Source organism: Martes martes (assembly GCF_963455335.1).
Source record: "Martes martes genome assembly, chromosome: 4".
In the NCBI taxonomy this organism is placed as follows: domain Eukaryota; kingdom Metazoa; phylum Chordata; class Mammalia; order Carnivora; family Mustelidae; genus Martes; species Martes martes.
In genome coordinates, this window is record NC_137891.1 from 9,132,689 (window position 1) to 9,235,230 (window position 102,542).

The following is a 102,542-nucleotide window of genomic DNA, read 5'->3' on the forward strand; positions in this document are numbered from 1 at the left end:
GTGAAATCTCCCTTCACCTCTCTCCCAAAGGACACATGTATTCGTCTATAATTATGATTTATCCCGGAACACCAAAGACTGTGTGTAGAGTAGGGCAGACAGGAAGAGTAGGGAGGACTGAAGGGTCAACTACCCTTATCACCAGAAATGACTGGAGGATTACGAGAGGGTTAATTAATATTCTGGGAAAAGCGCATCAGAGTATCCCAGAGGAATTTGTGGCAATGGCCAAGAGATACAAAGCAAATAAAATGAAAAAAAAAGAAAAAAGAAAAAAATTAGAGAAAACCCGAGAAATCGTATCATTAATGTCTACATTAAAAAGTGATAATGGAGGGCGCCTGGGTGGCTCAGTGGGTTAAAGCCTCTGCCTTCAGCTCACGTCATGATCCCGGGGTCCTGGGATTGAGCCCCATATCGGGCTCTCTGCTCAGCAGGGAGCCTGCTTCCTCCTCTATCTCTCTGCCTGCCTCTCTGCCTGCTTGTGATCTGTCAAATAAATAAATAAAATATTTTTTTTAAAAAGTGATAACAGGTTAATTATAGGAAATTTCAAGATTTTTTGAGAGATACATTATTTAGGATACATGGAAGTATTGGAAACATGCTGGAAAGATGAAGAGACTTGATTGATTCTTAAAATAATAGTGATCAAAAATGTACAATTCAATACTTTATGCTTTCTTTAATAAAAGTCAAAAGTATTTTAAAAAATAAAGAACACGGGTATTTACATTTAAGTTCCACTCTAATCATCCAGGGCAATCTTCCCATCCCCAAAGCCTTAACATAATCCTGGCTGCAAATCCCTCTTGCTCTAGAAGGTAATATTCACATATTCCAGTGATTAGAACCTAGATGTCTTCAGGGACCATTAGTTAGCCTGCCATCATCTTCAGCTTGGAATAGATTTGCACAATGATTTAGTAGATCTGGGAGGTGTCCTATACATTTGTCTTTTTAACAAGTAAGCAAACTTATCAGAAGGTGGTCTCAAACCACGTTCATGGCACGCTTTGAAGAGGGATTTAATTGGAAGCTAATTGCATAGAGAGCCTTTCATTTTGATGTTCTATCAGGAGAGCACGCCTTGAGAACTGCTTATGTTTCCTATGACCCTGTGTTGTGCACACGTTTATACAGGGTCACTGAATTTTCATGATTTCCAAGTCAGATTCAGACGTAAAAATAATTAGGGTGCCTGGGTGGCTCAGTCAGTTAAGTGTTTGCCTTTGGCTCAGGTCATGATCTTGGGAACCTGGGAGCCGGGCTGTGTCTGGCTCTCTGCTTAGCAGGGAATCTGCTTGTCCTCCTTTTGACCCTCCCCAACCCCCATCCGGCTTATGTTCTTTTTCTCACTCTCTCTTTCTCAAATAGATAGTAAAAAAAGAAAATCTTTTCTTAAAAAAGAAATTTAAAAAATAGTTTATAATTATGTTATATTTTATTGTGCCCAAGACCTTTCCTTTCCAATCATATAAGCTTTTTATCACTGCTGTAACAAATTGTCACAGACTTGACGATTTAAAATGAAATAAATTTATTATCTTATAGTTCTGAAGGTCCAATGCCCCAAAATGAGTTGCAGGAGTCTACAATCAAGATGTCAGCTGGCCGTGTTCCTTCTGGAGGTTCCAGAGAAATCCCATTTCCTTGCTCTCCCAAATTCTGGGGGTTGCCTTCCTTTCTTGGCCCTCAGGCCCTTGCTCCTCCTTCAAAGCACATCCTTCCGCTTCTGCTGTCAATGACTTTGGGCTTCCCTGCCTCTTTTTTAGGAGGATTTTTGTGATCATATTAAGCCCACCCAGGTAATCCAGGATAATCTCTCCATTTTAAGATCCTTAATTTAGTCACATCTGTAAAGTCCCTCCGCCATGAAGGTAACATTAACAGGTTTAAAGTACAGTTGCTACTGAATGCATATCACGTCTGCATTACAAAGTCAAAAAATCCTAAGACAAACCATTGTAAGTCAGGGCCCGTCTGTATATATATCAATAGATATCTCGATCTACATCTAGATCCTTCTAAATCTACATCTCTCTCCCTCTTTCTATCAATCATACCTCCTTGGTTCTATCTATGTATCTATCTATCTGTCATATGTCCTATGGTTTAATAACAGGAATTAAAACCACCATTTTATAGCTAAGCTTAGAGAGGTTTGATAACTTTCCCAAGCACAAAGAGGGCGAAGTAAGAGGTGTAGGTATTACACCCAAGTCTGTGTGACCCCTCAGTCCTTGCTTTTCCCACTATTGATTACTCCTGGAAAGATGACAAGGAAGGACATGGGACCTTGAAGATCAAATATTGCCCCAGGCGCTCTCTCCAGAAATACTAACTCCAGGGAATCTTTCCATGAGGCAAGAGGTTAAATGAAAAGAGCCAAACTGTGACCTTTACCTTCTTTCTTGTACCTCAAGATTCTCAAACCTAGTTTGTCCAAGATTTCACATGAACGCTATGCCACGAGAGAGAAATTGCCCAGCACCATCTGGTCTACTTGAAGACCTCTGCTTGTAAAAGCTTCTACAGCTCTACCCAGCTCAGGGAAAGACCTGCTCTTCTAATGGAGCATCTACTGTGTTCTAGATGTTGTATCTGCCTTATCTGTAATTCCCCACACGGTCCTGCCAAGGATTACTTCATATTATAGTTGCTGTAGCAGGCAAACCCATGTAGTGCCTGATGTGGACCAGGCAGGTCTCCATTATCTTTTTACTATGCCCTTGGCCTCGAAGCTTGCCCATTTAAGTGCCTTGGGCTGTGGGGTGACGTGTCCCTTCCCTTACATGCCACAAGTAAGTGTTAAAGTTGCACAACTATGGGGGAAAGGCCAGGAAATGGAGAGGAGCATGTGGATGTTTGGTGGGCTCTAGCCAACTCTGACACACATGTTAAAGATGAGGAATGGTGGATCTCAGAATGCATGCTTCATCCTGTTGCACAACTCATAACTGGCGAAGCCCAGATTCTACTCAGGTCATTAAAACTCCAGTGCCATTTCCCCTCAGTGCTTCCCCAAGTAAAACCTACTGTAGTCACTTGAAAATAACTCAGATGCAAAATGATCTGCCTGTGCCGCAGGGGATGCCAACCAACCCCCCATCCTCCCCAAAAGGAATCCCACTATTGCTCATGCAACACAGCAGAGCAGACACCTGCTAACTTGGCATACTTTGCATCAATGCCACATTTCCCTACCAGGCCCTGATGAAGGTCTGGTCGTGTATTTTTAAAAAAATCTATCCCGCTGTGATGGCTGTATCCCCTCCATCTGTCCCATGCTGGGTGAAATGGGCTACAGCTGCAAGCTACACCTGCCACGGAGCCAGACAGGGCACCTAGGGGGTGGGCAGCAATTTAGCAGGTGGATACTAAAAGCTGGCAACCACTTTGCAAAAATTTCCTTATCCTTTTGTAGCCTTAAAAGAAAGAAAAACAAAGAAAATGAAATGCAGGAGTGGGGGTGGGGGCAGAGGGGACAAAGGCTGGTGCCTTGGGACTTTTATTTTCAATGCAAAATGTCCTTTTGCGATTGCATTGCGGGGAGAGAAGGTGACACATCCTCCACCCCAACCCAAACTGAGATGGCATACTTTTGTGTGGGTGAAACTCAAGTTGATTCTGCACGGGAGCTGCTGTGGGCAAGGGGAGCAGCTGCACTGCTTCTTCTCCCCTTTCTCCTTCTCCTTTTCAGTGGAAGGACAAATCAAGTACCATATCCTAGAGCCTTCTGCTTTCCCATCTCCCTGGTTTCTTTGTCCACAGAATCACATCCCTTGAATGCTAAGTAGCACTAGTACAACGTGATACTTGGGCTGGAGGCTGACCAGGGCTGGGGCTGGGCTCCGTTGTGTCACTTTGGACAAGGTATTTCATCTTTCTAAGCCTTAATTTTCCCACCCATAAAATGGGATAACATTATTACCGATTCACAGTATTTTTATGAGTATTTTGAGTCCACATGCAGACAAAGTACGTAAGCTTAACGCAGTGCTAGACATATAGGAAGTTCTTCCCAAGTGGAGCTACCAATATTACTATTACTAGTAATAACAGTAGTAGTGGTGAAAGTCATTTTTCTGATTTCGGGGACCGCATGAATTTTTCAGCGACGAGGTGAGGCAGTAGAATGAAGAAACAAGCCCTGGTCTGAGGCTGGGCCAAGGCTGAGCCAGTCTAGCTGAATAAATACTCCTTCCAATGTTTAACGCCAGGCAGAGTAGTGGAAAGACAACATGAGTTTTGGAGTCAGACAGAGAGTGACTTGGCTGCCTGCCAGTTATAGCCTTGTGATACTGGGCCTGTCCCTCAGCCTCTCCGAAGCTCATCTGTACAACAGACCTGAGTCTATGTCTTGTGGTTCTCTCTGAAGTGGAGGGGACCATCACTTTAGGGTCATGGAGAAGACCAAGGAAGAGAAAGTGAGCTTCAATACTGGCATGAGAAAGGCGTCACTGTCATGAAATGACTAGTTTGATTTTTCTTTATTTCGAAAGTGACTCACCGTCATTTTGTTTAAACAAAAAGGACAACATTCAAATAAACAAGAGAGAAAGTTACCCATAATCCCTGAACTCAGAGATAGCCACTGCCAACATCTTGGTGTTTATCCAAGAAAACTGTCTTGGTTGCAAGGTTGATGAGATATGAAAACAAGCCACCCAGTGAGAAGGACTTTGGGCATGGAAACAGCCACCATCTGGGGTCAAACACGCAGCCATTGTCCTGTTGGAAGCAGAGGGCTCTGGCAGATGACAGGCCTAGCCCCCTGCTATGATTTAGTGAAAGGGCAGCCATCAGCTGTCACCCTGTAGGGAAGTCACCTCACTCCATATCCCCCAGTGTGGAGTTCAAGACGGCCATTCAAAAGTTAGTTTTAAAGACGCTTTATCAAAAAGGAAGCAGGACATAAACTAAAATCTAGTACATCTACTATATCCTCCTTTTCCCCTCCGCTCACTCTCTCTCTCCCTCCCTTCTCCCCTCCCTTTTTTTCCTCCCTTTCTTTCTTTCTCTCTCTCTCCTTCCCCTCCTTCCTTCCTTCCTTCCTTCCTTCCCTCCTTTTTTTTCCCCCTAACTTTCAGCCTCTGTGCTAGTTCTGAGCTCTGTGCAGCTCAGGGCTTATGGTCTAATGAGTGATGTAGGCAAAGAGGCGGTGATACCAGTGTGATGAGCAGTAAGACAGAGGTGACTCCATGTAGCCACAGAGACCTAAGGAGGACGTTGCGTTCCCACCTCTGCCTGGATTACAGAGAGACAGACAGAAAACCTTCCCTGGTGTCCTCTGTACTGCATTACACAGCATTCTGCCCACTGGCAGAGGGCTGGTGAGCATCTTTCCTCAGGACTACAGCTCCAGGAGTGCAGAGACCACTTCCATCCCCAGTGTCTAGGTGGTGCCAGCTGGGAGATGCTCCCCAAACATTGACCAGACAGATGCTTTTGAAAGAATGTATAAGTTTGAAAGAATGTAGCAGGTGTTTGTGGTGACATCTATTGTCTTATTCTGCCTTGTATTGCTTCTTCCCCTCTTTCAATGACTCCCTCCCTCAATCTGTGGGTTTGGGGAGGGCTATGACCTCAAACCCAGACCACACACCCTGGGGAGCATGGAGGTGTGGGGCACAGCTCGCTCAATCAGATTCTCTTTCTCCCAGGGATGGGGGTGATTGGAGGAGGGGCAGGAGCTAGCCGGGGCCAGGGCTATGCTCCTCCTGCCACCAGCTCCCCCCACAGCCCAGTTGCCCAGCTCTTTCTGGAAGTCTCTGAGGAATCAGTGTCTTTCCAATAGATCCTTCCTTCTAACTGAAGTTAGTCTGAATACATTTATCCTGTCTGCTAGAAAAAAAAAATCTAATAAATGTTTTTTTCCTTTAAAATGTTTAATTGAGATGAAAGTCACATAGCATAAAATTAAAGTATACAGTTCAGTGGCATTTAGTATAGACGCAATGTTGTTCAGCTACCATCTCTATCAAGCTCCAAATGTTTTCACTACCCCAAAGGGACATCCTGTGTCTATTAAGTGGTCAGTCCCAGTGCCCCCTCCCCCAGCCCCTGGCAACCACTGGTCTGCTTTCTGTCTATGGATTTACCTCTTCTGGACATTTTGTATAAGTTGAATCATACAGGATATGACATTTTGTGTCTCGTTTCTTTCACTTAGCAAGATGTTTTTAAGGTTTACTGCATTCATTCCTTTTATGACTGAGTAATATTCCATTGTATGGATGTACCACTTCTGTTCCTCCATTCATTCACTTACTGATGGACATTAACCTTGTTTCCACATTTTGGCTATTGTGCATCCTTCTGAAATACTCTTGAAGAAGGGGCATGAACTTGGAAGGTGAAGAAAATGGGAAGGGACATTTGAAGACTGGGGAGCAACTTATTTCAAGGCAGAAAGTTTCCTACCTGGCATGTTCCTTTCCTAATGTTCCAGGCTATAGCCCAGTCTCCACAAAACAGCTTCAGTGATCTTTCTAAAAGGTACATCAGATCATTTCACTTTCCTGTTGAAGAGACCTGCCCCACATTACATTTCCTCTGCTCAGTATGTCATGGTCACAGCACTGCTGTCCTTTCTGTTCCTATAATATATTAAGCTCATCTCCACCTCAGGGCCTTTGCACCTGCCACGCTCTGGCAAGAACACTCTTCTCTCTGAACTTCTCAAAGCCAGCTTCCTCTCATCAGGCAAATACCACCTCTGCAGAGAAGCCTTCTCAACCACTCTAGGAATGTTCTCCCTATCCACTCCCACTACCCCCAGAAACTGAACTGTCTCCTTTAATGAAATGATATTTCTTGTTCATATGTAGTTTATTATCTGGTTGGTTTGGTTTTGGTCTTTGGCTTCCCCTGTCTCTGGCCTCTTTTTTTCCCCTAGAGCAGAACCTCCAGGATGGTCAGGAATTCTTTGATTCCTCAGGGCACAGAAGGGTGCTTGGAATTTAGAAAGTAATCAATAAGTAATTGTTGAAAGAGCAGATGGCTGGACAGGATCCAACACAGAACTGGCAAGGACTATGGTGTGGCTGGTGCAGAGAAAGAGAGCAGGAGGGCCATGAGTTGTGGTGGAAACAATGACTGTATCTAAATTTTCCAAGATGCTTCTTTATACAAGGCTTATCCTAACTTAGCTTTAGAAATTCTCTGATTTGATTATTTCTTGGCACTGAAAAAATTGAATGTTTACTTATTATTTCTGTCTCAGAGTCAGCACAGAAACCCTAGAGGGGTGTTATTGCTGACAGGAGGCTTTGCAAAGGGGAGGTAGCATAAAAGACGGAAGGAGTCTGGACCCTTGTCTTTGCTCTTTAAGTGCTGTATGGCTTTGGACAAAACACCTAACCTCTCTGAAGTTCAGGTTTCTCAACAGCAGAAATGGAGAGTATTTGAGAATAATAGCTCTTACTATGAAACATGAGATGGGCTTGTAAATACTTACTCTTGTTTCTCTCTCAGAACAACCCTGTGAGACTGACAATGATTTTTATTCTCATTTCATTGTCAAGGGTCCAAGAGGGTAAGTTGAGGTCAACTGTTAACCACTGGAGGAGCTGAGACTAGTGCCCTATGTCTGGCCCCATGTCATATTTCCCTGCAGACTTCACCAGGTTACTGTAGTAATTAATTATAAATTTGGTTTTCTCTCCCAGAGTCCTTGTATCACTGAACCTGGAAGTAGGGTGGGGGTCCTCCTTGCTTCTCATGGCCACCTCTGGATTTTGTCTGTCCTTCCTCCCTTAAAATCTCTAGTTTTGGAGTTCATTTCATCAAACTACACCATATGCTGCCTCTTTATGATGCAGCCAACTACTGACCTCTCTTTGCTTGAAGATGTTAGCACCTCCCTAGTTGTCACTCACTCCAGAATGATTCCTGTCATTCTTCCTGGTGATTTCAATATACATATACATCCCCCTCAAATGCTTCGGCCACCCAGTTTTCTGCATTCTTTTATTTTTCTTTTTTATTAAAAAAATTAGCTTTATTGAGTTACAATAAACATCCTATAAAATTCACTTGTTTGAGTGTATGCAATTCAATGATTTTTGTGAAGCCATCACTACAGTCCAATTTTAAGACATTTTTGTCACCCCCAGAATATCTCCCTGTCCATTTGCAGTCACTTCTCATTCCCACCGCTCAGCTCCAGCCAACCTCTAATTTACTTCCCTTATCCATAGATTTGCCTTTGATAGACATTTCATATAAATAGAATCCTATAATGTGTGGTCTTCTGGGTCTGGATTCTTTCACTTAGCATAATGTTTTCAAGGTTTACCCATGTTGTAGCATGAATCATTACTTCATTTTTTTAAATGGTAGAGTAATATTCCATTATATGGGTATAGTACATTTTGTTGGCTGATTCACTACTTAATGGCCATTTGGGTTGTTTCTGCTCATTGGCTATTATGAGTAAGGTTGCTATGAAACTCACATATCAGTCTTTGTGGGAACATATGTCTTAATGTCTCCTTGGTAGATACCTAGGAATGGAATGGCTAGGTCATCTGGTAAATTTATATTTAACATTTCAAGAAAGTACCAAATTATTTTCCAAAGTAATTTCACCATTTTGTATCCCCACCAGCTGTGTGTGAGGGTTCCAGTTCTCCACATCCTCATCCAACCCTTGGTAATGTCTGTCTTTCCAATTGTAGTCACGCCCTAGAGGAGTGCAGTGGTCCCCATCCTCGGAGAGGTTTGCATTTCCTTATGGAAGATGATGTTGATCTAATCTTGTCTTCCACCTTGAAACAGTCACACACTGTCACCGTCAAACCTTGGACCCTGTCATTACTTCCTTCATAATCTCAAATTTGGACTTTCAACTTTCAACCATCACTGTTTTTCTGGCTTACCACCTCTTCCCTTCCAACAATTTTTCAGAGCTATCAGGATCAAATTCTTTTAGATCTCATGAGCTATCATAAAGTTCCTTGTACCTGCCTCCATTCATTGTACTTTCCTGGTAAACCCACAACTCTGGTTGCGTCTGAAGCTCCATCTGTTATGCAGTTTTCCACACTCTGAATATGGCTTGAGGGAAAGTGTACAGGAGACCTTTCTTATTCGTAACCATAACTCTCAAGGTGTGATGATGATGCCTGGCAGTCACCTTACCCCGTTCTATGTTTTCACTCTTCCATGACCAGGTGACCCTTTGCTGCCTTATCCTTTCTCCTCAAACCTTCAAGACATCCTTTCCAAGCCTCATTCTTAGCTGATGTCCTTGCTTCCTATTTCACTGAGAAAATAGAAGCAGTTAAGACACAACCAGCCATTGGCACCACATTTATCCACCTACAAGCATCTGTTCCTACTCTCCTTCCTTCCTGTTCTGTGGATGGAAAGTCCTTGCTGCTATCTAAGGCCGACTCACTACTCATGATTGCAGCCCACCCCCTCTTATCTATTTATGGAGATTCCTCCAGGAATTGCCCTCTCTTCTATAGTGGTAGGATGCCAATGCGCTATAATAACACCTGCCTTAATTAAGCCCTCTTTGGATTCCATATCCTTTATAACTGCTCTCTTTCTCCATTGCTCTGCTCCCAGTAGCAGCGAAATTCCTTGGTAGATTTTTCTTCTATCATTTTATAGAATTGGAAGAAAAGAATCGGGGGCAAAAAATTATAGAAGAATCTTCCATTCCAAGTCTTTCTCAAACCTACTCCCATCAGGATTAGAACCCCACCATCTACCATACTAGCCCTTGGCAATGCTGCAACAACCTTCAATGATGCTTAGCCCAATGAATAATTCTTAGGTCTCATTGTACTTGACCTATAGCAACATTTGACAAGGGTTCATCAGTCCTTCCTTCTTGGAAGCAATTCTCTTACTTGGCTTTTCCTCCTACTTCACTGGTTTTATGTCTCTCTTGCTCATTTCCCATATTTTGCCAACTTTAAATTTTGTAGTATGCTCAGGCTTAGCCCTGGTATATCTTTTTCAACTACACTCACTTCTAGAGTATTTTCATCTATGTACATGAGTGTCAATACCTCTACTAAAAAGCAAACAAACAAAAACCCAACATTCCAACTAAATCCCCAGCCTGGACCTCCACTCCACATTTATACACCCAAACTGCCTTCTCAAAATTTTCACTGAATGTCTAAAACATATCTGAAAATTAGTATGTCCAAATGGACCTCCTAATTTCTACCTTCTCCAAATCTGCCCCCTCTACCATCTTCACCATCTTAGTTCATGGAAAGGCCATTCTTCTAGTTTTCCAAATAAAAATTTCAGTATTCATTTTCAAATCCTATTATTAGTTTTCTAGGGCTGCTGTAACTAAGTGCCACATACCGGGTAGCTTAAGTGACAGAAATTTGTTTTCTCATAGTTCTGAAGGTGAGATGCCTGAGATCAGGTGTTGGTGGATCTGTTTCCTTCCAAGGGTTATGAGGGAAGGGAGTCTTCTGGGCTCTTTTACCTCTGTTTCTCTTCCCTCACGGTCTTCTCTCTGTTCATGCCTGTGTCCATCATGTTTGGAATAACAACATGTCACCTTACAAGGTTCTACCTAGTTATTTTCCTCTCTCCCACCCCCTTAACATTTCTCTGTGCTTCTGCCCCAACGTACTAACTGCCTTTTTCTGTCCTGCAGCAGGCCAGCCTCTCCCTAGTCTGAGAGCTTTTGCTTTTCTCTATCCCTAGGAACGATCTTTCCTTAGCTCTTCACATAACTGGCTCCTTCTCATGCTCAGGACTCATTCCATATGTGACCTACTCTGATTATCCAAACTAGCCATCCTCCAGACTAAATATACCACCGCTTCTTTCTTTCAAAACACTCATCACATGCAATGATCTTATGTAGTATTTATTTGTTTACTTGTTTACTGTCTATTTCCATTGATGAATATACACATTCTGGCATGGTCAAGACCTTGTCAGCCTTGGTCACCACTCTACCCCAGCCCTAAGGGCTTGATAGCTCATATCAGTTCCAGGGAACTTTTCTCCCCAAGAGCTGATTGGTCACTTTCTTCTTGAAGAGCTGAGCTCGCAGGCGGTACGACTTGTATTCCAGTCTCCTCTTCTCCTCATCTTTCTTTCTCTGAACTTCTGGAAGCTGCTCATAAATCCGTTTAGACCTCTGAATCATTTCCTTCTTCCCAATAGGCCTGTTCTTTTGGGTATCCAGGAAGCCTCTTTTCAGAAGTGGGCTCACAGGGTCCTGGCCCTGCCGTTCTCTCACAATGTTGAACAGGGCTTTCCGCTTGCTCTGCAACCTGTTCTACAGCTTCCTCTCCTGAACCCTCAGCTTCAGACTCTTTATCCGCTCCCCAGAGCGGGAGATGAAGTCAGGTCTGTGAAACTGAAGGGATTCCTGTAGCGTGGCTCTTACAAACAGCCTCGGTGGCTCTCTGCCTGGGCTTGCTAGTGCCCCGTGCTGTCCCTGCCGGTTCTGTTCCCACAGTGGTTCCCTCCATGGTTTGGTGTTGGGTTTTGGTGCAAACTAGCAGATACCAGGGCCATGATGCTTGGGCAGATTTTCCTTAGGACCGGACTTCACATTTTCCACGGGAACAAACCATGAAACTTCTTCACAAAAGCTGTGCTTGTTCTTCCTTAACTTTTTGTCCCCAAGATAGTTGGCAAGAAGTCTTTTCTCTGCTATTTTTTCTTCTGATCAAGAAGTCACACCACTGAAAGAGGAAAAAAAAATGAGTAAATGGGTTAATGGGACCCTGTAATGCCCACCCAGATTAGAAATCTTTACACCAACTACATTACATTCTTAAAACAATTATTCGGATATGCATGCACATGTACACACACACACACACACACACACACACACACACACACACACATTCAGATAGATAGAGCAGACAGAACAGATAGAAGATCAGATTAAAAACAGAATTTGGAATAAACAGTGTCAGTCCTCTTTGTTCATATAACCAAGTCTTAGAAATACTACTTTCCTCTAGCTGAAATGGGAAACTATGAATTCTAGAGGATTTAGTAGGGAGGCTTCTCTCTGCCTTTGGACAAATGGTGCCCAGCCAAGCTATGTGACAAGAAAGGTGAGATCATTTCAGCAGCTGCCACCAAACTTGAAAAGGGTTGATTGATATGACAAAATCTTTTCACAAAGAACATAAATCAAAGAAGATGACTGACGGTGAAGTAAACATTTTAGATCTAGAGTAATTAGGAATATATTAGCAATTAAAATAAACTTATTATCATTAGCAAAATTGGCAGTTACTTGCAATTTCCCCAGGGGCCTCATTTCAAGTTTATCCTTGTCGATTTTATTATGGCAGGATTAATGTTTTTGGAGATGCAGTTCTAACTTTTGTGGATTTCATTTTCTCACATCTTTGCCCATAGTTAGTAGAGCTCAGTGGTTTTCAAACAATAATGTGGTTTTCTATGAGCTGGACTCAGGTGTTCTAACACTAAAACTGAACAAAGCTGTTGTTTACCTAGTTCTCAGAGAAAATTAAGTTAGTGGATACAGTTTTTTTTTTGTTTGTTTTGTTTTTAGTTTTTGCTTCTATAATTTTTTTAGGCCTCAGCACCTGCTACCACTTGTCTTCTAGGAAGTGCTAAAAAAAAAAATGACAAAATGCCTGAGCTTGAAACAAATAAATAAACCAATCAAGGGAAGACTTGGTCAGCAGCCTTCTGAGATCAGTAACATATTCCTCCAGTGGAAATGTGTGCTGACGGATCTGGCACTTTGGGTGGTAACAGAGGCAGGGTTGACCCCTGTTATTCTAACCACTGGCTGTACCCAGTAGGCTTCTTTGAGACAACCTCATTGCCCTCCATCTTTCCTCACACATAATAATAAAAATGGAGATATATCAAGCACTTATTGTAGGCAAATGCTTTACACATTCTCTCCTACAAACCTCAATGAAACCCAATCAAGTAGGCACTTTACTTTTCCCATTTTATAGATGAGGAAACAATGAGGTCAAGTAAAATGAGGTCAAGGCCCAGTACTTGAACCCTTACTGGGGGAGTAGGATATCCTGGTAACTCTCCTCTGAGTATATTCAAATTAGTAAAAGTCTTTCCTAAAATGTCAACTTTTAATTTTTTTTTTAAAGTAGTAGGTTTTACACCCAGCGTGGAGCTCAGTGTGGAGCTCGAACTCATAACACGGTGACCAAGACGTGAGCCGAGATCGAGAGCCAGGTACTTAACTGACTGAGCAACCCAGATGCCCCTCAACTCTTACTTTTATTAAGCTCATGGTCATGGGCAGAAGTCTGGAGGTGTTCAAGTACATAAATGAGGAGGCCAGGAGACTGAGGTGGGTCTAGTGTGTCGACAGCCTATATAAGTAAACCAAAACCGAAGCCAGAGTTTATTCCTATAAATGCCTCGAGATGAAGAAGTCAAAACCTAAGGACAACCACCCACAGCCGGTTAGGCTTTCCCAAATAAGGCAGCTGTTTAAGCTATAGCCAACCACACGACTTCCTTGCTTTGTGTCCTGTCTTTTCTATAAAAACTTTTCCACTCGCTTCTATGAACAAGGAACACTTGAGCACTCAGTTTGGCACTGCCTGACTCAAATCCGTGTTTGTTCAAATAAACTCTTGAAAGTTTTTTTTTTTTTTTTTTTTTTTTGCTTGAAATTGATTTGAGTCTTTATTTTTTTTTTTCAGAATCAGAAATGATTTTATTTTCAGATAAATAATTTTAAATTTTTAATTAAAAAAGTTTTAATTTTTTAAACTTTAAACTTTTTAAAAGTTTTAATTTTTTTTTTAAATTTTTTATTTATTTTCAGCGTAACAGTATTCATTGTTTTTTCACCACACCCAGTGCTCCATGCAATCTGTGCCCTCCCTAATACCCACCACCTGGTTCCCCCACCCTCCCACCCCGCCCCTTCAAAACCCTCAGGTTGTTTTTCAGAGTCCATAGTCTCTCATGGTTCACCTCCCCTTCCAATTTCCCTCAACTCCCTTCTCCTCTCCATCTACCCTTGTCCTCTATATTATTTGTTATGCTCCACCAATAAGTGAAACCATATGATACTTGACTTTCTCTGCTTGACTTATTTCACTCAACATAATCTCTTCCAGTCCTGTCCATGTTGCTACAAAAGTTGGGTATTCGTCCTTTCTGATGGAGGCATAATACTCCATAGTGTATATGGACCACATCTTCCTTATCCATTCATCCGTTGAAGGGCATCTTGGTTCTTTCCACAGTTTGGCGACCGTGGCCATTGCTGCTATAAACATTGGGGTACAGATGGCCCTTCTTTTCACTACATCTGTATCTTTGGGGTAAATACCCAGCAGTGCAATTGCAGGGCCATAGGGAAGATCTATTTTTAATTTCCTGAGGAATCTCCACACTGTTCTCCAAGGTGGCTGCACCAGTTTGCATTCCCACCAACAGTGTAAGAGGGTTCCCCTTTCTCCACATCCTCTCCAACACACGTTGTTTCCTGTCTTGCTAATTTTGGCCATTCACAAAGATAAACTCGAAATGGATAAAAGACCTCAACGTGAGACAGGAATCCATCAGAATCCTCGAGGAGAACATAGGGAGTAATCTCTTTGATATCAGCCATAGCAACTTCTTTCAAGATATGTCTCCAAAGGCGAAGGAAATAAAGGCAAAGATGAACTTCTGGGACTTCATCAAGATAAAAAGCTTCTGCACAGCAAAAGAAACAGTCATCAAAACAAAGAGGCAACCCACGGAATGGGAGAAGATATTTGCAAATGACAGTACAGATAAAAGGTTGATATCCAGGATCTATAAAGAACTCCTCAAACTCAACACACACAAAACAGATAATCATATCAAAAAATGGGCAGAAGATATGAACAGACACTTCTCCAATGAAGACATACAAATGGCTACCAGACACATGAAAAAATGTTCATCATCACTAGCCATCAGGGAGATTCAAATCAAAACCACATTGAGAAACTCTTGAAAGTTTTAATGTACCTCCGTTTATCTTTTAACAGATGGGATAAATGAAGAAAACAAAAACATTTACACTTGATTTTGAGATGTGGTTTCGTACTTTCATTTGATTGTGGGAGTGTCTCATGTTTGAGGAACTCACATCAAATAACACAAATTCATATCCATAGATTTGGATCAAGGAAGCACTAGAACATTATCTACTAGTCCTATCCCACCTCTTTTCTCATTTCCTGTCTTTAGCCTGACAGCTGGGAGATGTCATCCCTTAAATGGATATAACAGACCAATTTAAATAATGCTGTCCATCTCCAATCTCCCCTGAGACAAGCAACACTGTTAAGTCTGATTTTCTTAGATCTTTCCATTACATTGATCCAGAATAGGCAGAGTTTCCTTATCTGTAAAATGGGGGTAATAATAGTACCTACTTTAGGATTACCATCTATGGAGGAAATTATTTTGTTTTCAAAATATGAATAGTGAACCCTTACTGAATGCTTCCTACACAGCAAGAACTCTTCTAAGAGTTTTGCATATATTGTCTCAGTCACTCCTCATACTGTCTGGTATACGGAAGGCACTTGATAAATATTTGCTGATGGATGGAAGGAGGGAAAGAAGCAAGCAACTGATATTGTAGAGGTGCTGGTAACTTGGCAGGCTTCTTTACTTGTCCTAAAGATGCAGTGGGAAGCTCTTCTGAAGGAAAATTAACACAAAGCACAACTGAATCGTAACCACAGTATTAATTACACATAAAAATACTAAATCATATGTAATAGTAAAAATAAGAAGAAACAAATAGCTTTATAGGTCAATGTGTCTTGAATTTATCCAGCACAAAAGAAGCAGGAGGATTTTTTTTGCTGTTATTAGAAATTAAAAAAAAAAAAAAAACTTCTTGAGATTTACCTCTCCTACTTAGAGACACACAAAAATAGTGTAGTTGTATCCCCAGGAAGCCCCACTCATCTGGTTATACTTCCAGGAGCCACAGGAACAAGTCTGTTTTGAATAATGATTTGCATAAGTAGACGCACACCATGACTCTAAGCAGTCTCGTTCAGTTGGAGTAAAATGAACTTCGCTTTTCTTGGAGCTGTCACATTATGATTTATTTCCCCACTTCCCTCCTGTCAGTGGACTGTAACAATCACAGCACATTGTGTACCTGTCCTTTGTGCTCCATGGGTCTTTTTTTTTTTAAATATTTTATTTATTTATTTGACAGACAGAGATCACAAGTAGGCACAGAGGCAGGCGGAGAGAGAGGAAGGGAAGCAGGCTCCCTGCTGAGCAGAGTACCAATGCGGGGCTCAATTCCAGGACCCTGAGATCATGACCTGAGCTGAAGACAGAGGCTTTAACCCACTGAGCCACCCAGGTGCCCCGGGTCTTTTGTTTCTAAGAAACACAGTGATTGTGATGTTGGGTTGAGGAAAAACACAGCATAATCAGCCCAGGCTGGACCATGACAAATTATGAAGTAGCTACTCCTGGTTTCTCTGTTTTATCATCTGAGGCTCTTCTCTGTTACACCAGAGTGGTAAATTGGTCAAGACCTTGTTTCCCAAAGGAGCTCTTATCCTAGATTTTGGTGAAAGGTCCTGAGACAAATAAATGTCCAATGACCAAAAGGATGGGACACTCTTCCTGAGTAGCCTGATAGGTCCCCTTAAAATATGGACACGTCCATGGTGATCCTACTTAAGTCATGAGATGTATCGATCCAGGATGTCAAGCTCTTGGAGAGATTGACTCACTGACTTATTCAATCACTCAACAAGTATTTATTAAGCAACTAGTGAATATCAGGAATTGTGCTCAGAGGTAGGATTCAGAGATGAAAAATAAACTCCCTCCCTGCCTTCAGGTAGCTCTGTCTCAAAACAAACTGAGGGTTGCCGGGGGGAGGAGGATAGGGAGAGGGTGGTTGGGTTATGGACATTGGGGAGGGTATGTGCTATGGTGACTGCTGTGAAGTGTGTCAACCTGGTGATTCACAGACCTGTTCCCCTGGGGCTAATAATACATTATATGTTAATTTAAAAAAAGTGATGCAGTATGGGGGGCAGTTTGGGGCATAAAATTCTGGTAATATAATCTCACTGGGCCTCAGTTTCCTTATTGACAATATGCAGATGATAACGTTGTCTATCTCCAAGAGTTAATGGGAGAATTAGTTTAGACTTACAAAGCACTGGGCCATATTGAGTACATGGTGCTTAAAAATATCCCAGAGACTTTTATGCTGTAGAATGACAGCATTGTTTGTTCACTTGTGTATAAATGGATAGAATACCCTAGGTTCACAGATATTAAGTTTCATGGGAAACAGATATTAAGTTTCATAGGAAAAACTCAAGGCCCTTAAGATCCCTAGACAGCTTAACAAGTGAGGTTGAGAGTTTAAGAGTGAATCTTTCTGAAGGTAAGGATGAAAGTTTAGAGCCAAATTACCAGATACCTGGGTTGCAATTGGTCTTGAGAAATTTCTAGAGTTCCAGACTATCTCCCTTTTTTCTCCTCTGACCCAGAACCCAAGGTCCTTTCTACTGGTCCTGACTTCATGTCTGTTAGCTCAGAAACTACCCTTCCACTTGGATTATCCCCCAGTAGCAGCTTCCTGTCAGAAATAGGTCTTTTTTAGTCTTGATGAACCTCTCACTGTCAAATGTACAAGTTCAAGTATAGGCATATTTGGTAAACTAGCTTGTTGCTGAGGGCATGTCATCTCCTACGTGAGCAATCAGACATCAGCCACAGATTTCTCCGTGGCATAGCCATAGATTGGCTGCACTGTCAGTTCCATGTAGAAACGGGGAAGTCTTAGCTCTGGAAGGTGGAGTCATCTGTCTGATGCCACATAGTAACATGTCTGTGGATTTTAACCAGGTCTCCAATGCCAGAATTCACTTTCTTCACCCCACATTGTGTGGCTTCCAAAAAAAATAGTGAAATGATGAGAACAAGGGTTTTGGGCAGGAGCAGAGGATGTCACCTAAACTTAGGGTTTGAGTGCCTTTGGCAGTCTCCTTGGAACTCCAAATATTTCTCTCCAGGTGGGGATATGGCACCTGAAATCCCACCTTTCTAATTCAGTTTCTTTGGCCTGACATTTATGGTCTCCATTATCCCTGATCTAAGCATATCCATGCAGTTGTTTCCATTGCCACACTGACTGGCTTCCCAGCCCCTCCTTCACTCCACCCTGTTCAGCTTTTCTGCCTCTCTGCCACAGTTCATGCCCTGGTATCCATCTGACAAACACTAATAACCAGCAATGGTAAATGCTTAACAGGTGTCTGCCGAAAAAATACATTTCTTTACACTCAACATTACGTTATGGATCTTCTTTTATTTTTTAAAGTTTTATTTATTTATTTTAGAGAGAGCGAAAGAGTGCACGAGCAGGAGGAGGGGCAGAGGGAGAGGGGAAGCAGACTCCATGCTGAGCAGGAGCTGGAAGCAGGCTAGATCTCATGACTCTGAGATCATGACCCAAGTCAAAACCAAGAGTCAGGTACTTAACCAACTGAGCCAGCCAGGCCCCCCCTGAATCCTCTTTTATAATGTAAACATAACAGACATATCAAGATAAGAACATGGACTTTGTACTATCTACTATGATTGGGATGGGAGAAGTTTTTTAAAAAAATATTTTACACATAGCACTGTCTCTCTCTCTCTCTCTTTTGCAAACGGATAGAGGCCGATAATTACTTTTGTAATAATAATACATTAAAAACAAAACCAAGAAACTCCTAGAAGAAAATATCAGGAGTGAGGGCCTTGACACTGGTCTTGGTAATGATTTTTGTTGGTGGGGTGGGGGAGTTTGACACCAAAAGCAAAAGCAATAAAGCAAAAATAAACATCAAACAAAATGAAAAGGAAACATACAGAATGGGAGAAAATATTTGCAAATTATATATCTGATAAAAGGTTAATTTGCAAAATACATAAAGAATTCATGCAACTTAATACAAATATTTTGTGATTTAAAAATGGACAGAAAATCCTCATAGATATTTTTCCAAAGAAGGCATGTAGATGGCCAACAGATATATGAAAAGGTGCTCAATGTAACTAATCACAAGAAATAACAAGGGTTGGTGAGGATGTGGAGAAAGGAACTCTCTTGGCTGTTGGTGGGAATGTAAATTGGTGCAGCCACTGTGAAAAACAGCATGGAGATCCTCAAAAACTTAAAAAATAGCATTTATCATATGATCCAAAAATTCCACTCCTGGGTACTTACCCGAAGAAAATGAAAACACTAATTCAAAAAGAATATCTCTACCCGCTTGTGCTTGCAGCATTATTCACAATACGCAAGACATGGACGCAACCTAAGTGTCCACCCAAAAAATGAAAGGATAAAGAAAATGTGACCATACATATATGTAATGAAATACTATTCAGTCATTTGAAACATTTTATAAATATATATACTGAAATACTATTCAGTCATAAAAAAGACGAAATCTTGCCGTTTGTTACAATGTGTATGGACCTTGAGGGTCTTATAGTAAGTGAAATAAGTCAGGCAGAGAAAGACAAATACCGTAGGACCTCGCTTATAGGCAGAATCTAAAACAAAACAAAATAAAAACGAAAACAAGGAAAGGAACTTGTAGATACAGAGAACAAATTAAAATTAATTCTGGCTGCCAGAGGCAGGTGAGTGTGGGAAAAATCGGTGAAGGATGGGGTGCCTGGTCGCTCAGTGGGTTAAAGCCTCTGCCTTCCGCTCAGGTCATGATCCCAGGGTCCTGCGATGGAGCCTGGCATCGGGCTCTCTGCTCAGCAGGAAGCCTGTTTTCTCCCCTCTCTCTGCCTGCCTCTCTGCCTACTTGTGATCTCTGTCTGTCAAATAAATAAGTAAAATCTTTAAAAAAAAAATCGGTGAAGGTGGCTATAAACAAACAAACAAAACAACTTTTGGAAGGGGTCATCCACTAAAGCCCTCCCATATGAACATTTGAGGATGAATGAGGATGAATTAGTGATGTTCTTCCCAGTCCAGAATTAGTCAAAACCTATTAGGCACTTTTGGGGAGAGGTCTGGGGAAATGAGGGCGGAGTCGTGGGAATTACTGCAGATGCACTTTCTACTCTTTACAGCTAAGAAAGTGGTGGGTGGGGAAAGCGGATGGAGGGTCGTGTTTTTGGAAAACTTGTTAGCAGGAAATCCTTGTTGGGCCGTGACTTTAAGGACATGAAATCCAACAATGCAACCACCCTGTGTCTGGAGGCTGTTGTTCAAAAAGTGTCTTTCGTTCACTCACATCATCTCTTTGAAAATCGTCACAAAGATCCTTAGAAGTTATTATTATTCGTCTTGCAGATGGGGAAACTGGCTAAGGAAGTTTAAGGCCACCCCGCTAGCGGCTAGCGGGGCGAGTGGGGGTCGCACCGTGACCCCGCGGCTCCGGAGGGCGTTAACCACACAGACTAGGGAAGGCTGAGAGGCACGCCCGGGGGGCAGATGCACCGGGAAGAGAGAGAGCCCTGTGATGTTGAATTGGCGGAAAGGGAAGCAGCCTGTGGAAGGTGGAGAGGGGACGGGGAAGAGAACTAGGCGTCCGGGGACAGCCTGCGTCTACGCGATGAGCCCTCTCTCTCGGAGTCTCTCTTTCCGGCTCCTTCGAGGCGCGCGAAACGCGGCTGAGCCTGGCCCCGCGCGGCCGCCGTAGAGTCCCCGTTGCCATGGCTGCCAAGGCTCGGTGCGGACGCGCAGAGGCGTGACTGGGCGTGCGAAGAAGTCCTCGGGGTCCGGATCTAACTTCCCGGGCCCGCGAACCGAAGAGGTGCCATGGGCCGGAGTAAGCGTCCCTTCCCACGAGCCGCCCTCATTGTCCCCTTTCCCGGCGTCGTCCCGGGTCCCGGGGGACACGCACCACCGCCGCCCCTTCCCGGCCCGCGCACCCGGGTCCCCCCGGGCCCTCTGCCTCTCCGCCCACCAACCGGCCGGGCGGCTTAGCTTCTGCGAAACTCAGGTTCCCCATCTATAAAATGGGGCGGGCGAGAAAGGCACGGGGCTTCATGCTAGGGGGGTGGTGGAAGGTGCAGGGTTTGGCGTCGGAAGTGCCAGGTCGGGCCCGCGCCTCTCCCTGCTCACCGGGTTGCCCCGGGCGGGTCCCTGCCTCCCCCGGCTGCAGCCTTCGCACTTCACTTCGGGAAGGCCGGCTGAGCGGTGGTGGAGGGAGCCCGCCCCAGAGCCAGCCTCTGCAGCCCACTGGCCTGGACACTTAGAGCCCGAGACTTCTCCGCCCTTTGGGGCCTAAACCTCATCTCTAAAACGGAAGCAGTAACAGTATTGTTTTGCTGACCTGGTTAAGTGTCGTAAAAATGTTTGCAAATACACCAACACTGGGCAGAGCGATGGGATTAACGGTGACTTCTGTTAGATTGAACTATTTGCCTACCAACACCGTTTCCGATCTTCATCTCATTTTTGACAATTTTGTACAGTTCAGCCTAATTGCTCACTTACTGTGAAAGTGTCATAATTAATATTTTTAAAGCAAGAGACTGTCCTGGATGATGGGGTTTCTGCCCTGGAAGAGGTGACAGTCTGGTGAAGGGGCAGATGATTTGGAAATAGTAAAAGCCCCATTCCCAAGTGGGTGTACTTACTAGTATGCCCTCTTCTCTAAAGCAAGAGACAAAAAAGTTGGACCAACAGCAGTAAAAATTAAAGGAAAACTTTGTTTCCCACCTTAGATATTACATGTAATATCTATGTAATCCTTAGATATTACAAAGGAAAAATGAAAACCTTTGTCCACATAGACTTTGTGTATGAACATTTATAGCACCTGCTTTCACAGTAGCTAAAAAATGGAAACAATCCACATATTTGTCAACATCTGTTAATGGATTAACGAATTGTGAGCTGGGCATTGGCGGGATTCCATTTATTATCCGGCCCCAGCATGTCCTCACTCTGATAAGAATACTTGGCAATGCTTTGTGTTTCCAGATGTTAATGACAGCTCAAACCCAGTGTCCAGCCAGTGTCAACCTGATTTGGTATTCCCCCTTCCAGAGTGCACTGTTACTCAAGTAAAGGGCGGACGGTCCTTTTGGAAAGGACTGGATGAATCATTGCCCTGTAGTCTTGGGAACCCAGCCTCTCTTTTGGTTGGTGGGTTATCAGATAAAAATACAGGACATCCAGTATTTTATTTGCTAAATCTGGCAATCCTAGTTTCAGGTCCAAAAACTGAGGTCTGGAAACTAGGCAAGAAATTGTGATTTTAAAAAAAACAAAACATTTTATTTATTTATTTGAGAGAGAGACAGTGAGAGAGAGCATGAGCAAGGAGAAGGTCAGAGGGAGAAGCAGACTCCCCGCAGAGCCGGGAGCCCGATGCGGTACTCGATTCCGGGACTCCAGGATCATGACCTGAGCTGAAGGCAGCCGCCTAACCAACAGAGCCACCCAGGCACCCCAAGAAATTGTGAATTTTTATTGAGGCAATTGTCCTTAGCCTTCCAGTCATCAGTCCTGGTACAGATTGCATAGTGCCTTTGTTGGCCGCCGGTCTGTATTGTCCTCAGGAATGTCATGTTCCGTTCTCCATCTCCAAAGCCTCCATGGATGTGGACCACCGGCCACAACTCCAACTTCGTCTCATTATAACATCTGTCCACCTGACTTCTAAAGTTAAATGCTACCTTGCCTTCCTTGTTTCAAGAGTCTGACACCCCAGTTTCTAACAGTTAGCCCAGGTCTAGAACAGCATCTCCCATGGTCAGCCTTGGCCTTATATTTGTCTAGTTTAGAACTCAGGGTGATGCTGGCCTTGTAGAATTATCTCAGGAAGTATTCTTAAATTTTCTTAAATTGTCTTAAGTTTTATAGAAGCATTTGGGTATACTGGGTATTATTTTTCCTTAAATGCTTAGTAGAATTTATCAGTGAAGACATCTGTGCCATAGGTTTCTTTGTGGGAAGGTTTGAGCTACATATTCAATTACTGTAGTAGATACAGGGCTGTTTGGTTTATCTGTGTCTTCCCATATGACCTCTGGTAGTGTGTGACTTTTAAGGAATTTTCCCATTTAATCTAAGTTCCTGAATTTATTAGCATAAATTTATTTATATTACTCTCTTACTAGCCTTTTAATACTATACAATCTATATGATGTGTTTTCATTCCTAATAGTGGCAGTCTATGTCTTGTCTTTTTTTACTGATTCAGTCTGGCTAGAAGTTTACGATTTTATTTTTTAAGGTATTTTTATTCACTTTTTGCAATTGTTTCTGTTTCCATTTCATTGAGTTTTGATATAATCTTTGTTATACGTTCTTCTGCTTACTTTGGGTTTAATTTATTTGTTTTTAGTTTCTTAAGGAAGAAGCTAATGTTTGAGACCGTTTTTCTTTCTTTAAGCATTTAGTGCTGTAAGTTTTCCTCCAACTTGTGTTTTAGCCATATCCCACACATTTCGATATGGCTTTTCATTTTTTGTTCTGTTCAAAATACTTTCTTATTTCCCTTTGGATTTCCTAATGTCCAGGTTTTTTCCTTTTTTTTTTTTTTTTTTTAAGATTTTAATTATTTTAGGCTGGAGGTTCAGTCTTGTTCCTGTGACTCCATCAATGTCTGGAACCTGAAGTCCATGTTCCTCTTATGATTAAGTCCTGGTCCTTGTTCTCTGCCCTACTTTTTGGTTTCAGGAAGCAAACCTTTTTATATGCTGCCAGTATGGTACCCTGGCTTTTTTTTAATGACCAATTAATCACACCCAGCCTTTCCTTATCACTTGTGTCAGCAGCAGACACCCAATACAACTGTCCTTTGAGTTGTTGTTTTTTTTTTTTAAGATCTTATTTATTTGAGAAAGAGAGAGAGAGTGCACGCGTGCACAAGCAGGGGGAGTGGCAGAGGGAAAGGGAGAAGCAGACTCCCCACAGAGCAGACAGCCCAATGCGGGACTCCGATCCCAGAACCCCAGGATCCTGACCTGAGCAGAAGGCAGACGCCTAACAACTGAGCCACCCAGGCACCCTGTCCTTTGAGTTTTTAAGTTATGATTATCCCCATAGTTCTCTACTGCCTGATGTGTCACACCATACAGGGGGATTCTCTTTTGTTAGTATCCTATTTGCTCTAAGTTGAATGTTTGTGTCCCCCAATATTCATATGCCAAAATCTCTCTCCTTTTTTCCTTCTCTTCTCTTCTCATCCCTTCCCTTCCCTTCTTTCCCTTCCCTTCTTTTTCTCTCCTTCCCGCTGTCTTTCTTCCTCCCTCCCTCCCTCCCTCTGTTTGTGTGTTTGTTTGTTTCTTTCCTAGAGAGGGTGGGGAGGAGGAGCAGAGAGAGAGAGAGAAAATCTTAAGCAGGCACCACACCCAGCGCAGAGCCCAACCTGGGGCTCCATCTCACAACCCTGAGATCATGACCTGAGCTGAAATGAAGAGTAAGATGCTTAACCGACTGGGCCACCCAGGCACCCCTCATATGTTGAAATCTTAACCCTCAAAGTGATGGTATTAGGAGGTGGGCCTGTGGGAGGTGATTAGGTCATGAAGGGGTAACCCTCATGTTTGGGATTATTGCCCTTCTGAAAGAGGCCCCGGACACCTAGCTTGCTCCTTCCACCATGAGAGCTTCCCATCAGTGGGGAAGCAGGCACCCCAGACGCCAAATCTGCCCATGCCACGATCTTGGACTTTTAGCCTCCAGAACTGTGAGAAATAAATATTTCTTATCTGTAAGCCACCTAATTGATGGTATTTGTGTTATGGTATTCCAGACGGATTGGCATAGTTCTCTTTGCAACCCAAGTGCAAGTGTTAAACATCCCACAGCTACCTTGTGCCAGACACTATCTGTGCTCCACTTCCCACCGGTAGTGGTGTCCCCATCGCCCCTCAGGCAGCAGACTCTGACTGCATAAGCCCATCTTGGTTAGTATCTGCATTCGCTTTCCACTTCCAGTGTCTTCCCTTCCAGGTTGGGTTCCCAGGGAGCAGACTTTTCGATGGAGATTAGTGTGCAGGAGGTTCGTTAGAGAGTGTTAGTGGGGTGGATAGGGAAGGCAGCAACAAGACTGGGTAGGGAAGGATGCTGGGCTGTGATGCATTTTAACAAAGGCCATAGCTAACCAACCTGGAAACTTGGAAGGACCTCTAAACTGGGAATGGACCTTTCGATTTTCCCAAGGTAGGGTGAGAGGGCTGGGCTCTTAGAGCCCACATCAACTGTCATTGGATATAGGCTTTCCTGGGAAGGACCACAATGTTGATTGAGGTGTCTTTTCAGCCGAGTGACTTATGAAGATGCTGGGCAGCTGAGGATAGTCTGCCGGCACAACTCCTAGCAGTGAGAAGAACTAGTCCTTCCGTTTTAAAGGGGGGAACTGGGCAACATAGCATCCGCCATAGCTCCATAGCCTGGAGCACCCCTTCCTCATCCATTTATCTGACAAATACCTACTCACATTTCAAAACTCAGCTCCGGCTTCTTCTCCACGGTGCCTCTTGTGACCTTCCTCCTGCCACTCAGTAACACTGACCACGCCCCTCTTTATACTCCTTGTTCTCTCTGTGTTCTTCTCTCACAGCCCCATAGCCCTGCACCCACGTTCTTTCATGGCGCTCTACGTGAATCACTGGGTTGGGTCTAGTATGGCCAGCGGTGCTTTGTTATGATGACCTGAGTCCGTCACAAAAGGCAGGGCGAATGAGTAATTCTATTTTTAAAAGTGGCCATTGAAAACAATAAAAAAAAAAAAAAAGTAAATGCTGCAAGAGGTGACCTTCTCCTATTTGTCACCCCTTTATCTCTGTTACATTTCTGTTTCACAGATATATTTCAGGATGTTTACAAATTCTGTGAAATCTGCCCTCAATATACACTACCTGTTTTATTCGAACCCAGTGAGAAATAGAGGGCTATTTACAAAACATAGTAGTATAAAGCTTGAATGAATGAACACTTCATTATTGGCTCTGGAAGTTTCTAGAACTTTGCTCAATACACTAAAAAGCTTCATAGAAACAAACATGGCCTGACAAGCGCCAGTACTCCAGAAACCTTCTCCTTCTGCCCTTCTCCTCACCCTACCCCGAAGAGTCATTTTATTGCCATTCCCTAAAGTTACTGAAAACCCAGTCATCCCACGGCATTGAAAAGATGCGTAGGCTGGCTGGTGAGTTTTGGTTAAAACTTTGGTTGGATTCCTCGGCACCATTCCAATTAGTGAGATAAATATGAATCTGTGTTTAAAGTGTCAGTGTTCTTCTCAGCCTCTGTCCACTCCTGCAGGTCTTGGCTAGCGCCCTCTGTGGGTGAGACACTTCTCAGAGCCAGATCGGGTCAGGATTTTGCTATTGGATTTTATCCAAAATAAGGAAGTGAAAGCGCTGTGTTTCATAGAGTACTTGGGCATGTTCTTCTACCACTGGGGTCGGTGTGGCAATACCGTCTCTCTTGAAACGGGGTTAGGGTGACATCCTAACGCTTCCAAAGCAGCTTTAAATCCCTGGAATGATTTCTTATCAATGCAGTGATGTATTATGTGGAGTAGGACTTTCTGAAGGTGAACAGTGCTCCTGGGAGTAAAAGAGAGTTTGGTCTAGATGACGTGGTGTGTGGAACTGCAAAATGCTTTCCTGTTGACAAGCATTGGAACACTGTTATTCCCATCCACCATGTAGAGAGTCGTTCACATTTCTTTCTTGGGACTCTTGTTTCTTCACTGATGTTTGCCATTGCAGGTGGGGCAGCATTGTAGAACAGCAGTTTCCCGAGTGCTATAAATGGGGGCCACACAGTGGTTTCTGTAGAAGAGCTCAGGAAAGTGGTTTCTATCGAAGAGCTCAGGAAAGGGAGCTCCAGACTTTTGCAGTACTGCCTTCCACTGTGATTCTCCATTATTTCATCTGTCCTAATTGCATAGAACGTTGCTATTGGACAAGCTTCCCTTTGGTGTCAAATCACCTGTTGACCCTCTCCGTGTGTGTGTGTGTGTGTGTGTGTGTGTGTGCATGCAAATTAGTTATTCATGCAAAGGTTCCTCTACTCCCATCCCTTTTAACTGATAGTGATTTTTATCATCTTAATTATAGATCAATGTAATTCCTTCCTAATATCTACATGCCCCTGAAAGGGAGGAGTTGACAATTGCATGAAAGTGATCAAATTACACAGAAAGTAGCATAGTGGGAAAGGTTTCTTAATTTTAAGAAAGGTGTAGCAAGAGAACACAGGAAGGATATTTGGTGTCTGTAGAGGAACATGCTGGTATTTAGGGTTGGACAAATTAGAAAAGCCTCTAAGAATGTAGAGCTGGAGTGGCCTGTGATCCCTTTAGTGTTTGAGACCCAGCCGCTCCCAGTGGGTTGCACAGATGCTGACGTAGCCATCCCAGCTGGACACTATGATGCTTTAAAAAGATGCTTTCAGAATTCGCCTGAACACATCGGACTGAACCATACTTACAGATGACAGCTGCTGTGGGATTCAACTTGGGTTTATATCTGCAATATGAATGTTCCACTAGACCTTCCAGGGCGACCGGTGACCCAGAGAAAGAATAAAATGGATGCTCATGTGTCAAGTTATAATCAAACTGCCAGATAAAATGCATTTTCCTCCCTCGACAAGAGTATCTTTATAACAACTCAAAAGGCTACGTTTACTCCTTGGGTTCCATGCCAGAGCTTGAGGGGTGGGCAGGGCATCTGGGGAGAGCTGACTCCTGGCCCACCCCTCCCTTTTCTTCCCATTCCTGGCTCTGTCCTGTCCCTCAAGCCCCTGTATGAAGGTGGATATTCCTGCCTACATACCTATCCACATTTCCAGAAAAGAGCTACTCCTTGGACGTTCCAGGGTGTAGGGATATCTTCAGGAATGAACCTGGAGAAACGGCCAGTGTTGGGTGTGGAGGTAGGCTTGGGGCCTGTTGGGCAGAGAATTCTCTTGTTCTTCTACCTGGGACATGTTCTAGAAGGAAAGGCATGGGCTCTGGATGGACACATCCTTCTGGTCCCTTTGACTCTAGGTCTGATGACATCAAGGCCCCCCAAAGCCCAACCCCCTACTCCATGGATTAGTATAGTTCAAGTTACATATACCCCACTGGTCACTGAGAGTCTTATTTGTAGTAGTGAATAATTCCTGCATTTCCTTAGGGTAGCTTAAATAATACTGGTTGTGCCATCCCAACCCCCCAGTCCTTGCCACATCCTTACTAAGAGAACTCTTGTAGATGATTACAGAGACAGCTAATACATGTGACTTTACACAGCAGCTTCGCCGTGCCTTCAACTTGGCTGTACCTATAGATTCATGATCAATTGATTTAAGCTGTTAGAACCAACTTTGGTAGTGAGATGTGTGGAGAGTAGTTTTAATGCCCTTCTCTTACAGGTTTGGTTTTCGGAAAGTTGTTTTCTGCTGAAGCTGGCTTGCCTGCTAGCCATGGCCTCCAGAGGCAGCAGAGAACAGTAGGCAGTAGGGCCCCCAGCGAGCTGGGGCTGGCAGGGCTGCCCTACTAGCCTCCTTCCCCACCTCTTTGGCCTGCCCCTCCCTGGGTCCTGGCGTGCAGCCAGCTCTGCCAGCTAGTTGAGCCAAGGCTCAGAACAGCAGGGACATTCCCCGTGTACTGTATTTGAGTCTCTGGACCTTTACATTTCCCCTGTCTTTCTTCCAAAGAGCTGTCATGCAACCCTATCTCCTACCACCAGAAATAGCAGGGGTTCAGCTAGCTGCACACAAATGATCGAGTTCGTACCTGTTTTCACTTTTTTTTTTAAAAGGCAAACTCCCCCTTTCAGGATGGGGCATGGAAGTGGGGCAGGTGAGGGGCTGTAAAGAACCCTGTCTTAGCTAGAGGAGCCTGTACCATTGAGGAAGCCTGAGACGTCCTGAGACGTTCTTCCTTGCTCCTGTTTGGGGTGGTGTAGCATAGTGGCTGACAGCTCGTGGTCGACACCAGACTCCTATGCTCACAACCCGGCTCTGGCACTTACCATCAAGACCTTGGGCGAGTTATTGAAACTCTCCGTTCCTCAGTTCCTTATCTGCTGAGTGTAAATACTCATGTGTGAACACACGCAAAGCATTTCGGACAGTGCCTGGCACCTTATAAGCGGCAATAAATGAATCTTTATTGTCTCTCTGGCCGGACATGCAATGTTCCACTGTCCACCTAACATGTGGGCATTACAATGAATTAATTATGGTTTTAGTAGCACCAGAAAACACAGGGTTTGTCCACTGTCATCACGTCTTTGAGTGTGCCTTAGGAAGGGGATTCCTGTCTTGCTCTTGGCTCCAACCTTGGACCAGGGCATTGTCTTCAGCCCCTTGGTGCCCCCCAAACAGGACAGCCCCCGCACTGCAGGGCACTCCTGCCAGAGGGCCAGAGACTCTCCGCACCCTCCTTCTGAGGATGGCTCCTTTTCTTCCTCCCGGAGACAGACCGCAGGGTAGCTGCTGTATAAGATCACAATGCAATATCTAGGGTGCTTCTCTCTTTTCTCTTCAACTTTAGTGAGATTAATAAATGTCAGCTGAATGAATGGACCTTTCCTTACTGAATGGAGGGCAATGCCTTCATCGTTTTGCCCTCTGGCAGCCAGACCCTGCCACTCTGTCCAAGTCGTCCTGTCTTGGTCTACTTAGTGGGTCTCATCCTGTTCAACGTGATACCACCATGGGATTCCATATCAACATTCTCTCCGTCATTACCCTCCCACTCTGTCCCGGTCCAGACAGCTAAATGTAGGTAGACCCTGTGCAAAAAAAAAAAAAAAAAAAAAAAAGACAAAAGCTCTCTGACTCACCATGGTGTCCCCAGCAGGAGGCAGCACCTCTTTGTTCTCCTCCCCTTTGAAAATCGCTGGGGCCTGGAGGACTGACATCTAACTGGGAAGAAAAACCAATGCATTCGTAATGTAATAACCTCATGATGTGCACAGGCATGGAGATGTAATACGTAACAAATTTTCTTTCAGTCACAGAAGATCTTATTAGACGGAATGCCGAACACAATGACTGTGTAATTTTTTCCCTGGAGGAACTCTCCTTGCATCAGCAAGAAATAGAAAGGCTAGAACACATTGACAAATGGTGCCGGGATTTAAAAATCCTCTATCTTCAAAATAACCTCATTGGAAAAATTGGTAAGTCTTCAGGATTTTGTGCTCACAGTTTCTTTGACGTTTTGAATGGGAGAACTTTGGGGAGGGCAGTATGATTCTTAGAAGAAGACAACCTGGGTGAAAAAGAGCCATATAGGGGAAATAGACACGGCCGGCTCCCGGAAGCTGTGCGTGGACCCTCTCCTGGGGCTCCTACCCTGCTCAGTCCCCTTGCCCAAGGGTCGCTGGGATGCCATTGAGGAGATGCAAGGGGCCCGTACGGGTGGGAGCGTGCTCGTTGACCTGCTCATTTATAGCCTGGTTTTGTCAAAGTTTGAAAGTGGAATAGAATCCAGGCATTCGTCATAGTTTTGTATTGCTCCGTGGAGTCAAAGGGTTGTGTGCAAGTTAGACCACATTTAGAGGTTCCCTGGGGTGGCTGGGTCTGCCGTCGTTATGGTGAACGTGGACGTGCAAGGCTTTGTGCAGTGTATGAATTATCAAAGGGATTCCACACCTACATCCCTGCTCACTGCTCCAGTTTGAATGAAATGACAAGTAGATGGATCAAAACATCAGCATTAAACTGACAAAACCTTTTGGAGAAAGTGGCTTAGCCTTCAGCCAAAAGGGCTTCCTAGAACTGCCCTCAAGTTTCATCTGTCCACCTGGTCGCATGCAGGTTGGGCAGTATGTGGGCCCTGCGTAGGGCAGTATGGTCATAGAGGACGAGAGTGTATACTCTCTGCAGGCAGGGAGACCCCAGAAGCCAGGGAGGGGGGTAGGGGTGTGGCTGGCCATGCCTAGTTCCTTCTCCCAGTTCATCCATCAGCCAGGTGGGCCCGCCCCACAGTTCCATGGGGAACAAAGAGTTAAGTGGTGGAAAGAAGGGAGGCCTGTGGAGTCACTCCGAGGGTGTCCTGCCACCAGAAACAGGAGCGTTTCCCACACTCAGAAGAGCAACCTGTAGTTTAGTGGCAAGAGGAGGCACAGGTCCTGATGGGCTTGATCCCTCCCTCAGCCGCTGAAGATTGTGTGAAATTAGGTGAGGTCACTTAGCCTTGCAGTGCATACGAGAAATCGTCCCTTAGATGATAGCTGCTACCATTGCTGTTAAACCTGTCATTTACCCAGGCTAGACACGTGGAGGTAGGGGCGGGAGCTGGGGGAAAAGGGATGGGCTTAGGATCTAGGAAGCAGAAGAATGCCAACCCCTGTGGGCCGAGGTGCTGGAACCAGAGGCCAGCTTTTACGTTGTGTCTGAACTTGCCCTTGTGATGTGCAGTGGTTCTCAACGGGGTGCTTGGCAACCTCTGGAGACTGTTTTGGTTGTGACAAGTGTGTTGGGGGGGTGGTGCGTGTGACCACCTATATTGCGCAGAGACATTGCTAACCCTCCTGTAGTGCAAGGATGGCCCCGCAAGAAAGAACTCCCCGCCCACAGCCTGAGTAGCCCTGAGATACTCTGAGGGATAGGAGATCCCTGATACCCCTGAGATCTCATCCCTGAGGGTGAGAAACCCTGCAGAGGTGGTTGCCCCTGGTTTAGCGGATAATTGAAAATTGATCCTCGGGTTGCAAAAAGCCTAGAATTTGCGTGTGTTTTTTTTTTTTTTTTGAAGATTTATTACAATTCTTTTTATTTCTTCAGATAATTATTTTCGGCATCTTTCACTTTACCAGAAATTAGAAACTCTGGCATATTGTTCAATTAAAAAGGCTGTTACAGAAAACCACCAGCTTTTATGCAAGGGGGCATTAACGAGCCGTCCTAATTGTACAGATCTAAAAGAGTTCCCGAAATTTTAATCTCCACAGCTGGGTCCGTCACAATTACTAATTAGTAGCATAGTATTTCAGGCCTTTTCAGAGCTGCGAGAAAGCTTAAATTTTTGCTTCCAAAGTATTCTTAAATTAAACACTCTTTTAAATCCTAATAATGGGATTTTTCAGTGCCGCTCCACCCATAGGCATGCAGGCGCTCATTTAGCAAGCCAAAGTGTTTCTCTAGGATTCACACTTGCTCTGGTGCCATTGAGGTAGAAGTTGCAGAATAGTTGGCTCTCCTAAAACTCTTCCTCACTGGGAGATGCAGATGGGCTGGCTGGTGGTGGGGGGGGGGGCAGGGCTGTGCTTACTTACTGTTGCACCAGGTCTGAGCTGAGGACCTTCCGGGGTCTTGTTAAAGTGGGGCTCCAGCCCCATCCTGGACCCACTGATTGAACCTGTGGGGGTGGGTTCCCCAAATCTGCATTTGTAACAGCTTCCCAGGGAGCCCAAGGCCTAAAGGTAAAAGCAGAGCCGCTTACACTGGGGGATGGCTTTGGTCCACCTCAAGTCTGTGGGTCTGGTGATAGCAATTGGTGAGAACTGCTTCTGGGGTGGTTTGGGCTAGAACCATGGTTTGGCAGACTCCCTTCCTGCGTCCAACAGGCGCTGTACATTTTTATCTGTAGAGCCATTTTTTTTTTCCTGACCAATTTGGCTCGTTATTCTTGAGGGATAATTTAAGAGATCCTTCCCAAACAATTTTTTTTTTCCTACCAAAAGACTCTTTTCACATTTAGAGGGATATACATATAACAAATGTGGGGAAGGAACAGGTCTTTTATTGTAGGCTGGCAATTTTAACGATAATAACATAAAAATGTAGATATTTTGTGGAGGCCGAGAAAATTAAGGCCAGCCCACCTCAAGTTTAGCTGATGTGGGAAACAGGGGCAGAAGAAAATCATTAAAATTCCTTACCTACTGACAAGCCCTTGAAACAGACAGAGTGGCTCTCCCCGGGGACTTAACTGCCCTCACCTTGAGATTTTGCTAAGGACAATCCTAGCCTGACCAACCCCCTACCCCAACAGGTCAGACCAGAATCCTGTAAGTCTACTTTAACAATTCCTTTAGGAAACTTTATCTCTAAACCTCCAAGATAGTGTCGAGAATCATTCCCAAGCATATGGCCCACTGATATACATCTAAAGGGTCTCATGAGAAGATTTTTATTATTGGTAATAAATAACCTTTCTCCCAACAATAGCTAGCCCCTCAAGGTCCTGGAGACCTTGCTTCCAAAAATCCTTGGAGACTTACATCATCCATAATCCCCTTTGTCCTCACCCACTGTCAAGTCCACCCCTACTCTGCCTTTAAAAACTCTTACTGTAATCTGGTTCGGGGTCCAAGTCCCTACTCTGCTGTGCCGGGTGTACTTGGGCCCAAGCTTAAGCTTGTCAAATAAACCCTCATGTGATTGCGTCGGTGCTTGGCTCCTTGGTGGTCTCTTGGATGCGAAAACTCGGGCGTAACATTTTTGTTCGGGGTACAGATTGCACACTCTGTTGGTCATAATCCTGGGCACATAGAGCTCCACATATCTGTTCACGGTTGAATGCTCAGGTGTCGCCTGGAGAACCTTCTAGAAACATCAGGATTACTTAAAATCATCTGATTGCTGAGAGAAACGTTAGTAATTTATTCTAAAATTTAGAAAATGAGTCAACTAAGGCTCAGAGGTGAAGTGTTATTCTTAGGTCTATGTGAACAAATACATGATATTTTGTAAGTTTTAAATGAAATGTAACGATGGTAAGGGTGATGATGACCATAGCCATCCTGTTTGATCTTCCTCATATCAATGAAAAATGGGCAGAAGGGGCATTATTTAAGTAAGGGGTCCTTTCCATGCACATTCCCTAGCAGGGTTCCCCACGTTCATGTCCTCTTAGAAAGGACTGTTCTTTTAGGGTGTAGTGGAATGATTTAGTGCCAAGCTCTGGAGTCAAATTTCCTGGCTTCACCGTTTAATCTTGAACAAGTGGGTTAAGTCTCTGCACCTTGGTAGCAGTCAGGATATAACTTTCTTCCTTTTTCACATCCAGCAGGAGAAAGGAAAGGGCAGTCCCCAAGCACGGGGTAAAATAGATCAAGCCTCTCACTTGACTGGCAGCATTGATGTGCATGTGTTCTCCTCCATCGCTTAGCTGCCAGGAAATGGCTGTGGGCTGGCTGGCTGAAGCCTAGGTTCCCGAGCTGTCCTTTGCAAGGAACCTGCTATTGCACTGGCCCAGCTTGGTTAAGTCCAACTCCCCAGAGTTAGAACTGGCTAGAGACAAGAGCAGAAGTGTGTTCTATTAGGAAGGATGGAGGAAGAAATGATGCTGCATTTGGCCACCAACAATGTCCAATGTCCTGGTATAGACATGAAAAGCAACATGGTTTTGATAACCATACTAATGCTTAGATTCCTGATACCATTTTCACAGCAGATGTTGTAAAAGTAGCTTTTATCTTGAAGGTTAATTACATTTTTGTATATTTCAGAAAATGTTGGCAAACTCAAGAAACTTGAATATTTGAATTTAGCTTTAAACAACATCGAAAAAATTGAAAATTTAGAAGGTAAGAATTTTCTTCCGATATTTTATTATGAATTAAAATTGAGACTTGCAAATAAATTTAAACAGTATCACTTAATCGGCACACTTTTCAAATTAATATTTAAGTCTTTTGTTTATTAATTATTGTGATAAAAATTCAAAAATAACAAGGTACATAAATTTGAAAATGGAAGTCCACTTTACCCCTCCTAACCCAGCTTCCTTCCCACGGGTAGAAGGTAATTTTGTTTCATTTGCTTTGTATCAGTGGGATCATACTATGAGTATTATTTTGAAAATTGATTTAGTCTATGAAATTACCTTGTTCTTTGATATCCAGGAAATGTGGGGGCTCTCTACCAGAATGGTGGTACACTGATTTATCTCCCAATTTTTCTGCAGATGGACATTTGGGTGGTTTCTAGCATTTTGCTATAATAAGCATGTCCACAATGAGGATTCTTTTACAATTCAATCTGTGTGGATGTGTATTTTTTTTTTTTTTATAGGACAGACACTTAGACGTGGAATTCCTGGGTTTAAATATACACCTTTTGAAAAATACTGCCAAATTTTTCACCAAAAAGGTTGTATCAATTTACTTTTGTACTGGTAGTCCATGTGACACATTTGTACTTAAGCTCACTAATACTTTTTATAAGCAATCTTTTTTTAAAATGGGAAGACATTGTTATCAAATAATTTTTTAAATTTACATCTCACTATTATTGAATGTTCATATCCTTCTGATTTTTAGTATTTGTATTTCATATTTTTTGGTCATTTTTCTATTGATTTATCTTTTTTTTAAAATGTGCTCTAACACATTCAAGATATTAATCCTTTATGTATGTATAGTATTTTGTCTTGAGTCGACTACTTTTCTTTTGTTCCAATTATGATGCCAAAACTGTTCAGAAGTCTTACATTTTAGTATACTCAACTTTATCAGTCTTTTTTCTTTATAGTTTATGAATATAAATATATTCTATATTCTGGTTTTAATTACTGTATTTTTTTACATTTAATTTATCTAGTGCATCTCAAATTTATCACACAAAAGAAGGAACCAATGTATTTTTGGGATAAAGAAAATGTGATGCACACACGCACGCATACACACACACACATACACACACTGGAATATTACTCGGCCATAAAAAAAGAATGGAATCTTGCCTTTTACAACAACATGGATGGACCTTGAGGACATTACGCTAAGTGAAATAAGTCAGACAAAGAAAAATACCATATGATCTCACTAATATGTGAAATCTAAAAAACAAAACAAAACACCAAGCTCAGAGATACACAGAAGAGATTTGGTGGTTGCCAGAGGTGGTGGTTGGGGGTGCAGGCAAAATGGATGAAGGAAGTCAAAACGTACAAAATTTAAAACTATAAAATAATCAAGTTATGAGGCTATAGTGCGCTGCATGGTGACCATAACTAATAATGCTGTGTTGCGTATTTGAAAATGCTAAGAGAGTGCGTCTTTAAAGTTCTCATCATAAAGAAAAAAATTCTGTAATTCGGTAAGGTGACAGATATTAACTAGACTTCCGGTGGTGATCATTTCATGATCTACACAAACATTGAATCACTAAGTTGTATACCTGAAACTAATATAATGATGTATGTCAATTATACCTCAATAAAAAATAAGGTGAATGTGGAAAATTGTATTTTTCCCCAAAATGTCTCTTAATTGAAATATTTGAACCATTTATTTTGTAAATGGTACAAAATTCACATACCATAAAACTCACCATCTTAAAATATACAAGTCAGTGGCTTTTAGTATATTCACAAGATTGTACACCCATCATCACTATCCAGTTCCAGAACATTCCATCACCCCATACAACACCCTGTGTATGTGTATGTGTTGGCCCCAATCCACTCCTTGTCTCCATAGATTTTCCCATTCTGAACATTTCATGAAAGTGGAATAGACAATATATGGCTCTTTTCGTCTGTAGCATGATGTTCTCAGGGTTTATCCACACTGTGGCACGTATCAGTACCTCCTCCCCTTTTGTGGCTGGGTAACGTTCCATCGTGTGGATGCACAACATTTTGTTTGCCCACTTGTTAGCTGATGAGCATTTGGGTTGTTTCCACTTTTTGGTTATGAATAAAGTTACCATGAACACTAATGTACAAGTCTTTGCATAAACGTGTATTTTCAATTAATTCACTATACACCTGGAAATGGAATTGCTTTATCACGTGGTAACCCTCTGTTTAACTTTTTAAGGAACTGCCGAACTGTTTTCCAAAGTAGTAGCACCATTTTACATTCCCACCAACGGCTACTAAGTGCTCCAACTTCTCCACACCCTCGCCAACACTTGTTATTTCATGTTTGTATTTATATCTTTGTTTTTATAGGCGCCATCCTGATGGGCGAGGTTCTGGTTTGTGTGTACCTAATGACTGATGAGCTGGGGCATTTTTTATGTGCTTATTGGCCATCTGTATACTTTATCTGGAGAAATGTTTATTCAGAACCTTTGCCCATTTTCTAATTAGGTTGTCATTTTACTGTTCAGTTGTAAGGCCTATTTATATATTTGGGATAGTAGAATCTGGTCAGATATATGATTTGTGGATACATTTTCTCATTCTGTGGGTTTTCTTGTCAATTCTGATGGTGTTCTTTGGTGCATAGTGGTTTTTTTTAAAATAGTTTTATTGAAGTATAGTTTATATACAAAACCTGCACGTATTTAATGTAAACAGTTTGTTGAGTTTGGATATTATGGACACACTGTGAAACCCATCACCACGGTCAAGGTAATAGACATACCCATCACTTCTCTTTAATCTCATATCGTCTAGAACTCTTTCAAATGGATTTTTCTTGTACTAGATTGATCTTCCATTTCTCTTACCCTGTATTCCTTATTTAAACCTCTTTGTCTTGTTATTCTACATTCTGGAAGGTTTCCTGTTTTACTTTGCAGGCTTCTATTTTGTGATTTTATTTTTTTTTAAATGCCTGGTAACACTTGGTGTCTGTTCATAATCATGATGGATTTGGCTGATTAGGTGTCTGGTGCGGGCTCATTCTGTGGTTGTGAGCTTCTGTTTCCACATCCGGCCTCTCACTCGGCTGGCAAGGCTACTGGGGGCTCTGTGAGCGTGGGTAGGTCATGGCCACTGGCAGGCTTGAGTCTGGAGTACAGGAGCATGAAGCAGAGCCAGGTGAGCTGCTCTCCCACCCCACTCCCATCTGCCAATAACTAAAATTAGGAAGACTTTACTTAGGGTATGGTGGATTTTAGCCTGTTTACCTCCTAGTGTAGAAATGGGTATTTTGGTGACTCTCAAGGTTATACAGCAACAAGATGTAAGTATTCATCATATGTTCCGAATTTTCAGCCTCAAAACCTAAAATGCTCTCATGATCAAAGGCCCCAAAGCCATCTTCAGTGCTGGAACTGGGAAGATTCTGTCCATCATGGGCATTTTTCTGCATTAGAAATGGAGTCATCATTCTCCTCTAGCCGCCACTCTGTAGCCCAATTCTGCAGTCTCATGTGAACAAGTGGAATAACAAAATTTACTGTGTATGCATGTTTTGTGATAGTAAAATGTCAGTCTGTAGTGTCAGAGAAATAATTAAAACTCTCACTCTCGGTTGGTATGTCCAGGACTTGTTTTGGTTAAGAAAGGATCTTGGGAGAGTTGTTTTCCTGTGTTTTGCTCTTCTGCCACGAGAGGGCAGCATCGTCACTATTGTCTTTTTGAGCTTTGGGAACTGTAGTCCACAGCCCTCTGCTGGCCTCTACCTGGGCACTTCTTGTGAGCGCCACCTTACAGCTCTAAGAGGGTGGCACTGGGAGCAGGGTAGTTTGAGGATATGTTTGAGGGGATGGACAGTAGGGAGGGAGGATGCTGCATATCTATTTGCTGGTAAGTATGAACTCTGTTTAAAGGTTTAAGGTAAGAGGAGGAAGATGGCTCATCTCACCCACTTGAATAATTCTTAGTATAATTTTAAAGATAAAATGGATATTTGCTTGTTTATTTTTATGTTTTGCTGGCTGGCATAAACGAGCTAGCATACTTTCTCCTCTGTTTTGGATTCACTGGGATATAATAAATTGCCTTCTTTTTTATCCCTCTTCCTTACCCATTCTAACCTGGAAGGAGAGGTGGGGTTTCTAATAGTGTGAGGTTCCCCCTGGGGAATCAACATTGTCAATTTTGATGACCTTCCCACCACCATGAGCCATTGAGGTGGATCGTTGAAGAACAGAAGGACTGTGGTCCTCAGTTGAAGGAAGGAGTACCTAACTCCAAAGAAGAGGTTTTCTCAAGCCTGCCCAGTTCAGCAAGAATTGTTTGTTGGGATGACAGATGTGGTTTACTTTGTTATAGGTAGGCCACGCAGAAGAACAATTAAGATTTATCATTTTGAAAAATATAATGGACATTTGGAAGGTCCTTCATCTACAACGTTACAGCAAAATCAAAAATATATAAATTTTTGAACATGTTGGAGTCTTCTAAGTGTCACCGTTTTCTTCCTTTTGTCCTTCCTTCCTTCCTGTTCTCAAAATATGGGGAGATGACTTAGGATATAAGCCATATTGCATACACAAGAGGACAAGAACCTGAGCTGGCCTGTTGGTAATAGGATTACAGTGGACAAGAAGTAAGTGGGAAGAATGTGGGGGTTGAGATCGGCAGGGATTGGTGACTGATGAAATGAAGTGGCTAAGAGAACAATTTAGGTTAACACTCAAGTTAGTTATGACTTGACTTTTGGCATCTGACACCAAAATGGTGATGACATTAATAAGATGTAAACATCAAGGAGGCAGGAAAGCTGTCTTGAGAAGTGGAGAGTGAGAGAAAACATGAAGGGGTCATTTTTAGACACATTGAGTAGGATGTCTTACAGGCATTTGGAAATAGGAGTATGACATTCAGTTCAATGGTCAGATGTGAGGTTATTGTTCGGGACTCATCAGAAATTGGGAACATGACTGTTATCATCAAGAGAAACATGAGACAGAATACTGGGTCAAGGATGGAAATCTGGGGTATGTTACCACTGATGGAGTGGAAAAGTCTGTAAAAGGGACCAAGAGTAATAAGCTGAATTATCAAAGAGAACAAGGAAAGATTAGTATCATTGTTTCCAAGACCACTGAGGCATTTCGAAGAGAATTCATGGTCGGTTAAGAAGTGTACTTGACATGGGATGCCTGGGTGGCTCATATGGTTGGGTGTTTGCCTTTGGCTCAGGTCATGATCTCTAGGTCCTGGAATCAAGCCCCACCACGTTGGGCTCCCGGCTGAACAGGGAGTTTGCTTCTCCCTCTCCCTCTGCTTCTCCCCCTGCTTATTCTCTCTCTGGTCTCTCTCTCTCTCTCTCTCAGATGAATAATAAAATCTTTAAAAAAAAAAGTGCACTTGATGTGATGAACAACAGGTGATTTATGGAATTGTTGAATCACCTATTATACACCTGAAACCCATGTAACACTGTATGTTAACTAACTGGAATTAAAACAAGAACTTAAAAATAAAGATAAAAAGAAAAATAAAATAAAGTTTTTAAAAAGTTTTAAAGAAAGAATTCATGTTCGGGGAGCCCGAGTGGCTCAGCGGGTTAAGCCTCTGCCTTTGGCTCAGGTTATGATCTCAGGGTCCTGGGATCAAGCCTCAAATCAGGCTCTCTGCTCAGCAGGGAGCCTGCTTGCCCCTCTCTCTCTGCCTGCCTCTCTGCCTACTTGTGATCTCTCTCTCCCTGTCAAATAAATAAATAAAATCTTTGGGAAAAAAAAAAGAATTCATGGTCAATTGTGCCATAAACACAGACTGTTGTAGTGACATAATGGATTGAGAGGGGTCTGTTAGATTTATCAACATGAAGATCTCCTTTGTCACCTTTAGAGGAGCAAATCTAGTAGAATATTGAGGGTGGAAGCCAAAACCAATGGGTCGAACAATGAATGGGGATGGAGAAAGAACCAGTGCGTATCGATGTAGGCTGGCTTATAACAATAGGCATTGCCTACTTCTGGTTCTGCCTGCTTCTGCAGATTCATTTCTTTGCCCCCCCCCCAATTTTTTTCCCTGGAATGCCCATCTTTTTTCTCCTTTCTCCATATTAGACAAAAACTTTCTCCATATTTAGCCACTTTATCCTGAAGTCCTGGCTCAGGGACTGGGCCATAGCAGGTACTGGGGAAGGTAACTCCTGGCTGAACGGATGAATGAACACAGGGATAGATGCCTCAAGGGTGAGGCCCTACATCTGGAAGCACTAACGCAGAACGATCTTATTTGGAAGGTTCTGGTTTGGGATATGACTAGATAGGAAGAAAACATGGAATTCTGGACAAGGTGGAGTTAGGTGCTAGCATCAAGGAAGGGTAAAGAAGAGAGAACACTAACATTTAATGAAGCTGGTTCCATCATATAGCCTTTAGCAATATGATGACATGATTGCAGGGCTATGAACCCACCTGAATCAAGATCATACTGGTGAGTTTACTGTATCAGGAACCAAAGTTTGCCCTAAGTTACACAGCCACAGAACAACAACAGAAAAGCAAGATAGAATCAGGAAGCCTATGGGAGGGCTGGAGCATGTAGATGTTTGAAGAAATGGTGCATAGCAAGGTAGGGCTGGGTTTTCAGCTGGAGATGGCTCTCTAGGTATTCATGGACACAAAATCTGCCAGGTGGATCCGACAAGCATGAGCCAGCCACAGGGAGACAGCCTTCTACTGAACCTAGCCCACAGAGGCTGCTGTGTAAACCAGACCAACTCTTCCTAAATCCACAGCAAGGAACTGCAAACTTTTGCTCATGGGAGAGTAAGCATCCTTCTTCCCCCATAAGCACATTGTCCAGCATAATCCCAAGAGTGCTTATTGGGTCATTTCTCATCCTAGCTAACGTTTGCTGAAGCTCTCTAGGTGACAGATACTGTGCTAAGTACCTCACCTGAATCATCTTACATTGTCTTTATAGCAACCCCTGAGTTGGGTACCAATGCTGTTTGTAATACTGCAGAGGCAAAGGCTGAGGCTTGTAACTTATCCAACATCACATAGCAAGGATGTGACCAAGATGGAATTTTAACTCCGATCTGCCTAATGCTAAAGTCTGCAATCCTAACTATCAAGTTCCCATGGGATGTGAGGGAAGGGAGATTTCTGTGGCATCTCTACAATGAAGGTGGATGGGGCAGATTTTCTACCGTCTTTGCATCGGTGACTCATCCTTTTTCTATTACTCCTCTGAGGACCAAACTATGACTCTTTACTGTTGTTGATACCTCCAGTGCAGTTCTTAGTGGTCTTGGAGTCATTCTGTCCTTTCAGTGTGACTTTGTAAATATTAATTCTGATGCCTGGGGTTTATGAACTGCTGTGCCTTTTGGAGACCCCTCCCGCCATTACCCTTCATGGAGAGATGTGTCCTACCCACCTTGCAAAATCCTCAGAACAGAGTGCTGTAACCTCTAGAAGGACCTTTGTTCTGATGTCGTGTCCTCTCTAGCAGCACATGGTGACCAAATCCGCATGTTACCCAGCCCAGGGCTTGCAGATACGGGCAGGGAAAGTGATTTCCCCTGGTTGGAGAGATGAAGGGGAAATGCACATAGAAAAGCGAGTCAGGGCTACCCTTTGAGTTGGTATTTCTGAAAACGCATTTCTTGGTAAGCCTTGTAATTAATCATCATACTTAAAATATTGCAACTGTTGTTCCTGCTTTGAGCTGTAGTACATATTTCATTACGAGTGTGATTTTTTTTTTTTGCTTTGTTTTCTTTTCACTTCTTTCAACAGGATGTGAATGGCTGACAAAACTCGACCTGACTGTAAATTTCATTGGAGAGTTGAGCAGCATTAAAACCCTACAGCACAATATCCACCTGAAGGAGCTCTTTCTCATGGGTAACCCGTGTGCTGACTTTGACGGCTACAGACAGTTCGTGGTGGCAACTCTTCAGCAATTAAAGGTATGCTCATTTTAATGATGCAGAAATCTCAGAGAAATGAAAACAAGCAACGTGTTATAATGCCTGTTTATTCACAGCATTGTCAGGGAATGTGTGGTTTTTGAGAACGGAATATTCCAGAAAATCAGAACTAATCCTTCTGTTTACTGAAACTTTGAAGTTGTTTTAATAGATTTAATAAACTTTTGGAAAATACATTTCTTCTTTCTCATTCAAAACACAACAGGGCTTAGCTGAACTATTTCTTGATGAATGCAAATCATAGTCATGGAGGGCATTCATCATTACTAATAGCAAACTGAGAGCTGAGAGTTTTTGAGGTGATGAGCTGTATACCTTTGTATTGCATTGTCTTAAACTACTGTGCTTCTACAACTTTTTTGCATTGATTTCCCTTAGCTCATTCTCTGTGCGAGTGGTTCTCAGACTTTGCTACTCTTTGGAATTCTTGGGTGGTGTTTGCTGAGCCACACCCCAGAGTTTCTGATTCATTGGTCTGATGTAACACCCAGGATTTTCCATTTCTAACAAACTCTCCACTGGCACTGATGCTGCTGGTCCAGGGACCTCATTAGAGAGCCTTTGCTCTATGTGTTAACCTGTTATGCCGTATCTCCCCTCACCTAATGTTTCTGAAGCCTGGGGAAAAACAGATGGTTTCTAGAGAAATCATGTACCTGATTATATTCAACTAGTAGTGCTAATTTTCATGTAATTCCAAGAGTTTCTGACCTGCATGCAGTCCCATGCTTCTGAAAGAAAATGCAAGAATGTATTGGCTTCGCGATAGGCATTTTCTTTTATTCTCAGAGGACATTTGGTTTTACACTGCTGTGTTCTGCATAGTCGAGGTTGATGGATTTATGGAACACATTTCTTCTAATGTAATTTTTTTTTTTTGATTAAGAGAATGAGTGACTCAGGTAATTAAATCTGGAATATATATTTAGAATAAAATGATATATTAGCTCAAGCATAACCCAAGCGGATCATCATTATATACTGGCGTACTAAAAACATGAATGATGAGAACCAGGATATCATAGAAGTGGATCCCGTGGCATAGCACTGTGAGCCGCTTCCCTGGAAGGCCCCCGTTGCCGCTGTGCATTCACGCTGCAAGCTGTGACAGCTGTTGGCCAGGTGCCTAAAGCCTGCAGCCCGTACGAGTCCTTATATCCAAAGTGTACTGCAAATTGTTTTTCTAAATATCAACATTATAATTTTGACTTACAATTTCACTGATCCTGATTAATTTTTTTAAATTTGTGTCGTACCCAATCTTTGTATGATTTTCCTTTTGTATTTGTTTCCTACTGTTGTGGTACTGAATTGCCATAAACACAGTAGCTTAAAACAACACAAATTTTTTTACCATTCTGGAGTCAGATGTCTAAAATTAAGGTGTTGGCAGGGCTGTGTTCCTTCTGCTGCCCTCAGGGGAGAATTCATTTCCCTGCATTTTGAGCTTCTAAAAGCTTCTACTTTTTTGAGCTCACAGCCCCTACCTTTATCTACAAAGCCAACTGTGTATGTCTTTGAAGCTCTCCCTGATTCTGACCCTCAGTCTTTCTTCCTGACCTCCTTCTTTCCCTTTTAAGGACACTCGTGATTACACTGGGCCCATCCAGATAATTATGCCAATATTTCAGCTTGGAAAATCACTATAAAAACACCAGATATAAATAATGACTGTAACAGTTAACAGTATAGTGTGTGCGATTTTGTCGTTAAGGGTAGAACACGTGCCTATTTGTATTAGAGCCTAACTTTGTGTAACATACCAGGCCCTTTTTTGTAGAGAGCATTTGCAAAGTGTCATTGTTACACTTTGGAGCTGTGGTTTGACTTGAGGATTTGGCGTTGTTCATATAGTGCACCGTTATAAAATCAATATATTTTGAGAGCTTGTCATTAATAATTGGTTTCAACAGAAGACGTACCTATTATTTTACCAGTAAAGATACTTTGTAACTCTGTTAATTGAACTAAATAAATGATTTTGATCAAAGTTCCTGATGGTTCCCATTAATTACTGTGCTTATCACTAAGTATACTACTTATTGTTTCTAAATTCACAATATTCCAATCAAAGTCAACTTAGGGCTGATTAAATTGTGACTTTTGAATAATTGTACCATGCCGATTGTTTTTTATTCAAGTGGTTGGATGGTAAGGAAATAGAGCGATCAGAAAGGATTCAGGCATTGCAGAATTTTCCAGTAATTGAACAACAAATCAGAGAGCAAGAGAAAGCTTACTGCCTCAAAAGAGCCAAAGAGAAGGAAGAGGCTCAGAGGAACCTGCGAGAAGAGGAAGAAAATGAAGCCAAGGAGAAAAGTTACCCAGGCTTTGAGGGACAGAGGTATGCAGGCATCAGTGCTACTCTGCGTGCAACCAAATTACGAGAGCTTACTTTCTCCTCAGCTTTGGTTAAAAGCAGCAAACTATTTTCACTTCCCAAAGTGTTCACGGTATCATATTTCAGATGACTGATTTGAAGAGTAAATTGTGATGTGAATTTTGGAGGAAAGAGTGGGAATGTCTCATTGTTTGGGTCAGTTCTCTGAGGTTTTCCTTCCTTACAAAAAAAATGCCTTTCCAAGCTGGCAAATTTAATTTGCATTTGAAATTATCCTTCAGACAAATCTCTATAAGATGTACAGGAAAGATGAATGAACAGGTATACTTTGATTTATAATAGTGGGGATATTTTAGAAAAGTTAAATGTAAATCACATTATTATAAGTCAAATAATTTTGATTGCATCATAAAATATTCTGTTTTGTGAATTATATAATGAATACATTTTAATGTGATTAATAAGCCTCTAAATTGGTCTTTTATACAAGCATGAATTTTTCACACTCATTTATTTTAAATGAATTGCAGCTATAGTCAGTTGATTTGATTCCATATAGTGAAAGCTTTAAATATTTTGAAAACAGAATCTCTTAATCTTAGAAAATTATAAGATATTTAAGGCATACATAAATGTTTTGAAAATCAACAGACACTATAGTTCTTCCCAGATTTAATAAATATCAATAGTTTACATGTTTGCTTTGGATCTCTTTAAAAATAAGAAATAAAATATCCGCGAGAGTCTATGCTGTCCTCCTTTCATCTTCAGTGGATCTGCCATCCTGAAAGTTAAGTGCATATGTGGTATATGTGATCCCATCCGTATATATGTTAGAAATATATTTACAATGTAATTATGCTTCCTTGAACAAGAGTGGCTGTGTGTATTTTTTTTTAGCGTAAACAGTATCTTTCTACAACTTTGCTCTTCCTTCAGTGTTACTTTTTCGAAATTTTTGAATAGAAAGACAGGTAGAGCTATTGATTCATTCTAACTGGGGAATAACATTCCGCTGGATGAATAACTCACAGTTTATCCCCGATGGTGATGTGCAAAATATCTAACAGCTGGTGACTCATTGGCCCTGCAGGATCAGAAAGTACACTGGCTCTCACTGCCTGCATGGCCCTCCTGGTGGGACCCAGCAGGAGATCAGCCCCGGCCAGCCATCCCTCATCGGATGGTCATTTAGATTGTTTCCCTGCTTTCATCTCCTTCAGACAATGTTGCATATGTCTCCTCCTGCAGGTATGAAAGTTTCTCTAGCGTGTTCAGCAGAGACGTTTCCACATCCTCAATTAGGACCTTTTTTCCCCACTGTATATTCATTGCCCAGTTTTCTTGTTTGTTTTTAAATTTTTTAATTCATTTGACACACACACAGAGAGAGAGAGAGAGAGAGAGAGAGAACAAGCATGGGGAGCAGCAGGTAGAGGGAGAGGGAGAAGCAGGCTCCCCACTGAGCAAGGATCCTGATGCGAGACTTGATCCCAGGACCCTGGAATCATGACCTGAACGAAGGCTGCTGCTTAACTGACTGGGCCATCCAGGCGCCCCTCATTGCCCAATTTTCTAAACAGCATTAATTTATACTCCTGTATCAACAGTATAGGAGAGTTCCTAATCCTTGCTAACACTAGATAATATGATGTTTTAAAACACGGACCAATCATGTTGGTTGTTAAATACCACCTAATATTTTATTTAACTTGCATTCCTAAAATTTTTAGTGAGTTTCTGTATCTTAGATGTCTGCTTCTGTTTTTATTAGCTATTCATAGTTGTTCTTTTCAGGTCCTCTGCCTATTTTAAATAAGGTGTAAGGTTTTTTTCTTATTGATTTATAGTTCTTTTATATTCTAGGTGCAAATTCTTTAGCAGTTATGTGCTTTGCAAATATCTTCTTCCAGCTTTCGAATTATCTTTAATTTTTATAAGTGCTTCTGTTTTATAGAGTTCAAAAATAGTAATGTAGTTGTTTATTTTTGTATTTTTTGGACTCGTTTGTGAAATTTTTCATTACTCCAGGGTCTTTCCTGGAGTGGGAATTAACCTTTGACTAGTGTGGGGAAGGGTACTAGTTGTTTCCCATCTGGGTAGCCAGTTGTCTGCACCATTATAATGATGCTATTCTTCTGATCTGTAACACCACCCTTACCATGTACCGTCTACTCGTGTACTCACGGGTCCATTTCTGGGCTCCCTAGACTGCATCATGGATGCACCTTCACATGGTTTTAATATCTGTAGATTTATGGTAAATCTTGATATTTGGTAGGAGGTATTTCCATTTTTCAAACTGATCTCAGCTGTTCTTAGCTCTTAACTTTTCTGTAAGTTTAGAATCTGCTGTTCAAATTCCCTAAAAATCCCTAGTGTAATTTTGATTGAAATTGCTTTTAATTTATATGTTAATTAGGGGAAAGTTGACATCTTCCTGACTTTGATTCTTCCCTTGCTGAACTTTGGAATAGCTTTCTCTGTTTATTTAGACCTTCTTCGGAGTCCTTCAATAAGGTTTTATAATTTTCTCCATAGAGGTTTTACACCATTTTTATTAGATTTATTTCCAAGTATCTCGTAGGTGGGATTTTAAAATACTCTTGTAATTGGTTCTTGCTGTTGTATAAAGAGACAAATGATTTCTGTATACTGATACTGTATTAAGCAATCTTGCTGACCTTTTAAAAAAGATGTGGTATTAATCTGTAGGTGATCCTGTGTTTTCTATATAGAAGAACACACTTTTTTTTTTTTTAATAAATGGCAACTTCAAAAAATGTTCCAATCCTTATCCCTCTGCTTTTTTAAATTTTCTTTATGATGCCTGCTAAGGCCTCCAGTATAGAATGGAATAGCCACGGTAAGAGTGAGAATCTGTCTAGTTCTGAGTGTAAAAAGAATCTTTCTAATTTCTCATCATAAGTGAGGTGTTCCCTGTGAGGTTTTGGCAGAGTTAAGTAGGTGTCCTTTGATTACAAATTGATGAAGATCTCTTATCACAGATCCTGGATCTTACGAAGTACTTTTTTGGCCTCTTTTGAGATAGCCATGTTTATCTATTAATGTGTTGACTCACATTAATAAATTTTCCAATATTAAGCCATCCTTGAATTTCCAGAATAAATTCATTTTTGTCCATGGCATATTTTAATAGATTTCTGCATTCATTTTGCTAATATTTTACTTATAATATTTAAACCTATGTTCGTAAGTGAGTTTATGCTGTAATATTCTTTTTTCATTGTATTTTCCCCAGTGTTTTGCATCAAAGTTATAATAGGCACATAAAATGTGTTGGGGGTCATTTCTTCTTCTTGGTTTATACAAGTTCACAAATGTTTAAAATGATCTGTTGCTTGCATTGAGTAGAAGCAGTTGGGTTTCTCGCAGGTGCCTACTTGCTTCCCCGCAGGACTGACTGGCTTGTCCTTCAGCCCCTGCTCCTCTGACTGCATTCTGCCTATTTGAACAGGAACCCAGAGGTTCTGGAGGAAGGTCACCAAGATAGTGAATCATTGGCCTAGTCAGAGAGGAGTGGGGCTACTCCACTTTCGAGACTGTAAGAAGAAATGCCATAAAGATGCCAGGGCTGGAAGAAGAGAGACAACCATCTCCTCCCTTGACTAGTTCTGAAGCCTGTTTCTAGCCTCGAGAGAACTGAAGAGATGAGTTTTGTCCTGGAATAGCCTAGAGTGGAAGGGTCAAGAAATTGGGCATTAATGGCATCAGTTTATACGTCAAGCATCTGTCATGACAAGGGCTTGTGGCTATCCCATGGGCCAAGTACATACAGTGGAAGGAACTGCACTTGAACTGTCTTTGAAGGGCTGCTGTCCAAGAGAGTGGTAGGATTGAGAGTGTGTGGTGGATTGTCAGTGGCAGAAGCTGAGGCCTTGTCACACATGACCAGCTGGATAGGGAATATGAACTTGGAAGGCTATTATAATGTCTCCAAGAACCAATATATGTGCTCACAAGAGAAAGCCAGTAAGTGGGCATCAGCCCTAGAGAGGGAGCCAGCAGCCAAGCTCTAAGAGCATCTGTCTCAGAAGAGGTACTTGCCTCCTTCTCCCCATCTTTTGTCCCAGGCCCAAATTTCTGAAGTCAGGGGGACCTGAAGAAGCCAGTGAGGTGGGAAACAAGGGGAAGGAGTAGATGAGCAATGATGGGTTGGAGTAGCCTATGCCCCTTTCCCCATGCATAGCCCAGTCATGAGCTGGGGTAGGGGAGAAGAGTTTGGAGAGGGAGGGGAAGGGCTTCAATTAGAATGTAAGTAAAGTTTTATTTAAACTGGAGGCCTTTAATACCTTTAGCTGAGATGGGACTGTGCTTGGGAGGGACTTCAGGCTGTGGGATGTGCTCAGGAGTGGGAAGAGAGTTCTGAGGGTGCAGCTTTGAAGGAAGTGGCTGAAGAGCACTTTGTTTGTTCGTATCCTAATGAACTCGGTCTGCTTCATCACCCAGCTGTGTGCATTTACATGCATTTTGCTTTTGGAGACTTGAGTTCTTTAGCTGATATTTCTATAGTTTTTCTTAAGTGCAATTATTTTTATGTTTATTATTTTATTTTACATTGCAAAAGATAAAAGTGAACCAATTAGTCACTTTCCAACAAAAACAAATTATTTTAACTGAAAATAGAATCAATTATTTCAGTGATGATTACCTAGAATGTTGGAGAATATTATAGATCCCCTTAATAGATTGGCTTTTCAACACCATAAAGAACTATAGCCATATGGCAAAGCATTTGTTTTCAGCAATTTGCATGATTTTGCTTATTAAACTATCTAGTTACATTTTGTAATGTGTAACAAAGTATAAGCAGAATCTTACTCTGTGTTCTGTTTATACTGTTTAAATTTCACACTCTAGTGTTTTTGGTCCATTTCTTCAAATAGTATCTTATCTGAAGGTCAACTAAATGAGACTTTGATGTCATCTCATTTCTGTACCAACAATAAAATGTAACATTTATGAGTACTTAATGTTTGCCATACTTGGTGCTGAAGGCTTAGTGTGGATTTTTTTTATGTAATGTCATTTTGAAACAGAGTGTATGTTGCAGGTCAAGGTGAGGGGAGAGAATCTCTCAGGGCTTACTGTGTCATTTTTCCTCTGCTAGAGTAGCATCTCCTGAAAATAGTGTCATTGTCTGTGCCTGGCACACAGAAGGTGCTCAATAAATATTTCTTGAATCCACAATGAATGAATGTTAAATAACCCATATGCCCCATTTGATGTCATATAGAGACATCATTTAACTCTCTGACAATCCACAGAACATGAATAAAAAAGAGAACACAGCACTGTTACCATCTAAAGCTATGACATCAGAAGTGATCCATAAAAGGCCATACCATGGAAGAGCCTATATATCCCACTAGGCAATTTTGGAGATAGAGGATCAATAAAGAACCTGGACATAATCTGATCTAATTTGTCTGTTGGCAAGATTCCTCTGAGAGCAGTGTGGAGGATGGAACTGAGGAGTGCCAGAATGGAGGTGGGGTCATTGGGAAGGCCCAGTGGTCCCTGAGTTTGTCTGATCATCAGAGCCTCTTACAAAATATCATAAAACACAGATTCCTGGGCCCAAGTCCACATCTATTGAATAGACTTTCTGGCTGGAGTCTAGACATCTGTACTCTTCATAAGGCTCCCCAGGTGACTCACATCAGCCAGGCCTGGGAGCCCTTCTGTCTGGTCACTGCAGTGTGACATGTGTTAGATGATAAGGGCTTACCGCATTTGGGGCAGTACCTTTGTCTACCTTGGCTTACACAGGCACTCTTTCAGAGATGTTTTGTCGTTCAAAGGTAAGAAGATAACTTACGAAAAATGTGTAAGAGATTTAAGTGGCAGTATTGAGCACAAAACTCCGTGACACCCGGTATGGGTCTTACATGCTCTGGATCTATTTGTTATTTCCCAGCCCATTTTCAGGAGAGAGCAACTGCCATGTCCAGGCACCAGAAGGACAAGAAGGGGAATGCAACCAAAAAAAGTCCAAGGACAGTGAAGATGACCTGGAATTCTGGAACAAGCCCTCTTTGTTTACTCCTGAATCTCGATTGGAAACACTTAGGCATATGGAAAAACAGCGGAAAGACCAAGAAAAATTAAGGTATTTCATTTTTTCCTATCATTGAGAGAGTGCTCTCTCATTGAGGAGTGCAGTGCTCTCCTAGGGATTATATTTTCATGACTGCACATGGTTTTGCTCCTTAACTGCATTCTATCTTTGCTAGCCATCACACATTGACTTTGCTTCTAAGTTCAGCTCCCTGTTGCATTGTATCTACTAACATTTGTTAATATCAGACTCCCTTCCTTAGGATGTCATGAATAATGGCATTTTCGGTAGTTTTGTTTGGATGTATTTAATTTTTTAACAACTTTCAGTGAGTCAAATGCAAATATGGCCCGGGTTAGGGATAATGATTATCACACCACAGAGAAAAAGGGCAGTTTGTGGGGTAAGTTCCTTTGCATCTTATAATTTGCAAAATTAGAAATTTGTTTCACTGGGCATTATATTTTCCTAATACAACTCTCTTAGACACTCTACAGTATGCTTTCACTTCTGAATTGTTTAGATATAGCTTGATGATTTGTTAGAAGCTAGAATGCTTAAATTGTTATTCTCAGAGAGGCTTTTTAAAAGCTAAGCTCTATGTCATTTCATGTCATTGCTCAGGCCTAGTATGTAAAATGTGCCACTTATGGAAATCCTTCTAATTCCTGTGCCTGGGAATGGGATCATTTAACTCTGATATACCGCTGTCTGCATGGCAGTTACGAGAGTGGAGCAGTGTCTTTCCCTGTGATTATCGACTGAAAGCAAGAACCTAAAAAGACTATTAGCAATCACTGCTGCTTTCATGCCATTTTGTTCATTAGCTAGATGATAGGGAGGTATCAAAATGAGAATTGAATTTTACCCAAATGCCTGTTTATAAAATGTGGTAGTCCGTACACAGAGAGGCCACCCCATGCTTTGGGGAGAGCATTGGAATAACAACCGAAAACGTGGGCTCATGTGCTGACTCTGCCACTTACTGTCTGTGTGATGCTGGGAATCACCTAACTTCTCATCTGTTTCCTTATCTGCTAAACAGGGATTCTCATCCCTGCCTTAACTCCCCTGCTATGTTAAGACAATTATATGAGCCAATGTGTAAAAGTACTTTGCAGACTTAAGAAAGTTCTGGAATGAAAATTTGACATGTTTTTTATGATATGTATTATCTTTCCAACATATATGAAATGTGCATGCATATATACACATCATATTTATTTATGTGTGCATAGATAAAATGTATATATGGTAGAGTATATTGTGTAATATGTTGTATTGAGCCTGAAACCAGGAAACATTTTTTTCTCCCCCTAACAGCCTAAAATAAAGTACAGCTAAACTGGATAGAAATCCAAGTCATTCCATATCGTATGCGGTAGTGTACTCAGTCCCCCTGGTCCCTGAGATGTTTGCCTCTCCTGGATGTCCCTTAATTGTCCTGGGTCATGGAGAATAATGCAGTGCATGGACATATTAACTTATTGGACCTGGGGACCCAGTTTAAGATGCAGAAAAATGTGCATACATTTACATTTTAAAATAAAGTTAACTGATACAAAATCCGTATTAAAAGAGTAGAAATTCAAGGCAAAGAAATGCCTACAGTTCCGTTTACTAAACACATTTCTCCATCTGGTCTTCCAGAGCTTGTCCGTATCCGCCTTAGGAAGTTTGTGTATCTCTTTGGTAATGACTAAATAGCTAGAACTTACACTCTGTACTTTTCTTTCATGCTATCCCATGGATCTTTCCTCTCTGAACCATTTCATTTCCTCTTGTCTGTACCTCTTTGGGTAATAAGTGTTAACAGGCTGGGGTCAATCCCACCAGAGCCTTCTCCACCCTCTACAATTGTATACATCATCTCTGCAAATGTATGACTTGGGATCTTTAAAAAAAAAAAAAAAAGGAAGGGGCACCTGGGTGGCTCAGTCGTTAAGCATCTGCCTTTGGCTCAGGTCATGATCCCAGTGTCCTGTGATCAGCCCCACATCGGGCTCCCTGCTCCACGGGAAGCCTGCTTTCCCTCTCCTAGTCCCCCTGCTTGTGTTCTCTCTCTCGCTGTGTCTCTCTCTGTCAAATAAATAAATAAAATCCTTAAAACAAAACAAAAATGGACTTATATTTTATGAATTTGTGCTCACTAAATACATCATCAACATTTTCCATCAATTTTTTGAGCAGTAGATAAAGAGCGAACACATTTTTTAACAGCTGCAAACTCTTTTATAGCACGAACACCGCAGTGGAGCCCATGACTCCTCCACTGATGGGCATTCATCATAGTTCCAGGGTTTTGCCACTGCTAAGACTATGATAAACATCCTTTTACATAGATTCTAATGTATTGGTATTTTTACTTTTATAGAATACAATCTACTTGGCATTTTAAAAATGATCATTTTAACTTAAGCAGAGGCTGTATACACAAATGGAGAATTGACAGTTATCTGGGTAAATCATGCATAAAGTAGACTAATTTAAATATTCATGGATATTTCACAAAAAGTAGGGATTCCACCACCCCCCCCCTTTTTAATTATTTGCCAAATTGTCTTGGTCACATTTTTGCTTTACAGATATAGATGCAATCATCCAGAAATCTGGTTTGATTATCAATTCCCAGCATAACATTAAAAGAATGGGCTTCATAACAGTGAATTGTTGATGTATTCACAGATACCTCATCAATTTTTCTTAAACTGTTTCACAAAAATATTCCTTTTTCGTTCTCTTTGTTTATTTCTCTCTCTACCCATTGCCCCTTGTTCTATCCATCTCTAATCCAAGTGAAAAGAAGAAGAAAGTGAAACCACCCAGGATTTTGATCACTAAAGATGGGAAGGCCTTGAACGTAAATGATCCCAAGTATGTGAGACCAAAGAGATACTGTAAGAAGCATAACATTTGGTGGTGGTCGTTACGATGATTTTCACTTGCAGGTTTGCTGTGTTGAGAATGTATCTTAAATGCTCTTAACAAGCCTGATGAGCCTAATAAGAATGTCACTGTGCGTATATTTGAAAGCAGAGCATCTATGATGTTTTCAAGTACATTATGTTATATTTTATTTTCTTGGCACTCCAAACATGATCTTGACATATGGAAATCCTAGTTATTTATGTGTCCCCTGAAACTTTGGACCATATCCAGTTTTCTGCCTGAAAATTCCAAGTGAATTATTCTTGTGTTTATTGATGTTTAAAGCTCCGCCCTGAACAGGCTGGCTGGGACTATGGTACCTCTCCTGTGTGTGTGTCTGCTTTCCACTCTGGGACATGTCTCCAAAGCACTGGGGGGCTAAGGAAAGAATCTGATATAGATACTTCAGTGACATTAATTAGAGAAGGAAAATATTCAAACCAGAAATCCTCAGGTATAATAATATCTACCCTGTCTGGCTGTCTTAAAAGTTAAAACTAGAAAGAAGGCAATAAATAAATAAAAAATAGATAGATAAATAAGTAAATAAATAAATAGCCTTTCGTGGCCAAAATACAGACCAAAAAACCTTTGGACTAAATCTCGTTGGCTTCATTTCATTGCTCAAAGGCTGTTTGTTTCCCTTTCATTTTCTATGTCAGGACCAGGAGGAAGGGACTGTCTTGGTCATCCCCAGGCATCATTTATTCCATCTGCCTGGCAATCTTGTGTGACAGGCAGTATTTGTTTTTCATGGATTACAAACCTGAGCTTGAGAGAGGTGGAGCGACGTGCCCAAGCTAATGGATGGTGTGTCTGGCTTGCTCATGCTAACCCAGTTCTAGTGACTTCCATGATCAAGCTTATATCTGCCACACAACACGTCCTTTCTTTATCCTGCAGAAGTTAATGTAGCATAAGACACGATGTCAGGCATGAGGATATGGCAGTGACGATGACAGGTGTCCACATTCATTGAGCTCAGAAATCTAGTTGGAAGGCGGTCTCCCTTCAGCCTATGGCAGGGCCTAAGGGAGACTCAGAGCTCTCTGGGCCCCTGGTGAGACCACCTCTCCTCACACCACACTTGACCACATTACCTGTCCCTACTGCTAACTCTATTTAGGGGGATCCGTGAAGAACTGAATACCTACCGCCTACCCCTACTACCACCTACTTTCATCCTGCCATGGTCACCCTTCCTCCCCCTCCTGGGTCATCCGTCACCTCCCAGAAAGCCTCCCTTATGGCTCTGTACACCTCTCAGTCCACCTCATTCTCTTCTTCCTCCCTGACCCCTCCTTCCCTGCTACCATGCCCTCTGGAACTCGTGCCTCATCAGCAAAGCCTCTATCCTCAACGTTTTCTCTCAGCATGCCTTTTATCCTCTTTCGTGAATGGAAACTAAGGATTCTGCCTCTACAGCTGCCCTCCTTGTTCTTCCTTATGACATCTACCACTAGGAAAGTTGTATCTCTTAGCCACTTTCAGACCATTTCTCTTCCCTTCCCCAAATATTCCCAGCCCCCTTGGAGCACAGGCCATCTGGATATACCACCCTTGTCCTTCTGCAGTCACGGACTACTTCTGCTCAATCCCTCCACCCCACTCACTGCAGAAGACTGTTGCACGCAGACCAGTGTCTTCGTCTCTGCCTTTCCTCCCATCGTCAGTCGTGGGATCACCCTCCATGTAGACCACCCACCCCAGCCTTGGCCTTTCCGGCCCTCTACCACCTCACTCCCTGCCATCATCTCCCCTGCAGTCCAGCCACACAATTCACTTTTATTCTCAGATTTGCCGTCTTCCGTATCTCTTCCACCTCTGGAATCTTCCCTTGAGTGTCCCACTGGGCACCATCCCCTATGCTCCTCGGAACTCTCTGCACTCCAGTAATCACCTGGCCCGTGAAGACCAAGAATCATTTCATCTCCTGGTTTTCTGCCTGCCCCGTGCCCCTCATATCCTGCCCTTCTGTCACTCTGCTGTGGTTTTATGGTTCATCACAGGGATTCGCTCTTGACGTGGATCTTCAACTCTCTTGTCCTTCTTTCCTTCCCTCCCCATCTCAACCCCGTTTAAATTAAACATGCCTTCCTGAACTTGCCCTCATGCATGCCTGGAGGAAAACTCCCAGCTCACTTGCTGGTCTTACTGGAAATCTACTACCCTGGACCTCAAGTGGACTTCCGGTGGTCATACTGTGTTTTGTTGGGTAATTCACTTCTCCAATCTCCCATAGGCTGCTCTCACCCCTTTTGTTCCCTTCTTACTTCCATTGTGTGGTCCCAAGTAGGGAACGGATTTCTTACTCCATAGAGAAAAAGAAGCAGTTAGAAGTTTTCTCATCCAATTTATCAGTGTCTCTGGGTGTAGCACGTATTCTCTGTTCCCCTGCTGCAGTGGGTGAACTTCCCCTCCTGAGTCGCTCTCTCGGCAGGCATGCTGGTCCCACCTCTCTTCCTGTCAAGGACTTGCTTCTGCAAAGACCCCCTTCTCTTCTGTATCATTTCTCTCCCTCCTACTAGTTCTGTTCATCAGTTTACAGTCACTGTGATATCATCCATCCTAAAAAACAAGAAAGCTCCCTTTCTCTAGCTCCCCTGGCAGCTACCGTCCTATTTCTCTGTCCCCACTTAGTAGCCAGAGTTCCCCAAGGAGATGCTGGACTCAGTCACCAGCTCCTCACTTCACTGTCCTTGAAACCACGTCTGCATATTCTGTCACCTAAAAACTTTTGTAGTCACATCAGTTTTGTATGTTCACATTGTTTCTGTGTTCTGTGTTTATATCATCTCTGTGTTCAGTGTTCACATTGTCTCCATGTTCCGTGTTCTCATTGCTTTTCTGTTCAGTCACATCATTTCAAATTTCAGGCTCTACATACTTGACCCAGCAAATTTGACCAAATTGATCATTACCTACCTTTATTTTTTTTTTAAGATTGATGTATTTTAGGGGCACCTGGGTGGCTCAGGTCATGATCACAGGGTCCTAGGATCGATCCCACATCAGGCTCCCTGTTCAGCAGGAAGCCTGTTTCTCCCTCTCCCAACCCCACTGCTTGTGTTCCCTCTCTCGCTGTCTCTCCCTCTATCAAATAAATAAATAAAATCTTCAAAAAAGAGGTTTATTTATTTATTTGAGAGGTGGGAGGGGCAGAGGAAGAGGAGGAGAGAGAATCCTCAAACAGACTCCCCACTGAGCACAGAGCCTGACACAGGGCTCCATCCCAGGACCCTGAGATCATGACTTGAGTCTCTCAGGCACCTCTGTCATTACCTTCCTTCTTCCAGCCGTTTCTTCCCTTTGCTTCTGACTCTTTGACCTTCCTACTTGCTCATCTTCACAGGCTTTGCTGGACTCTCTTTGTGATGTATGTAAGTGCTCCCAGGCGGACTCCTCAGCTCCCTTCTTATTTCCCCTTGACGCTGTGGGACTCTCACCAAATTCCATGGCTTTAAACACTCTCTTTACATTAGAACCAGATCAATCTCTTCCCTGAACTCAAGATTTGGACTTTTAATTAGCTATTTGTCCTCACCATGTGACTGTAAAATAGGTATTATAATCTTACCATGACGGAAACAGAAGTCCTAATTCCCACGCCCACTACCAATTTCTCTCATACCATGCTTGTCCCCCAGTGTTCTCCAACTCAGTAGCAAGCATCCCCCCATTTAGCAAGACCAAAAACCTTGGATCCATCCTTGATTCTTCTCTCTGGCATTTTATCAGTGACTCTACGATCTCTTGCTTCAATATTACCTGAATCCAACCACTTCTCACTAACTCCATCCCACCATCTGAGAACCTGTCATCTGCCTCTTGCCGTTACAACAGTTTGCCAAGTAGTCTCTGTGGCTCTTCTCTTGGTCTCCTATAATCTCTTTGTTCAGCTGGGTGAAGATGAAGAGAGGGAGGAAAGGGCACACGCTTGCTCTCTTTACGGAAATTCCTAGAGAGCACCATACAGTGCTCTCCTTTGTGGAGCTGAATCACGTGACCATATCCAGCTGCAAGGGAGGCTGGAGAGTGTTGTCTTTATTCTGCATGGCGTGTTCCTCATTACAATCAGGGGTCCTATTACTATGGATAAAGGGGAAGTGGACCGTAGGAAATGAATAGCAATCTCTGCCGTAGAAAAACTCTCTGAAATTACCTTTCCAGTGATATATGAAGGGAGAGTTCAAGTTGGCTGCTGGACAATTGGGGAATAAGCAATCAAGTCAGAGGAGCCAACACACGAGAGAGCTTCTGAGATGAGATCACAAATGCATGGGTCATTTGAGCCACTGAAGGAGTCCTGCATGGCTGGGTTGTTGAAAGCACCGAGAGGGACGGCCACACACAGACATTCTGCTGACGGCTAAATCGTTCCAAACAATTTAGCGTACATTCTTTAATATTATTGGATTATGTATTTTATGGAATAGTACGACAAGTGGGGTGCTCAAAATAAATCAACCAAATAATTCTGAATGGTATGTTGTCACTATGGAAGTTATACCTAGGAAGTTGAAAGTTAAAAGACTTTTTTTTTTTAAGATTTTATTTATTTATTTGATTGAGCACAAACAGGTAGAGCAGCAGGGAGATGGGGAGGGAGAAGGAGAAGCAGACTCCCCGCTGGAGCAAGGAGCCTGATGAGGAGTTCGATCCCAGGACCCTGGGATCATAACCTGAGCCAAGGGCAGACACTTAACTAACTGAGCCACCCAAGCGCCCCAGAGGTAGGACTTTGAAATCCTGCCTCTCCAGGGTCATATGGCCTCTTTCCCAGCTGAGTCAACCTTTCTGAACCTTTGTTTCATCATCTGTATGGAGGTGATAGATCATGGGCAGTGTCTCAGCATTTTCCAGGGCGACGCAAAGGTCAACAATGAAAGGAGAGAAAGAAAGATTGCAAGGAGAAAGAAGGAAGACAGGACTATTTAAAACAGAAGGGATGGGGCGCCTGGGTGACTCAGTCAGTTAAGCGTCTGAAGCTTGATTTCCGCTCAGGTCATGATCTCAGGCCCTGGGATTGAGCCCTACACTGGGCTCTGGACTCAGCGTGGAGTCTACTTCCCCTCTCCCTCTGCTCTTCCCCTGCTCATGCTCACTTGCTCATGCTCTCTCTCTCTCTCTCTCTCTCTTTAAAATAAATAAAATCTAAAAAAAAGAAAAGAAAAGAAAAAAAAGAAACAAACCAAAGGGATAGAATGCTGGATACAGGGAAGCAAATACAACATTTACTTCCCCATAAATAATTGCAGTGTTTTAGCTTGCTTCTAACAAACTTGAATGAAATAGAAAAGAAAGCTTTAACCACCAGATGTCTCTGTGTCTGCACCAATGCTAATTTTTTTGTTATTTACCTTAGGATTCTCACACATTAACAATGTAAACAAATAATTTGTGAATATATTATAGGTTTCTGTTGAATTTTTTAAATAACGTAGACATTTTATTGTTCACCTACCAAAAATACTTTGTCATTGGAGATTATTATATAATTATTACCAAGTTTACTTTTGATAATGGAATGGGTTATCTATACAATATTGCTAAAGACATCATCTTTCTTCCCCTCAAATGGATTGCTCCTTAGACTTGACTTCTCCTTGAAAGACGATGAAAAACGTAACCAGATCATCTTGGACCTTGCTGTCTATAGGTAAGGACATTTTATTATGGATTTATTTAATGTCATTTCTTTCTGTTTTCGTACTCAGTGCCATCTCTTGAGTTCTGAAGTATTTTGAAATGGAGTTTTGTTTGCCAAATGAAGACGTCCTTCTTTTTTTAAGACCGAGAACATACTGTAATTTTAAATAGTGTAAAAATGAAAACAAAAGCAGAAGTAAATAAACCCACAATCCCAGGGCTAAGAACTCTGTGATCTCTTCTTCTAAGGCAGAGTTTAAATAATTCTCAGAGCTTTGCTGCTTCCTAATGCTGATACCGCAGACCCCCTCGGCTCTCAGTACTGCCACTGTACTTTTATGTTCTCTTTCTTTTTTCCAAAACACTTTGATATAATAGTGAGCATCAGGTGGTGCCCCCCACCTTCCAGTCCCACCTTAGAGACCTACGGGTACAGCCTGCAGCTTCTTTATCTCTAGCAGACAACTTTTTCCCCAGCTGTGTCCTACCCTGCCTCATTCCTTGAGGATTTTAGATTTTGGCTCACTGTCCTTCTTGCTTCGGACTTCAGTGACCACTTATGGAGTCTTTCTAATTCTCCAACTCTTTGGGGCCCACCAGTGCCTTGGGACTTTGCTCCCACGCATTCTTCTGCCTGTGGGCCTTCACGCTAGGCGTCCACAAGGCTTGCTGCCTCATTTTCTGCGGGCCTCTGCTCACTACCTGATCTAAGACAGCTCCTATCCCTGCGCCAGCACTTCCTTCCACCCCTCCTGCTTTTTGATTTCTACGTGACCAACAATATATTTACTTGTATTTTTAAAAAAATGTGTGGGCAAGGCGGGAACTTTGTTTTGTTTGTTCCTCCCTCCTTGTCTTTCCAGTGCCAACACCAATGCCTCACACCTGGAGTGCTGTGAGCTCAGGAATGAATGAATGCTGGAGTGACGAATGAATGAATGCCTATCATGGGAGCCAGAGGACATTTACAAGCATGAATGATAATAAGGTCCCTTCTCTTTCGAGGCCCTTCTTTGTGTGATCTATCTTATCTAATCTCCCAGTAAACCCAGTGGACATTTTATGAAGAACAGAGGGATTGTTATCCTGAAATTATCTAGAAGGGAGTAAATTTCCAGAGGGTGAATCTTTTTTTTTTTTTTTAAAGATTTTATTTATTTATTTGACAGACATAGAGGCAGAGAGGCAGGCCGAGACAGAGAGAGGGGGAAGCAGGCTCCCTGCTGAGCAGAGAGCCTGATGTGGGGCTCGATCCCAGGACCCTGGGATCATGACCTGAACCAAAGGCAGAGGCTTTAACCCACTGAGCCACCCAGGCGCCCCTGGAGGGTGAATCTTGTAAGAGTAAACACAGTAATCAGAGGAGCCAGAAAGTGTACTCAATAGGCCAAGGGCCAACTCTTTGTTTTTTTAATTGTAGTAAAATACATGTCACTTAAAATTCACCAGGTCAGCCATTTCAAGTGGACGAGATTTGGTGGCACGTAGTGACTTCACCAGGCTGTGCTGCCTTGCCAACACCAAGCCGCAGGACTTTTTCATCACCACAGAAAGGAAACCCACACCCATTTCCCTTCCCCTTGGAAACCACGAGTCTGCCTTCTGTCTCTGTAGACTTGCCAATTCCTGGTACTTCATATAAGTGGAATCACTTATGCCTCTGTGTCAAGTATTTGGGGTCTGTCTGTGTCGTAGCATGCCAGAATGTCCTTCCTGTTTGTGGCTGAGTAATGTTCCATTGTGTGGCTGGACCACATTTCTGTACATCCATTCGCCAGTACATGACATTTGGTTGTTTCGACCTCTGGCTCTTGTGAGGAAGGACTAGTTCCTAGTATGTTCCTTCTTCCTCATGCTGAGACACCCTGTTACACCTCCTGTTAAGTCTTCTGCCCTCCGGCGCTGCCAGCCCACCTGCCTTTAAAAGGCTTCTGGCTCTTCTCCAGCTGATCCCTAGTCCTCTGTCCCTGCAGCAACCTAAGCTCCCTCTCTGTTGTGTTTCATTAAACATTCTGTTTCATCCTTCTAAGTCCTTTTGGTGTTTAGGCTGTATTTCCAGAGCTTAATGAATGTGTACCCCTTTCTCTTTGTAGCTCTCTTGGTTCCTTCATGTTCAGTCCTCACATGAAAACTTTCCCCATCCCCCATCATGTACTTTTTCAAGGAGTGGTGAGATTTCTCCTGTCTAGGTAGTAAAATCCTTCCCTTTCCATGATTCTGTCTGAACTAATGACACTAAAATTCCTTGTCAGTTTCATTGGAACATGGATGTATGAAAATGAAGTTCATTCATTCATTCATTCATATACATTTCCTGTCTTTATCCAGCAAATATCTATAGAATACCTACTATGTACCAGGCATGGGGAGACAGTAACAGGCAGGTTCTGAACAAAGTCTCTGCTGTCCTAGAGCTTATGGCCCTGTGGGGAGACAGACAATAAACAGGCAAACATCTAATAAGTAATTTCAAAGAGGGAAGCATCCTGTACAGGAAGGGCCAGAGTTCAGGAGCGGAGACCAACGGTGTGCACAGTCTGGTGGTCGGCAGTGTTGGGGATGGTCACTGAAGCTGGTGACATGAGCTGACATTTGAAGGGTGAAAAGCAGTGGTCTCTGCAGAGAACCAGAAGAAGATTATTTCAGGTGGAGGAAACCAGCACAGGCCAAGACCTTGCATGTAGGGGCAGATGAACACTTTAGGCAGCTCTACGTGTGGGCAAGAAGATTTGATCCATTAACAGAGTAGATACTCAACATGAGGTTTTAAGAAACCTTGCCTATGCTTTTTACTCTTACAGGAATTGCTATTAAATAAAATAGAACCATGCTGTGTTCACCCCAACTCTGCACTAGGCACTCAGCCTGCGTCTTCCCAGCAATCTTAGAGGACAGGCACTTGGCATCCTCTTTTCCAGATGAAGAACCTGGGCTTAGAGCAGTTGAGGAATGTGGTCCAGGGAGCAGGAGGGGGTGCAGACCCTTCCTCACAGTCCGTGGGACTAAAGCCTGTGCCTGTAGCCCTGGTCTCATTCTACCTGCCTTAATGTGTGTGAGTTTTGAATCATCCCTGCGTTTGCTTATGTTCACGATCAGTATTGTTAAATGTATATAACTCTACAATGTCTGATTATTTGTCTAAACAAGCGAGATGAAGCCTGACTCTTTCACTCGTTCCTCAAGTCGAGGAGAACTGTCACCCCGATCCTGGGACCGCAGCCATAGATGGAAGGCTGTGCTTGTTCAGCAGGAGGGGGCTTCACCGGGAGAAGCAGACCTAGTCTTCCAGACAGAACAGCTGCAGGGGAGGGAGAACAGCTCAGGAAGCAGGAGCGGCTGGTTGCAGGCCCCAAGCGCCGTGGATTCAGCGTTCCTGGCTATTCATGTCAGGCGTAGGGGCTTAAAATAAAATATTCATGAAAGAACATGGCAAGCTGTTTTTTGCAAACCTCTGGTGTTTCAGGCCGCAGATATTTTTAGGTTAGGGGCAATCAATGCCAAGAGTACTTGTGGGTCTAAAAATGAAATTGCTGATATATTGAATTTCCTTTGGTTTAGGGATTAATGTAAGACTTAAGACCTGTTGAGCAGGGAAATTGGAAGCTTATTTTATTTAAAATGATCCCGGAAATGGTCGTTTTTATTTGCACTTCTTTTAACTTAATGTTTTTGAAAATGGTAAGATTTGGTATATTTCGTGTTGCAGGTACATGGACACCTCTTTAATCGATGTTGATGTACAGCCGACTCATGTCCGGGTCATGGTCAAAGGAAAGGTGAGCATGATGTGGTGGACTGTTAGTTTCAAAAGCCAAGCCTCAAACTAAGCTAGGTCGCCTTGAAAATTGTTAACATAATATGAAAAGAGAAGAAAAGAAGCCCAATCAGAGAGCTGTTTTTCACACATGATTTTACACAGTGAGAATGGTATACAGCAAGATTAGTTGTTGACTAAAACCACTGTGTAGCTCCATAAAATTAACATTTTAAATTTGTATCTATTGTGTTAGTACTTCTTTCAGAGCTGATAAGGTGGTTATATGTGTGATAGCCTGTGCTTGGACTTAGATACAAATCATATACCCACTTTAAATTGTGAGTGATTTCATTTATGCAACTGTAATTTTATTATTTTTGACATAGTATTTTTTTTAAGAGAGAGAAAACAAGCAGAGGGGAGGGGCAGAGGGAAAGAGAGAGAGAGAATTTTAAGCAGGCTCCACACCCAGCATGGAACCCAATGTGGGACTCAATCTCACAACCCTGAGATCATGACCTGAGCCAAAATCAAGACTAGGACGCTTAACTGACTGAGTCACCCCAGTGCCCTGAAATAGTATTTTTTGCTGATTATGAGCATTCATAGGAGTCATATGAAGGCTTTAAAGTAGAAATATTTGATGGTTTATGACAAGAAGTTTTATCTATAAATTCTTCATTATTAGCCATGTTAACATAAATGGACCAGTGACTGTTTCACTGTGATTGATGACTGTTCTTTGGACCACTTATTAAAATAGGTTAAATAGTTCATGCATATCAAGCATCACCCAGACATTATTTTTTTTTCTACTAAGTCTAAGCATGTTTTTTAAAAAATGGAATGGAGAGGGGCACCTGGGTGGCTCAGTGGGTTAAAGCCTCTGCCTTCGGCTCGGGTCATGATCCCAGGGTCCTGGGATCGAGTCCCGCATCGAGCTCTCTGCTCAGCAGGGAGCCTGCTTCCTCCTCTCTCTCTGTCTGCCTCTCTGCCTACTTGTGATCTCTGTCTGTCAAATAAATAAATAAAAAATATTTTTAAAAAATGGAATGGAGAATCTTGAACTGGTACTGAAAATACCTTTTGAAGTAACCCTCTCGTGTAATATGCCCTCCCTCTCTGGGACGCTTCTTGTTTATTTTCAGCCATTCCAGCTTGTCCTTCCTGCAGAAGTCAAGCCTGACAGCAGTACTGCCAGACGATCTCAGACGACAGGGCATTTGGTGATCTGCATGCCCAAGGTAGGCAAGGTCACTTGGATCAATTTCAGGTCTGGAGATATTGGTTCCTGAAGGAACTTGACCTGTCAGGGTGAATAAGACTTCTTTTGGTTGAAACAACCAGAAAATCTACTCACCTCGGCACAGGCAGGAGAACCAGGACTTGAGTGAACAGAGAGCTGAGACTAGGACGCAGGTGGGACCTCTGGGGGCTCATCCTGCCGTCACCCCACCAGTGGTTCTTGCGTCTGGAGCCAGAGTGTTGTGGGGAGTTGGGGTGTGTAGGTCCCATTGTTCTTCCAAGTGGGGCAGGTACCACCAGCACATCTATTACACGGGGATCGGTACTTTTGACCATAAAGAAGTGTTTCATCTCTTATAACAGACATGAGAAGGCAGGGGAGGGTCGGGGCCTTTCCAATATGTTAGCTGGCTTCCTTCCTGAGAGGAGCACGAGTAGCCACTGGGCTGGCATGCTTACTCGTCCTTACCTTGCACGAAGACAGACAATCGGAGAGTCAGGGAAAGACAGAGAGGCAGGCTTTCCCATCACTATGGAATGGAAGTTCCTCTGCACTAATTAGCCAATTTAGCTGACACACCCAATTAAGTCTTGATTAGCTTAACCTTAGGCAATGAAACCAATATCTGGCCAAAGGGATGGTAGTATTTTGTTTGGTTTCTATTATTTTATATTTGGTTACTGTTGTCTCGTTCCATGACCTGGGCTGGGGTCAGCTTTGCCCCAGCACTCAGGTTTCAAAGGGCACGAGTAGAGAAGCGGTCAAATGAGGCTCTGCTCTTGCAGGAGAACAGGAGAACAGGGGCAGGGGTGTCTGCCACTGAGAATAAACTTGATTAACCAATAAGTTTCTATAATGATTTATTAATTCTTCCTTTTCCCATAGCCAGATTTGTAACAGATTGATTATGGGTAATCAATAATGTATTTTTAGTCCAAGTCAATAAAACAGCAAATACAATTTGCTGTCAGGCAGTAAAATAACAAACACAACGGTCAGAATCACATTGTCCTTGGTGACTACAGTGAATTAAGGAAGTGGTTGCATGCTAATTAGAATAGCCTATAGGGGAGTAGAAGAGATAACTTAATTACCCAGGTACTTTGATAGACATGTTTGTATGACACTATGATCAGCGATCTCTCTTGTTTTTTTGAAACTTCTATTCTAACGAAGACACCAAAGATTAAATGATAACTGTTATTTCCTAAAAGAAAATCAAGATCTATGATTTATGCGCCTTCTGCGGGGTGCCAGGCGATTGATGAGAAAGCCTCCTCTGTCCCTGCTCATGAATCTTTTAAATACAAACAGCCTTCTATTTCCATTATCCTTTTTGTTTTTGTATCTTTCTAAATTTGTCATGTTAAATACACGTAAAAAGTATAAAAAACAGCTCATTAAAGAAAAAATTCTGGAAGTGTGTGGTTGAAAATGAGATCATTTACATAGAAGAACTCAGAATGGTTCTACTTTTTTTTTCTCAGTAATAAACTATAATAACATTTTCCCTTAGAGGTACATATTTTTAAGATTTTAGACTACTATGCTAAAGTAACATTGATGTTAGCTCTGTCATTTCATTTAAATTATTAATTATTAAATTATTTCCTTTTGTCATTCCTTTATATATTGCTATCATTCTCACATTTATTTTTTTTAAAGATTTTATTTATTTATTTGACAGACAGAGATCACAAGTAGGCAGAGAGGCAGACAGAGAGAGAGGAGGAAGCAGGCGCCCCGCTGAGCAGAGAAGCCAGGTGCGGGGCTCGATCCCAGGACCCTGGGATCATGACCTGAGCTGAAGGCAGAGGCTTTAACCCACTGAGCCACCCAGGTGCCCCTCACTTTATTTTTAAGATTTTATTTATTTGTCAGAGAGTGAGAGAGCACAAGCTGGGGGAGCGGCAGGCAGAGGGAGAAGCAGGTTCCCCGCTGAGCAGGGAACCTGATGTGGAACTCGATCCCAGGACCCCGGAATTATGATCTGAGCTGAAGGCAGGTGCTTAACCACTGAGCCACCCAGGCATCCCATCATTATCACTTTAAAAATGTAGATAGGGGAACCCTCTTGGGTTTCTCCACATCCTCACCAACACCTGTTGTTTCCTGTGCTGTTGACTTTAATCATCCTGTCAGGTGTGAGGCGATATCTCATTGTAGTTTTGATTTGCATTTCCATGAAGGTAAGTGATGTTGAGCATCTTTTCATGTGTCTGTGGGCCATCTGGATGTCCTCTTTGGAGAAATGCCTGTTCTTGTCTTCTGCCCATTTTTTAATTGGAGTGTTTGTTTTAGGCATGTTGAGTTTTACAAGTTTTATTTATATGTATATGTACATACATATTGGATACTAACCCTTTATCGGATATGTCATTTGCAAATATCTTCTCCCATTCTGTAGGTTGCCTTTGAGTTTTGTTGATGGTTTCCTTTGTAGCGCAAAAGCTTTTTATTTTGATGAAGTCCCAATAGTTTATTTTTGCTGTTGTTTCCCTTGCCTCTAGTAAGGAGATGTGTCTAGTAAGAAGTTGCTCTGGCCAATGTCAGAGGTTACTGCCTGTGTTCTCCTCTGGGATTTTAACTATTGAATCACTAAATTGCACACCTGAAACTCAAAGATAGTGAAAACAACCTTTGGAGAATAATTTCTTGTCCCAAATTAGTTGGTTTTCATTTATGATTTAGATATTTGCAAGGACTATAAAGTTCAAAGAACAAAAACTTTTTCTTAAAAAAGCCAAAACATTAATTTTATTTATGATTATTATTAAAAGTATGTGTTACTGAAAATTAACATCTTCATAATTCCTAAAGACAGAAACTTTTGAAGTACTGAAGTTCAAACCACTGAGCTATTTATATGTCCAGGCTTCTCACTTACTGTAGAATTGTGGAGTCTGGCCTGCATTATATAATTATTGAGGCAGCATCTTGGAATTTTAAAGCATTTTTAAAAATCAGGTAAACACTTCAGTACAATTTTGATTTGTTCATAAAACAGCATTGCTAATACTTAACATATTAATAACCCAGTACTTCCAGAAATCTCTACTGTGGCCCTTCAGTAGTTTTTAATATTCAGATATTCTAAATGAATGAAAAGATCAGATTTGATATTTAGTTGTCCCATTTTGTGATAATGTTTGTAAAGAACACTGCAAAGAGCTGACCTGTTTGATTGTGTCTGTGCTGTGATGATTCTAGTGTGTTTATTTGGAAGTTCAAGAATGAGCTTTGTATACATTTTCCAAGGACATAACATTTAGAATTGAATCTAAAAGTGCTAAGATATTTCTTATTACACACCTCCTTCAGCATTTTGTCATAGATGTCAAACTGGTGTGTTTTTTTTTCTCCTTTCTTACTCCTAAATGAGGCTGGATCCATGCAGACCCAGTGTTTTTAGGCAAGTTTCACCAAATCTGCCCCCTACCACAGGGGCCATGGTGACATTTTCTGCTACTGACATGCCAAAGGGTTCTCTCAGCTCAGCTCCACATTTCCAAGAGGCTTTCCCCTCATGCTATCTACAATGCCAGATGCTTCCCAACATCTGCCACTGAGTCCATATCCTATGGATTGATGTAATTAATACACAAATATCACAATCCCTAGCATGCTGCTAGAATTCCTCGGGCTCCACCCATCATCTCAGGCTCTAACTTGTGAGTACTGTGTCTCCCAGAATGCCATCCCCAACTCTACCTCCTCCACTATGACTTCAAGGGTTGATGTCTCAGCCAGCACTAATGAGTGGGATAGTGGATGAGGACATACGCTGGCTCTCTCAGAAGGGTAGCATCAGGCATTAAATAGAAGATCAACTCCCCAGGTAACAGTGGAGTAGGGGACATTCTGTTTCATCATGTTTTTCTCAGTCCTGTTCCATCGTCTGGTGGCATTTCTTTGTAGCTGCTGACACTGTTTTATTCACTAGTCTTAGCTCTGGGGAGTGAGTGGTGGAGAGAATCTCAATTCCAGTGTGTGTGGCCTCTTATCACATTAGATGTATCCAGTCAAGAAACATGGCCCCTGGGTGTCATCTATCAACCAGGAACTCACTCGATTTTGGAGAAAAGTTAGTAATTCCTTTTTGGAGAAGAATTTGGAGAAGAATTCCTTTTGGAGAAGAGTTAGTAATTCCTTTTTCAACACAGCAGCCAGAATGATCATTTTATAATCTATGTAAATCAGACCAAGTAACATTTCCCATTTCATTCAGAGGTAAAGGCAAAATGTCCTGATAACCTCCCCCTGCCATTATCCTTCTGACATCATCTTCTTCCACTTCACCTTCCAGTTATTCCAGCCACCTTGGCTTCCTCACTGTTTTACAAATATGGCAAGCCTCCTTCTACCCCAGGACCTTTGTACTTGTTGTCCCCTCTGTTGGAATGCCATTTCCCCAGATACCTCATGGTTTGATTTCTCAACTTTTCCATGTTTCTGTTCAAGTGTCATCTTATCAATGGAGTCTTTTCTGACTCCCATATTTAGAAAGCATCTCCTCCTCTACCCCAGCATTCTCTATCCCTGGTGCTACTGGATTTTTCTTCATAGAATGTATCACAACCTGTAACAGCCTTTATATTTTTCTGTTTCTTTGTCTCTTTCCCACAACAAGAATCTAAATTTCATGAGGACAGGAGTTTTTGCGTGTTCTTGTCAGTACTCCATCACTGGCACCTAGAGCAGAATCTGGCAAAGAGAAGGCGTTCAGTAAGTTTTTGTTTAATGAGTGAATACCTTGAAAGCATCTTTAAAATCCATTTTAGCATTTGGAACATGAATCTCCTCCCTGATTATTCTCTCCCCCAGCCATTTCCTCATTACTTTTCCATGCATATTATTCCAGGTTAACTTTAAAATAATTTCAAGGTGCTCGGGCGGCTCAGTTGGTTGAGTTGTCCAGCTTTTGATTTCAGCTTAAGTCATGATCTCAGGGTCATGGGATCAGGCCCTGCACTCAGCAGGGAATCTGCTAGAGAGTCTCTCTCTCCCTCTCCCTCTGTTCCTCCCCTGATCGCACATGCTTGCTTTCTCTTTCTAAAATAAATAAATAAAATCTTAAAAAAATAAAAATTTTATCTAATTCTGCTTCCAAAAATGCTGTTGGGATTTTTGTTGTCATTGAAATTTAGAAGCGGGGTGAGTGATTAAGGGAAGGGGCTCTGGAGCCAGAGAACCCAGGTTAAACCCTGGTACTTCTACTCAAGAGTTGTATTAATTATTATTATTAATCCTTCTGTGCCTCAGACACCCTGTCCATAAAATGATATTAGTAGTAATTCATACCACAAAAGGTTATTTTGAGGATTATCTAAATCAACATATAATCTTCACATATGTTAGAAGAGCTTGGAACATAACACACTGCATTCCTGTTTACTGTTAATTCATGTTACTCATTGTTATTGGTGACTGATGTTGCATTAATTAATAGTATTCCTCCCTCTTTTAGTCAACATTTTTAGTATTGAGATTTCATTGAATTTATAGATTGTTATGGGAATGAATTCATGTATTTACATAATCAAAACTATATTTTTCAATAATGTATGTTTTTCCACTTATTATTCTTACTTTATGTCCCTCAGAAGTTTGTGTTTGTGTTTTTATTTTTGGAAGTTTTCTCTCCAGAACTGCTACATATTTTCTGAGGTTTATTTTTAGGTACCATACATTTTGTTCTCATCCTATTTTGAGCAGAATTATTCCCCATCACATTTTCTATGGGTGTATGCTTGGTTTTCAATATGTCTTCTTAAATGTGTGGTCAGACTAAGTTATACATACATAAACAATCTTACCACCACAATCAGCCTGGGAATATCTGGCATATGATCTCATTACAGTCCAGCTTAACAAGATTTAACTGAAATTTTGTATTCACTGAGAAGCTTGCTTCAAGTCATTAAATTAAACTCCCATCTAGACTCTCAGTTGACAAGTTACAGGAGCACTCCAAGAATACGCTTCATGATTTCCTTTGGGGGTTTTTTTCAGAATAATTAACTGAGATTAAGGAAGTTGCTATCTGAACTGAACAGCAAATTATATTTACAGCTTCAGTTGGTGAACATCTTCCTTGATTCTGGTGTATTGAGCCCTGGAGGTGAAGGTCACATATTAAGGTCAATATTACAGACCACAATCCTAAAAAAACAGCCTCAGACTCCCTTCTCCTTATTGGTTGGACACATATTTCTCAGTACTTTCTCTCTACCCAAATGTACTTATGATATACCCAATATAAACTCACTTTTATTCTCTGATTATTAAGTTCAAGTGGGTCTGCAGTGAGGGCGCTATGCTCATCTTGCTAGGTTTTCCTGTTCCATCCATTCTTCTACTTTTTTGGAACATTATTTCTTATCCTCATCTCATTTCTCAAACTTCCAACATGGAATAAACAGGAGCAAGAAAAGATCATTTCTACACACTCCAGCCATCACATCTTCCCTTCCTTGGTCTCCTCAGTCTTCCTGATTCATGAACCAGCTGTCTGTGATCTATCCCCATTCTCCAATTATGTGTAGGATCCCATTTCCCCTAGCTCTTGGAAGACCTTCTTTTTTTCTCTTTGACGATTTTCCCTTCTTTCTATTTGTTCATTGAATTTCCCCTTTCTGCATCTTATGTGAGAAAATATACAGTGAAAAAAAGACAGTCTCTTCAATAAATGGTGCTGGTAAAATTGGACAGCTATGTATAGAAGAATGAAACTCAACCATTCTCTTACACCATACACAAAGATAAACTCGAAATGGATAAAAGACCTCAATGTGAGGCAGGAATCTATCAAAATCCTAGAGGAGAACATAGGCAGTAACCTCTTTGACATTGGCCACAGCAACTTCTTTCAATACATGTCTCCAAAGGCAAAGGAAACAAAAGCAAAAATGAACTTTTGGGACTTCATCAAGATCAAAAGCTTCTGCACAGCAAAGGAAACAGTCAACAAAACAAAGAGGCAACCCACGGAATGGGAGAAGATATTTGCAAATGACACTACAGACAAAGGGCTGATATCCAAGATCTATAAAGAACTCCTCAAACTCAACACTCAAAAAAACAGATAATTACATCAGAAAATGGGCAGAAGACATGAACAGACACTTCTCCAAAGAAGACATACAAATGGCTAACAGACACATGAAAAAAATGTTCATCATCTCTAGCCATCAGGGAGCTTTAAATCAAAACCACATTGAGATACCACCTTATATCAGTTAGAATGCCAAAATTAACAGGACAGGAAACAACAAGTTTTGGAGAGGATGTGTAGAGAGGGTTCCCCTCTTACACTACCGGGAGGAATGCAAATTGGTGTAGTCACTTTGGAAAACATTGTGGAAATTCTTTTAGAAATTAAAAATAGAGCTACCCTATGACCCTGCAATTGCACTACTAGGTATTTACCCCAAAGATACAGATGCAGTGAAAAGAAGGGCCATATGTGCCCCAAGTTCATAGCAACAATGGCCACAATCGCCGAAATGTGGAAAGAGCCAAGATGCCCTTCAACAGAAGAATGGATAAAGAAGATATGGTCCATATATACAATGGAATATTATGCAGCCATCAGAAAGGATGAATACCCAACTTTTGTATCAACATGGATGGACTGGAGGAGTTAATGCTGAGTGAAATAAGTGAAGCAGAGAAAGTCAATTATATGGTTTCACTTACTTGTGGAGCATAAGGAATAACATGGAGGACATTAAGAGAAGGAAGGAAAAGTGAATTGGGGGAAACATGAGAGGGAGATGAACCATGAGAAACTGTGGACTCTAAGAAACAAACTGAGGGTTTTGGAAGGGAGGCGGGTAGAGGGGTGAGTTAGCCTGTTGGTGGGTATTAAGAAGGGCTCATATTGCATGGAGCACTGGGTGTGATACATAAATAATGAATCTTGGAACACTGAAAAATTAAATTAAAAAAAAAAGGAAACATGCTAATACATCTTCCTTCTTTAAAACAAAACAAAACAAAAAAGACAAACATCTCCCTCTAGTTAGTGCCCTCATCTGCTTTACAGCAAGACTCATGTAACAGATATATATTTGTAGCTTTAATTCTTTCCTCATAATGTCTAATACCAGCTCCAACTAGGCATTCATCCCCCCTACCGCCCTTCCATGGAAACATCTCTTTGAGATCTCTAGTCACCTCCATGTTACTAAACCCCTTCTCTTCTCTATGTATACTCATTTCCTATGTTAATTTCATCTCAGCTTATGACTTTAAGTGACATCTAGAGCTACAGCATCTGCTGATTAACAACACAGTAATTGGGAACAATAATCACGCTGAGCAAAATTTAGGAAGATGGACTACTTATTTTAAACATATTAATGGTGTAATACCAATATGATAATGTATGGTTACTATCCACTGATCCAAAAGAAATGTCTTTCAATGACCACACAGGGGTGAGAAGAAAAAAGTCCAAGTCCATTCATAGGGAGTCCAGTAAACCACACTCACTTAGATTATGACTCTGAAGGAGTGTAACCTAGGAGTAAGGTGTGTAAGAAGCCAGCTAATCCTTAGAAGATCTAGCAGTCGGTTGATCATCGGGTCATTGAAATGGCTCTAGAACTGAGCCTTGAACTTAAGTGAAGGTAGTCCCAGATGAGTACCATGGCTGGATGTGTGTGTGTGTGTGTGTGTGTGTGTGTGTGTATCTATCTAGTAAGTATCAAGCACCCAGTCAAAGATAAATAAGGCACACACAGAGACTTGAATGGGATCCAGTAGAAACACCACCAGTGTTTTTGGAATCTGGTTATGCCAGATTGCTGTTTTTCCTCCTTGAGGGGAACCTTATGATTGCCACAGTAATTGTAGATATTAAATTGTGAGACACAAATTATAAAGCACTGTTTTGGTATGAGATCTCCTAGAAGTGGAACCTAATATAGGGATGTCAGTACAGCAGTTTACTTGGGTGGTAAGGGACTGCCGGTCGGGAAGTAGGGAGGGGAAGGTAGCCAATAGAGAGTGCTTTCTCAGGCTACCCCAGTGGGAAAGCTCTAAGAGATACTGCAAATAACTCTGCCTAAGGGGGGAATGAACTAGGATAGCACTACACTAACCCTGAGAACATTTCGTTGATGGCTGTGCCCTGTAACGGGGGTGGGAGGAAAGGGGTGATATAAATCCCCAGCACTCTGAATTACTGCTGGCAAGAATAACCATGACTCTTTTACGTCAATGGAGGATATTTCCCACTGAGACTATCTTCTAGCAAGATTGTAAAAGGATATTTTCTTTTCTTTTGAAACATCATTATCATCCTTGATGTTTGTCCTAACTTAATAAAATATCATTTTCAATTTTAGGCTGTTGTGTGAAGATGATCATCCATGGGGAGCTGTCAGATAAGATTGCATTAACAAGTATAAAAGAATTTTGGAAGAACCATTTGATAGTTAGATTTATTCTACTTTTATTTCAAAGCCATGTAACTGTCTTATGCAACTGTCATATTGATTTTACATATAAATGTCAGTAATTGCACCTTCTAAAATTTTCCTCAGATTACTTGGGTATCTTTAGAATCAAAGCCAGTATTCTTATCCTTCTTATTTTTCTGATCATTTTTTCCAAAATTTAATTTCTTTTTTTTTTTTATTTTTGGCCAGGTAGTATTTGAGAAAGAATGTAGTTCTATCTCTATGATAGTTCAAAAATGTTTAACTTATATAGATATTTCATCTCTTCAAAGGTTTTTAAATAATATGCTTCTGGTAATTTATGTATTTTTTAATATAGTGGATTAATCATCTTTCTTTAAATAGAAAAAAAGATCTTGTTTTCTTTCAAGAAATCTTTTTTATTAGACTCAGTGAATTACATGCTTCTCTTAGTAAAGTCAATAGAGCACAGTAGAGAAATAACGAAGTTATTAAAATATCAACAATGAATTTGGATATATATAAACTTCCTCTAATGCTAGAGGAAAATTAAAAATTATATTGATTCTGAAGTTTATATTAATCTTTTTTGGGAGACTGAACCACACATTTTCAAATGTTCAATACTAGAATTGTGGTTAACTAATAATTATAAACACCAGGAAAATGTAAGAAGGTGGAAAATTTGCAGGTGATCAATTCCTCTGTAGTTGATGTAGGAGTGGTAGAGGGTAAGTGGAGGGCTGGGCCTCATTGCTGAGTACTGCTCCCTCAGTAACTGGACTCAACTCCCCTCCCCTCCAGATCAGACAAGTGGCTCACGTCACGGTGGGTTGGAATCTAATGGACTTAGGTAGTTCAGAAATTACTTACAAGGCATGGGTGAAGACATCACATGCATATACTTAAGCACAATGCTGGTAGAGAAAAGACATGCTACACCCATAAATAAATTATATCGAAGTTATTCGTATCAGATGAGGGAAGTATTTAGCATGTGTCTGTTGCCACATGTGGAAGTAAGGCACTAGAACTCTGAAAAATTTCTGCCAAATTATGAAAAACTTTGGACAATTACTAAATTATTAATCAAGTAAAATATTTATTGAATTCATCAAAGATTTATTAAGCACTTAATATGAATAAAGCACTGTGTGAATTATTATGGAAGAGACAAAAAATGAAGTGGGTCTCCTAAGGCCCTCTTTCTGTCTCCCCCCTGCTGAGTCTGACCTCCTCACACCCAGCTCTGCCCTCGCCCCAGTTCCTGAGTCTCCATTTCAAACAGGCTCAGGTTCTTCTTAACTAGCTTCTCTATCCTTCTGCTTAAATTTGAAATTCTGCGGCTCAGAGACTAGTGTCAGAGTTATAACTATGGGATCTCCTAAGGCTCCCCAAATGCCTTTTCCTCCAATTAGACCCAGCACCAACAGGGCCCAGCATGCATGAAGCTTCAGCTCTCATAGAACTCCTGCCTCTTCCCCATTTGTAGACATGAGACAGGAACAGGCATCTCTAGGGGTCTTTTCTATTAGTTCTATTAGTTCTGCAGTCGCCATCCATCCATTCACCCACCAATCCATTCATTCAGACGTTCCATATATCTTAATGAGCACCTCATTAAAATATATGTGTTTTCTCATAGGTTCTTAGAAACGTAAAGAGAAAGGAATATTTGCAACGCATTAGGTATCCAAAGGTATCTTCTTACAGAAATAGGATTGAGCCTGTTATACTTCCTGTAATGTTGCTTGAACCGAAAACCTAAGGAGCCCTTCTCATTTCCCAGTCCTCGTTATCCCCTTAACCCCCTCACCCCTTAGGCCTCTGCTACTGAGATGCTGTCATCTTTCTCCAGTATTTCAGTAGTCTTATAGAAACAGTTGTCATTGTTTTGAATGAGGTTTTAAAATGGGTCAAAAATTTATTTTCCTTGGAAGAAGCAATGAAGATGATATAAAAAGAAAGCTGTATGATTTTAAAACTTAGATTAAAACATGAAAATAGGGAAGTTGGGAGTGGGTAGAACAAGCATATGAACATTTCCACAGCCACCAAATATATATCTTGAACTTTTTTTGAGTATAGTTAACATATAATGTTACATTAGTTTCCGGTGTACAACTTAGTGATTTGGCAAGTTTATACATTACACTATGCTAACCACATGTATGGCTCCCATCTCTCCCGTTACATCACTACTACAATATCACTGACGGTATTTCCTGTGCTGTGTCTTTTATTTTCTTGAATTATTCCATTCCATAACTGGAAGGTTATATCTCTCACTCTCCTTCACCCACTTTGCCCAAACCCTCACCCATCTCCCCCCAGCAACCATGAGTTTGTTCTCTGTATTCATAAGTCTGATTCTGCTTTTTGTTTGCTTATCCATGTGTTCTTTTCTAGATTCCATTGATGAGTGGAATTATATGATATTTGTCTTTCTCAGTCTGACTTATTTCACTTAGCATAATATCCTCTAGGTCCATCCATGTTATTTCAAATGGCAGGATCTTATTCTTTTTCTGGCTGTGTAATATTCCACTATGTATACATACCATGTTTTTCTTATCCATTTGTCTGTTGATGGACATTTATGTTGCTTCCATGTCTTGGATACTTTTTGTTTTGTTTTAAGTAGGCTCCATGGCCAGCATGTAGCCCAACACAAGGCTTGAACTCACAACCCTGAAATCAAGACCTGAGCTAAGATCAAGAGTTAGACATTTAACTGACTGAGCCGCCCAAGTGCCCCCATGCCTTGGCTATTGTAAATAATGCTATAGTGAACATAGGGGTGCACATATCTTTTCAAGTTAGTGTTTTCATTTTCCTTTGGTAAATACCCAATAGTGAAATTATGGGATCATATGGCATTTCTTTTTTTAATTTTTTGAGGAAACTCCATACTGTTTTCCACGGTGGCTGTATTAATTTGCATTCCCACCAACAGTGCATGAGTTTCCTTTTTCTCCACATCCTGGCCAACACTTGTTGTTTTTTTCTCTTCTTGATTTTAAGCATTCTAACAGGTGTGAGGTGATAGCTCATTGTAGTTTTGATTTGTAGTTCCCTGATGATGAGTGATGTTGAGCATCTTTTCATGTGTCTGTTGGCCATCTGCATGTCTTCTATGGAGAAGTATCTATTCAGGTCCTTTGCCCATTTTTAAATTGAATTGTTTGTTTCTTTGGTGTTGATTTGTATGAGTTCTTTATATATTTTGGGTATTAACCCCTTACTGCATATGCCATTTGGAGATACCTTCTTCCATTCAGTAGCTTGCCTTTTAGTTTTGTTGGTGGTTTCCTTTGCTGTGCAAAAGCTTTTTATTTTGATGAAGTCTCAATAGTTTACTTCTATTGTTGGTTTCCATTGCCTCAGGAGACATCTAGAAAAATGTTGCCATAGCCAAAGTCAGATAAATTACTGCCTGTGCTGTCTTCTAGGATGTTTATGTTTTAAGGTCTCACATTTAGGTCCAACAGTACACTGTGTTCATGTTGAAATTTAATATAAATATTTTCAGGGAAAATCAGTAGAATTAAAATGTATAAGTTACAAAGCATTACAGAAAATAAATGCAAACAAAAGTCAAAACAGTTAGGAATAGAGGAAGGAAACATAAAATCAGAAAATTTGTAAGACAGTAACAGATATAAAATCCATTATGCTAGTTCACAAGAACACACCTGAAACTAAAAGACCCAAGATATATGTAAAGAAAAGAATGGACACAGCTTTAGTAAGTGAATGTAAGCAAAATTTATAGACTACTTATGGCAAAATGATTATCAGACATGATAGAATTTAAAGCAAAGAAGCACAAAATGGAATAAGAATTCTATAGTAATAAAAAATATTGCATAAAATAAAGATCCAATTGCCTTATATTCATTAGACTGTATATTATTTAAGTGTGTAAAGCAGAAGGCCTTATAAACATAAGGACAAATAAACAGAATCAGCTCCACTAGAAGATTTATGACCAATTTCTGTCTTTGATAAATATGATCAACAAAAACGTGAGACCATTTATTATTTGAATATACTTAAGATAACTTTAAAAGCTCATAATAGACAACACCTATGAAAACCTCATTTTCATTTCCAAAAGAAAAAAATTATAGAAATTACATTGAATTAACAGTCATTAAAAATAATATTAAGCATAAAATACAGAGTAAACCAATAAATAAATTGAGAAATTCAAAATGCTGTCCTAAAATATTATTAAACTTCAAAGGAAAGGAGGTGAACCATGAGGGACTATGGACTCTGAAAAACAATCTGAGGGTTTTGAAGGGGCGGGGGTGCGAGGTTGGGGGAACCAGGTGGTGGATATTAGGGAGGGCACGTATTGCATGGAGCACTGGGTGTGGTGCAAAAACAATGTATACTGTTACGCTGAAAATAAAAAAAATTTAAAAAATTAAAAAAAATTTTTTTAAAAAGAAAATAAAAAAATAGGAAAGGGAAAAAAAGGAAAATAAAAAATGTAAAACTTAGCAAATTGCATAGGCTTTAGAATCAAAGACATTTTATGTGAACCTGTCAAATGACAAGCCAAACTGAATGCATAAATCAGCACGACTAATTTCAAATGGCCAAATAAACCCCTAATTTCTTTCTGCAGACTTGCTCCTCCCATAGTCGTTCCTGTCCTAGAAAATGGCACCAGCATATACTCAGTTGTCCAAGTCAAAGATTGGAAGGCATCCTCAATTTACCTCTTGCCGTCACACATCCACCTGGTCAGAACTACTACCCAAACATATCCTGGATTCTCTTACTCCCTTCTGTCTCCCTACCTCACCCTTGCTCATGCCCTTGTCATCTCCCTGCTGGACCACTTCATACAGGCCTCTCCCTGTTTTTCCTGCTTCTGGTGCTTTTCATCTTTTGACTCCTTCCTCATACAAAAGCCAAAGTGACCTTTTTGAAACATGAATCAGATCATTTTATTCTTATGCTTAAAACCCACCAATGGCTGGCTTTCTCTATAAATGTGGCTTGTGTAAATGAGTCGCATCCAGAAAAGCCTCAAAGCAGTGGGATCAGTAAGTCTGTTTTCAAAACTTGTCTGATCCTAAGAATCACCTGGAGAAAGCTTATTAAAAAACTAGATTCCCAGGCCACTATCTGCAGATTCTAATTAGATGTTGTGGAAATGTGTGTTGTAACAAGTGCCTGGAGGTGTGAGAAACATGGAGTAAATCAGTTAAGGGTCTAATAAAAAAATCAGGAAATACTTAAGTACTGGAAAAGTATACAGGAAATTTATACAGCAGTGTACTTTATAGGAGTAAATCAGGAAATGTGTTACATGGGTAACAGAAGATCTAGGATGCCAAAGAAGGGAGAGTAAGACCACCCAGAAACATGGAACATCAGGTGGCTACCTCTACTCCCAGGACAGAGGGAGGAGGTGCTATTGGCGGAAACCATGCACCAGTGTCGCCTGGAAGAAACCAGACCTGTGGAGACCTCTTGGGCAGCCACAGAGTAGACTCTACCTCTGCGGAAGAAGTCATTCTTACAGACAGGGACTGTGGGAGAGGCACCTGGAGCCTCTTTCTTAGTCTGCCAGCTTCCCTCCTGTGCTTCCCCTTGGCCGCACCCAGCTGGAAACCACATGACATGGGAAGCTGAGTGATGAACCCTGGAGGTCCATCTCCCCGAACTGTAGAGGGCAGAGCAGAAACAGGACAAGTGCATACAACAGCAAACAGGCTCAGCACCTGTGTTGGGAGTTTGGATTCCATATCACATCCTCACGAAAATACCGCAGAAGCCTCTCCTGAAGAGTGTGAAAGTCAATTATTAACGCTAAATTCTTTCAACAGCCAATCTCCATTTGAACTTTCCTACTCTCCCACGCAGGGGCAAATTGTGAGTAATGGATTGTGCTTCGTGCAAATGATGCCTTCTAAGAGGATGTGTAAGTGCTCAGTGAGCCTGAATGTAGAGTCTAAAACCTCCTTCATGGGGGACAGCGGGAAGCTAGAGAAATGTACACACATCTGGGGTAGACAGGCAAACAGAAGCCCAGAAGAACAGATTAGTTAGACAATAATTTACATGGCAGTATTTTGACAATAATTGGATGACCAATACACACATTTATATAGTTCCCAACAAAATTGCATGTTAGAAGTACTTTCGGAATAAAGTTTGGGGTGAGAGAGGAAGAAATGTAACTTTAATATTTAAAAAAGTATATTTTTATCTCATGATGAAAGAAACACTTTTTTTCAAAAACTGCCACTCCCCTGGACTTAATCACTTTGTTAACGTCACACACTTTGACTAATGAAAATAAAGAGTACATTAAGAATGTTGCTGTTCTGCTGAGTTGGCGGGGGGGAAATGCAGAGATTTCCATCACCTCCTGTGCAAAGTTCAAGCACCTTAAAATAGTCTCCTGAAACCTGACCTCTGCCTGGTTCTTCACATTGTTTCCAGCTATTATCTGCCCAATATTCCGTGCTAGTTTATGTGGTCATTTACCTTCTTGTCTTTACTCAGGCTTTCTTTCTCTCCCTCTAGTGTTCTTCATTCCCACATAATCTTCATTCCCACATAAGCAGGAATGTGCTTATTCTTTAAAATTCATATCAAACTCACATCCTCCAGGAAGCCTTCCCCATGCCATCAGGATACATCCCTCCCTCCCCTGGGCTTCCATACTAGTATATCTATCAATTGCACTTTCTCCAGTGTGTTTTAATTGCTTATGTGTCTTTATCTCTCCTGAGATGATCAGGGATAATTTTTCAATCTATCATTCCATGTCTACCACTTACTCCTATGTTTGGCACATAGTAGATGCTCAGTAAATATTCGTTGAGAAGATTTGATGGAGGTAATAGTTGAAACTATGGTACAAAGTGAAAATACAAGAAAAGAGAAATTTACTTCTGATTTTCCCAAAGACTATAATTTAAGAAGCCAGGGTAAATTCAAAACAAAAAGTTAGAAGGTTGATTGTTTTATATTTTGTTCCTTGATAATTATTTCTAGTTAGATTACTTGTTCTTCATCCATGTGCTCTTCTAATTTATCAAGTCTTCATCTAGAGTGGAGTGACTGTTTGCTCATTCTTATTCAGCCTTGTATAAATAACAAGTTGAACCATGTGAAATCACTGTTTTGTAGGTCAAAAATAGTTAGGTATTTGTAATTTCTATGGTTCAACTTGAAGATAAGGATTGAGAGCTGGTTTTCTCTCTTGGGTATGTTTATTGAATTTTACCCAGCACACCCAGTCTGGATTTCATCATCTTAGTGATGAAACTTTCTAGAGTTGGGAAAGCAATGATATGCATTTTGTTAAAGTAGAGTTACATAGAAAAAACCCAATCATGGAATATTCCTCAGCCATGAAAAAGAATGAAATCTGGCCATTTACAATGATATGGATGGAACTGGAGGGTGTGATGCTAAGCCAAATAAGTCAATCAGAGAAAGACAAATACCATATGATTTCACTCATATGTGGAATTTAAGAAATAACACAGATGAACTTGGGGGGGTGGAGAGGCAAATGGTAAAACAGACTCTTACTCTGAAGAACAAAATGAGGGTTGCTGGAGGGAGGGGGCGGATGGGCTAGATGGAGGAAGAGCATTAAGGAAGGCACTTGTTGGGATGAATTCTGGGTGTTGTGTGTAAGTGATGAATCACTAAATCCTACTCCTGAAACTAATATTATACTGACTGGAATTTAAATAAAAACTTGAAACAAAAAATAAACTATGCTAAAAAAAAAAAAGGATGTGAGGGTGATCTGACTAGGACATCTGTCACCCCATTTATTGCCAGGGTTGATTGGGCTGATGTGGGTGGCCAGGCAAGTGTCCCCTTCCTCCCTCACTGCCCCCTGTGCATCCCTCCCAAAGCTGCAGGCTCAGTGGAAGAGAATGACTCTCCCTGATTGAGGAGGACTGTTCTTCTGTCAAGGCTATAGGAATAGCTGTGCTCCCCTGCTGGGTCTTCCAAACAAGCTCTCAAGGTCCATTTGTAGGAGAACATAGGCTAGTCATGTTTCCAAGACTCCAGACACATCCAGATGAGGTGCTGCATGTGGCAGTTTGCCTTTCTTTAATAAATGAAATGAAATGAAATGAAATGAAATGAAATGAAATGAAATAGAAATAGTAGAGGGAGATTGTCTCAGTGCTGGGTGCTGCCCCAGGAAGTTATGAGACTCCATCCCAGGGTAGGATTTCAGCAAAAGCTGGAAAGTCATCTGCCAAGAAAGCCTTAGAAAGGACATTTGCTTTCTATAGAAAAGGGGACTTGGTTACTACCTCCATGTTCACTCTCAACTTTCAACTGCTTGAAATTGCATGACTCTATGAGAATTAAAGTAATATCACATCATTAAAACGTTAATTTGTACCTTTGTGCCTGTCCCACAATTGAATTTTCAGGAAGCTGATTACATTTCTTTCTATGGATTCAGGAAACCATTATTCCTCATGATCTAATTTATTGAATATATTTTGACCTTTACAGCTTGTCCGTCAGTCATCCCTAAACACACTTAGTACAAATTATTAAAATGTTTAGTGTTGATGAACATCACTTCCTAGAGGAAGAATAATGCAGGTACAGTAGGAAAACAACCAGCAGTTTTTCAGGACCTGAACCTGCGATCCTCTGCTGGGGAAAATCAGAAGTATTTTACCTGCTGTTAATATAAATATTGGTGCTAGGATGAATTTTCATGTTAATATGAACGTTGGGGGTCAATATTTTTCTTACTGATTTCTTAGTTCCTCCTAACTTTTAAACTTAAAAGAATCTTTGGAACTAAATAAGCTGAAAATATCTTTTAAAAATAAGAAACACATTTAGATTCTGGTGCACAGCAAATTCTCTGTGAAGAAAAGTTCCAAATTTGTGATTCTATTTGCATTTCCATAAACACAGTGAATCTTTGTCTGAGCTTATTATGTGACAAATAACAGTGTTAGAAACGGGGTGTTTTAAGACTCTAATTATGCATATGCTCCCATTCTTGTTAGTGCATTTACAACGTGAAGCAATACAAAATTTGTACTTTTGGCTCAAGAGATTTTTTCTTAAAACTGACAATTTAATGATTTTTTTAACTAACATTGGTCTCATTTAATGTAATTAAAATATTAAAAAATAAAAAAAAAATTGCAAAGGTGCCACTGCTCCCTGGGAACAGATCTGAGATGGAGAGGAGTGTGCAGCATGTTTCTGAGGGCATGCCTTGGGACAGCCGCCTGTGACGGGGAGAGAAGAGCTGAGCCAGGAGCAGGATCAATTTGGGACCTAGGCTCCAGGTTCTCCCACTTCCATAAGGGTACCAGTTCCCTGGCATGTTGAGGAAGGGGCGGAGACTTCCAGAATTGTAAAGGCCACATGGTCAAGGACCACAGATGAATTAGGAGTAACTGGTATGGATGGATGTCCTTCACCCTGAAGAAGAATTGGGCAGTCCACATATGCATTTGGGGCTTACAGTAACTGTGTTCCTATCTCTCTGGCTTGGTCAGTTAAAATTACTGAAATTTAAATACAATTAAACCTTTAAGTTCAGGTGCTCTAACCACATTTCAAATGTTTGGGAACACCATGTTGGGCTGGACAGAACATTTCCATCATTGCAGAAAGTTCCAGTGGACAGTGCTGCTCCACCCAATGGTGCAGCCACATCTCCCAGAGGTCCTCCTGCCTCCCTACGACACTGCAGGAAGAAGGGGCCAGTTTCATTACCCTAACATCTGCAACCTCTCCCTCTGCTCCCCTCAACTGGGCTTGTCTCTGTTTAGTGCCCTCAGTTGTATCTTTTCCTTCATGTTTGATATTAATATGGCTTAATAAACCAGAACCAGGCTCAGTAGCTACTAAATGTTTCCATGTCTTCAAGGATAAGCCAGGAAGGCGGGGGAAATATTTGTATTCATCACACTAGTTCAGTTAAAGAAAAGAAGAAAAGTAGTTAAGTTTTCATATTAAAGTAGTGTAAACACATACCTTACCAACATTAACGTCCAAAAATATAGCATCAGTCATTAGCCAACAAGAAACTAAAGGAAGACAAAATTTTGACATGAATAGATTTTAAAATGTAGCAAATAAACCATGTTAGAATCAATTTCCTCCAAAAAGAAAGCAAAACAAACAAAAACCAACAACAAAAACAAAAACGTGTTTGATGATAATAGAATCTGCTTCATTGGGCAAACCTTTCCATGAGTCACCTCCTTTAATTATTCAGTAAACGTTACATTGGTAGCTTTAGTTGCTGATTCTTCCACAGTATTCTTCTATAAGTTTTTGTTCTGCAGACTACCTCTTTTAACAAACTCTTCCAGACTTGAAATGTAGTGTCCTTGGTCCCTGCAGTAGTCACTGCTCTTTCTTCCTAGGGTCTCAGCACAAGACTGGCCTTGTGTGGTATTACAGGTATTTTTTTCCAGACAGATGTTCAGTAGACACACCAAAAGGGTGGGGTTCTACCAGATCTTTCCTTTCTGCATCACACAGAGGTCCTCCCTTGTATGAGTTCTATGGGAAGGGAAGGGCAAACCTTTTGTATCCTCCTCTGCGTAAGGGAGCTGCACAAAGACACACCCACAGATGGATTGAATTGTTGTCAAATATGATAGATAGATACACAACTGTCTAAAACATTGGTTCTTATACCAAAACATAGAAAGATTACCATCGAGAGATGGTTCTCCCTCAAGCATTCACCTCCCCAAATTTCATTCTATTGTCCCCGGGATAGGATTCATTACTACATTTCTTCATTCACTATTCATTTCCTAAAACATTCATGTGAAAAACAATGGGATAGGCTTTCTGGGACTCTAACCAATGGGACATGCAATCAAGAATTGCTAGTCAAATGGGAAACAGATTACCCCATCTAGTAATTGGATTAAGTGGCCAGCACTCTGATGCAGAGGTTTGGTAAACTTGGATTGGAGAATCTACCTTAAGATTGAAGCTACCTTAGGGCTCCTTATTCTCTTCCCAAACATTGATGGCGAGTCCAATATGCTTACCTGAGCCTGCAGATGGGAGTGCGGATGGTGACCAGACCCTCAAGTTCCAAGCCTAGTCTGTTCCCTCATGGATCTGACCATTGTTGTGCACTAAGAAAAGTCTCAGGCCCAAAAGAGAAAGGGCAGTAGATGTCCCTCACCTGCAGAGGAGTGACCCTGCACACCAGTGAAATGTGGCCAGTAAGTTGAAGTACTTTTTCCCTAAAGAAAAATGATTAGGATGGGAGGAGGAATGTACATACGCCAGACCTCTCCCTTCCCTGGAAAGAAAAGGCAGAAGCCCCCATCTTGGTTAGTGGACCAAAACAACACAAGTAGAGGAGTTTTAAAATTCCTTTTCTCCACCTACAAATAATCCTTGTCTCAGGAATACTGGAGGTAGGGATTAAATTGAACACGTGAACTGCCTCATGTCGGCAGGCATATGTCCAGCGTGGTGTCTGGGTCTAGTAAGTGGCCCCATGTTTTCTTCTGCCCCCACACTTTTGTACCTTTGAGCTTCCTAAGGGAAGGTGCTGGGTGTGAATAATCGTTGCTGTATGTTTGTTAAATTAAATCAATCAGTTTTATTTGTTGAGAGTCCAACATACTTAGCACTGAGCTTATTTGGTTTAAAAGAAGTGGAAGAATTACAGAATTTTTACAGAATTTTTTATACCAAAAACGAGCATTCGAGCTCATATCTCATGGGGTCCAATGTGCCGGGAAGGTAGGGATTTGAGCTTCCAGCTCAGTGTGCTTCCTGCTGCAACATGTGCGCAGGAGCGGGGCAGCTCAGGGGCAGTGTCTCTGCCGCATCTCTATCCTCACCCACCCTCCCAAGCCATGTCTGGCATGTTGCTGTCAGAAAATATTTGTTACATGAATTAATTCACTGTATTCCCCCTGCCTGTGGCTTTGTAGGAGTATTGTACACAGATTCAATTTGTGATATAACTTTCCTATGCCACATACAGGGGCTTAAAGTTAGACTCTTTTATGGAATATGTAGCAAAAATTAAAATGTTTTAGCTTCCTAAAAATATATAGATAGTGTATGTTTTTGAAGATATATCAAAGAGTAATGTATCACTTAGCACGTGTTGTGTTTTTATTTCAGGTAGACGGAGTAATCACAGGTTGGCGACAAACATCTAAATCTGAGAAAAGTACCTTGGACAGCAGCAGAGAGCGCCCCAACCAAAGGTACTGCCTCCCCAGCTGTCTTGATCTTTATTATACTTCTCTTCATTGTCATTTGCTGTCTAGAATACACCTTCCCTAAAGATAGAGTTATTTAAAGTTTACAAACGATTCCTGCTGTGAATGTTAATGTTTATTCCCAAAATGTAGACTCTCGATTTATAGGGCTCTTGATCCCTAAAAAACAAATCTGTGTATATACAGACCCCAATTACTTGTGACGATGTTAAGAGTGGTGATGTCAGCACCAGTGACAACTAATATTGACTGAGCACTCACCTTGTATCAGGCACTGTTCTGTGTGCTTCACCCATATTAACACACTACATCCTCCCCAGTTTCATCCTCAGTTTACGGATGGGGCAAATGAGGGAGAGAAGTTTAGGATGTCTGAAGGTCAGGTAGCCATGACATGTTGGGACAGCTCTGCTGAGTCCTGTTCATAGTGCTGCTCACGCTGCCCATCCGTGGTCTGTATGTCACTTCACAGATCGTAAAACTCTCAGGGCTGCAAGGGCCAAAAGGCCCCATCGTGTGCCCTCCTGTCATCCTCCTCCTCACAGGTCATCTGTGAGCCTCTGCATCAGCCTCTTTCCCTTGGCTGCCTCCCTGATCGCCATACTCCCCAGTGGCAGGAAGCCTCTCCTCCATTCCCCCTGAACATTCTAGCTCTGCCACCTGAAGACCCTCAGAACAAAACCCAGCTCCTGTGAGCAGTGACCTCTCTTAAAGTATTCTGGACAAAGCCCTCCTCGTTTTAGTTCTTCCTTAGAATGCACATCCCAGGCCTTTCGACTTTCCTTCTACTTGTCATGATTTCCAGACTCTTACCATCCAGATGGCAAAATCTATTTTGAACTCAGGCAAACTATCTTTGTGATACAAATGTATATGCTGAAATTATCATCACAAAAATACCTGAACAAGGGCTATATTTACATCTTGCATAATACAAGCACTCAGGCATTCGTATATATTCTGAGTCAACCGTGGAAGTTTTGTGGACTTTCAAACATGGGGTTTGTCTAAACAACAGGTGTGGAGTTGAATTCCTTCTGAAAGATGGGTTGCTGGTTTTAACCTTGGAGACCCACTCTTGTATTTCCTAGTTTAGTGGCTTCCATTGTCAGATATGTGTGTAAGTTACGGAGTTTCAAGGGTATTATGCTATTATGAATATTATGCTATTATGAATAATATGAATATATGGATATTATGCCATTATGAATATGAATGGTCGTAACTGATCTCCAGCAGCATCCACACGTGTAAGGAGGGCGAATCTGGTTTGTGAGGAATGGGAGGCCAAGTCATGACAAACAGCATGGAGCTCGTTTTCAGACCCTGGGGAGATCACCATTATGGTGATTACTTCCTACATTACATTGGCAAAGTCTCTCTTGTTCTATTTTTTTTTTTTTTTTTTTTTTTTGCTGATCACCTTCCAGCTATGAATAACATATCTATGTGAAGGTTGCTCATGGCACTCCTTAATCACTGACAAACTTCACCATCCATTTCACCTCAGCCCCTGGATGGGCGATCCCATGAAACAAACAGCTGTCTATGGAGGCTGTATGTGGGAACGGGGTCAGGCAGCTGTCACTTTGAGGGAGAGGAGGATGGCAGACCCAGAGATACACCTCTCAAAGTCAGAGTGGCCCTTTCCTCTTGTTGTGCAGACAGAGTGACCGGAGGGGGAAGATCAGGGGAGTAAGGTTGTGTTCACGGGGACCAGAGGGCATCAGGTTTTGTGGGGAAGGTAACTGATTCTGTGAACTCTTGTGGTCCCATGACACTGTCTGATCAAGGGGGACACATAACTTGCTCAGAATGGGTTTATTGAGTGTTGAGTGCCTAGTCTATGCTATATGATACTCTCCATCACCTGTCTTTCATCTTCAAAATAACTACAGGAGAAATTGGGTTATTCCTAATGGGCTGAGGTTCAACGAGATTAATTTGCCCAAGATCACAAAGTTGCTAAGTGATAGTAGAGCCAGCATTATAAATCTTAGTCCATTCTTGGGCTTGTTGTCTTTTTTTTTAATAGACTTTTTTCTTTAGAGCAGTCTTAGGTTCACAGAAAATTTGAGTGAAAAGCACAGAGATTTCCCATATGTCCACAGCCCCCACTCATGCACAGGCTTCCCCACTGTCAACATCCACCCAGAGTGGTACATTTGTTACAACTGTCGAACCTACATTGAAGCACATCATTATCACCCAAAATTCATAGTTTACATTAAGATTCAAACTCAGTGTTGTTCATTCTGTGGGTTTTGACAAATATATAATGACATGTATCCACTGTCATAGTATCATACAGAGTCGTTTCACTGTACTAAAAATATCTGTGCTTCACCCATTCATCCCTCTCCTCCCCCACCAGCACCCCTGGCAAATAGTGATCTTTTTACTGTCTCTTTAGTTTTACCTTTTCCAGAATGCCCTACAGTTGGAATCATATAGTATGTAGCCTTTTCAGATTGGCCTCTTTCACTTAGTAATATACAATTAAGGTTCCTCCATGTCTTTCCATGACATGGTAGTGTCTTTCTTTTTAGCGCTGAATAATATTCCATTACCTGGATGGACCAAAATTTATTTATCCATTTGCCTACTGAAACACATCTTAGTTCCTTCCAGTTTGGGGGAATTATAAATCAAGCTGCTGTAAACACGGTGTGTAGGTTTTTGTGTGGACATAAGTTCTCAACTCCTTTGGGCAAATACTGAGAAGTGCGACTGCTGGATCACATGGTTAAGGGTGTGTTTAGTTATATAAGAAACTGCCAAACTGTCTTCGAAAGTAGTGTACCACTTCACATCCCTGCTAGTAATGTATGAGAGTTCCTGTTCCTCCTCATTCTTGCCAGCGTTTGGTGGTGTCAGTGTTCTGGACTTTGGCCATTCTGATATGCATGTACTTACATCTCCTTGTTGTTTTAATTTGCATTTCCCTGATGACATATGGTCTGGAGCGTCTTTTCATTTGCTAATTTGCCAGCTGTACGTCTTTGCTGGTGAGGTGTCTGAGAAGGTCCTTGGCCCATCTTCCAATTGTTGTGTTTGAGGAGTTCTTTGTATGTTTTGGATAAGAGTCATTCGTGAGATGTTTTTTGCAAATATTTTCTCCCAGTCTGTGGCTTGTCTTGTCATTCTCCCAAAATTGTCTTTCATGAAGTGAAAGTTTTTAATTTTAATGAAATCCGGCTTGTCAACTATTTCTTTCATGGATCATGCATTTCCTGTTGTACCAAAAGTGGTATGGCCATAACCCAGGGTTGGTTAGCTCTTCTCCTGTGTTCTTGTCTAGGAATTTTACAGTTCTGCATTTTGTGCTTAGGTCAGTGATCCATTTGGAGTTAATTCTTGTGAAGGCTGCAAGGCCTATGTCTAGATTCATGTTAAATATACCCACATTGTATTAATTTTTTAAGTGTATGGTATTTTAGTACGGTATTCAGTGTAGAATGGAGAGGGATAGCAGGCATCTCTATCTGATTGCCAATCCCAGAGGAAAAGTTCAACATTATACTATTAAATCTGAAACATTTTATTAGTTTCATAATTTATACTTTCATATTCAAAATCTGAAATTTTTAGTTTCTATTTGTGTTCTTGTTGCTTCTGCTGGTTCTCATGCAAAATATCCCTTTTCCTCGAGTGCTTGTTAATTTTGATGGCGAGCTGCTCCATTGCCTTAGCAAATAGTTTAGGGGCTTCTCAGAAGCCTGGGAGGTGCTGAGCCAGGGAGCTTTGGTGTGTGCTGTGAGGCAGACCCTACCTGAAGGCACTGCCAGTTTGGAACCACTTCACTTTGAATTCAGGATCAGTGGTTTTTAACTATGGCTGTGACAACTCAGCCCTTCTCTCTCCCACTCTCCTCACAGTCCCTGGGGCAGTGGGCAGAGTGGGTTGACTTTTCATTCTTTCTTACGTGACAGAAAAGCCTTCTGATTGAGAAGGTGTCCTGTCAGACTGCCTACCTGGCACACTCAGGGCCTTGACCTCTGTTCCCAGACTTTATAAGGCCACTTTAGGGGCGCAGAAAATTCCCTCGGGCAAAGGTGGCTTCAGGGATCCACTTCCTCCCTCCTTCCTCCTTTTACTGAATTCTGCCCTTACGGCTCCTTATTATCTTACCACATCTTTCATAATCTCCCTGAAGTTTTCAGTGGGAGGCAGGAGTCTTTGATCCAAATATGCTGGCCTTCCATATTACCAGAAGCAAGTTCTTTGCTTACGTTCTTTAATATAAGGAATCAATCTTTGATGTGTTTTATGCCTAGTGATTTTAGACCTTTTCTTTTCTTTTGTTTTCTTCCATGGTAATGAGAATATTCATTTTGCCTTTCAGGTATTCTTATTGGACTCCAGAGGATCTGGTTTTGACAGTCAGGTGATGGGTAGAACTGGCGATGGTTATCTGTGGGCATCTGACATTGAGAGGGTAGCATTTTGGGATGAGTGTGATCTGCAGGTGCCCCTAGCCTCTCTGATCACTGTCTATTACCTGGAGACTCGTGAACAATTCAAGTCCTGCATGCAAATTATTTCTCACAACATCTGAAGGGGGTGAGTGGCAGATAACTGCCTCTCACTGGGTTCAGTGTTTATTGCTAACATCCAGAAGTTGTGGGCCAAGAGGTTCATGCCTGGAAGTAAGACAGGCTGCTTTTCCTCGAAGTCAACATAATTATAATAGATGAATTTAGATAACCTACTTAATTAAGCCATAGATATGATAGCCTTTTAAATAAGAGCATGGGAATTGAAAAGTAAAGCTGTACATAATAATGACTATGGAAACTAATTTTCTACATAGTCTATAGTGTACAGTCTGGGTCTTTGGAATATTTATGCTTTATATTCTTTGTATACATTACACTTTCCTTTAGTGGGTCCATGTGTATTCATCAAAATACTGAGGAAAATTAAAAACTCAAGTGCCTTCAAGGGCTTGAGTGCAAGGGCAACCAACAAGAAAGAAGTGGAAGGGTTACAAGAAAAACAGAGAGTTTACAGTCTCCAGAGAGAGTTGACCCTCCCTCCCCCCACCATACATTGCATCTGAGGACATCAGTGTTGGGCTCCTGGATGAGGCCGACTGTGATTTTCTGTAGGTCAAAGATTTTAATTTTGTGTGCTGTGTGCTGTGTACTGTGCAACTAGGATTGCTGAATACATGTTAAATAATTTTTTTTATTTATTTAACATGTTAAATAATTTTTTTATTTATTTAACATGTATTCAGTAAAGCTATATGCCAAAGATACAAGATGAAAAAGACAATATAATTGTTTCAAGAATACTGGTCTAGTAGGGAGAACAGACCAATAATGAGACAATTACATGATAATGTGATAAATGTTCTATTCAAGCTCTATGCTGCGCTGTGAGATGCTACCAGGAAACAAGCCTATTTGCAAAGACCATGGGATGGCTGGGGGCTGGAATAGAGGAGGCATGTGATATATTCTGTAGAATGACAACTGGATGACCAGTACAGTGATTCTAAAATAGTTTGACTGATTATCAAAATCACTGGGGGAACTTGCTATAAATACAGAGTGCTGGACCCAACCTCAGACCTATGGATTGAAATTGCCAGGGAGGCAGCCCAGTGACCTGTATTATCTAGAATTTTCTATACCATGGTGGTGTGGGACTCTTTCTTGTTGTGTTTTCATGTAACTGTTGCCAGAGGACTGGGCGCCGACAGCAGGAGTGGGATCTTGTCGGGGAAATTGGTGGACAGAGCTTACTGGGCACCCAAACGCATATAATAAATGCCCCTGCATGCAGGCTGGATCCTCTAAAGCAGCAGGGCCCAGGAGCCGGATTAGCTACCGTCAGGTGTAAGACCTGCCCACAGTGGTCTGTTACCGATCCTGGCTGTGGGGTTTGCCTGCTGTATCATTTAGACATTCTCAGGTGAGGAGCACCTGGATGGCTTAGTCAGTAGAGCACGCAACTCTTGATCTCAGGTTTTGAGTTCAAGCCCCATGCTGGGGATAGAGATTGCTTAAAAATAAAATCTTTTAAAAAGTACATAAATACAGATTCTCAAGTGAGCAGAGTCTCGTAGCTGACCTCCCCTCACTGTCTGTGCAACAGCACTTTACTTCTCCACTCTTGGTCCTGCAAGGCTCTGAGCTACCTGGAAATACAGACAGTCTCTTATTCTTTTTCTATGCTCTATGGGCATCTCTATGCTCTAATGATAGCACTTGCCGATATTTGCTGAATAAATGAATGAATGAGTTTGAAATTTCATTAAAATGGCATCTTAATTTCCTTTTGCCTCTTTTTGCTGTTGTAGAAGCAAGGAAATTGAGAAATTAGAAGTAGATCCTAGCAAGCATTCCTTCCCTGATGTGGCTAACATAGTTCAAGAGAAAAAACACAGGCCCCGAAGAATTCAATCTGAACCCAAAATTACAGCAAGTGAGGAAGATCCTGACTTTGAAGATAACCCTGAAGTGCCTCCATTGATTTGAAACATCAAGCTGTACCGACGGACCCACCAGACCCAGTTCTGTTCATTGCAGTGTGTGTGCAGACCATTTATGGGGTAAACACAGAGTTATTTATCAACGTTACTATTCCAGTGTTTTAGCTTCTACTTTATACACGAATATTCTTAAACTAGTTTAAAATTCAAATGTATACCTTAAAATGCTATAACTCATTTGTCTATAATAAAATGCTGGCTAGTGCAAATGTTCCATAAATCACAGAACTATTACATTAAGACGTTGATTTTCTATCACAGGACTGGCTGCTAATGCAGAGAGATGAAGTCAGAGATAAAAGGCCTGATTATTAAATTGGTACTTCAGCAAATTGGTCAAGCTCAGAAGTTAAAACTGTAATTTTGGATCGAATTGGAATGCTTTAATATGATTTTAGCAGTGTTTCAATTTTCTTCTCATGATTATTGGTGGTAATGCCTTGGAATGATGAAGAGGAGAATGAGCAGGGGTAGGAAGGGAGAACCTCTAAGGCTGTAGATATAGGCTTGACATCTGCAAAATTAGGGGAAAGAGGTGGAGGGAGGGGGAAGGGGGATGGGCTAAATGGAGCCTCAGGAGACAGTGCAGCTCTGAGAGAACCCCAGCCAGCCCAGCAGGAGCTCTAGCACAGGGCTGTCCACATAAGATGAACCTGTTGCATCAAGATGGCCAAGCCCAGCTACCCCTGCCACGTTTAGGTCTTGGCAGGTAGCTCCAGGACCAGAGAATGGCAGCTGGGGCTGGAGGCTTTTGGTGCTCTGCACTCCTTGTGCAGGTTCTCTCTTGGGAAGAGCTAAACTGGGTGCCTCTGTTGTTCCACAAGAAGGTTATAGAAGCTCCGCCAGCCTTGAGGAGGCTGTCGTGAGGGCTTACGGGAAAGAAATGCTCTTCAGTGCTGGGGAAAGGAGACCCCTGGACATAGAGGAGGAAAGGTTAGCAGAGCTGTTGCCTGGGGTAACATGGAAACTTGATAAATGTACCTCCTGCCTGAGTAGGTGTAGGGAAAGAGATTTCTAAGTAGAATGCCAGAGGACCACTAGTGCCTTTAGCTCCAAATCAAAAGATTCAAATAATTAGTCCATTTTTAGGCAGCACTTAGAGAAGATATAAAGGAACTAAATTGGCTATGTTCAAAAATAAAACTTTCTCATTCCAGTCTCTCCCAACTGAAATAAAAAACAACCTCCCCCTGACTGTGGACCACATTGTTGTTTTGGGTCTCCTGGGGACTACAGTTTAGAGTTGGTGTCTAGTAACCCTGAAAACTCTGTTTGTCAATGCACAATCACCCAGGGTATGTGCAGGCCTCTTAACAGAAGGCTAGGAGGGAGATTTACAGGATAAAATTTGGGCAGCATAGCAGGGATCTCCAATGAGATCCAAACATGAGGTAGTGAGCCATGTGCATACCTGGGGGCAGAGTGTCCTAAAAACTGAGAACAGCAGGTGCAAAGGCCCTGAGGTAGCACATGGTTTCAGCAACAACCAGTAAGCCAGGGTGACTGGAGCAGGCTGAGCAAAGCAGAGTATCAGAGAATGGGTGGGGGAACTAAAGGAGAACTGGCCCTGACAATGCTTGATCTAAAAATGCAAGCCTACCGCTGGGCAATCATTTTTCTCCCAAAAGAGCATCTCTGAATTTTGTAGTGTTTTTTTTTTTCAAATATTTTCCTGTACCCATCTCATTTTTTTATCTTAGGAGAAATCCTCTCAACTAAGCATTTGTTCACTTTTCATTCAGTAGGAATGTGCCTACCATGGACCTAGTGCCGAGATTATAATGGTGAACCCAAAGAACGTGACTTGGGTTTCACTGAACTTACACTTTTTTACGATGCAAACAAATGCAGATCAATTATACTAACAAACGGAGCTAACATTTCTGAACCCACTGTTAGTTTTACAACTGAGACTTCCAAAGATCAGGTGGCTTGACCTAAGATATTAGCCCAATAGGATGTTAGAATGAGATTCTCAGTAAGTCATTTTTGACTGAATATCTAATATGAAAGATCTTTACTGACCAAAGTGAATCAGATGATTCACATGGCAATGTTTTCAAAGAAAATAGGCACAAACTTACTTTATGAATCTTAAAACAACTCACTCCCTTTAGAAATACAAAAAGAAGTATGAGGTGGAGGGGCTTTGTGGGGGATGGTGTCTTTGGGGGTAAAGATGGATGAACACATGTCTTTGGAGAGAGCTGTTACTTTCCTGTGAACTCTACCTCCAATTTGGGATTCCTCCTCTATAGCCCAAGCTTAGTGAGAAGGCCTTCAAAGGGTTGCATGGGGGAGTTTTGTCTTTGGAGGGAATTGTTACTTTTCCATGAGTTGTACCTCCAATTTGGGGTTCCTCCTCTATAGTCCAAGCTTAGTGAGAGGGCCTTCAAAGGGTTGTATGGGGGAGTTTTGAAGAGTTTCCTGAAGTTCGGTGATATACAGGCTAGTGCCTGACTCCTGCCTGAGAAACCTGAAACTGACAGTGGGCTAAAGTTCCATCCTTGGGACCAGAGAAAAGCTGTGTCAGAGGAATGGAGAGTGTGGCCCCCTCCCATAGCTGGCTGGGGGCAGGGAAAAATGAGACTTTTCTAAGGACCAGATGTGGCTTGTTGTGGGTACTGTCTATTTGGGCTGTCCAGAGGGCTGAGGAGCCCAAGGAGGAGACTGGAGGCATGCCACCGCGTGCAGGTCTGAGGAAAGAAGCCCAGAGGACTGTCCAGGACCAGGGATGTAGTTGAGGGACAAACAGGGAGCCTCTGAAGAGTCCATGAAAGGTCCTCAAGAAGGAGAATAGTGAGTTTCATCTGTCCTCTAGGCTGGCAGAAAGAAGCCTGGCCAAGCCATGTGAGGAGCATCCCACCTGTACCAGTCAAGGTCCTGGCAGTTCCTCACCTTGGACTTGGGGGAGAGAGGGAGTGGCTACCTGGACCCAGAGAGAGCTGAGGACAATGGACAGCCAGCAGGAACTGGGACCTTCTTCCAGGGATATAGCCCTGGGGAATATAGCCGGGGATATAGCTGGGGGAATAAACATTGTGACTTTACTTTCCTCCTCTGCTCCAATCTCTTGTTAGAGTTTCCTACTGGCCAAATCCAACCAGAAGCCAGGGGCGAGGGAGCCTCTCCATGTGACCCTGAGAGGTCACACTCCCAGGGTCCACAGGATGGTGGAGGGCGACAGTGGAGGGAGCTGGGTGGCAGTGGACAGAGCTGACACACGCCCCTCACCTCTCTTCCCTCGCCTGCCCCTGCCTTCCTGATTCCAGGATGAAGCAGGAGACCCAGAAGTCCGGTTGAGGAGCAGAGGAGTAGGGTGAGAGAAGAGCCACATGTCCCCTCTTCTTCAGCAGCCTGGGACAAGGACTGGGGCAGGGGAGGGAGAGGAGTGGAGAACATTAATGCCCGGATGGTGACTTTACTGAGCAGAGACTGGGAACACTGAAGGGTCATCTATTACCCAAGAGCAGAAGGAAATGTCATAGGACCTGCCTACATCTTCATCCAGGGCAGGGCAGGGCCACTCCACTGAAGGAGGAGGAAAGGCAGAGTGGGAGGCACAAATGCGTTGTTTTGATCACTTGGTGCAAGATTATTATTTGCAATTAATACCCTGATTATGGAATCCGTTGCTCTAGCTGCTCTCTGCAGATCCTCTCTGCCCATTTCTTACTTCCAGAAAGCTCATTGCTTCTGCACCCACATCCGCTCCTCCAGGGGCAGAAGAGGCCCCAGGAAAGAGAAAAATCTCACTGACGTGATGCCAGCGTCTGGTCCTGATGCCCAGATGCCCTTAGGTCCACAAACTTTTCCTCCTGCTTTTCTGTAGGTGATGTTGAACAGCAAGAACTGTCCCTTCTCCACCGTCACGTGCCCCTGTGCCTGGCACAGCTGTTCCCATCTCTGCATCCCCCTCCTGGCCGTGGGGCCCTTTCATGTGAGCGGCCTGTGAATGGCAGGAGACTGCTGACCACGGCGGTCACAGGGATGGGGTGGGGAGTGTGGCTCAAGCCCCAGAGCCTGGGTTGCAGTGCCCTCCTTCCCTCACCGCCCCCACCCTGCACAGGAAGTCTGCCTTTCACCTGACAATGGGGGCTGCACCATGCAGCATGAGTCTGTCACCGTTTGCAGTCTGTCATAGCTTGCCTGACACACTTGGATGGAAAGTGCTAGCCCGGATCCAGTTGATGCCTGTCAGGCCAATGTGTCTGACAATCCTAGAACAGACCTTAGCCAAAAGTAGCTGTTCATTTCCAAGTTCACTCCCTAACTTTCGCTCTTCTCATTTGGTCTGGTGTTTTCTGTGTGTGAGAGAGACGCTTCCGTTGGCCCTGAGGATGGGTCTCTTCACTCAACAAACATTTACTGAGCACCTGCTGGGTGCCAGGAGCCATGTCAGGTGCTAGGGAAAGTTCTTTTCTGAGAGCCTCCTCTCCCAGTTCTCGTCCTCTTTCCATGACTTCTCCCTTCACCCTTCACATGAGACTTCCACCCAGGGTGACCCCTTCGGCCCCATCCTCTTCTCCTGTGGGTACACACTCCCCCTGTCCTGGGACACTTGGACCCATTCCTGTGACTTCTGCTGGCAGCTCCAGGCTGATACCCCCTGAAATCCCCGTTTCAGGCCTCCAGGGCTTTCCTAAAGTTCACCTGACTCCACCTGGTCCCACGTTCAGGTCATCCATCAGCTTCTCTCCTCTTTTCCTGCCCCTGCACCTCATTCTGACTCCTGTCCTCTGGCTCTTGTTTTATGCCTTCACTTTCCATTCACACAGATTGGAAAACACCATCACGGGATTCCTGTGTTCAGCATTCAGTTGGTAACTAAATCCTGTCCATTCTACTTCACAAAGAGATTCTCCTGTGTCCTCCAAACCCATTTCCACTGTTTGCATTCAATCTCCCATCGTCCATTTGTCAACATGATCCCTATCTCACACCTCCTCGACTTAAACACCCCTTGGACTATTGGCCAGAGGATAAGATCTGTACCCCATCCTGCTGTGGGGCCACATCTCCCACCACTTGCCCCTGGGGACCAACTCACCCATGACACCAGAGTTGTCTCCATTAATGAAAGCCATGTGGGGGTTACACATGCCCAGACGCTCTATTGTGGTGTCACTGAGCTGAGGCTGGTGATGGCTGGATCTGAGGACCCAGGTGAGCCCTCTCAGGGTTGGGTGGGAGCAGCTTGATGTTGCCAAGGCCCCAGGACAGAGTGGAGACCCTACTAGTGGGGGGAAAGGCAGGGCCAAGCACACAGTACCTATTCCTTCATAAGAGTATCAGTTGTTGAGATCATTATAAACAAATGGGGCCCTTTTCAGAGAGAAATTAAAACCAACTTGACAGGCCATCATCTTGCATCAGCTGCTCTGGGAAAGTGCACTTGTCCTTGGTCTATTGAAGGGAGAAATCACTGATCTGAGAGATCCAGGAGCTCCCCCAACAGAACTCAGGGTAATGAAGAACTGGGTTGTGGAGTCTGCTTATCTCCACTATCAAAGGGGGAAAAAATTAGAATGCCCATTCTGGTTATTATTGCTACATAACAATCATTCCATACTTAGTGACACAGAACAACCATTTCATTACACTCCCACTTTCTGTAGGTCAGAAATACAGACAATGGAGACAGCTTGTCTTTTCTCTCTTATGCCTAGGATAACTTGAAATCTGGAGGCTGGAGTCACCTGGAGGTGTCTTCACTGACACACTTGACAGTTGATGTTGGTTTTTGACCAAGACTTCAGCTAGGCTGACAGCTAAAACACATGCATGTGTCCATGAGGGCTGGTCTATCTTTCCTCAGAGCATGGCGGCTAGGTTCCAAGAGAGAGCATCCCAAGAGAACAAGGAAGAAATGCATGGCAGCTTACTTCTTCTATGCCCTGTTGATCGGGGCAGACACAAAGGCTGTCCAGCTTCAAGGGGAGAGGACTCCATCTCTCCATCTGCTGGAGGAGTGGCTAGCTTCCAGAAGAGCATGTGGGACAAGAGACATTTTTAGGAGGATAGAGTCTACCATAGTGCCCTTCCTCCACCAGGAAACTCAAGTTCCTTTACGCAACATTTCCTGCTCCCAAGGAAAACAAGAAGTGGCTCCTCTCGTATTGATTGTATCAATGAAAGATAGGGACAATGGTGAGGGGTACACATATTTAATTTTACCTCAGAACCATTGTCATCACACATGCCACTGGCTGCTTCTCCTTTCCTTGAAGTGTTCTATAAGTAAAAATACTTACAAACTAATGTTTATGGCCAAATGAAGATCCTTAGATGCAGTCCAGAAGGGTTATTTGGAGTTATGAATGAGATCCCATTTAATGTTCCTTAGGTCATGCAGATAACAATAGAAAAGAGGGTTTTTAAAAAATTTCCTATGGCCAAGGGCACCTGGGTGTCTCAGATGGTTCAGCATCCTGACTCTTGATTTCAGCTCAGGTCATGATTTCAGAATCCTGTGAGACTGAGCTTGGCGTGAGGATCCACACTCAGAGGGATATTTGCTTAAGATTTTCTCCCTCCATACACACATTCTCTCTCTCTCTCTCTCTCAAAATAAATAAATCTTTAAAAATATATATCCTTGGGTGCCTGGGTGGCTCAGTCAGTTAAGTGTCTGGCTTTGGCTCAGGTCATGATCTCCAGGTCCTGTGATCAAGCCCAGAGTTTGGCTCTGCGCTCAGCGGGGAGTCTGCTTCTCCCTCTCCCTCTGCACCTTCCCCCATTCGTGCACTCTCTCTCTCTCTCACTCTCTACCTCAAATAAATAAATAAAACCTTAATTTAAATTTTTTTTATTTTATTTTATTAAGGGCATGTGGGTAGCTCAGTTGGCTAAGCATCTGCCTTCAGCTCAGGTCATGATCCCAGGGTCCTGGGATTGAGTCCCACATGGGGCTCCCCGCTGAGCAGGGAGCTTGCTTCTCCCCCTCTCCTCCCCACCACTCATTCTATCAATCTCTCTCTCTTTCTCAAATAAATAAAATCTTTAAGAAAATTTTTATTTGAAAAAATTCTCTCTCCCACTCTGCCCCTCCCCCTACTCACATGTCCTCTCTCTAAAAATAAATAAAAATAAATAAATAAATAAATAAATAGGAAAACGTTTCCTTTGGACATATTTCTTTGAGAGCAGCAGTAAACTGTGATAACTGTACTTGAGCTGCTCAAGAGTGACTGTTTTTCTCGCCTTCCCTTTGCATAGTTTCTGATGCAGCCCAGGCTTCCCCAGGGCTCCGGACGAGGGCTGATCTCAGTATAAGCTGTCAAGCTACATAGGTCAAAATCTTAAAGATGAAGCTAAAGCAATGCTTAGAAGAAAATGTATCACCTTTGTTAAAAATTTTTTTTATAAATGTAAATTTATAACTCTCCTGTGGATATAAATAAATGAATGTCAAGATTGTACTTAACTCACTAATGAGCGAGCCAGTAGGATGTCCCAACCGGTCCTGAGGAGAACTTGCGAGTCAGTGGCAGCAAAGTCAGTGGCAGCAAAGTGGGAAGGTCCTGCTGCCACGAATTCACAGACAGACACAAGACTGGTCTTTCCGCCGGGCAGCGGTCAGTCGCAGTCCACCAGACACCACCTGCAGGACTGCTAGCTGTTGACGACTTGTGCAGTTGTGCATCAGACGATGGACAGTGACGATGGCTCAGAAAGTTGTGCTGGCAGAGCACCCAGCAACCCATATTTACCCAGCTCAGAACTTTTCTCGGTTTTTCGTGGCACTTCAAGTACACTTATCGAAAAATGTCAAAGACCAAAACAACTTATAATTTAACTCAGGAAGCTAGAAAACACACAACAGATGAACTCAATATTTAAGAGAAGTTGATTGTGAGGTTATAGGAGATATCCATGAATCCATGAAAAACAACAAACGAGAAGTGTGTATATTTGAAAAGACTTGAGTGATAAACTCTGGTAAGACTGCAAGAAATAAATAGAATGATGATGCCAATTAACAAAATATAGAATGAAAGGGGAAGAGGGGGAAGATAATGACCTATAAAGATAGAAATTTAAATTTTTCAATAAAATACTAAGGAAACAATACACCGATATGCTTGGAATTTTGGAAAAACTAAAACATTTTAATAATAAAATCCATTTAAAAAATAGTAAACTCGAGTTTATCAGTAACCACTAAAACTTTGAAAATTTGAGAGGCTTTTCTTAATTTCCCTACACAATCTCCTTTCCCCACCACCAAATTTCTGAGCCCCTGGCAGCTTTATAAGAATTCTATGAAATTTTCAAAGGACAAAACAATATCTATCATCTCAGTTTGTCCCCCTGCAAAAAAAAAAAAAGTGCTTATTAATACGCAACCTAAAACAATCTTCATACAAAACCAGATAAAGGTAGTTCACAAAAAATATGGAGCCATTTCATTTATGAAAATGGATATAAAACTTAAATGCAATATCAACTAATTTAATACCATTGTATTAAAAATTAGACACTGCTAGCAAGCAACCTTTAATTCAGGAATGCAGAGGTGGTTTAACGTTATGAAAACTATCTATTTAATTCACATTAATAGATGTAAGATAGAAGGATTATATCATCACAATAAATGTAGCAAAATTTTGCTGAAGCTTAGTATTTAAAATTTTTGAAGAGGAAAAACCCTTAGAACTACAGGTATTAAGAAAAAGAATTTCTTTAACCTGATAGGATTTCCCCACCAAAAACCTATAGCAATCATGATACTTAGTGAAAATCATTTATTTGTATGCACTTCCTTAAGTTCAGGATGAGAAACAGATGTTTCCTACCCTGTTCTGATTCAGCATGCTCCTGCATGTTCTGATTTAAAGAAAAAAAAAAAAAAAGACAAGAAAAGGAATAAGGGGTATTGGGATATCCTTACTTTTAGACAATGTGATTGTTTTTGTAGAAGCTTAACAGAGAAAGACAAATTGTTAGAACAAAAAAGTTCAGTAAAGTTTCCCAATTTTAAGATCAATATATAAATTTTAACAGTGTTGTCCTACATCATCAGTAATAGTGAATTAAAAGTAGAGTATAATACAAGCTATTATTCACAAACTAAAGTTTGCCATCTGGAAGCAAAACCTATAAAGTACCTAGGAATTATCCTAAACATGCAAAAATATAGAATAGAGAAAAAATAGCTTCTGTTCAAAGGACATAAAAGAAATCCTTACCAGGGCGCCTGGGTGGCTCAGTGGGTTAAGCCTCTGCCTTTGGCTCAGGTCATGATCTCAGGGTCCTGGGATCGAGCCCCACATCGAGCTCTCTGCTCAGCAGGGAGCCTGCTTCCCCCTCTCTCTCTGCCTGCCTCTCTGCCTACTTGTAATCTCTGTCTGTCAAATAAATAAATACAATCTTAAAAAAAAAAAAAAGAAATCCTTACCAAAGGGTTGTCTACACCATTGTGCATGGATGGCATGATGACACATACAAATGTATCAGATCTCCAATAGTTAATTTGATTCACTTCGAATGAAAATAATATAAGAACTTGGGGGTCAGCCAATGGCCAAGACAAACTGGAAAATAAAAACCAAAATGAATTTCAGACTTACCTTACTATATAAAAAAATATTCCCTTAATCCATAACCATAAATGCATATTAAACAATACAATAAAAGTATTGTGATTCTAACAAAGGAATAGCAACAAAGGAAAGAAATGAAAAATAGACCCCGGGGAACATGGAATGTGACAGAAGTGGCATCACAAATAAATGGGTGAAAGATGGATTTTTAGTTGGGAAGGAAAAAATAGGCATCTCTACTTCCCAACATAAAAATAAATTCCAAATGGATTAAAGATGCACATGTGAAAGATAAATCTATAAAACAGATAGAAAAAATATAGGTAAATATATTTAGGATCTCAAGATGGGGAA

General features: G+C 41.8%; 1 protein-coding gene across 1 annotated transcript; it reads left to right on the forward strand.

Annotated features, from left to right (window-relative positions):
• Nucleotides 1–28,759: 28,759 nt before the first annotated feature.
• Nucleotides 28,760–92,849, forward strand: DNAAF11 (dynein axonemal assembly factor 11; the record flags this gene model as incomplete). The annotated part of the gene is made up of 12 exons (XM_080800194.1): nucleotides 28,760–28,781; nucleotides 29,941–30,108; nucleotides 34,387–34,464; nucleotides 42,263–42,435; nucleotides 44,598–44,800; nucleotides 50,739–50,930; nucleotides 53,676–53,753; nucleotides 59,401–59,466; nucleotides 63,163–63,232; nucleotides 64,362–64,457; nucleotides 86,041–86,126; nucleotides 92,452–92,849. The coding sequence occupies 12 exons, from the start codon at nucleotides 28,760–28,762 to the stop codon at nucleotides 92,627–92,629; spliced, it is 1,410 nt and encodes a 469-aa protein (XP_080656320.1). The 3' UTR covers nucleotides 92,630–92,849.
• Nucleotides 92,850–102,542: the final 9,693 nt, after the last annotated feature.